The sequence below is a fragment of the Gossypium raimondii genome, chromosome 13, assembly GCF_025698545.1.
Source record: "Gossypium raimondii isolate GPD5lz chromosome 13, ASM2569854v1, whole genome shotgun sequence".
In the NCBI taxonomy this organism is placed as follows: Eukaryota; Viridiplantae; Streptophyta; class Magnoliopsida; order Malvales; family Malvaceae; genus Gossypium; species Gossypium raimondii.
In genome coordinates this window covers 7,490,907-7,622,065 of record NC_068577.1, presented here as the reverse complement: position 1 = coordinate 7,622,065, position 131,159 = coordinate 7,490,907, and the positions used below count along the sequence as shown (strand labels likewise).

General features: G+C 32.6%; 6 protein-coding genes and 1 pseudogene across 6 annotated transcripts; 5 read left to right on the top strand and 2 right to left on the bottom strand.

The window, feature by feature from the left end:
- Nucleotides 1-17,384: 17,384 nt before the first annotated feature.
- On the top strand, nt 17,385-18,401 carry LOC128036111 (uncharacterized). The gene is made up of 3 exons (XM_052626985.1): nt 17,385-17,670; nt 17,914-18,029; nt 18,138-18,401. The coding sequence occupies exons 1-3, from the start codon at nt 17,385-17,387 to the stop codon at nt 18,399-18,401; spliced, it is 666 nt and encodes a 221-aa protein (XP_052482945.1).
- Nucleotides 18,402-38,505: 20,104 nt separating this feature from the next.
- On the top strand, nt 38,506-40,191 carry LOC105784294 (protein ASPARTIC PROTEASE IN GUARD CELL 2). The gene has a single exon (XM_012610139.2). The coding sequence runs from the start codon at nt 38,614-38,616 to the stop codon at nt 40,039-40,041; it is 1,428 nt and encodes a 475-aa protein (XP_012465593.1). The 5' UTR covers nt 38,506-38,613; the 3' UTR covers nt 40,042-40,191.
- Nucleotides 40,192-60,790: 20,599 nt separating this feature from the next.
- LOC105781351 (pentatricopeptide repeat-containing protein At1g52640, mitochondrial-like) lies at nt 60,791-69,070 on the top strand (annotated as a pseudogene).
- Nucleotides 69,071-70,502: 1,432 nt separating this feature from the next.
- LOC105784343 (DNA damage-repair/toleration protein DRT100) lies at nt 70,503-72,725 on the bottom strand. The gene has a single exon (XM_012610201.2). It carries the CDS (start codon nt 72,483-72,485, stop codon nt 70,701-70,703), a length of 1,785 nt encoding a protein of 594 aa, XP_012465655.1. The 5' UTR covers nt 72,486-72,725; the 3' UTR covers nt 70,503-70,700.
- A 23,945-nt stretch (nt 72,726-96,670) lies between these two features.
- Nucleotides 96,671-98,426, bottom strand: LOC105783330 (hypothetical protein). The gene has a single exon (XM_012608722.2). It carries the CDS (start codon nt 98,280-98,282, stop codon nt 96,984-96,986), a length of 1,299 nt encoding a protein of 432 aa, XP_012464176.1. The 5' UTR covers nt 98,283-98,426; the 3' UTR covers nt 96,671-96,983.
- Nucleotides 98,427-115,426: 17,000 nt separating this feature from the next.
- On the top strand, nt 115,427-116,854 carry LOC105781842 (uncharacterized). The gene has a single exon (XM_012606357.2). The coding sequence runs from the start codon at nt 115,488-115,490 to the stop codon at nt 116,739-116,741; it is 1,254 nt and encodes a 417-aa protein (XP_012461811.1). The 5' UTR covers nt 115,427-115,487; the 3' UTR covers nt 116,742-116,854.
- An 11,962-nt stretch (nt 116,855-128,816) lies between these two features.
- Nucleotides 128,817-131,141, top strand: LOC105784437 (transcription elongation factor SPT4 homolog 1). The gene is made up of 5 exons (XM_012610326.2): nt 128,817-129,018; nt 129,124-129,215; nt 129,324-129,379; nt 130,007-130,068; nt 130,719-131,141. The coding sequence occupies exons 1-5, from the start codon at nt 128,929-128,931 to the stop codon at nt 130,767-130,769; spliced, it is 351 nt and encodes a 116-aa protein (XP_012465780.1). The 5' UTR covers nt 128,817-128,928; the 3' UTR covers nt 130,770-131,141.
- Nucleotides 131,142-131,159: the final 18 nt, after the last annotated feature.

Sequence of the window (131,159 nt, the reverse complement as noted above, 5' to 3'; positions counted from 1 at the left end):
CGGCTTAAATATTGATCAGAATGTGGCATGAGATTATCGGAGTAGCTCAAATACTGATCAGCATGAGGCATGCAGTGGTCTTGCTATACCTGAATTAACAGGAAAAGGTAGGCGACAGTTTGAGGCATCGACAAAGTACTGTAGATCTCCTAAACACATGTTAAACTCAGAATTGTCTTCAGAAAGTCTGTACAGCAAAGTTCAAGCTGCGATATTTGGGGCACCTAATCCTTATACTATTTTTGTTATTCTTGGAACACTTCATTCATTTCCAAGATAGGTATTCCTAAATCAATTTCTTTGTTATCCATTTTTATTATCCTTGACAATTTATTCATTTCGAGCTATGCTCAGGATTAATTCTATTCCTACCCATTTTTATGATATCTTGCAAGCATGTTGCATTAGAATAATAATTAATGGACTAATAAAACTTTCACAAGGGAAGTTTTGCATATTATTCTAAAAGCTTCTAAATAATATAGGAACCTCAAACAGGACTATTATTTAGAACGTACCAGGTTCAAAGGTTGGAAACCTGATAAAGAAGAGTCTAAACTAATACTATCCCTTTGAATTTTCTTGTCTAAAGTATTAATTGAACAAAATGGCAAGATGTCATGTTGGTGACAAAGCTTCAATGAACAAGCAAGCAATGATCACCGAGTAATAAGAAGAAGTTGTTCTTGGAGAAGATTTCTTCATTTGTGCATGAGCATTTGGTACAACACCTTGGGAATGGTGTAAGAGACCAAAAAGTTTCACATCCTGTATTCTTGAATTGTGATAACAGAGGATTGAGAAAAGGCCAAATCTTTTACTCTTAGGTTACAACGGGAAAAGATGGTACAAATTTTGCATCCCAGTGGATCAAACTTGGAGGTTTACAGTGGGGGCAATCTGGTCAAGTGCTTATTGGGTTCGCCAATCGAGCATAAAGGCGCTATAGTACATTAAGCGATAGTACCTTAATAAACTTGGAGTAATGATAACTCAAGCGTTAAAATATCATTTTCATGACATTCTACATTTATTCAAATGCCATTCATACATGTCTAGTTAGGAGCATTTGATTCATTCTGTTCATGACATCCTAATCATTAGGCATAATTAGGTTCATTATACAGGTCATGTTCTCTAGAGAACAGATCAGTGAAAATAGCAGATCTTGCCTTCCTGCATCGACAGCAAAGTAGATCAAAAATAAAGCCTTGCCTCCCTCAGTTGTAGTGGAGCAAGTTAAAGATAGCAAATCTTGCCTTCCTACATTGACAGCGAAGCAGATTGAAGATACCAGCCTTACCTCCCTCGGTTGCAGTGGAACAGGTTGATGGTGGATTTTACCTTCCTGAGGTTACAGTGGAGTACATTGAAGCCAGTAATTCTATCTCCCTGGGCAGTAGTGGAATAAATTGAAGATTACAGATCTTATCTCCCTAAGCAGTAGTGGAGCAGATCGAAGATGGCAGATTTTACCTCACTGAGGTTACAGTGGAGTACATTGAAGCCAGTAATTCTATCTCCCTGGGCAGTAGCGGAATAGATTGAAGATTACAGATCTTATCTCCCTAAGTAGTAGTGGAGCAAATCGAAGATAATGAATTTTACCTCTCTGAGGTTACAGTGGAGTACATTGAAACAAGTAACTCTATCTCCACGGGCAACAGTGGAATGGATTAGAGATTTCAGATCTTGTCTCCCCAAGCAGTAGTGGAGCAGATCAAAGATGGTGAATTTTACCTCCCTGTGGTTACAGTGGAGTACATTGAAGCCAGTAATTCTACTTCCCTGGGCAGTAGTGGAATAGATTGAAGATTTCAGATATTTTCTCCCTAAGCAGTAGTGGAACAGATCAAAGATGGTGAATTTTACCTCCCTGTAGTTACAGTGAGTACATTGAAGCCAGTAATTCTACTTCCCTGGGCAGCAGTGGAATAGATTAAAGATTGCAGATCTTACCTTCCTGCATAGACAGTGAAGCAGATCGAAGATGGTGAATTTTACCTCCCTGCGGTTACAGTGAGTAGATTGAAGATTTCAGATCTTGTCTCCCCAAGCAGTAGTGGAGCAGATCAAAGATGGTGAATTTTACCTCCCTATGGCAACAGTGGAGTACATTGAAGCCAGTAATTCTACTTCCCTGGGTAGCAGTGGAATAGATTGAAAACCACAAGATCTTATCTAGCTGAAGTTGTAGAGAGCAGATCGCAGCAAGTCTTATCTCCCTAAAGTTGCAGTGGAGTAGACAAAGCCAGTAATCCTATCTCCCTGAAGTGGCAGTGGAGCGGATTAAAACCACAGATCTCATCTCTCTGAAGTTACAGTAGAGCAGATCACGTCAAGATTTATCTTTTGGTTGTAGCAGAACATGTTGAAGCTATAAGTCTTATCTCCCTGAAGTTGCAGTGGAGCAGATTAAAGATAGCAAATTTTGTTCTTTTGAGAAGCTACAACGTATGAATCCTATCTCCCCGACATTCCAGTGGAGTAGATTGGAGCACCAGTTCCTATACCTCTGAAGATGCAGTAGGAAGGAATAAGGCTACTTGAAGAAGAAAAGCACTGAAGAAGTCGAGGCTCAGTAAGACCGGGCACAATTGGGCTTTTAGTCTTTGCTCTATTCCCGTTACATGACAACGAGCAAAGAGGGGAAACTGTAATAAGCCCAATTCACCTGGGCCCTTACAAAACAAAAAAAATAAGCAGTCCAAGTTTTTTACAAAACCCAAATTACATCAGCCCAAATACTAGACCCTAGCCCAAATACAATGTGGCCCAAAACAAGCCTTCAGAAACCCTAGTAGCAGTATGCTTAGCGCATGCCGCCTCGCCTAACGTCAGTAACGTTCAGACGTTGGCTCTCCTCACAAGACACCTCATAAACGTCAGACACGCCGTACACGTCTCCTACGAATCTGCAACAGATCACAAGCAATAGATAGCAAAAAAATAGCAGGAATCAAGGGATTTATTTTGTTTTATTATTATTTCTCTAAGATTCAGCTATAAAACCGAATGATGATAGTGTAAAAATGGGATTTGGAAGAATCAAAAAGAGATTCAATATCAACAGACAAAAGTTTTCCGAATTCAAAAGGTGGCTTTCCATTTCTCAGCGTTTTGAGTTTCGTTTTATTATTTTTTTTCTTTAGCCTTTTTTATTTTATTTTTCATTTAAAATAAAAAGAAAGGAGGAAGAAACTTACCTGGTCGCCGGAGTCGACGGGCCGACGTCTTCTTCGTCGACGGAGGCCGTGGGCATCAGCTGAGCGGTGACGCAAAGATAGGTTAAAAACCCTAGCAGACCACTATTTGCTAACAAAAAAGGAAGCATAATAGTTTTTTAGGTTTTGATTAAATTAAAGATGAAACGAAAACGGCGCCGTTTTGATGGCCAGACCCGCGCGGTGACCCGACCCGGAGGGGAGGATCCGCGCGTTCTGGCCGAATGGGATATTTAGGCAATTAGTCCTTCCTATTTTATTTTGATTTTAATGCAGTACTTCATGCTTTTTCAATTTTGCCACCAGATTTCGCGCCTGTTTCAATTCGGTCCATGGACCAGGTTCGCAGATTTCGTTGAAACGGCGCCGTTGGATCCGAATGGGCATATTTCCCTTTGGGTCCTCCTTTTGTGACGCGTATTTCGATTTCATCCTTTCTCGTGTTTTCTATTTTTAAATGCGGCCCTTAAATTCTGTTTAGTTTTCAATTTGATCCTTAATTGGTTTTTTTATTTCTTTTATATTATTTAACATTGTATTATTATTATTATTTATTATTATTATTTTCATTTTATTATTTTTATATCCATATACATGCCTCGGTTTTTATGTAATATATATTGTTTTGTATATAGTTCACGTATTTTGGTACATATTTTATACATAGTATATTTTATTTCCTCACTTTTATATACATATATATACTTCTATACCTTGGTTTCAATTTTTTTTACTTTTATAAATATATATATACGTATGTTTTATATCATTTTCATTTTCTTTACAAATATATGTACATATATATATGTATTTGAATATATATGCATGCAAATTTTCACGATTTACCTATGTATATATACTTATACATTTTATTTTTCTATTTTGTAAATATATGTGCATATGATTTAAATTAAAATAATGATTTCATGTTATGCATTAACATTTATCACACTTTCAAAAACATATATTTTGGTTTTTTTCAAAATTTTTGTTTTAAAATCATCATATTTTATAAAATTTCAAAATATTTGGTACTCATGATTCTCGAGAAAGATCGTATCCTAACTTACTGGATTGCGATTATTTTTCGATGAATTTAGAAAACCAAGTATTTATTTTGCATTAAATTCGCAAATTTTAAATAAAAGCTTATTCTTGGGAGTTCAAGAATGTTGGGTCCTAACTTACTGGTCCTGATATTTTGACTCCTCGAGATAAGAATTTTCAAAAGGAAAAGGCAATATTCGGGTATTTTGAAGATTTAAAAACATTGTGCCCTAACTTACTGGGTGTGGTGTTTTATTTCTTTGAAATAAAAATGTCTTACTATTTTGATTCATTCATGAAATAAAAAGTTTTCTTTTAAAATCTTTTCAAATTTTTGACACCAAGGCATTAAAAATCAATTTGGTACCAATTTTGGGCGTTACGAGAGTGCTAATCCTTCCTCGTGCGTAACTGACTCCCGAACTTATTTTCTCCAATTTCGCAGACCAAAATTATTTTTAAGGTGGGCCGATCACACCTTAATAAATGATCGGTGGCGACTCCAGCTTTTTTTTAAAGTCGACAACTAAATTTTTGTTTTCAAAAAACGGTTTCGACAACATAAACATAAACATTTAATTATTATTATTTAATATGTATAATTAATATAATTATTTTTATAACATAATATATTCGGGTAGAGCCAGACTCAGGCCAAAAAAGCCTTCCCCAAGATCGACCCATATAGAAAATGAGCCTTAAATTTTACCCAAGCCCATTTTTGAGCCTTGTATTTTTTTCTAAACCTTCGTATTTTTCAAGCGAGTCTTCAGGCTTGGGTGGATGGTCTGACCCATGAGCAGGTCTAGCTAAAACTAGAATTAAACATAAAAAAAGTTGATATCATTACTTTTGAGTACCGAAACATATAATTTTTTCAAATACATATACTACATTCGGCTAAATCAGCTAAATATGCCCAAAAAAAGTTAATTAGCTAAATAGGCCTCTTTTTTTAGGGAAATAGGTTGTTTTTGGAGAGAGTGAGTGAAAGCACGTCCAGCTCGGTGCGCTTTTTGCACAGTTGGCAGAAAAGTGCGTCCAACTGGATGTGCTTTCCCTTTAAGTTGCATTTTTTTTTTACTTTTTAATACAATTAATTTCTTTGGTTAGATAGTTAAATGTTATTGATTTTGTCTTTGAGTCCCGGGTTCAATTCCTCTCCCCACTCACATTCGTATTTTTTTTATTTCATGTTGTTTCAAGTTTGTTTTTTCTTATTTTTAATTAATAAATATTTTTTAATTTTTAATTTATCTTTTAATTAAAAACTCTTTTATTCATAAAATAAAATAATAAATATGTAATTATATAATAAAAAATATATTTTACATTTACCATTATGTTAAAAATATTTGAAATTAATAACTTCTTTATATATAATATAAACATCAACTAATTTTTGATATATTTTTCTTTATATATAATATTTATATGTCAAATATTTAATTTTTCCACATATATTGTGGGTATGGTGATTTATAATATTATAAAATGAAATAATTATTTCAAATATAATTATTATTTTTATATGTAAAATATTGCAAAGATCATTACTTTTTCATCTACATTTTGAATATAATATTTCAAATATTTTTATATGTGAAGTATTTCAATTAATTATTTCAAATATCATTATGTTTATATGTGAAATATTTTAAATGCATACAAAATATATAATACTAAAATTTACTACACTCATGATATGGATTGAAAAATAAATATTACACATATAAAAATTATATTTACTAAAATAATGATATTTGTAATAATTATTTAATTTTAAAATAAACGACTTATTAATTAAAAGATGAATTAAAAATAAAAATAAAAAAATATATTTATTATTTAAAAATAAAAAGCTTGAAACAACATGTAATAAAAATTACAAATGTATTTTTTTAGAAGAGGAATTGAACACGAGATTTAAAAATAAAATCATTATTATTTAACCATTTAACCAAGAGAGCTAATATATTAAAAATGAAAAAGCTTAAAATAAAATGAAATAAAATTACAAATATGTTCAAAAAGGAATTGAACTTGATATTTAAAGATGAAATCATTATTATTTAACCATTTAACCAAGGAAGCTAATATATTAAAAATTAATTATAAATATGTCCAGCTGGACGCACTTTCACACATCCTCTAAAAACGATTTATTTTCTTAAATTTAATAAAAAAAGACCTATTTAACCAAATAACTTTCTCCCGACATATTTAAATAATTTAACGAACTAGATCTAAAAAAAAAAAGTAAAGATAATATACCAAGAATTAGAAAACCTAAAAGAGTAATTGATAGGATATCATTTTCATGTATCACGTGTGCAAGCCTAGCCTAACATTCTTACCATTTCAAGACATGAAGTCACCTCCAACAATAGTTGTTGCACCTAATACCATACCTTCTATATTATCTCTCTCTCTCTCTCTATATATATATATTAATTATTTTTGGGTTAAAGTGGATTACTTGAAATATTGTATTTTAAGAAAGGTTAAAAATATAATTAGGTTATTTAATTAAGGGAAGACAGTTCTGGTATATATGGGAAGAGATTCATTTACATTGGTATATTTCGATTATCTTTTTGTACGATTAATATTTTAGTAATTCAACTGTCTTATTTAACGTTTTACTCACTTAGATTATACATGTTGAATTCGAGTAAAATAAACATGTCTGATTATTTGTTAAAAATTTCACTTACGATATTCGAATCAATATGATAGAGATATCGAGTCAATTAAAAATTAATATAAAATTATTTTCTAAACTCAGAAATTAAAACTCATGTATATATTTTAAGGGAAAAAGGGCTTTTGATTATTCTGAATTCTCAAGGAATCATTTATAATTTTCATAAACCCAGAGCAAATCAATCAAAATTCCAATTATTGTATAATTTAATCATATAATTCTCTTCTAGAAACCTTCACTATAGGGGAAAAGAAGTTTTGTTTTATTATTATTAAAAGAATATTGGATAGGGTTTATCTCCACCCAAACCTGTCATCTTCCTCCTTAAACCACCCATACGCCAATATCTATCTCAACATTCATATCCATCTATTATGAGAAAACAAAATCTTATCCATCCTCATTAAACTATTTGAATCCAAATAAAATTATAAAAGATTTATGAAAAAAATACTTTCAAACGTTAAATTTATATTAATAAAGGCAATATTTTGAATCGATAACAAAATTAACACCAGTGGCAAACACAATTATATTTAATAAATATGATAGTTTGGTTGTTACAAAAATTATAGAAGTGTGCAAAACTAGTTAAAATATACTCTAGTGTAACTAGATCCTTCCTATATATTATATATAATTATTTGATATATTGGTCGTGGATTTTTTAACTCTAAAAGCGAGATTAAGAAACTATTTGTATTGTTAATTGATAATTGAGAAATAAAGAAATAACACGTTTTTAATTTCATTAGTAAAATTAAAATCTTTATTATCAATATATATATTCTTTGGTGAACTTAAAGTTCATACCATGATTTTATCACCTAACGGAAGGATGAAATAATTGTGACTTTGAACTTAATTCCTTTTTCTATATCATTTTGGCCATTATCCAATTGTATTTTTTGATGAAAAGTTGACTAAATTGTTAAAATTTTAAGGGATAAAGCAATATTTAGTCCTTGAGCTTGGACATTTTTCTCAACTTTATTCCTAAACTTTTTCTTGCTTCACATTAGTCTTGGAATTCGAAAACATTTCCCAATTTGGTCCCCAAACTTGGATTCCTTCAAGGTGTGATCACCTAAAAATAAAAAATTTATATATAAGCTAAAAAAATACAAAAAAACATAAAGAATTTTTTTTTTGTAAAAAAATAGGTGATGATGTGGTTTAATCTCAGAGTGCCATATCATTACACTTTAATGAGGGACCAAATTGAGAAAACCTGTCAAGTTTTGGGACTAATGTTGGCCAAATAAAAAGTTCAAGGACCAAGGTGGAAAAAGTTACCAAATTCAAGGACTAAATGTTGCTTTGTCCCAGATTTTTACATCACTTATGTGGCAACTCACATGGCATTCAACGTGTTCTTCAAAAAATTTAAAAAAAAAATAAATTTTCAAAAAGTTTCCAAAAGTTCATAATAAATTTTAAAAATTTATACACAAATACGTTTAAACTGCAATGCAGCTTGCGACGTTACTGTTGTTAAAAATTAAAATTTTAGTCAATTTTTTTGGCCATAAAAGAAGCATTTTAGCTAAATTTTATTAAAAGTTGAGGGTTAAAGTGATAAAAGAAAAAAATTAGGGTTAAAGTGACAAAATGAATTAACATTAAGGATTAAATTTATCATTTTACCTTTCCTATCTAATGTTAAACTTTGCTCCCATTTAGTTTTTTTTTCTTATATGATTATACATACATATATATGTTAAAATATGGTCTAAGTCACAACACTTTTTATACATTTGGAATTTAGTCCATTTAATTTCTAAATTTAAAAAGTTGAGTCCAATTGTCAAACACTGCTCATAATTTCTACTAAATTCAAGTTCATTACAATAAATTTTTTTAATTTTAAAATGTTACAACAATAAATTTGAAAAGTATTTTTCAAAGCATTAACAATTGAACTTGAATTTTTAAAATTTAAAAGATATAAAATTAAAGTTTTAGAAATAAAAAAGAAAGACAAAATAGGAATATAGAGTATATTTTGGGCATAAAAGAAATTTGTAAACCTAAATTTAATTTCTTAAACGATGCACGTGCATGAGCCAAAAGAATGTAATTCAGTGGGCAATATATAAATATAGATAGGCAACTTTTAGGTGGTAATAATGGTTCAATTATTGGGTGCCTATCTTACGTCTTCCCACTTACGCTTTCTTTCTTATTTTTCTAACATATCACTTTTGGTTCTTCTTTGTCCCCTTTTCCGAATTGGAGATTAATGTAGTGAGAATTAAGGTAAAGAAAGTGGGAGGAAAACCCTGTTTAATATAATTGATGTTCCATGTCTTTTGAGCGTGCTTAAAGGATACCACTCTTCCTCTTCCACTTGTTTTGAAATCCCCAAAACCCATCCTGGGGCTGCTCTTTCTTTTTCTTTTTCACCTTCAACCGCTTTATTCAGATTTTATTTACAATTTTTCAACTCACATAGTTCTTTTATTATTATGAATTTCAGACAAGTTCATTCAGTTGTCCATAAATATATGAACTTGAATTGTGGAGCTTTGCTTGTTGCATATCAACTCTTAAATTACTGATTTTTATTAACTCCTTGTCTATAAATTCTAAGATTTCATAAACTACATGGACCAAATTCTGATGAAATAAAGTAGAAATAAAAAAAACCATACTCTAATTTAACAATATTAACGGTTGGACTTAAATTTTATAAAAAAAAAAGAGGATTAAATTCACGGAAATACAAGTACATGGACTAAATTCCTAATTATCAAAAGTCAAGGGACTATATATTTTAACCACATAATTATTATGTCATAATAATTTTAAAATATTAAATAAAGTAAATTATAAAATCTTATAAAAATAAAAATTATTTAATTAAAATATATAAAAACAATTAACGAGTTAATCACTTGACTGATGCATTAAGAAACCCCAAAAAAAAATTATTAAAATGTTATAAACTGTTATAAGAGTTTGAGAAATCTAATTAAAATATATGCAACAAATAGTGTTTTTTTGGTGAAATTTTCAATACAAATTAACGAGTTTGATATAAACCCTAACCCAAGCCCAAAAATTTTAATTGAAAACTTGCCTTGCCCGTAGACTCGATTTTCAAGAATGGGGTTATTTTGCCATTCGCATTTGCAACTATTTTTCAAGCAAAATAAAATCAACATCAATACAAATTTTAAGGTTTGTTTATTAAACAAATAATATGAACAAAATTGGTTGAATTTACTTATATTCATTTCAATTTAATTTAATAAATCCATTTAAAGCTTGTTTCCAAAACACATTTACTATTAAATTATTATTGATTGTATATTTATTTTATTCATTTATAATATAATAATTAATACTTGTATTTGATTATTTTATATCTAAAAATAAGATATATGTTTACATTCATCAACATGTTCACAAATATGTTTGTTTGACTTAAATGAATAAACCTAGATTTACATAATTTTAAATAAATGAAAACAAAGAATACACGAATAAATTTAAAATAAACAAAATTTATTCATTCAAATTCAATTCAGTCTAAAATAAAAAAATTATAAAATTTTTATTTAAATGAAAATTTTAAAAATAATATCTAGAATAGTTGTAAAGTGTAGGTTTAGAGGTTGATTAGTTTTGATATAAACATAGTTGAATGTTACGTGAAAAAGAAAAGAGGGTTAAGCCAAAAAGAATGAGATCAGCCGCCATATTAGGGGTTAAAATATAAGATTACAAGCAATCTTTGCTTTTAAACTAATCTTCCACTGAATTAGGGGTGGAAAGGTGTATGTGCTACTGTTGTTTTTATTTAGCTTATGATTTGACAACAAAAGAAACACTACTTTCTGCACTATATGTTTGCAGATAAAAGATTAAAAGCATAAGAACCCTGGATTCTAAAGTTGCATGGCACTAAGGTCTTTTCATCAGTTTTCAACTTATTTATCTTCTAGGTTTCAAAAACTATAAATATTATATCACTTTCATACTACCATTTCTTTATTTTATAACTAATGATTGATTTCCAAAGTGTAATTACAATAATTATATTTTAAAATTTGTTTATGTACATTTCAAAGAAAGCCAAATTGTTTACAGATCCTTTAGCAATCTATTTTTTTCTCATACTCTATTTGTTTTTTTTCCCTTAAAATTTGGTTAAACTATTTTTTGGATTATTTAATTTGAGGCCCTTTTATTATTTGGAATAAATTTTTTAACAAAAAGTGACACATGACACTTTATAATTGGGCCACATGTCCACATTGATAAACAAAGTAAAATTTTAAATACCAAAATAGTCATTTTCAAAATAGATGTACCATATTAAAAGGTACGATAGAATATAGGGACTAAATATGGCATTATCCTTTTCTTTCTAGGCTTTAATTATAATTTGCATTAATTATTATAAGATACTACGGATTGATAATCAAAATATATTCAGACTTAAATTTAAAAAAAACTGAATAGAGTCAACACATGATAGGATTTAAATCATAATGAAATTGGAAAAGAACCCACACTTAGATTACACATAATGAGACTTGAATTTAAGATGTAGAACTCTTAGAATATCAATCTTAAGTGGCAAAGAAAATCATAGTCTTAGATATCAATATTGAAGAGGTTATACATGAATCAACAAGGTAAAATTCTATTTTTCAACCAACAAATGATTGGTAGGAGTGCTAGTGGACTTTTTCTCTAGGTATTTGGATTGATTTTGAATTTTGAAGTCGTCATTCTCGAGAGGGTTTTACTTGAATACCACCCCCAACTCAACCAGGATTAGTCTTAGACCGTAAAATGGATGAGAACACCGATTATACCAAAAAATTATGTTTTTCATCATTGTAATTTATTCAACTTAAGATTTTAATACATATAATTTAATTTGAGAAATTTTGATCCAAACCATTAACATTGGTAAAAAATTCCATTGCAAATTAGTGAAAAATAACATTATATTTTTTAATGATAAACTATTGACTTTATTACTTAAATTGAGGTACAACTTGGAGAGGCATAGCCAAAAGGGAAAGGCAGGGGCTTGGCCACTTGGCTCAATGGGAAAAATTCTTTTATAGTTTCTCGTCAAACTTAAAATATTTAATTTAGTCCTTTTTAACCTTTGATTAAATGAAAAAAAATTTATAATTTTATCCCTTTTGAAATATTAATAATTTAATTTAAGCGTGTTTAATACAAATTTTTTAGCTTTGGTCCCTCAAATTTTATAATAACATAATTTCTGGCTACGCACCTGCAACTTGAAATGGTACTAGAAAATTATCAAAAGAGATAGAACACTTGACCATCTTATGAGCTTCCATGTTATTCGATCTTGTTAGGATCGATCCGATTAAGCAACAAGAAAAAAATAGCAGAATAAATTGAGAAATTGAACAAACAAATTTAACGTGGAAAAAGCCCTCCAAAGAGGATAAAAAATTACTGGCAAAGATGATTTTACTATAATGGCAAAAGAACGAAGAGTACAAAAGAAAGAGATAAAAACTAAACCCCGAAAACCCAAAAATAAAGAACCCTCAAAACATAAACACAAAATTCTCTAAATGTGTTATGAGTTCTAATCTCTAATGGGTGTATTTTCGAAGGTTGTAAAAGAACCTATTTATAGGCTAAATTAGTAGGTCAAATAAACTATGCTAATAAATGCTAAATATATTATACTAATAAATACTTTGTTTAGCTTGACTTACAAGCAATCTCTTAGAATTTGAGTCACACAACTCTAACAATCTCCACCTTGACATGAATTCTTACAATGCCATCTTTGCCAAAGCCCGTCACGGGCCTATCTTGAACTATGCAGGGAATTAACTGAGTCGAATCTATGCTTAGAAGCTGGAAGACTTCTAGCCTTTGACTTGTGCACTACCAAATCAAAACTAATTCGGGTCTGATTTTCACGAACACAGTGCCTTAACTTTTCAAAACCTGCATCCAAAAGAGAACCTCTCTTCAACGAAACAGTCATACATTTTTCCCTCCTATGACTAAGTTGCCTCCACTCCAAACAAGTTGACCTTAACTCCGTAACGGACGAGGGACGTCCGATTTCACCGGTCACTGTAGAACCTTCCAAAAAATAAAGACTGTCGGTTCTTTTACCCTTTAACAACACGAGAGCTCCACAAGATACTTTAATGTCGCTCAAATCGATGTTGATTCTGCATCCTTTCAAGTCTAAAATACTCAAAGAGATGTGATTCTTTCGTAAATCAGGTACGTACCTGATATCTGAGAGTGTCCTAATCGTCCCATCGTGTATCCTAATTTTAACAGTACCAATACCAATTACCTTACTAGATAAATCGTTTCCCATGCGCACAACTTCACCTTCAATCGAACTGTATGTGGAGAACCATTCTCTATTGGGATACATGTGGAAAGAACATCCCGAAGCTAGGACCCACTCGGACGTGAGCTTAGAGTTATCGCTCGTTGACACTAACAAGAAATCATCACCACTTTCATCGGCCAAATTAGCACCAGCTACATCTTCCTCATTACTCTCAGCAGCTCTTTTATTTTGCAGTTTATAACAATCTGCTTTGACATAACCTAACTTTTTACAATAGCGACACCTTTTGTCTCATTTTTTTGATACTACCAAAACGGAAGCTTGCCTATCTGCCTTGCTATCCAAACCAAACTCATTGTTAAGTTTGTCTCTACTCAACAAATGACCCTTCACATCTTCGAACACGAGTTTGTCTCTACTATAAATTAGGGTCTCCCTAAAAGGCTTATATGAATGGGGTAAAGAGCACAATAATAGCATAGCCTGATCTTCATCGTCAATATGAACCTCAACATTCTTTAAATCATTTAAAAGAGTAATGAATTGACTGATGTGATCTCTAAGAAGCTTACCTTCGTTCATGCGAAACGTAAATAGACGTTGTCTCAACACTAAACAATTAGCCAGAGACGTAGGCGCATAAAGAGTTTCTAACCTTTTCCATAAGGTAAATAAGGTCTTCTCCATCAATACCTCCTGAAATATCGTATTTGTGAGGCACAACTGGATTGAAGAAAGGCCTTTTCATCAAGCTATTCCCATTCTGTTTGATTTAGATTCTCAGACTTTTTCCCGGTAATAACCTTTTTCAAGCCGATTTAAACTAGAATTGCCATCATCTGAACTTTCCACAGATTGAAATTTGTCTCACCATCAAACTTATCAAGTTCAAACCTTGTTGCTGCCATCTCTGAACGGACTAATCTATGAAAATTGAACTAGCTCTGATACCACTCATTATGATTGACCCGATTCAGCAACAAGAAAAAAATAGCGGAATAAATTGAAAAATTGAACACACAAATTTAACGTGGAAAAACCAGTCTAAAGAGGATAAAAACCATGAGTAAAGATAATTTTACTATAGTGGCAAAAGAACGAAGAGTACAAAAGATGGAGATAAAAACTAAACCCCAAAAACCCGAAAATAAAGAACCCTCAAAACGTAAACACAAAATTCTCTAAATGTGTTATGAGTTCTAATCTCTAATGGGTGTATTTTCTAAGGTTCTAAAATAACCTATTTATAGGCTAAATTATTAGGTCAAATAAACTATGCTAATAAATGCTAAATATATTATACTAATAAATACTTTGTTTAACTTGACTTGCAAGCAATCTTTTAGAATTTGGGTCACACAACTCTAACAGATCTTCCTGTCCATTAAACATTGATATCATTCTGAGCACTAAGAAATTTTTTACAGTCGAGTATAACATTGCCAAATTCGATCTAGTCATCATTCGTCGACTTTAGTGATGCTGCAACTTCTTGAGGATCAGTATAAGCATGACCCCCTATAAACACAATTTCTTACTAGCCAACTTTAAGGTTACTTTTAATGCCAAAGATGTTGGAAAAATCCCAATTTGAAAATGGCTTTCTTGTACAATGGAAAATTAAAATTTTGAAAACTGACCCAGTTTGTGATATTTATAGCAATAAACCTTAACAAAATTTGTACTTGTGTTTTTGGCTTAGCGAACGGTTTTTGCTCCCGACTTTCAACCAAATGATCTTCTCTACTATTCTCGTACCACGAACTGCTTCGAGTGTGGGCTCGAACCAATTGAATCTAAACATAGAACTAGAAAAAGTTTTCTCTCATTTTAGGAATGAAAACGAAAGTTATCTCTTGTTTATAGAAACCAGTGGAATTGATATTTCGAAAATATATATATATATAGTAGTTGAGAGTACGTTCTTTTTATTTTTTGGCATAATAACAATATTCCAAAGTCGTGTTCATAGCTCGACCAGTGTCATCTATTTATAAGAAAAGAATGTAGAACCATTGTTGAATTAAAGTGGCTTATTTTAAATATAAAAACAATATTCTACTTAGAATAGGACTAAGATGATGACACACCTTAGTATTTCTATTAGGGTTGCCACCCTTTTCATGCCCATGAGAGATTTTTGGGCCTTTCTCACATCAGGTCCAATTATGAGTATTTCTTGAGCTTTTTTGACTCAGTACTTTGTAATGTGATCCAATCCGATCTAATTTTTCTATTTCCCCTAAAAAATTAATATTTATATATAAAATAATTTTTTCATCCCTATTTTACCTTTAGCAAACTTTGACGGTTTTACCCCTGGTAAAATTTTGACGATTTTGCCCTTGATAAAATTTTAAGAAAATATGTTCAATATTTTACAACTTAATATTTTCACTATGACCGAATGATTTATTTTTATTTTTAGGTTTTAAAATAGTTCGAAACATAAATTCATTCTTCCAATCAGTTTTTAAGTAATCCATATAGGATTGTAAATGAATCATTTTCATTTTAATTTTCGTTACCATTTTCAGAAACCTATATTCATTTTCAAATAAATCCATTTATCCATTTTGGAGAAAACCATAATCATTCCTGAATGTTTCCCATTTCTCTTTTCCTATTCTTTCTGTTCATTTGTATTCAAACACACAATTCAATTATGGTTTCAACGAGCTAGCGGGGGGATCGATTGGACATATGTAGTTGAGCCTCAAATGATTTATAATTAAGTTTTGGCTTTTCACCTATTAATTTTAAACTCATTTATTCACGAAGTTATTCTACTATAGTATCATGACTGAGCCTCCCCAACGACAGATCATTACGAAATCAACTAATCAGTGCTAGTCTAATGACCTTGTCTTAAGTATGTTGCCCTCATAGGATATCATTGATCTCTTTGGGATAATATCTGTTCTCCTAATATGATCATATTTTATCTCATGGTAACCATTACATCTTCCTTCATGAAAAGTCAATCACTATCAAACAGTGATCAAGTTATCATCCATTACAAAGATGGACAACCCGGTGGCAGCATTTACTTTTCATCAACCATGTAATACCAATGAGAAGATATCATTTACCCATGTTTTGGGCTATGAATTCTACTGTTGTAAATGATGCTACATACTACAGAAGTCATGTGCATTCTAGTTACGGGAAGTAACATTTCTGGGGCACGTAATTTCTGCTGAAGGGATCCGAGTTGATTTTAGGAAAATTGAGGTTGTGCTTGATTGAAAACAATCTAAGAACGTTTCTAAGATCCGTAATTTTTTAGGTCTTGCAGGTTACTATCGGAAGTTTGTTGAGGGGTTCTCACTGATTACAGCTCCTCTAACTAAGCTTCTATTCAAGAATGTTCCTTTCATCTAGACTGATACACAACAATCGAGCTTCAAGAAGTTCAAGTCTGTTCTGACTTAGGCTCATGTTTTGATACAACTTGAATCTGGTAAGGAGTTTGTATGCGTCACATGTCAGTTTGGGGTGTGTACTGATGCAAGATGGTAAGGTTGTGGCTTATGCATCCCAACAACTTAAGTCGCACAAGGGAAATTATCCGACACATGATCTTAAGTTAACTGTGGTGGTGTTTGCGTTAAAGATCTAGAGGCACTAACTGTATGGTGAGAGGTGTATCATTTACACCGATCACAAGGTCCTCAAGTACCTCCTTACTCAAAAGGATTTGAATATTAGGCAGTGTCGATGGATTGAACTGCTCAAGGATTATGAATGCACGATAAAGTATCATCTCGGTAAGGCCAATGTGGTGGTCGATGCTCTTAGTCATATAGCGATGATTGATTTGATGGCGATGTTCACTCGTCAAAATTTGTTTGATAATCGGGGTTTATTAGCCGAGTTACAAGTTAAGCCGACTTGGATTGGGTAGATTAAAGAAAAGTAATTAGGGGATGAGTCTCTAGGTTTGCGGTTTCATCAGGTTGAGAGTGGCAGTACATCTGGTTGTTTGACGTGCCAGCAAGTTAAGGCTGAGCACCAGTTGCCTTTAGGTTTTCTCCAACCTGTGAAGATTCCCTTATGGAAATAGAAACCTGGGACGATGGAATTCGTCAGCGGGTTGCCTTTGATACCCATTAAGAATGATTCTGTTTGGGTCATCGTGGATCGATTGACCAAGTCTGCCCATTTTATTCCAGTTCGGATGAACTACTATCTACAAAAGTTAGCGAAGCTCTACATTTCTGAGATTGTAAGACTGCACGAGGTTCCGATTTCAATAATCTCTGATAGGGATCCTCACTTCACTTCTCGGTTCTGGAAGAAACTATATGAGGCTCTGGGTTTGAGATTAGACTTCAGTACTGCGTTTCATCTTCAGATCGATGGTTAATCTGAGAGGGTGATTTAGATACTGGAGGATATGCTTCTGAGTTGTGTGATTGATTTTCGGGGTAGTTAAGAGGATTTTTTGCCATTAGCTGAGTTTGCCTACAATAATAGTTTCCAGTCTAGTATCCAGATGGCACCTTACGAGGCTTTGTATGGTCATAAGTGTCATACTCCACTATGTTGGACTGAGTTGGGTGAACGACGGGTTTTGGGTCCTGAGTTGGTTTCTGAAACTGAAGCTAATGTTAGACTAATTTGGGATCGTCTGAAGGCGACTTCTAATAGACAGAAGCCTTACACGGATTTAAAAATGAAGGATATCGAGTACTTTGTGGGTGATTTCGTATTCCTTAAGGTATTGTCGTGGAAGAAAGTTTTACAGTTCGATTGTAAGGGCAAGTTAAGCCCTAGGTTCATTGGGCCGTATCAGATTTTGAAGCACATGTGACCGGTTGCTTACCAGTTAGAGTTACCTCTAGAGTTAGACCGTATCCATAATGTGTTTCACGTCTCGATGTTGAGGCGGTATCAATCTGATTCATCTCACGTTGTCTCTGTTGAGGAGATCGAGGTTAGACCGGACTTAATATTTGAAGAGGAGCCGGTTCAGATTTTGGATCGAGATGTTAAGATTCTAATGAGGAAGCCCATTCCATTAGTTAAGGTTCTGTGGTGGAATCATGGCATTGAGGAGGCCACGTGGGAACCTGAGGACTCGATGCGTTAGCAGTATCCTCATCTGTTTAGGTCAGGTAAATTTCGAGGCCAAAATTTCTTTTAGGGGGTAGAGTTGTAATGCCCTGAATGATTTATTTCTGTTTCTATAAATTCTGACATAAATGTGTATCTCCTTCAGTGACTAAGTGTTTTGGGTATGTGTGAGAGGTCTTGGGTTTAAGTCCTACTTTTGGCAAATTCTGTTATTTTTATCCTAGCCTTATCCTTGCTGGGTAGGCTTATGTAATATTGTTTTTAAAATCATATTAGAATGAGCCTGCTGGTTCGAGTGGTAAGGAGTTAGCTTGCTAGAGGTTGTGTGTTCAAATCCCTGCGTGAGCATGGGTGATAATTTTTACTCCGGTTGTCTGAGACTGTTTGGGTGGAGTTAGAATTCTGAGGTAGTTGACAGTTAGTGGGATAATGGGGGTTGAGATTTAGTAGGATGTTAGTCAAATTTTTTGATTTTATTTTTTTATTTTGTTTTCTCTCTCTTGCCGAAATTTCTGTTCAATTTTGACGTTTTTCCAAACTTTCAAGTTTACTTTCTTCTTTTATTCTCCATCTATTTTTCGCCCCTTTCTTTTTTTTTGGTTGGGGTTTTTTTATTCTTGCTCTGTTCAAACGAATTGTGGAGGGGGAAATTGATCTGCTGTTGGGTATTATGTAAATAGCGTTTTATTCTGTTAATCTTATTGTTTGTCTCATAAGTTTTATTGTGAAAAGTACGTTTGTAATTACTCGAATATGAGATTAATTGTTAGTTTTGTTTGAACGACTTAGGGGGATCTCAAGAAGCATTTAATCTTTCAACAAGTTAGGTATTGAGGAGCATCATTTCATCTAAGGCGAGCACTTCGGTATTGGAATTTTTTAGTTCTTTGACTATTTCGATTTTTGACTTGGTATCCTTAACCAAATTATAGGTTCTGGTGGTCTCGGGATTGCATTTGCTCCGAAAATGAACCAGGTGTGTACCCTAAACACAAAAAGTCAAAGTTTGGTGAAAGCTGAAAAAAGGCACTGTCGACGCCATACGAGCGTATGCCCCGGCCGTGTGCCTGGCTGTGTGTGAGACACGACTATGTGACTGTCGTAAGTGTGGCTGTGTGCGAGACACGGCCATGTGAAGGCGAATGTGTGGGCAATTTGGGCGTGTGGAACCAAAATTCTAAAATTTTCTCTAGTGTCGCACGGGTCATTCCGATCGACTGTGGACCTATCGTAGGGTCGGTAAGGGCTAACAAAACTCTATTTCATGTGATTTGATATTCTGTTAACCTGATCTGAGTAGGATACTGATATGTATGTTTGACTGTATTGTTTAAGTATGTTATTTGTATACGAACGTGATAAACATGTTAAATCTGTTATTTTTGTATATGTATTTTGTATCTGTGTTTGGGGGGATTTGCATATGTGTAGGAAGTGATCTGTACGGCGATCTTTCGCCTATTATCTGGCAGCTTAGCTGCATATTATTCTGTTATGTGTCGCATCGACACAATATTTTGTGTAGGGATGGGTGGGTGTTTTTAACCCCACATAGTGTGATGGGATGGTCGGAGATAGTGTGCAGAGGATGGGTGTAGAATTCTGTATATTTGTTCTGTACATCTGATTCTGATATCTTTATCTATTAAGGACTTAGGTCTGATTCTATTTCTATTTGCATTTAAGATTCTGTGAATATTGCATGACTATCTTTGTTGGGTTACACATTGAGTTTACGAAAACTTACATCTGTTTGTCTGTACTGTTCAAGTAATCTACAGACTTAGGCTGGTTGGTGATTCGAAGGCTCAGCGGTGACCATTTGACAGAGAACTATTTTTATTTAGTAATAACGATTTTATTTTAAAATTTGGTTTTTCTTGAGAGTTTGTAACTTTTGGGACTCTCTAGACTGTATGGTTTTAACTTTTGGATTTTGTTTTGCTTTCTTTTTTGCAACGTGGACAAAAACACTTTACGCAAACAAATGGTTTTAGCAAATGGTTTTTGGAAACAAGAGCTTGGTTTCGAATAAAACGATTTTCAAACTTCCGCTGCAAATTCTTGATTACTTTAAATGGTTTCAAATAAGATTATAAACACAAGTTTTTTCTGAATATTAAGACTCCGATTGGTAAACTAATAAAACGATACGTTTTAACTTAAAAGATATAATTTTAAACCCTTATTTATAACACTCCCAGATTCGGTCATAACGTATAGGCCGGGTTAGGGGTGTTACATAGACGAAGATTAGTAGACACATAATTGAAAAGTGTAATGCTCAAATTAGATCCTTAAACTAGATTGAGTTGAGGTTCGTAATATCTTTAGTTAGCTTTATTGTCTTGCATAGTTTTTAGGTTTATGTAATTAAACTGTTGCAAATATAAATCTCCCTATGGCCTTATGTAAATGCTAAGAAACCCTTAGTTAATATGATCATTAAAATGCATATTTAACTAAGCACAAGACTCGAAAAGGACTTAATTTGGTTTTCAAACTCATGAAAGATCAAGTTACCGTGGAAGTATTTTCAAACATTTTTAAGCATGATAAAGTAAATTGAATTGATTAATATAATTATCCTAGCCCATTTAAAGTTGGTTGTTTTTGTTGCTAAAGCCATTCATTCATACATTTAGGTAAATTACATCTAGATTAGAATTGCATAGGGATCAATTTTTACATCTAATTAATTTTACTTAGTTTAATCATCACCATCCAAATTATTGAGTTTTTAAATCAAACTGTAAATTTATAATTTTGCAATTAATTGATTAAGCTTATACAGTCCCTGTAGAGACGATAACTCATTTTACTTACTTATTACTTGAATAACTGTGTACACTTGCGCATATTTCTCATTACATGCGCCAAAATACATAGCGAGGTAAATATATGAGTTAAGAGTAAGAATAGAGAGTACTCTGAAGTAAAGAAGATGTGAGCAAATTCTGAGATAAGTATTGGGCTTAGTCTATCCTGTCGGAAGATAATGATGAGCCTAGTGAGTATGGAATAAGTTATTAAGTCTGATAACAAGGTAAATGAAGAAGTTAAGGATTATGTAAAGATAAGAGTTAAGAAAGGATAAAAAAATGTAAAGAGATGTTAAGTATAGTACGCACAAGAGAATGAAAGATAGTTCCGAAAAAAGAAAGAAATATGGTAACCTTAGTATTGTACTAGCCAAGCAGGAAAAAAGGTTAAGAAAAACTCCAATGATGCATGAAACAACATATGCAACATAGAATGATTGAAAAAAGTATTCTAAGGTTTAGCTCTCTAAGTTATTACGAACTTACTAAATTTTATGTGTCAAGTCTGTAAGGGAATGTACGTCGAGAGACGATTTCAGAGCTACGCTAAGGAAGAGATGCGCTGGGCTGATATGCATACAGTGGAAATCAAGTGATGTGTCAAAGTCTATGCATAAGTCATTTGAGTAGAAATTCAATACGTTTATAGCTAAAGTCTTTATCTAAATAAATAAGTAGTACTCTAAGATGTACACAGTAGACTAAGAGAGAAAGTAGGAAAGTCTGATATTTTATTGATTTGAAATGATAATTATACATTGTATTTCGACAAAAAGCTCTACAGTAGCCATAGATAGTAGCTTGTATATAGGCGCAGTATAAACATAACCATATAATATGCACTAGTAAGAGATTTTGTTACTCTCATAGAGAGACGTTTACATGAATAAGAAAAATAAATTTTCAGTTACATCTGCAAGAAGGATGTAACACTCGAGATTCAGATCCGGTAGATCAAGTTGGGTCGAGGGCGTTACAATGAATTTGTTGAATGTAGAAATATTAAATATATTTTCTCATAGATTCTTTTACAGTAAAATCGTCATGATTTTAATTAGAATTGGGTTGAGAAATTATTTAATTGGAATTTTAATTTAATTTATTTAAATTAATTTAATATGTTTATTTTGGGAAATAGAAAAACAAGTATTTGGTTAGATTGAATTATAAAATATTAGGTTAAAAGTCTAGGAAGTACTTATAATTAGACCCGATACGGGAAAGGCCCAAAAGCCCCTCATGGTTAATGATAGAGACTACAAATCTTAGTTTATTTAATTAGGGTTGCTGCCCCTCCTAATCCTAGTTAGAATAGGAGTTCGTCTATTAAAATAGACTTCTAGAATTCAACAATGGTTTCACCTTTTCTCCCTATCAATAGATGACACCTATAGGGCTAAATACAAAACTTTGAGATATGATTATTGACCACCTCCGGAAGTACTAACATCCAAAGTGTGAATACTGCAATAAAAATATAGAAAGACAATGCGGTATTTGCAAGTATACGGGTCTAGTTGTAATATAGTTTTACAATAAAGTGGGTGAGTACTCGGAGGATCATACCCAAGGGAGGCAAGAGCTAGATCAATTTTAACATAAAAACTAAATGATCTAATTAGTACTTTTAATTTAGTTATCGTATGAAGAATATAAAATAAATGATTTTTGGGGTTTTTATAATAATAGTAATAAAGACAAAATAAAAGATAAAATTCAAGAGATTAAAAAGGAAAAATAAATCTAATCTAATTATGGGTGATTATTTTACTTCGGTAATCTCTATCTACTGTCGTTTCGGGTTTCCTCGTCAATCTACTAGTCACTACCCTAGCAGGATCTTCCGATTTTCCACTAACATAACGAGTTAGTAAGAACTACTTATTTTCTGACCTTATAGTCCAGACTGGTTTGGGGTTATGGTATTCACAGATGGGTAATACCAATTTTGGGTTAATTCCCACCTTAATGACTTCTTGGGGTTGTCAGGCCTAAGGTTTGTTTCATGCTCTCCCTTTCCCAAACAGTTGATCTGTTGAGTAACTCTACAAAACAGTTAACAGATCTTACCTTCACTCACTAATCCCCCATAGAAGGATTAGTTCCTCATGGCGTTCATAAACAATATATAATCGATGTAAATAGAAAGCATGCTAATTAAATCGACAAGATAGAATAAATGAAAGAGTCTGATTGTATTGAAATTGAGCGCTAACCCATAAAGTTGAATGATTCCACAATTCAGATATCTTGAAATCGACAAGAACAACTAAAGAAAACTAATACCTAAGAATGAAAGAAAATACTAACCTAAATTTTACATAGATAATCTAAGCTAAATGAATGATGTCTCTAACAGGTGACAAATGAGCTTCTTTATAGCTTTCAAGTGGTCGTCGTCATTAACCCTAGGTTAGCTGACGTTCTCAAGCTTTAAAGTTTGATTGTCCAGACCAAAACGCCCCCTGCTTCGTGTTTAGTTTTTGTCATAGATTCGATGTCGTAACACACCAGGACATATGTTGCGACATAGCAACTAGTATACTCCTCTGCAACCATCATCAATGGTATATCGTGACACCCTAAGTTTGTGTCACGACATTGAAGGCAGACTTGAGTTTTCTTCATTATGTTCCCTATGTTGTGACATCGAGTCATCCGTGTTGCGACATAGCGACCAATATTCGTTTAGTACGCCTTCTAATGGTCTCCTGCACACTCACAAAATACGTTAGCTCACCCTTAGGCCTCATTCGGCCCCTAAGGTCAATAAAAAACTCAATTTGTACATTTTATTAAATATAAATAAAACTATGAAAACTTAACTAGAACATAACAAAATACTTATATTCAAGCTCCTTAAATGCAGAAACTAGTTTAATCTGCTACACCGAATTTTGGCAGATCAATTATTTTGTTTGAAAATAATGAAAGTTTATTCTCTAAGTTTTAATTTTAATTTTTGGAATAACAATTCTACCGGTTTCTATTGAGAGAGATTTTGTTTTCACACTAAAAGTAAAGAAAACTATTCCTGGTTCTGTGTTTGATTCATATTGTTCGAGTTTATAGTCGAAGTAGTTCGTGGTACGAGAATAGCAGAGAAGGTCGTTCAGTTGAAAGCTAAGAATGACAAGGATCCATCTAACTGAAAACACAATTGTGATTTCGGTAAAGATTTTATTGTTATAAATATCACAAACCTGCTCGATTTTCAAAATTTTTATTTTCCATTGTGCTAGAAAACCATTTTCAAAATGGATTTTTTTTCTAACAAACTTGTCATCAACATGGAAATCCATGTGTATACCACACCAGCAAAGTTAAAAACATTAAATTTTCTGTTCATTTTGAGGTGATTTGACAAAAACTGCAAGTTTAAGGGCTAAAAATGCAAAATAAATAAATAAATAAATGGAGAGCTAAAATGATTTTTTTTTGGTAAAGTTAGAGGCTAAATAAGTCATTATGTTGATTATCTTCTATCACAACAACATGCAATACCACACCACAAAGATCAAATGTGATAAAAAGACAAAAAGAAAAGAAAAGAAGAAGATAGGGGAAGAAAGAAAACGTGCTACAATAGCAAACTCAATTTACTAAGCCTAAAACACTTTTGATGAGTAAACTTTTGATTAAAAATAACTATTTCACCCTTATATTAACTTACAATTTTATAATCATTGTAGGGATTAAAATATAAATTTACTATTTTAAGGGCCAAGGCCTTCGCTTGTAGAAATATTTATGGGTTGGGTGAAGTTGTACCTATGCATGGTATCAATACCATATATAGTTTCTCAAGTCTTATCCGACCTGAAATAAGGATCTCAAATTTTACCCAAACCCACCCATATTTGTAAATGGCTGACTCAATTCTACTTAGGCCCATCCAATATTTTTATTTAATATTTATTAATTATATATGTTTGACTATCATTATGTATTTTTATTATATTTTTAAACATAAACAAATTAATATACTTTTAATATTTACATTACATTATATTATATTATATTTAATTTTTCTTATGTTATAAAATACATAATATTAAAAAATAAATGAGAACATATATTATATAAACTTAAAAATGAGTCGATGACATTGTTGGGAGGGGATCTACAAGTCTCGAAAAGATTAGTCTTTATGGATTGTAAAATGAGCATAAAGGATACATTAATTGTCAAAAAAAAAAAAAATTTGAGTCCAGTTAGACTTACACTTTGAATATTCAAGTATGAATTTGACTATATTTTAAACGAACCTAAATTTTTTATCTGAATTTATTTTTTAATTTAATATTTTTATTTAAACTCTTTAAATTTCGAGTAAACTTTCGAATTTGAATGAATAGTGATATGTTTGAATAGGTATTCCGACCGTGCTATTATGTTTACAAACCAAACGTAATTAAATCATGCAAGAAAGTCAACTTTCATAACTAGTCTCCCTTGCCCTTGGAGAAAGAGAGGAAAAGAGAATATGAGATATTGGGGGCATAAAATAATGAAACAAGGTTGACCCATGCGGGTTGTTGCCGTTGTGGGGGGACTTAGCCACTTGAGTATATGCAGGAAATAATCATTCATGGTGTGTGCCATATGAAAGATGGTGTATGCCATATGAAAGTAATATGCTTAGCTATGAGAGTCCCATGTCAGTGCAATGATTAAGCATTTGCCTTCATGTATGTGTTTTTCCTTTCATTTCTTGCATGGTCTGCCAACAGAATCATGCGTAGACAATAGCTAAAGAAGCAAATTCATCATCATCATCATCGTCATGGCCCATGGGGAAAGCAGTCAGATCAAACCAGCATCACACATGAAATCCCATACAATTTACCAATTTTCACACAGATAGTGCTCCACTCATGTATCCAAACATTCGTGTACATACATATATATATATACACACGACAGGTGAAAATCTTAGATTTTAAGTTGGGATGTAAACCCTATTTTAAATTCTAAACTCGAGAGTTTAAACTTTAAATTCAATATTAATATATAATAGTTATAATTAATATTTAATTATGTTTAAATAAAATTATTAGTATCTATTCATAAATTTATAATTTTTTGTTCTATTTAATGATGATTTATCAAATATTAATTCATGTATATATATTATTTAGGAGAGATTGACTTCATTGGATGAAGTTTGGAAAGTCTCATCTGCCAGTCCTTCAACGGATTAATAATGTCTTCAAGCGGGGCGTCTCTGGCTCTATCGAGACTCAAATGCCTAAACAAGCTACAAGTTAACAAAGAGAGAGCGTCTCATTGGGTGCCTGAGAAGGCGAACCATAAGTGTTGCACATGGTTGGACTTGAACCCATGCTTTAGAGCTTATAAGCCATTTTTGGGCAAGTCATTCTGATCACGTGCAATGCGCATGGTTTATCTTTTCAGGCACCCAATGAAGTGTTCCGACTTTGTGAACCCACTACCTCTTCAAGCACTTGAATCTCGACAAAGTCAAAAGACAAAACCTCTCTCCAAGAATAATACTGACTCGATGAAGGATTTATCAACTCCCTGTAAATACCACTTCATAAACTTCTTTCAATAGACAAAACCTCCTTCAACATATATGCATAAGAACACCATACACTGTTGAGCCTTGATTTATTGACAAAGAGACTTTGGAAATTTTGAAGTTTGAAGCTAAAGTCTCTTTTGATTTGTTTAATAATACATAAATATATAATTAGTTATAAATTATCTTTCGTATAGCTGTAATTTAAAAAAAAACAAACTCGAATCGAGTATATATATACATATAATATGCAGAAGTTTGGGAGGTCCTGCAACTGTGGATGATAATGTATATGGTTTGGTCCACGGATTTACACGCTTTAGATGGACCTCTCTTATCATAATGAATGGAGAAAAATAAAGGAAAATTCGATTGATGAAAGACAGAGAAAGTGACTATTGCAACCATAATTATCTAAGAAATATCAATCACTACTTTAATTTTTAATTCAGTTTTATTATAAATAAAAATGAGAGGTTACTCTTTTGTTTTTTATCACTCTCGTACTTTATAAAAATTAAAAATTAATTTATTCGGGTAATTTTTTTTTTAAAAAAGTTACGATAAACTTATTAAACCTTGATGTTAAATCGATAACTTGGAAATAAACAGTTCAACAATTTATATGCACCAAATCAACAAAAGTTAATAGTTCAGTTGTTTATATGCAACAAATAAGCAAAACAATAATTTAAGTTCATGCGTATGAAGTGGTGGTTAAATCTCTTATTAGACACCTGTTTGACATGGATTTGAATCGTATTATTCCATTTCCTACTCCAAATATTGTATAAAAAAAGCATAATGATAAATTTAGCACCTAATGATTACTTATTTTGTGATTTTCGCCCTTAACCTTTAAATTTTAGTCAAATTGCTAGCTTTTGAATAGAAAAATTGACCGAGCTGTTAAAATTTAACGGCATTGATGTAGCCACTAGCGTAGTAGTCCACATATAATTCATAAAATTTCAAAAAATAAAAATAAACAAATTTCAAAAGGCTTCATAACAATTTTAGAAAATTTATTCATGTTAGCAGTGAAGTATACGTAAAATTCCACTTTATTGTCATTAAATTTTTAACAATTCGGTCAATTTTTTGTTAAAAGATAAACAATTTGACTAAATTTATCTTTATGCAAAAAGAAGTTGATGTATTTACTAACAATTGACCTAACTTGTAGAGTTTAATGATTAAATTATGACAAATATTTAGAATTCAGAGACTAACTTTAAAGATTTTAAAATTAAAATTGGTAATTAGACCTTTTAATTTAATTGCTTGAAATTTCATTTAATATTTCCATCATCTTATGGTCATTGTACTCTTAACACCTTTCTTTTATTGATTTTGATTATCAATGATTAAAGTATAATTAAGATCTCCACTTCCTACACGTATAAATAAATAAAATATTTACTGATCCTATTTAAGGTCATCCACATGGGAGTCTAGGAAACATTTCCCTCTTACGTATTACGTAACCGTTTGAGTTTTAGTTCGATTGGTATGGGCATTGTTGTCAGGAGGATAAATGTTTAAATGCGTTGAAATGCATTATCCTTCTATTTATGAGGTGGGTTATGGGCTATGGGTAATTCTAAGCATTATGTCAAAAAGAACATATATGATCACAACCTATAATGAGATTACTAAAAATATATATATGTATCACGTATGTAAAGTGTTTATGGATTGCAGGTAAGGTATTTATAGATTAACATAGATCCACTACACCAAAACAGGTCTTTAGCGGCGTTTTTTTAGGCCTTTAGCGGCGCTTTATAACGCCACTAAAGGTATTTGCGGCGCTTGTGGAAGCGCCACAAAAAAGGCCGCTAACGAAATCGTCGCAAACGTTTGCAGCGTTTACAAACAAAAACGCCGCTAAAGAACATGGTCTTTAGCGGCGTTTTTTCTAAGCGCCGCTGAAGAACATGATCTTCAGTGGCGTTTTTTATTAAGTGCCGCGAAAGAACATGTTATTTAACGGCGCTTTGTATAAAAATGCCGCTAGAGATCATAATCTTTCGCGGCGCTTTTGTACAAAAACATCACTATTTTTGGGTTTTTTTATATTAAAATTTTCATTTTTTCAGTCCTCTTGTAGCAACAAATCAAAAGGTACCACATCTAAACCAGCCAAAAGCAATAAATTTATATAATATTTCAAATTAAACGAATAAAATAATATTAATATCAATAAATAAAAGTGAATTCATATTATTTTTGCAAAAATGTTAAAAGTTAAAATGATAAAAATATTTATGCAATACACTATGACGGCGGAAGTTGCGACTGAAACATCTTCATCATACTCAAGTCTGCTTGAGTTCGTCAGATTTTCTTTCGCTTCTCTTTCGCTTCTCTCGATGCCGCATCAGCTTTAAGTCGTAGCTGGAGTTCTTCATATTTCTTTTGAACCTCTGCTTCTCTCGCTGCAGCCTCTGCTTCCCTCGCTGCCACCTCTGCTTTAAGTTGTCGCTGGAGTTCTTCATATTTCCTTTGAACCTTAGCTGTGGTCGCTTGCATCTGAGTCATCTGGTCTTTTAACCTCTGAACTTCAGCTTGAGCCTGACTCCCCGAAGCCATGTATTGCTGCAAGCTGGATCCAAAATATTGGGTTGGGCTAACAAAAGATCCTTGAAATCGAACCCGACCATACCTTTCAGGACCCAAAACTTCAGTAATAATCCGGTTATCAATGTCTTCAAGATGAACAGAACTATCACTAGAAGCAATCACTTCGTACTCGACCTTTTTATCCTTTAGTTTTTCCTAATAAATAAATCACATAGTTAGGAACGCAATATATATTAAAAAACAGATGCAACATAGCAATAGTCGCATTACAAGCAATGAATTAAACCATTAGAAAATAAACACTATAAACAACTAAAACAAGTCAAATCGTATTAAGTAAACGTACCATTATTTCACCAGCTTCAGGAGTCATGGGAGATCCATCTTTCTTCCTATGTGTAATTTCAAAAAGTTGAAAGCGTCCAACTTTTTGACCGAACGACAGTTCCTACAATATTGTAGTAAAAATATTATTTAATGGACAGTTATATATATTTGACAATATTAAAAAATTAAAAATACCTCCGCCTCAGTTACACATGCAAAACTTCTCGACCCGGCTGTGTGAGTGAATTTTTGTTTCTGCCTGCTGCTTTTTCCAACTTGTTCACGATCCTACGTTATGAAATTTTTAGTACGTAAATAGTAAATACTATAAACCAAAATAATTACAATTGTTTGGAAGTACGTCATACCTCGCCTTTCTTCGAATGCCAAAATCTAATCGCATCTTCCCATTGGTACCTCAACATACCCAGCGGGACATTTTGCAATTTCTCATCGAGGGTTGTTTTTGTCTTATAATAATTTTTCTTCAAAGTACTTTTATCGTCTCTCCATCTTTTTCCCAATGCATTCTTTACATAAGCATCCGGGACCTCTAAAGCAAACCTCGCCTACAAAAAACACAAGTCAATAAAGTAAATATAAATGAAACTATTTCCCAAGCATTACAAATGACATTAACATTTTGTTACCTTAATATTATCGAGGGCTTGGTTTTTGTTGCTATCGGGCATTTGATGCCATGACTCGTAGTTGATAGGTAACATATTCGCATTTCATGCTAAAATGCCCATGTATCCTGCTAAAAGTCAAGCTTCTGATCCAACAGGCTGACCAAAACTGTTTTGTCCAACTTTGACACGCTCGACTGGATCTAACTCGTACAACTCTCTAAGTAGCGTACGTCCTCGACCTCTGCGCGTCCCACCATTTTCAGCTACAAATGGTATATTATAATATAAGAATTTGAGAAATAAATCAATTATAAGTCAACACACATGTAAATTAAATGTAAACTTACTTTGAACTTCTGTAGGATCCTCAGGTGTAATCGGAACATTCGAAGATCCAATCGCATTTCGTGCTAAAATATTTAATTTCAAAAAGTTTAGTGATTAAATAAAATAATTAATAGTTGAATGATTAAAATAGAACAAATAGATTAGTCACTATTTTTATACTTTACAAAAAAGTCTAACACGCTGTAGCTTTTCCTAGGACACTTTTATTCTGTCGGCATTGTGAAAGCAAAGCTCCTTAGCAAAAACAAAAATTATGCAATAACATGATTCAAAAGCAAATTTGCAGGAGTATAAAATATTTAATGTATTTGTATAAATTGAACATAAATTTAATTTAAGGAAAAAATAAAAGTAAAAAGAACAATCATGTAATCGAGCATATATAGAGAAGAAATGTAATATAATACCATTAGAGAATTATAAGATAAATAAAGATATTTCAACTGTGCTAGATTACCAATTTATTGTGGAATTACACCTACACAACAAAAAATAATTTATTAAACAAAAATATATATATATATATATATATATATATATATTTTACTTTTAAAAATCAAATTTAAAGGTGAAGGCTTAATAGTCTAAATTTTATTAGCACCAAATGGATTTTGTAATTTAGACCAATTAATTTTTTACGTCTAGCACCAAAGACATATAATATATTTGGATACAATTATTTTCAAATTTGAGTACTTTTAACAAGAAATAATTTTGGATTTAGTTCTAAAATACAATTTCACATCAAATATTGAATATACATTTCTAATTATAGTTTTTCTTTACAAAATGCTTCTAATTTTCAAACAATGAAAAATATTGTAAACATATTTCAACAAAATTATATAACATATTCAAATAAATACACGACCATACATCATGTGGAACGCATAACCGGTATGTATATATACATACAAGGATCCAATAAAGGTTGTTATCCCTTGGTTAAAATGAAAACAATTGCATTTGAAAATTAGTAATTTATTGAGGCTCTGACTGGACACCACAAAGTAATTGAATAACTTATATAAAGGACCAAAAAATGAAGTAAAACATTCTGTTAAACATTCTGTTAAACATTCTGTTAAATGAAGTAAAAATTATAACGAATTAAAAGCAGTACTATAAATACGAGCAGTAAGAAATGCACCAAAAATTCCAAGCCATTCAAATGTTGATAAAGGACCAAATCAGCAAACTTACCTAAATACGAGCAGTAACAAATGGTTAATCCACAATTTTCAGTTCTCCTTTCTTTAATAGTTGTGCAAATGCAGTGTTACTCCTGGGGAACAAAACATGAACATAAGTACAGTATAAATATTTTTGGGGGCCCTTCAAAAATTAGAAGAACAAACTAGAAAACAAACAGACAAGATCGAAACTTCTTCCCAAACCCTAGACACGCAAAAATTCCCAAATTCCCAAACAAACTGGTACAAGCTAGGTGATTGAACTTGGACCCTAAACCCCAAATTCCCAAATTACACTGAACCAAAACCCTAAATCAAGATACACTATTTCCAAAGAAAAAAAAGCTTACCTTTTAACCACAAATTCTGCAGCTTTGATAGTATCCTCTCAAGATTGACTCGTACATTATCCTTCGGTTCTGATGATTTCTGAGTTCTCCTCTCCCTTTTTTCCTTCGTTTTTTCTCTATCGTTTTTACCCCTTTCGTTTTCTCCTCTATTCTGTTTCTGTATTGTCTTTCTGACTGCTGAGATATAGAGAAAATTATAAGTTAAAACACGGTACAGAAATGACGTCGTTTCGCCGAAAGTTTAAGAAACATTTGCGGCGTTTTTTGCAAAAACGCCACTAAAATTTAAAGTTAAAACAGAAATGACGCCGTTTTATTAAGTTGTAATGCACATTTCTGGCGTTTTCTGAATAAACGCCAGTAATAATTAATTTGCTTAAGCTAAACGAAGCCGTGTAGGCGATTTTATGTCAGTTTTGCGGCGTTGGTGTAAAAACGCCACAAAAAATTAACAGAAACGGCGCCGTTGAATTAATATAGAGAAAATGCTAAGTATAAAAGCGTGTACAGAGACGACGCCGTTTAGCAAAAATTTTAAGACACTTTCACGGCGTTTATTGAAAAAACGCCGCTATAGCTTGTGTATTTGCGGCGTTTCTTGACAAGCGCCACAAAGAATGAAGGTTCTAATCCGAAACGGAGCCGTTTTGCTCAGATTTAATACACATTTCTGGCGCTTTCCTTTAAAGCGCCACTAAAAATTAATTTCCTTAAGTTAGAAGTCGACGTTTAGCCAATATATCAAGTCACTTTTCCGGCATTTCATAAACAAAAGCCACGAAAAATTAACATAAATGGCGCCGTTTAGTTAATATAGAGAAAATGCTAACTTAAAAATCGTGGACAGAAACCGCATCGTTTAGCAAAAAGTTTAAGTCACTTTTGCGGCATTTCTTGTACAAACGCCGCTATTGCTTAAGCATTAGCGGCGTTTTTAGTAAAAACGCCGCTAATTGTTAAAGTTGTAATCGAAAACTGCGCCGTTTTATTAAGCTTCAATTCAGAGTTCTGGCGTTTTTTTTAAAAACGCCACAAAATAATTATTTTACTTAAACCAAACGGTAACGTTTTAAATAATTAATTCTAAACTTTTTAAGTAATATTTATAAGAATTATATAAAATTATAAAGTTTAGGTTTTCTTGTCTTTTTTGTTTGTATTTTTATTTCATTTCTTATAATTTGGTCCTATATATATATATATCCAAAATAATTAATTATACCTATATATATATCCATCCATATATATATCAATGCTTTTTTTAACTTATTTATTAATTCTATTTAAACTAATATTAATTAAATACATCAATTGGTTTAGATTAAATTTTTAAAATATATTTTAAAAAAACTAATTACTCTAAACCCAAAACCCTAATCTGACCCCAAAATCCCTAAACCTTAAATCTCAAACCCTAAATCCATACAAGTGTCCACCAAGCATTGCTATTCCATTAACATATGTAAGTTTAAATACAATTAATTAATCTGTTTTTTATTCTATTTATTGATTTTTTTATTCTATTTCTTTAAGAATTATTGTTTTATTGTGCTTTAATGTGGTGTTTTATTAATTATTTCAGATTTGGTTGGTTAATAATTTTTATTTATGTTCAAAAATATAAGAACATATTTAAAATATAAATTAAAAAACTAAATAAGATCTAAACCCTAAGTCCCTAACTGTTAACTTCTAACCCCTAACCCTATAACCCTAACCCTAACCCTAAATTCATACAAGTGTCCACCAAGCTTTGTTATTCCATTTACATATGTAAGATCTAAACCTAATACCCTAACCCGACCCGCCTAAACCCCTGGCTAAACCATAAATCCCTAACTCCTAACCCATAACGTCTAACCCAGCTCCTGACCCCTAAACATTAAATCTGATCAGCTCTTACATCATATATATACACTCCTGATCAAATACAATAACCTTAAAATAGTAACCCGGCCCTAAATATGACCTAACTAAAATATTAAATTAATAATCATATATATTATACTGAACCGAGCACTAAAAATATTGAACCGAGATGGGATAAGATGGGGATATCCTTTTGGATATAGCTTATATCGATTTTGAAGAACCAAATCTTCACACAATTTTAAAGATCCAAATTAATATTTTCTCTTTTACAATTATATAAGAAATTAATTAATATATAAATTAGAAAACACTAGTTAATCTAAACTGTAAACCATAAACCCTAAAATCATAAACCCTTAACACGTAACCTCTAAACCTTAAACCCCAACCTTTAAACCATAAACCATAAACCAAATACGATAAACTAAATATATAATAACCTACATTATATAATGCATGGTTAAGACCAAAACTCTGCGTTTTGGTTAAGATATTTTCCGGCGCTTTTCAAAAAGCGCTGCTAATACTATGCTTTAGCGGCGATTTCTCGTGGACGCCACTAATTCCAGTATACATCAAGACTTAAAAGCTGCGCTTTGGTTAATATATTTTGCGGCGCTTCTCAAAACATGCCGCTAATAGTATTCTTTAGCGGCGTTCTCCCATAAGCGCCACTAATTCTAATATACCTCAAGACAAAACTCTACGTTTTGGTGAGCATATTTTGTATGCTTTAGCGGCGTTTTCCAGTATGCGCCACTAATTACTGTATACATCAAGACAAAAACGTTGCGTTTTGGTTACGAAATTTTGCGGCGCTTCTCCAAACGCGCCGCTAATAGTATGCCTTAGCGGCGTGTTCCCTTTGCGCCACTAATTCTAGTATACCTCAATACCAAACTCTGCGTTTTGGTTAAGATATTTTGCGGCGCTTCTCACAAAACGCCGCTAATATTATGCTTTAGTGGCGTTTTCCCTTAAGCGCCACAAATTCTAATGTACCTCTAGACCAAACTCTGCGTTTTGGTTAACATATATAGCGGCGCTTTTTGTAAGCGCCGCTAATACTTGCTTTAGCGGCGGGTTTTTGTAAGCGCCACTAATGCTAATATACAGCGAGACAAAACGATGCGTTTTCGTTAAGATTTTTGCGGCGCTTTCGACAATGCGCCGCTAATACTTCCTTTAGCGGCGTTTTATCATAATCGCCACTAATTCTAGTATACATCAAGACCAAAACGATGCGCTTTGGTCTTGAGATTTTGCGGCGCGTGATGGTAAACACCGCTAATGATGTTCTTTTACGGCGTTTTGCAAGAAGCGTCGCTAATGCCTGATATTTAGCGGCTTTTTATTTTTTGCGCCGCTAATGCGCGATTGTTAGCGGTGTTTGTCGTCCAAACGCCACAAAAAATGCCGCTAAAAGCCTATTTTGGTGTAGTGATCTAAGTGGGTTTATATATGATTAATCCTTTTTATAATAATTTTATTTATCTATCAAAATTTTATTTATCTAGCTGTTAGACTCCTATAATAGCATTTGAGATTTAGATCATATTTGATTTTTTTTTAAATAAAATTAAAAAGAACTATAATTTATTATATTAATATTAATTAGTGAGATTTAAATTATATTTTAAATAAAACTTACAAATATAATTTCATTTATTAGAGATTATTTTCATTTAATAAAATATGATTAACATATTTTTATATAAAAATTAAACAATTTATTGAAATTATAATTTAAATAAAATTTAATTACGCTACGGAAGAATATTTCCGTAATTTTCCTAATTGACACCAACTCAATTAGAGGCTTAAATAATTGCAAAGATGTAAATATCATAAACAATCGTCCCTCTTTATAAAAAATCACAACATTTCACTATAGCAACCAGTGTTTGTTCTAGAATTGATTTTTATGTTCTATTTTATCCTTTATAATAGTTTTTCATCTATAACATTTATATCACCAATTCTGATATTACAATATTTCATATGTTATTATTAATTATTTTTAAACCATGTGTTCCGTTCTTTATCATATGTTATTTTTAAATTAACATTTATATTTTAAATACGTAATTTTCACATGCATATGCATATAAAATTTATACTTTACGCTTGTTCAAGTCTGACCCATGCCAAAATATATGCTTCAAAATTTACTCAAGCCTACCTATATTTGGAATTGATGAACCCAAGCCTATTTTAGGTCCACACGTTTTATTTTTATTTTTAAAAAATTTTAACCTATTTTAATTTAATATTTAATAATTTAATATATTATTATTTTATTAAATTTTTAAACATACACAACTTTAACATTTTTTTATGTTTACATTATAACATTATATATTGTAATTTCAATTTTAATTACATAATATGCTTAAAGGTAAAAATAAAGTTATTATGCTACAAAATTGAAAAATGGATTAAACTAAGCTCGAGTAATGAATATTGGAGTTCTCATAATTTTTTTTTCAAAATCTATATTCTGATGTAGTGCCTCTCGTCGAATCCTATAAAAAATCAAACCCTTTCAAGATGATAAATTTAAGATTAGTTATTTTACAAATATAGATGGAATACTCCTCATAAAAATGGTAAAACAGCCTTTAAAAATTTTGAAATTATAAGTTAATATAATAATTTTTAATTTAATAAATTAATAAAACTATACATTTAACTCTATAATTTAAATTTCTGAATTAAATGTTTACCTTCGACATGTCCAAAGACATTGCAGGCTAAGATTAAAAATATAAGTGCGCATGCCATGCATGCATTTTGTAAAAAGGCTAACTGTGAATATATATATATATCAAGATGGTGGTATCTTTGGGATTCCATTAATTAAAAGAAAAGAAAAAGGAAAGACCACTTTTGCTGATTAACATATGATCATAGATGGATTGATGTATATGGTTCATTGCTAATCAATTATATCTTTTTTAATGCTATACAATTTAATATCAATATGCTTTAAAAAAGTTGTCAATTAAGTTTTAGTTCAATTGATATGAGTATTGTCATCAATGCAGGCGGTGAAGCACATTTTCCTTCTATTTATGGTTCGAGGCTATAGTAGTTTTAAACATTGTGTCAATATTTATTTATCTATATTTGAATAATTATCTCTAGAATTATTATTTTAAGTTAAAATTAATTATTACAAATATTGAAATAAATTATGCTAAATAATAAAATTTCACTTCAATATAATACTAGATTTTGCTACATTCATGATGTGGGTGAAAGAAAATATAATATTAAATTTTTTGTCATAGGTAAAATGATAATAATCACTTTAAAATAATTGATAATTATTGTATTTTAAGACTTAAAACGTATTTGAAGAGGTGAAAAAAGGTATCTTTTTAATTGTTGATAATTATTTTGAATAGTGTGTGTTTTATTGTAATTATAGTTGTCGGTAAAATTTATTTAGATGTAAATCTAATACACAATTTTCCAAGCTCCACTTAATATAAAATATGAATGGTAAATTTTATTAAACCTCATCTATATTTGTAAAATAATTAATCTTAAATTTAATTAAATCCGCTTATATTATCCTGATTGAGCCAAGCTTGTTTATATTATAGTGTTATGTTTAATTTTTATATTACATAAATTACATAATATTATAAAATTTGAAAATGATCGATTGAGTCAAGCTAGAGCCTTAAACATTAAATCGTAAGCTTGATTCATATTTTAAACGGGCTTAATTTATTTGTTCAAAATCTTCTTTTTAAACATTTTTGTTCAAACCGTCTTAAATTTTGAATAGACTTTTGGGCATGAATAAATAATGTGACCCTGGAACAAGTATGATACAAATTCATAAAGAAGACTGTAATTGAACTAAGAGTGAGTTTGGATGGGTGGTGCGTTTACCTGCGGTTAGTGTAAAAATAGCGGTGGCGGTGAGATTAGATATTGTAGCGATACTGTAGCGTGAGACAAAAAGTGAGCTAAACGTACCGCACCGCACCCAATCGCCCATCCAAACCCACCCTAAGTCGAGCTTGAACTTATCAAGATTCGAGTATATATAAACATATTTAAAATGAAAAGTTCCATAAAACTTATGAGTTGTTCAAGTCAAATATTATTAAACTCAAATATAAGTTAATTAATAACTCGAATAATTAAGCTCGAATAACATATTAAATTAATCTTTCATTTATCCTCATACATTAACAATATATCAAATACTAAACTTGTAAATAGTAATCAATTAGTTGGGTCAACATAACACCATAGATAAAAAGCAAAAAAGAAAGAAAGTTGGAAAACAAAGATAAATTTATTTTCCCTCTTAAACAGTGTTGAAACTCTTGATGATCAGTCCAAAGACAAAACTACAAAATACCAAAACAGAAACCGCTTTAACATCAATTTCCAAACCCCACATGTCCTTTTTTTCCCTTCTACTCACCCCTAAGTCTAAACCCGACTCAAATAAATCCCCTCGCACCCCCCCCTTCAACCATCAGTACTACTATATCGGTATATCCTCCAACCACCATAGCTCCTCAACCATGTCGTTAGTAGCAATATTAGTGACGATACTGCAATTAGCTCTATGCAGCATCGCCATCGCCACCAACTCGTTCCCTGACTTTCAACTCTTGAACGTGAATGAAACACTCACAGGGACGAAAATGTTTATGCCCCTCGGATTATCAGAAACCGATGATCATCGAGGGAAATGGAACCTGAAACTTGTCCATCGAGACAAGTTATTATCTCCAAACGATTCCTTATCTACTTTGCACAACCATGGCCGCCGTTTTCATGCACGTATGCAGAGGGACGTTAAAAGGGTGGCGAGCCTCCTCCGCCGTCTCCCCGGAAAAGGAACCCACGACGGTGACGCGGCTTACCAGGTGAACGATTTTGGGTCGGATGTCGTTTCGGGAATGGACCAAGGGAGTGGCGAGTATTTCGTGAGAATCGGCGTTGGTAGCCCACCGAGGAGTCAGTATATGGTTATTGATTCGGGTAGTGATATTGTTTGGGTCCAGTGTCAGCCTTGCAACCAATGCTATCGACAATCCGACCCAGTTTTCGACCCGGCTAACTCCGCTTCTTTCTCCGGCGTCTCTTGTGGCTCTTCCGTTTGTGACCGGATTGATAATTCGGGTTGCAATGCGGGTCGGTATTGTCGGTACGAAGTTATGTATGGTGACGGGTCTTACACGAAAGGAACCCTGGCGCTTGAAACGCTCACTTTTGGTCGAACGGTAGTTAAAAACGTGGCCATCGGGTGCGGGCATGTTAACCGGGGCATGTTCATCGGGGCAGCCGGGTTGTTGGGCCTTGGAGGTGGATCCATGTCACTTGTGGGTCAATTGGGTGGCCAAACAGGTGGTGCATTTAGCTACTGTTTGGTGAGCCGGGGCACTGACGCATCCGGGTCATTGGTATTCGGTCGTGGAACAATGCCCGTTGGTGCCACGTGGGTCCCTTTGCTACGCAACCCGCGGGCCCCAAGCTTTTACTACGTCGGGCTTTCGGGTCTCGGAGTAGGAGGCGTTCGGGTGCCCATATCCGAAGATGTTTTCAGGCTCACCGAATTAGGCTACGGAGGAGTCGTTATGGACACTGGCACTGCTGTGACAAGGCTCCCATCCTCGGCTTACAACCCCTTCCGTGACGCTTTCATCACGCAAACAGCTAACCTTCCTCGTGCCTCCAAAGTGTCCATATTCGATACGTGTTATAACTTATCGGGTTTCGTCTCAGTTCGGGTCCCGACAGTATCATTCTATTTTTCGGGTGGGCCAGTCCTGACCCTACCCGCAAGGAACTTTCTTATACCTGTTGATAATATGGGAACTTTCTGTTTTGCATTTGCTCCCTCTGGTTCAGGACTTTCAATAATAGGGAACATCCAACAAGAGGGGATCCAGATTTCCTTTGATGGAGCCAATGGGTTTGTGGGGTTTGGCCCCAATGTTTGCTAAGTTCAATGATGTAAATGTAAAGTAATAGTGATGAATTTTGCTAGACAGTTCTTAGAGGTTTTTTTTCTAAGAAAAGATGTAGTGTTCAAGTATTGAATTTGGGGTTTATGTCAACTGAAAATCAATTAAATATATTTATATAATTATAAATATGAGTCTTGTGTATTAATAATGTCATGTGATACTTGTCTTGTCTTAGAGTTAATGGTTTTGGTTAAAGTTTTGCCTTTTTCTCTTTAATGTAATTATATGTATGTATTGTGATTTTGTAAAGTTTATACAAAGGGCAAATGAGGTAAAAAAGAAAAGAAAAAGAAAAACAAATATAAAGGGTATGCAAGAGCAAGGGTCATATATACCTAAAACAGTCAAAAGAATCATTAAAAAAGCTATGTTTTACTTTGATATTAGAGCATCCTTTTACAGGATGCGCATTATTAAACTTGATTTGATTATAAAAAATTAAATTCAAAATTAATTCAATTAGAATAAATGTGGATTCAAAACTAATCCCAATAAATAACTTGAAATAACCTCAAATTTAAATTTTAAATATAAATTACCTGAACTTAAAATTATTTCAACCCAAAAAACTCAAATACTGAACTCATTCGATTGATACGTAAGGAATCCTAAATGGCACTTTTACGGCATGAGTAGAGGTAGGGGGTGGGGTTTGGGTGGAAAATGACATTGATTGACCGCCACATTGCTGATTTGCCCACCATCTTTTTTTCACATCATCTTAACACAGATGGAGATTCCTTCCGCTGTCTTTCTCACAAGGGTTTTTTTGTGTGTTGAAATCGTTAGAGAGGGAGGCCACACCACTTGCTAGGCCTTGTGTTAACCCTAAGTTGAGCAATGACTTTTACAAAGGCATCTACTTTTCCTTTCTTTTCTTTCCCCTCCCTCTTTTGCAATGTAAGATTTTGAGATGCCTTTCTATTGTTAATGGATGTTTTCATGAGCAAAGCCCGCACTTAAATGACCTGTTTTATGGTTCAAATTGATAAAAATCATTTTTATTTAATTTTAATTATACAAGCATATAAATATTAATATAAAATTATTTATATATTTTATTAATTATAAACAATAAAGCGAGTCAGATTAAGTTAACCCAAAATTAAAAAATATAAATCCAAACTCAACTTAAAATGAGTTGACTTGCTCAACTCATGGACACCTCTAATTACTACTCTTCAGCGACAAAACTATAATATGATATATTGATACTTAAATTTCATCTCTTCTTACTTGGTATTTTAGAAAATGATGTCTTTGAACTTGTTAAAACGTGTAATAGAGATTTAAGATGAAAGCAATTTGGAGGCCCCACAAAAGTAAGAATTTGTTTTGGTGAAGTTGATGAAAGATGAGGGAATCAACAAAAGCTTTAGGCAGCAAAATCAGGATCCACCCTTGGGGATATACCTGAAAATATTTTCCAAACCCAAAGCTAAAACAAAGCTTCCTCCCGCTCCGGTTTTTTTCAGTTAAAATTTGTTTCAAGTCTTTATATTTTTCGTATATTTATAATATTATTTATTTTTTAAATATAATCTCTTTGCTTTTATTTTAAAGATTTCGATACAAGTTCAATTATTAGCACTCCTAGATTTTTTTATTAAGTTTAAGTTTATTACAATGTCTTTTTTATATATGGCTATTAAATAAATATTTCTTTTTATTTTAAAATATCACACCAACGTGTTTAACAAAAAACAATATTAACAATTGAATGTAAATTTTGAAATTTGAAAAGTAGGATAACTAAATTTTTAAAATATAAGAAATACTAAATTTCAAATTTACAAAGACGATCAATGATTGTCTTCACGAAAGTTTAAACCCTAAACTAATTAACAAAACGTCAAATTTTGCTATTAGCTTGTGTATTATGTGTAACTTATTAATTTAGTCACTATCCTCTAATTTGGTCAATTATAGTCATTGTACTTTTTAAATTGATCATTTTTAATCTTAATTCTGAACTTTCATTGATGAGCCCTAACCCAAATGGTAGCAATTAAATCAATTAGGTTAAATTTTGTTATAGTTTTGTACTCTACGTAACTTGTGAGTTTTTGCCTTGTTCTTCAATTTGATCATTTGTAAACTTTATATTTTTTGACATTTGACATTTCGGTCTTAAAAATCAAGCAGTAACCATTAATCCATTAACTAAAATGAAGTGCCTTTTTTTATACACATTATATAAAATAACAAGTGACATAATATAACGTTTGTAATAATATATTTGTCACATAAAATTTTGAATGAAAGAAAAAACATAATTTAATTTTAATTAAGACCTGAACTTTTAAATTCAAAAATATAGAGGTTAAATTCTAAATTATACACAATATAAGAACTAATAGCATAATCTAACCCCAACAAAATGTGCCTTTGAATTAAGGAATTTTATTATCGCTAACAAAATTTAAGTCCTCATGTTTATAATGAAATTAAAAATTTATTTTATTAAAATTAAAAATAGTCCATATACTTTAATTTATTAGAAATTAGCCCTTTAATGAAATTTGACTTAAAACCCATTTATCTTTTAAAATCAAACAAAATAAGCAACCAACGAAACAAACTTTTGAATTTTTGTAAGGCACGAAGATCAATTTATGACGAATTACACTAAAAATACTAACTTTCTATACTAGCCCAATTTTGACCTGGGGCCCAAAACTCAAATACCCAAAACAGAAACCCAAAACCCACACATCAAAGCTTAATAACCCGAGGCCCAACTAACCAAACTAAACCTAACCCAAATAGACCCAAAAATATACCCGAATTGGGCCACACCAAACCCAAACCCCAATTACATGCCAAGGCCCAATGTGGCCCAAATCCAAAAAAGGCCCAATTGGCCCAAAAATCCCAACCCCAACAGTCAAACTAGGGTTTCAACAAGTCTAAAACCCTAGAGCCGCATTTGATGACTTTTGGGTCTTCTGCCACCGCCGCCTTCTGACGCTGCGCCACCAACTCTGCCACTGCTCACCTACCCGTCAATCACCCTGCAAAACGGAGCAAACACGCAAAGCAGAAGCAAAACAGTAGCAAGCAAAATAGATATTGTATCAATTTTCGGCTATAAAAAGGCCGAATGTCATCTCCTGAGGGTTCTTCTTTCCCTTTTGGACGAACATGAAATAAAAGCATAACACTTTCAAGGTTATTTTTTTACTTCCGTTTTAGGTGCTTATTCCTATTTTTATCTATTTTATTTTTTTATATATACGAAAATAAAAAAAGGAAAAGGAAAAAAAACTCACCGCGGTCACTCATTTTCTCGTCGTCAGAGGCTCCTTCTCCTGTGACAGAACCGACTGTAGAGGAGCATAACGGCCTTTTCCCCCTTTGTTTTTGGTTGTTTTGAGGCCGGATCCGGACTCAAGGGGTTAAGACCTAAAAAAGGGGATGCTTTTACCCTCACCTACCACCGTGCACGGCGGCGCCACTCCGACGACCGGAATCCGACGTGGTGGCCATTGGCCAGAGCCAAAATTAGAGGGAGAGAGGGCTTGAGAGTGTTTCTCCAGTTTTTTTTAAAGGGAAGAAAAAATAAAATTTTTTGAAGGATTTTTGGCTTAAATAGCCTAGTGAAACGACGTCGTTTTGCTACTAGGGTTCAGGTGCCAAAACGATGCCGTTTTGGCCCTGATCTGCGCAATGACCCGACCCAAGGGAAGGATCCGCGTGTTTTTGTTTGGGGGGATATTTGCGCGTAAGGTCTCCTGTGTTTTCTCCATTGTGCAATGTGGTCCCCCTGTGTTTTTTCAATTTGGCCGCATAATTTCTCGCATGTTTCACTTCGATCCTTATTGGAACGCAGCGTTTTGGAGGGCAGGTGTAATGGCCCAAATTCAATGCTATCTGAATAATAGTTTCGTAACCACATATCTGATTTAAAGAAAAATTTATTTTAATATTTTTGCATGAATATTGGTATGATAGGAAAATTGTATGAAAATATCGATAGAAAAATTTTACCAATTTAGTGGTTAGTTAGAAAAAGAAATTATTGAAGAAATTGGGTAAAAATAAGGTATGGAGACCTCGATCTCATAAAACCGAGTCAAAAATATTTTTATAAATATTTATGAAGTGTTAGTAATATGGTATTAAAATTTCGTTAGAAAATTTTAATGTTTGGGTAGTCAATTAAGTGAAAAGGACTAAATTGAAAAAGGTGTAAAAGTTACTAAAAGGATTAAATGGCTCAATTGTTAAATGAGGAGGGACATAAATTGCAAATAACCCCAAAAGGAGATATTTTGGCTGGCATAAGCTGAGAAAAATAAGGAGAATTGAAGAATTAAGGGTAAAATTGGAATATTGCAAAATTTGCTTTAAAAGTTAGGACTAAAGTGGAATATCTAGAATTCTCTTCATATTTTCTGCATTCTCATCAGAAAAAAAACGTTCTAAGGGTTTCTTCAAGCTGGTTTTTCATAATTTTTCACCAAATGAGTTAATCCTTGCCTTTTTCTTGTAATTTTTGTGTTTCTAAGACTTTTACAACTAGGTCCTATTACTAAATTCATTAGTTTTTGATTTTATGAATGAATTTGAAAGTTTCTATGAATATGTGCTGGAATTTTATGATGAAATAGGATGAAATTGAAGCTTTAATTTGTTTATGAGATGATTTTATTAGGTAATTTCAATAGAAATTGATTTGTAGGACTTAATTGTGAAAAAGTTTGGAATTAAAGTCTAGTGCTAAAATTATGATTTTCAAAGGTTATAAAGTAGTTTAAAGTGATAGAATACAATGTTGGTTGAGAAAAATCAGCTCAATTGAGAGGTTAATTGAGCAGGGATGGAATTATCATTTATTGAAAGCTTAGGGAAAGAATGGTAATTAACATTATGCACTAAAACAGTTTTGGACAGCAGTAGTCTAACTTTGAAAAATCACCACAAATTGTAGAGATCGAATTATAGGATGAATAAAATATGAAATTAAATCTTATTGAGTATAGTTTCTTATAAAAGAAACGATGTAAGCAATGGAATTGCAAATCATGAGATATAATAGATTTTGTGAGACAAGGTCAGAATGAATTCGGGTTCCCCTGTTCTGACTTTGGAAAATCATTAAAAATTGTACAAAAATGATTATGAGTTATAATTTATATGGTTAGAATCCTTAATGAGTCTATTTTTAGAAGAAACAGTGAAATAGGGGAAACTTTAAAGAATAAACTGTACTTATTGGCTAAACCAAAAATTCTGAAAATTTTATGGTAAGAAGATATGTGAGTCTAGTTTCAGGGAAAATTAGCGGATCTTAATTTTGAGTTCTGTAGATCAGGATATAAATAATTTAGTGACTGTGACTCAGTGAGACAGCTTTGAATGCACTATAAATTATAATGGAATTATAGAGAATGTTACATATGAACACGAAAAGTATTAGATTAATGATTAAATTTATTTATTTAGATCCGAAAAATTCAAATACGAATCAAGATCGAGGAAAAGAAAAAGTTCGGGATTAGTAGATTTTTGTTTACGAACAAGTGCCGAGGTAAGTTCGTGTAACTTGAATTATATTCTTAAATGCTTGAAATGTTTGTTATTGATGTGAAAATGAGTTGGATGTTTATTGTATGATAATTGATGAAGTATAGATATTCTTAATGAAAAGAGGAAATAAATCCCGGTTGAATGGAAGGAAAAATTCGATGGATCTCTGAAAAGTAATTAACGGTAAAAATGATCTAGCCCGGACGGGTGATCCTATCCTGATATAGCCCTCCCGAAGAATATGTGGAAAATGGATTAAGCCCGGACGGGTAATCCGAATTAGGGTCTGAATTTAGCCTGGACTGGTAATTCAGATCCAAGCTCATTAGAGTAATTGTCGTTACAGGGGATTTAGCCTGGACTGGTAATCCCGACAATACTCTATGAGTTTATATTATAGGGGATTTAGCCTGGACTGGTAATCCCGTTGTAAGGATAAGGTTAGCGGGAGTGTGCTCTCTGAAATGGAAATGTGCGCACATGAATACGAATTGACGGACCCAGATTTGTACACTAAAGTGTACCTCGGAAAATCCATCGAAATTCCGAGAAATTCAACGGGATAAATATGGAAAGATAATAAGGGAATGTAAATCATGGAATTGATGAGCTCATCAATCATAATAAATATTATTGATACATGGAAATTATTGGACTAATTTGAATGTTGAGTTTGTGCTTGATAGGGGAATAATGTATTGAATGGATGTATGAATGTTTATTGCATTGTATTGAAAATATTAGGTAAGTATAATTCTTGTTACATGAGCTTACTAAGCACAATGTGCTTACCCCGTTCTTTTTTCTATTTTTTGTAGTGCTCGGGAGCTCGAAGGTTGGAGATTTAGTCGGAGCTTTATCACACTATCAACCCATATCTTTTGGCATTTGCAAATGACTCATTTTGAAAGAATGGTATGTATAGACTAAATACCAATATTACATAGAAATGAATGTTTGTAACTTAGCTGTTGGTATGGCTAGAGTAAGTATAACTTTGAGATTTTGCGAAAAATTTCTTATGGCTTCGATTTAATATCAGTTTAGTCCCGAAGTATGTTTTGGGCTTCGGAGGCCCATCCAAGGGACGTCATGACATGATTCGATAAATGAATAGTAATTAAACTCATAATAACAGAAAAATTAATTCAGTAATGTAATACCCGATTTTGGCCCGGGTAAAAGGCCCAAATTACAATCGGCTTATATGGCCCAAGTCCAAACAAAACAGAGGCCAAATCAGACCCTAGCCCAAATCAAAGCTCGGGGAGTAGATGGAACCCTAGGGCAGCGCCGCAAGCCAAGCCTCGCCCCCGAATCTCCACACGATCTTCACCTGCACAAAACAAAGTAATAAATGGAAAGAATAGATTGAAAATCAAATCAAAGAAAACATATTTACTTTCTATAATTTTATTTTACTTTGGCTATAAAAATAGTCATTGATACACTGTAATGGGCCGATTCGGAAATCAATAAAAAACGAATATTTCACAACAAAAAAAATAGAGAATACAAAGAGAACGAAAACATCAATCAAAGATCGGAGGTTGATATCTATTTTCTTGCTTCATTTCAATATTTTTTTACTTTTATTGTTATTTCTTTCTACACGAAAAAAAAAAGAAGGGATTCACCTTTGCCTGGTTCTATAGCGCCGCCATGGAGGCCGAGATTCGTCATTTCCGATGATAAACGACGCATTTTTTGGGGTCATAAAAAATATATAATTTTTTTTCCAGCCACCGCATACGGCGACACCGTTGCCTGTGACCGGCGGCAGACGCGGTGGTCCAGCGACCGGAGAAGACCGGCCTTGGGGGCTATTGCAGAGAAAAAAGAGGGAAGGGATTCAGTTTTTTTTGGGGGTAAGAGGTTAAAATGATGTTTTTCTAAAAAAATTGGCTTTTATAGGATTTGTAAAACGACGTCGTTTTGGGGCTGATTCCAACAACCCAAAACGGCGTCGTTTCGCTTTTAACCCGCGCATTGACCCGACCCATAGCAAAGATCCGCGTGTTTTTTTTAAATGGACTATTTACGCGCGTGGTCTCTCCGCCTTTGCGATGGTTTGCAATACGGTCCTTTTTCTTCTTTTTCCGTTTCTTTTAAATTGACCCCGTAATTTTATCCCTGTTTCATTTTAGTCCCGCATGAAGCTGTACGTTTAGGGTGTTTGGGATTATTTTCCACTTAGTCCCTGACTTTGTGCGTGTGTATAAATTTGGTCCTAGTTTCAGTTTTTTTTAATTTATACGCTCTAATTTTATTTTAATTTTAATTCGGTCCTAGGCCCTTTAAGCTTTAATTTTTTATTCATTATTATTATTTTTATGATTTTTATTATCTTGTTATTTTATTAATATTTTTTAAAAAACGAATATTTTTTCTCATATTTATACATATATATACATATATTTATTTTTTAAAATTTGATTAATTTCGATAATGTAGTTATTATTTAATTATTTTTAATCTATATATATATGTTCTTCATATGTACATGTATATATATTTATTTATATTTCCTAATGAATATTCTTTTATATTTATATATATATACACGTATATATCTTTTTTTTGAAAATGTTTAACTATCTACTTATATTTTAACACATATTTTATAATTTATGTACATATTTTTTCATAAATGCATTATGTATTTTATATATATATATATATATATATATATTATAACCAAAAACTTTATGTATAAATTATCTTTATGTCTTTTATTCTTCATAATTTCAAATGCATATATATTTTGTACCTTTTATTCTATATATTTAGTTTATTTCCTTCATTTGTTTATTTGATTTATGTTTTCATTTCTATTTTAAAAGAATGTCCTTTTTATTCTGCTCATTTATTTGATACTTTTCATGTCATTGATTTTTTTATGTGTATTAGTTTCGTTTATTTATTTGTTTATATTAATTCTATACTATTGTTGTATTTATTATTGTTATTTGTTAAAGTGGCATTTATACATACACCCAATATAATATTACATCTTCATCATCGAATTTAAAAATAGAAAATTTTCAAAATAGAGATAATACTCGTATTTAGGATTTTCAAGAAAATTGAGCCCTAACGTATTGGGTTCCGATTTTCTTCGTAAAATCTAATAATCGAGGATTGTTCTTTAATCAAACAAAATAAAACTTGTCATTGGGAATTCAATGTGTTGTGTCATAACGTATTGGATGTGATACGTTGATTTCTCGAGATAAAGATTTTTAATATATATATATAAAGGAAATATTGAATGTTTGAGATTTTAAGAAATCCTGCCCTAACGTATTGGGCTGTGATTTCTTCATAAATTTTAAACAATTAAATATTTTCTTAAATTTCATTATACGAGTTTTTTGGACCAACTCATCTTGAAGAGAATAAAATGTTGTGCCTTAACGCATTGGGTGTGATATTTTTCTTTTCAAAAAGAGAAAGTCTTAATAAATAATTTCATTTAACTAAGGATAGTATTTTTTTAAACTCTCGACTTTAAGACATTAATTAATCAATTTGGTACCAATTTTGGGCGTTACGAGGGTGCTAATCCTTCCTCGTACGTAACTGACTCCCAAATCCGTTTTTCTGAAACTCGTAGACCAAAGCTATTTTTTAGGTGATCCAATCACACCTTAATAAAATATTGTTGGCGACTCCCAATTTTTGTTTTTTTTAAAGTCAACAACTAATTTTTGCTATTTTCCAAAAATAAAAAATGGTTTCGACAGCTTGACGACTCCACTGGGGACATTTTGAAAAAAAAATTTGAGAGTCGAGCCACAAAGTTGATTAATTTTTGTCTTAAGTTCGAAAAAATGAACTTTGATCCTCTTGCATTCATTATTTTCTTGCTTAACTGATCTTTACATTATACATTACATGAGTTGAACAATTTTACCCTTCTAAGTGGGAGCGAGAAACTATTCCTTCGTGAGGTTTTCACCTTCGTATGGGATAGTGGATCACTTTCGGAATACATCGGTACCTATGCCCTCGTGAGATTTTCATCTCCATATAGTCATAGGAAAAATGTATTCCCCTGAACTGAACTTGATCTATATGAGCCTATAATGGGTGAAGATCGAGGAATCTGCTGGTTAAGGTACCTTTATTTTAGAACCAAACCGCATATAATGAGCCTTAGGAGCTTACCTTAGGTAGAACCACTCTGAACCCTAGTAGATATCCTAATAGGTGTTTTACTATTTCTTGATTATATTCTATGTTTATATATGATACTGACTTTTTGTGTTTTATTTTGATTGCATGACATAGCATTTTCATCATAAAAAAGAGGTGTTGATTCACGTTCAGTTGCTAAATAGAGAGCTTGTCATAAGAAAATGAGTTTCTTGATAAAATGGATGACAATATGGTTGTCCGAATATGGTCCAAAAAAATGTGATAAAAGAAGGATGATAGTTTAATGGAGGACTACACGACTATGGCTCCGTTGCCCAATGATTCAAAGATTATTCGAGAACCGATGAACTTTCTTAAAGAGAAGCCAACGAGCATCACGAGGATGAGTGAGCAATGAGTTACGGCCCGGATCATGCAAAAAGGAGATAGAAGAGACGTCCTTTTTCAAGAGTTCGTGAGATTTATCTTCTCCGCCTATGAGGGCAAGGCCGTATAAATTTCCATTTTATGTAAAGAGATTTGTTTTCTAGTAAAGTTTTCTAAATGTAATTGAATCAGAATCAATGTCTCTTTATGCATTCATTGCATGTATCCGCATAACATGACATCATATGCATTAAAAAATATTAAAAGATTCTAATTAATTTAAATCACTCCTCAGTTAATCTGAAAACTAACCAACCAAATATCGTTACAGTACCCAAGCAAAGTCAGAAGGCATGGACCAAAGATTAGAGAGAATAGAGCAGATGCAAATACAGATGTTAGAGCAATTGACCAAATTTTAACAAGATATGAAAGATCAGATGCTAGAATTCCAAATCAATGTGATAAACCAGTTAACCCAGTTATTGGCTAGAGGGTTAGAAAGAGAGGAAAGCCCAATGGTCTACTTTGGGGAGGATAATGAAGACCATGTTTATCCCTCAAGTTTTACCCCGATAAGTGTCCATCCAGATATGCATCCACAAGGGGCACCCCTTACTATCAAATCTCAACAATATCAGACTGATACCTTAACACCAATGAATCACCCAATAGGCTCAAGATCCAATTTGAGGAACAATCAAGGCAATCCTATTACTCTTGATAATCCAACAGAAATAAAACAGGCAAGGGTAGAGTACCCAGATACTAGAAAGGCCTCAAAAAGGAAGGGGAATAAGGGGGATAATACAGGCAGATATAACAAGGGCCACTCAAAACCAATCGCTGTGGGCCAGCCAAAGACAGAAACCACCAGCCATTAGAACCCTTTAAAGCGAGAATCTTACACGAAGGTAAATACAGAAAGGCCTCAGTTCACGCCTATACCGATGACATATAGCGAGCTATATCAAAGCCTATTTAATGCACATGTGGTGTCCCCTTTCTACCAGAAACCAATGTTGCCTCCATTTCCTAAATGGTATAACGCAAATGCTCAGTGCGAATACCATGCAGGAATTGTGGGGCACTCGATAGAAAATTGCACCGCATTCAAAAAGATAGTTGAAAGATTTATTAATATAGGCATTGTCAAGTTCGGTGAAGCCTTCATTGCAGAAAATCTGCTACCCAACCACATTGATAATAGGGAGAATGCAATGAATGAAGAAGTGTTGGGAAACGTTCACATCAATGTCATATACGAAGATACAATTGAAAAGGGACCTTGTTAGATGTCTGCCCTCATAAATTTAAGAGTGTTCAAAATAATTGGATTGCTGAAGAAATCTCTGTAGTCTTTAGAGCTTATTTAGAGTAATGTTCAGAACATTCTTATTGTTTTTAGCCTAAAAATGATATGAATTCCTTTGTGAAATAGGCTCATGTCTGAACATCATTATTCTAATAAAATACATCTTTACAGTTATTTTTGAGCCAATATTCTTTCATTCTTTGTGAGTAATTATTCTTTCATTCTTTGGATTTTCTTTCACATCATTTTTTCATTCATAATTATATTGTACAAATAATTATTCGTAAATTCGCACGTTCTTTTGTATATTCTTTTGCACTTACTATGGGTCCTCAGATATCAATGACATGAGTGACGCTGGTACAAACTTAGAATCTCCTTTTGAGCGAGATATGTGTTTAGAAGGATCTCATAACTTTGAAGATGACATAGATTGTAGCCTATTTCTGAACTTGTTAAGGATAGTAGAACAAGTCGAGAAGCGGATCTTACCCTACACAAAAAAATCATTGGGATACATGACTTCTCTTTATGTGGGGTATGAAGGTCATTTGGTCGATCTCGCCAAAAAAGTCTGACGGTCATTGATTCGTCTTTGTGGTCGTCAATTACTTTACTAAATGGGTGAAAGCTGCCTCGTATGCCAATGTCATAAAGTCGACAGCCAGTAAATTCTTGAAGAATCCTATGTCAGTATGGAACCCCAAAAAGATCATATCTGACAATGTACTAAATTTGAACAACAGCACAATATCAAAGGTTTATAGTCTGTTCGCAATTAATGCCATATCAAAAAAAAATTCTGCCGGGGCAATGCCTTTCTCTGGGGCCCATTGCGGTATTGCCTATTGAAGACATGATACTTTCTCTCTGAGTTTTTGGATTAATTTCGATTGAAGAGGAATGTTTAAAGTTATTCATCATTGTCAAATGCGCCAAAAGAAAATGATACGAGCTCACAAAAAAGTCCGCCCTATAGAATTCTTTGAGGGACCTAGTATTGAAGAAGATCCTTCCCATACAAGAAGAACTTCATCCCAAGCTGGAAAAGATCTTATGTGGAAGGTCTAATCTAAAAAGCGTCGATTTTGATCAGAATGGATAACAAGGATATGCCTAATCCTATGAGTTTAGATTCAAATTTTTCAAAAAAAAAAAGAAAAAGAAAAAGCAAAAAAGAAAAAAGAGAGGCCAAGGTGAAAATCCGCAAAGGACACCTTGAGACCAAAGGGGATTTGAGTTGAAAACCCGAAAAGGGCGGCTCAAATATTGATCAAATGGGGCAGAGTAACTCGAATCTTGATTAGATTAGGGCATGTGGTGATCTAGTTATATCTGAATCAACAAGAAAGAGTTGGCAACATCTTGAGGCATCGACAGAGTACTGTAGATCTCTCAAACACATGTCAAACTCAGGAAGGTCTTCAGAAAGTTTGTACAGAGAAGTTCAAGCTGCGATATCTGGGGCACCCAATTTTCATACTATTGAATTTGTTGTTCTTGGAATACTTCATTGTTTTCCAAGATGCACATTCCCAATCAATTTCTTTGTTACCATTCTTTACTATTTTTGATAATTTATTCTTTTCGAGCTATGCTCAGAGCTAATTTTATTCTTATCCATGGTTATGACCTTTTTTGTAAGCATGTTGCATTGGAATAATGATTAATGGACTAATAAAACTTTCACAAGGGAAGTTTGACATATTACGTTAGAAGTTTCTAAATAGTACAGGAACCTGAAACAAGACTATTGTTTAGAATATACTAAGTTTAAAGGTTGGAAATTTAATAAGGAAAAGTCTAAATTAGGACTTTCTCTCTGGATTCTGTTATCAAAAACATTGATTGAGTAAGGTGACAGGATGTCAGGTTGGCGACAAAACTAAAATAAACAAGCGAGCAATGATCACCAGGCAATAGGAAGAGGTTTCCTCGGAAAAGAAAGCTTTCATTTGCACATGAGCCTTTGGTGCGACACCTTAGGCATGGTGTAAAGAACTAAAGAATTTCACATTCTGTATCCTTGAATTGTGATAAGAGTGGATTGAGAAAAATCCATATATTTCTACCCTCGGGTTGCAGTGGGAGAATAATGGTACAAATTTTTACGTTCCAGTGGATTAAATTTTGAGTGGGGGCAATCTGACTAAGTGTTTCTTGGGAGACGCCAGCAGAGTAGGAAGGCGTTGTAGCACGTCAATGATAAGGCCTTAATAAACTTTGAGCAGTGATAACCTAAGAATGATCATTCTCAAAAAAAAAACATTCTACATTCATACAAACACCATTCACACATGTCTAGTTAGGAGCATTTGATGCATTTTGATCATGCCATCCTAATATTAGGCATAATTAGGTTCATTATACAGAGCATGTTCCTCGGAGAACAGACTGGCAAAATCACAAAACTAGGCCTCTCTGGGTTACAATGGGGCAGGTTAAAAACAACAGATCTTGCCTTCCTGTACTGACAGCGAACTAGATTGAAGATTACAGATCTTATCTCCCTAAGCAGTAGTGGAGTAGATCGAAGACACTAGCCTTGCCTCCCTCGGTGGCAGCAGAGCATGCTGAAGATAGCAGATCTTGCCTCTCTGTACTGACAGTGAAGCAGATCGAAAAAACCAATCTTATCTCCCTAGTCAGCAGTGGAATAAGTTGAGGATTGAGAATCCTATCTCCCTAGACAGCAGTGGAATAAGTTAAAATTACAGATCTTATCTCCCTAAGCAGTAGCGGAACAGATCGAAGATACTAGCCTTGCCTACCTCGGTGGCAGCAGAATAGGCTAAAGATAGCAGATCTTGCCTCCCTGTACTGACAGTGAAGCAGATCGAAAAAACCAATCTTATCTCCCTGGTCAGCAGTGGAATAAGTTGAGGATTGAGAATCCTATCTCCCTGGACAGCACTGGAATCGGTTAAAATTACAGATCTTATCTCCCTAAGCAGTAGCGGAGCAGATCGAAGACACTAGCCTTATCTCCCTCAGTGGCAGAGGAGCAGGTTAAAGATAGCAGATCTTGCCTTCCTATACTGACAGTGAAGCAGATCGAAGATTGTAAATCCTATCTCCCTGGACAGCAGTGGAATAGGTTAAAAATTACAGATCTTATCTCCCTAAGCAGTAGCGGAGCAGATCGAAGATACCAGCCTTGCCTCCCTGGGTCGTAGTGGAGTAGGTTGAAGATAGCAGATCTTACCTTCCTGTACTGACAGTGAAGCAGATCGAAGATACCAGCCTTGCCTCCCTGGGTTGTAGTGGAGCAGGTTGAAGATAGCAAATCTTGCCTTCCTGTACTGACAGTGAAGCAGATCGAAGATACCAGCCTTGCCTCCTCGGGTTGTAGTGGAGCTGGTTGAAGATAGTAGGTCTTGCCTTCCTTCATTGACAGTGAAGCAGATCAAAGACACCAGCCTTGCCTCCCTGGGTTGTGCGGAGCAGGCTGAAGATAGTAGATCTTGTCTTCATGTATTAGCGTGAAGTATATCGAAGATAACATATCTTGTCTTCCCATATTGGTGGTGAAATAGATCGAAGAAAGCAGATCTTGTCTTCATGTATTGGCATGAAATAGATCAAAGGTAGCAGATCTTGTCTTCACGTATTGGCGTGAAGTAGATCGAAAATGACAGATCTTGTCTTCATGTATTGGCATGAAGTAGATCAAAGATAGCAGATCTTGTCTTCCCATACTGGTGGTGAAGTAGATCGAAGATCGCATCTAGTCTTATCTCCTTGAAGTTGCAGTGGAGCAGACTAATTGCAGTCAGGTGTAAATCCTATCTCCCTGAAGTTGCAGAGGAGTGAATCGAAGCATCAACTCCTATACTTCTGAAGATGCAGAAGAATAGTACCAAGGTCCAGCACGATCGGGCATTTTTAAGTCTTTGTTCCGTCCCTGTTACACGATAACGAGCAAAGAGGGGCAACGGTAATACTCGATTTTTGCCCGGGTAAAAGGCCCAAATAACAATCGGCCTATATGGCCCAAGTCCAAACAAAACAGAGGCCAAATCAGACCCTAGCCCAAATCAAAGCTCGGGGAGCAGATGGAACCCTAGGGCAGCGCCGCAAGCTAATCCTCGCCCCCGAATCTCCACACGATCTTCACCTGCACAAAACAAAGCAGTATATGGAAAGAATAGATTGAAAATCAAATCAAAGAAAACATATTTACTTTCTATAATTTTATTTTACTTTGGCTATAAAAATAGCCATTGATACACTGTAATGGGCCGATTCGGAAATTAATAAAAAACGAATATTTCACAACAAAAAAAAATAGAGAATACAAAGAGAACGAAAACATCAATCAAAGATCTAAGGTTGATATCTATTTTCTTGCTTCATTTCAATATTTTTTTACTTTTATTTTTATTTCTTTCTACACGAAAATAAAATAAAAAGAAAGAAGGGATTCACCATTGCCTGGTTCTATAGCGCTACCATAGAGGCCGAGGTTCGTCGTTTTTGATGATAAACGACGCATTTTTTTGGGTCATAAAAAATATATAATTTTTTTCGACCATCGCATATGGCAAGCACTGTCACGGTGACCGACACTTGACGCGCGTGGTCCGCGACCAAGAAGACCGGCCTTGGGGGCTATTGCAGAGAAAAAAAGGGAAGGGATTCAGTTTTGTTTTGGGGGTAAGGGGTTAAAATGATGATTTTCTAAAAAATTTGGCTTTTATAGGCTATGTAAAACGACGTCGTTTTGGGGCTGATTCCAATAGCCCAAAATGGCGTCGTTTCGCTTTTAACCCGCGCATTGACCCGACCCATAGCAAAGATCCGCGTGTTTTTTTTAAATGGACTATTTACGCGCGTGGTCCCTCCGCCTTTGCAATGGTTTGCAATACGATCCTTTTTCTTCCTTTTCCGTTTCTTTTAAATTGACCCCGTAATTTTATCCCTGTTTCATTTTAGTCCCGTATGAAGCTGTACGTTTAGGGTGTTTGGGATTATTTTCCACTTAGTCCCTGACTTTGTGCCTGTGTATAAATTTGGTCCTAGTTTCAGTTTTTTTAATTTATACGCTCTAATTTTATTTTTATTTTAATTCGGTTCTAGGCCTTTAAGCTTTAATTTTTTATTTATTGTTATTATTTTTATGATTTTTATTATCTTGTTATTTTATTAATATTTTTTAAAAAACGAATATTTTTTCTCATATTTATACATATATATACATATATTTATTTTTAAAATTTGATTAATTTCGATAATGTAGTTATTATTTAATTATTTTTAATCTATATATATATGTTCTTCATATGTACATGTATATATATTTATTTATTTTCCTAATGAATATTCTTTTATATTTATATATATAAACACGTATATATCTAATTTTTTTAAAATGTTTAACTATCTACTTATATTTTAACACATATTTTATAATTTATGTACATATGTTTTTTTTCATAAATGCATTATGTATTATATATATATATATATATATATATATATATTTTATAACCCAAAACTTTATGTATAAATTATCTTTATGTCTTTTATTCTTCATAATTTCAAATGCATATATATTTTGGACCTTTTATTCTATATATTTCGTTTATTTCCTTCATTTGTTTATTTGATTTATGTTTTCATTTATATTTTAAAAAATGTCCTTTTTATTTTGCTCATTTATTTGATACTTTGCATGTCATTGATTATTTTTTATGTGTATTAGTTTCGTTTATTTATTTGTTTATATTAATTCTATACTATTGTTGTATTTATTATTGTTATTTGTTAAAGCGGCATTTATACATACATCCAATATAACATTACATCATCATCGAATTTAAAAATAGAAAATTTTCAAAATAGAGATAATACTCGTATTTAGGGTTTTCAAGAAAATTGAGCCCTAACGTATTGGGTTCTGATTTTCTTCGTAAAATCTAACAATCGAGGATTGTTCTTTAATCAAACAAAATAAAACTTGTCATCGGGAATTCAATGTGTTGTGTCCTAACATATTGGATGTGACACGTGATTTCTCGAGATAAAGATTTTTAATATATATATATAAAGGAAAAATTGAATGTTTGGGATTTTAAGAAATCGTGCCCTAACGTATTGGGATGTGATTTCTTCATAAATTTTAAACAATTAAATACTTTCTTAAATTTCATTATACGAGTTTTTTGGACCAACTCATCTTGAAGAGAATAAAAAGTTGTGCCCTAACGCATTGGGTGTGATATTTTTCTTTTGAAAAAGAGAAAGTCTTAATAAATAATTTCATTTAACTAAGGATAGTATTTTTTTAAACTCTCGACTTTAAGACATTAATTAATCAATTTGGTACCAATTTTGGGCGTTACGAGGGTGCTAATCCTTCCTCGTACGTAATTGACTCCCGAATCCGTTTTTCTGAAACTCGTAGACCAAAGCTATTTTTTAGGTGATCCAACCACATCTTAATAAAAGATTGGTGGCGACTCCCAATTTTTGTTTTTTTTTAAAGTCGACAACTAATTTTTCTTTTTTCCAAAAATAAAAAATGGTTTCGACAAGTAAAATTTGGTAATGCCTCGTATCCTATTCCGGCGACGGAAACGGGTAGGGGGTATTACAGCAGGGATTAATTTCCCTTTTGACCCCTCTTTGATATGTGCGTGTTCAATGGGGTTCGTATATTTGTGTTTATTTTGAATTTGCTCTTAAATTTCTGCCTGAATTTCAAACTAGTCCTTCTGTCATTTTTGTACTCTTATTATTATTATTATTATTATTATTATTATTATTATTATTGTACAAGCCCATTTTGCCCGGCCCAAAATTCAAAATTTTTGCAACCCAAATTCCCAAACCAAAGACCCAAATCTAATACCCAAACCTAAACCCACTACCCTAGGGCCCGATAAGCCCAAAAAGTTTAAAATTTTCAGAAAACCCTAGCCTCCAGAGAACCCTAATGCGCCGCTCATCTGCCCTCCATGTGAATGGACACACCGCCCGAGGTTTAACGCGATTTTGTCGCCGGTCACCTGCAAAAGAAGAAGCAACAGTAGAGCAAAAAATAGTAATCAACAGTAGCATCTTTTTTATTATTATTTTCGGCTATAAAAGCCATATGAAACAAATGTAAAAGGGGGGATTTTCTTTGTAAAAACGCAGATAAGTCAATCAAAACTTAGAAACCAAATTCGAAAGGTTGATTTTAAACTGTTTAAAATCTGTTTAAAATAATTAACAAAGGAAAAAAAAGAAATAAACTCACCTGAATCGGCCCCTGAAGCCGTCGTCGTCGTCGGCCCTTCGCCGTCGTCAGACGCGAGTTTAGGAAGGGGCAGAGGTTTTCCGTTTTCCCCTCGTTTCCCCATTTCGGAGCTTGGGTCTTTGAACGCGCTCCAAAGTGCTGGTGGGAGACGCCCTCGCATGGCTCCGACCACCGGGCGGTGAGGAGGCGTGACGGCGGTGGCTACTGGGCTTGGAACCCAAGCAGAAAAAGGGAAACCTCCCTTTTTTTTCTGTGTTCTTTGCAAGAGAATGAAACAGCAGAAAAAGAAGTAAAATTTTGCTTTTATGGATGATGAAACGACGCCGTTTGATGGGGGAGGGCTGCGCATGCTTTGCCCTAATGGGTAATTTATGCATTTAGTCCATCCATCTTGCGTTGAAGTGCAATCCACCCTTTTATTTCTTTTCGATTTGGGCCGCGGGTTTTGTTTCTGCTTCAATCAGGTCCTTTGACCATATATGGTCCTTTGCGCTGAAACGTTGCACTCTAGGACTGGGGTATATTGCCCGAGTAGTCCTTCATTCTTCGCGTTTTACGAGGTGACCCGATCACAACTCATCAAAAAAGATCGGTGGCGACTCCCGTTTTTTCGTTTTTATTTTCAAACCTAAGTCGACCTCGTTTTCAACCAAAAAATGGTGTCAACAATTATTATTATTATTATTATTATTATTATTATTATTATGTATATCTTTTAATTCCAAATTTCATTATATATATACATACATATGTTTTTACATATTTTATGACTTTAAAAAAATATATATATACATGCTTACGTTTTTGTAATATATATATGTACATATTCTTTATTTATTATAAATATATATTTTTATATTTCATATTTTCTACATACATATATATACGTATATATATCTACATATTTTAATTCATATACATATATATGTACATATACATACTTACATATATTTTTGTTTCATAATTTTAAAATATGTATACCTACATACATCCTTCATATTTTTATGTATATACACACATATATATATATTTTATATTTTTATAATTTTATTCATTTTATTTATTTATTTGTTTATTTACGTTTCCATTATTATCTTGAAAGAATGTTTTACTTTTATTTATTTATATACTTGTTACTTTGTATGTTACTGATTTGTCCTTTTATTTAACTTATTTTGTTGCTATTGCTTGTATTATTTATGCTTACATCATCGTATTCATTTTTGTTTTGTTCGCATATTGACACCGTGTTTATTTCTACTATTTCGTGTTAGATTAATTTTATTATGATTTTTGAATAAGCAAAATTTCGTGTTTAGATTCGAGAAGGTCGTGCCCTAACTTACTGGGTTTCGATTTTCACAATAAATCTAAATACACGTATCTTTTCAAACTCAAGTTTTAAACAATCTCGGGAATTAAAAAGAGATCGTGTCCTAACTTACTGGGCATGATCCCATTTTTCCTCAAGTTTTTAAACGATCTCAGGAATTAAGAAAAGATCGTGTTCTAACTTACTGGGCATGATCCCTTTTCTAAACCCGAGATAATTGAATATATTTTTAAATAAGTAAATTTTTGGCATTCATTCGCGCATCGGGAATTCAAGACATTGTGTCCTAACTTACTGGATATAATTTTCTTTCTCGAATAACTAAAATATGCCCTTTTCCCAAAAAATTTTAACATTTCAATAAATGATCGTATTTTAAATCTCTCTAAAATTTTCAATTTTCAATTTTCGACATTAAGACATTAAGTAATAAACTAGGTACCAATTTTGGGTATATCGAGGGTGCTAATCCTTCCTCGTGCGTAACCGACTCCAGAACCCTTTTTTTAAATTTCGTGGACCAAAATTGTTGTTTTAATAAAATCAAATCATTTATTAAAAACAACCACTTTTCGAGGTGAGCCGATCACACCTCATCAAAAAGGATTGGTGGCGACTCCCATATTCATTTTCATTTTTTAAAATCCAGTCGACCCCGTTTTATCAAAAAATGGTGTCAACACTTTCAAGTTCTTGTAAAGTAAAAGGATAAAATTTCCAATTAGATTTGTTATAACCCTATACCTTCCAGACACGTGGTGTCTCCAGAAACTACATGAGAAAAAGCCGTGGATCAATGGATGGCTCTTCGTTTCACATTGCTCGATTGGTCTCTCACCTTGCGTCGCTCGACTGGTCACTAGATGACCAGCCACCCGCGCACTCCACCCATCATCAGGTCACTCGCTTTTAACAAGAACTCACTTAGTATCAAGAGAGAACCACCAAGGACCATTGAAGCGTAACAGCCTCATACTACCTCAACTAAGGGAATATCATAGCAGTACCACACATAAAGACAATCGACCTACCACCTGGCCGACCACACGAGCAAGTCACCACTCGTACTTCCAGTGATGTGGCACCGTAGGCACAAGACCTCCCTCTATAAATACCAAAAGAACAATGAATAAGGGATCTTTTTACCCTCTCAACAACCCTAAGAACTTATCCTTTGCACTCAGTCTCCTTTGCCTTCTCAACCTCACTACTCCTCTCCTACTCCACTTTTTTGGCTTTCCACCTATCTAAGTGAACCGACCTTCTTATTACCACCATCTTCTTCTCCTCCTTATATCCTCCCTTGTTGTACACATGTATCAACAAGATCATAATAAATTTATTATAATCAAAATAAGGTTAAAATATATCATAAGTCCTTGTTACTCTTCACAATTTTAAAATTTAGTCTATATACTTTTATTTTTAGGAATTTAATCCGTCTACTTTCATATTTCAAAATTCATATCCAATTGTTAATATTTTAATTTTTTCTTTGTTAAATTTGTTTTGTGAAATTTTAAAATAAAAATGTAACACCCCAAAACCCGGCCAAGAAGTTTCGACCGAATCTCAGAGGTCTCATTAAAATGATTTAACGTCGACTTCTCAATCAAAAGTTTTAAAATTTTTTATTCAAGTCAATTTCTTGTTTTGAGTATTTTTTTTTGCTAAAATAGTAAAAAAGGCCCTTGAACTTTATTATTGTATTTAAATGAGTCCTTATACTAAATGAGTCGCTGTTATAGCAAAATAAGCTTTTTAAACTTTAATTTGTGTCCAAATAAAGCCCTTAATCTTTAACTTGTATCTAAATAAACTTAACTTTAATTTACACCTCAATAAGCACTAAATCCCATGATTGAGACTTATTCGAGTACAATCTATACTAATTATTAACCATAATGGTTAAATTGCAATCATGATCCCTCTATTTTTGAAATCTGTCCTTTCTTTACTTTTACATTATTAACAATAATGGTTAAATTGCAATTGTGGTCCCTCTGTAATTTAGATTATAAAATTATCAAATTTCAATTTCGGTCCCTATACTATGCTTAAATTTGAGATTTAATCTTTATACTTTAACTTTTGACATAATTTGATAACACTTATAATGTCATTAGTTAATCTAAATATTTTATTCTAATAAAAATGTTGACGATACTTAAAGAATTTTTATGATAAAATTATATCCATTACAATGTCATTTTTTCACACGATTATTGAGTGAGTACTTTTTAAAATTTAAAATGTCACAACAGTGAATTTTTAAAAAAATTTAGCAATGTTATCAATTGAACCCAATTTTTTATTTCAAAAGAAAATAGAAATTAAATTTTAAATATACAATACTATTTAATAAAAAATTAACTGAAGCATGAGTCAAAACCATTGTAAAGTAATTTAAACGACTTTTTAGTATTTATAACAATTTCTTTTCCTAAATATTTTAAAAATATTTTTTTCTAAAAAAGTAATTTAAGAAAATTAAGTGATTAAGTGATTGTACCATATTCCATCTTTTCTAACAAAATTCCACAAAAATGGGTCCTGTTTTTTCAATTATTATTTTTACTATATTATAAAGACAAGTGATACCATTCTAAATTTGTTTATGGAGATTTTTTACTTCTTGGTATTAGAGATGTTCATAGGTTGGGTCAGGCTGGGTCTAAGTTTGATATAGTGGTGATCATGTGCCAGACCAGGCTAGGCTTCAACATAATTTTAGGCTTAGTTCTTAGGCTTAGGCCCGGTCTGGCCCAAAAAATGGGATTAAATTTTTGTCTAAGCTCGACCTGAATAAAAAGGCTAAAACTTGAGTCCGGCCCGGCACATCTGTATTAATTTTTTTATATAAAAATAAATTTAAAAAATATAATATATCAAATACACTCAAAACATTAAAATAAATATTTCCCAATAAATTGAAAATAATTTTTTAAAAATTATTTAATATTTATGCTTAAATAACATTAATATAGGTGCAACTCAGTATGTAAATGCCTCTAAAATAATAGTAAAATTAACAATAAAACAAGAGTTATACAATATCCAAATAATAACAATAAAATAGTAGCAATATAATAACAAAATGGTAGCAAAACAATAGAAACAGTAGCAGGTTTTTTTTTTTTTTTTTTCAAATTCGGGTTGAGCCCAAGCCAAAAAAGCTTACCTAAGGCTCGAACCGTTTAGAAAATGGGTCTCTTTTTTTTTACCAAAGCCCATTTTTCAAGCTTATATTTTTGCCCAAACCCTCCCACTTTTCAGACGAGCCTTTGGGTCGGGCCGGGTGACCCAGCCCATGATCAGGTCTAGCTTAATATTAATATGCTTTATGTTTGCCTAAGCCTATCTATATTTGCAAAAAGACTAACCCAAGCTCATTTTAGGCTCACCCATATTATTTTTAATTTTTTAAAAATATTTATATTATTTTAATTTAATATTTAATAATTTTATATATTTTTCATTTATTGAATTTTTTATATAGTAATCTTAATATTATTTTAATGTTTACATTAAAGTAGTATTATATATTTAGTATAAGTTTATTTTTTAATATGTTATAAATTATATAATATATAATGATAACATGATATAAAGTATTATAAAATTCAAAACGGGCCGGGTCTAGCCGAACCTTAAACATTCAAGGCCCGACCTATATTTTAAACAGACCTAATTTTTTTACCCAAGCCCATTTTTCAAACTTAATATTTTTACACAAACCTTTCTAAATTTTAGACAGCCTTCAAGCCATAACAGATAGCTCGACTCATGAAGTTCTAGTTGGCATTAGACAAGATAATAACCCATTTAAGATAATTATTTGTCCACTATAAGTGAAAAAAAAAAAAACAAATGGGTCTAAGACTAGTAGGCTTTCAAATATATATTTCATCATTTTGTTGTTTTAATCTTTTATATATAAATATATATATATAAGAGTATGAATTTGGCGAAACATTTGAATTGAACAACATAGTATTTGCTGTTTATTATATTATTAAATTAGTTTTTTTATCCATGTAATTTACGAGTTAATTATATGTATAAATAAAAAAATTGATTGAGATTTTAAAATTTATATTATTTAAAATGTATAACATTTACTGTACTGAATATGTGGATGAAATTAAGTGATTGCATATTTTAAATTAATTATGATTAAATTTGTAGGAATAAAATATTTCAAAATAAACATAACATTTACATTACTGTGGATGAAATTAAGCATTTTCAAAATTTATTGATCATTGATTGCAATATATTAAAAGGCACAACATCTATAATATTCAGGATAGGATTGTATCATTGTAGAGAAATTAAAATATATTGTGAAATTCTTGTATTTAATTTACTAATTGCATTTTTAATAAATTTATGTTAATATAAGTTTTTCTAAATAAAAGTAAATAATTTAATCTTTTATTAAATATAGGTATAATTTTGAGAGTAAATTAAATTTTGCTTTAGTTATTGATGTTAAATTGAATATTAAATAGTCAATGAAGGACTAAATTAGGAATTAATCCGTTAAAATCAAGGTTTTTTTAAGGAAAATGTCTTACCAAAATTTTTTCCGTAAGATATTTTCTAAATTGATAACACTTTGTTCACTGTCAAAGAAACAAAGAGGGAAAGCTTTCAGAGCAACAAAGGGGAAGCTCCCTTCACTCTCGAAGAAAATAGTCCCTTATATTCTAATTTTATATTTTTTATGATTAAGTCCCTGAACAAATTTTTATTATTCTATAATTTAATTCCTCAAAACAAAATTTCTTATTCTACAGTTCAATCTTAGACCTCATTTTGTTCAAATTTGCAAAATAGTCCATTTTCTAAAAGTTTTAGATTTTATAATTTAGTCCTTACAACTAAAATTGTCAAAATTTCCAAAAATTAGTCCTTGATTTTTGAAAAGTTAAAATTTCATATTCTGTTTTTCAGAATTGTAAATTCTCAAATAATGTAAATTAATCCTAAAACTCAAGTTTTAAAATCTTTACAATTTAACCCCTATAGTTTCAAACTTTACTATTTTATGCTCAACTTTCCAATTTTTCATATTTCATAATCATATAATTTAGTTACTACATCAATGTTTCCGATTTCACTACATAAACCCTTAGAATTGAAAATTTACAAATTTTACAATTTGATCATTACTTCAATTTTTATCAAATTAAATCATTTTTCAACTTACTCATCCAAATAATATTCAAAATACATATTTACCAATTTCAACTTAATTAAACATAAATTTATATTCCCTAATGTACGGAATTAATAGTCAAGCTTAATTAAGTAAATTAAGATTAATTAAACTAAAATATGATTAATTAAAATATACATAAACTTTATGAAATAAACTCAACTAAACAATGAAAAGATAATAAAATCTTAAATGTATGATTGTTTTGTTGAAAACAACTTTTATGAAATATTTTCAAGAAATCACCAAACAATGAAAATATTTTACACAAATTCATCTAAACACTAGAAAATATTAGTTTTTCCAGAAAAGTAAGTCGTTTCTAGAAATAATTTTACTGAAAACTATTTTTAGTGAAAGTAAAAGAGTAAAAGAAAAAAGATAGATTTAAACGTAAATGAACATTTGCATTATTTTTAAAACATAATCCTAAAATTACATTGATAAAAATTTTGCAAAATCTAATTTAATGGATGAAGAAAACTAAATAAAAAGAAGAAGAAGAAACTATAAAAATTAAATTAAAAAATTGTATATACGTCATTTGTCGTAATATAAATACTTATGTATCTTTATATATTTGTACGATGCAGGGAGTAATTAATTGATTAAATTAACTACTTTAAATATTTTATTGAATTTTTATATTAAATAAAATCATAATAATATAAATGCTTTATTCGTTAGTCCGCAAATGCGATATTGAAAAGATCATACAAAGTCAACATAAATTGTTAAAATAGAAAGAGAACTGGATATTTAATATTGTAGCATGGAATAAATAAAAAGGTGATGGTATTCTTGTTCCTTGGCTTGCTTTCAATCCCTACAATATGTTCAACCATATTGGTATTAGGATCATAAGAGATCTGTTCATGGGCTAGGATTTCCGTCCGACCTCAAAGGTTTTTTTAGGATTTGGACAAAAATATTGAGCTAAAAATATTAGATCAATTTAAAATATGATTCAAACTCAAGCTCGAATAATCAAGGCCTAAGTTCAATCCTACTTTACTGTTTTCTATGTTTATAGCATATAAAAATTAAATATATAATAATGTATAATATTATAATATAAATATAAAAAATGTTAGCATAGATATATAATTTTAATAAATGAGAAATTATTAAATATTAAATAATAATAATACTTTTTTAAAAAACTCAAAAATTAGAATTTGGATTTTATTAAATGAAGTTATATAATAGATAACTTTATATAAAATTTTATAAACAATACATTTATATAATCTTATATATTATAATATATTTATATTGATTATATATTATTCACGAACTATTGTCACAAATTTATTAACAATTAAAAAAATAAAATATTTGCATGAATGGTTTAATAATAATTATGAATTTTTTATTAGCACTAAATTTAAATTATTATTTTATTTATGTTCTTATTTTGCATGAAATGTTTGGATTTGAAATTATTTATCTATAATATGGTAGTAATTATAATTTGAAAATATTATTATTTTGGAATTCTGAAATAAGTTAATATATTTTTATTATGTACAACCGTTCGAATAATAAATTTTAAAAAGTACTTAATGTAATAAAAAATACATGATTTAAAATTAATGTAAGAAATTAAACATGTAAATACATCTCACATTCTAAACTAATATATTATTATCTCTTAGTACAAATCAAACTCCAACTCAACCAACACTTTAATTAAGGCCCAAACTTTCCCTTTTACAATTAAATTTACAAGCATCTAATTTCCTGGAAGAAGTATAAAAAATATATATCATTTTTTTAAAAAATTACAAAAATAAGGTAAAATTTTAAAAATTTACAGGAATAGATAAAATATATTGCTGGAAGCTCTTTCTGCATGTCACCAGTAAAACGCTTCCAACTAGATGCGTTTTCAGCATATTGACAAAAAATCGCTTCCAATTGGTGTCACCTATTAATGTGGCCACCCTTATGTTTTTTTGTTGTCACCTATTAATGTGAAAATAAAACTTATAAAACAGTCATTTATATAAATCTAAAGTCTTATTTCCCTTGTTTTCTTAAGTAATCTTATATTATCTAGACCTGATTTGTAAGTTGTATTTTCGCACTACTAGGTGATACCAAAAAATATGAAAAAATATACGTGAGTGCTTCCAACTGAAAGCGTTTTTCTGTCAATATGTTGAAAACGCGTCTAATTGGAAGCATTTTACCAAAATCGGCCCATTCCCATAAATTTTCAAAAATTTAACCTATTTCTGTAATTTTTTTAAAAACATGATACTTTCGGGAATTTTAGTCCAATTTGCTATCATACGAGGTATTCATCGATCAGACCTGCTCCACTCTAAAAAGAAATTTATGCTTGGCCTGACCCACCCAAATGGTATATTTTACTGTTTAAAAATGATAAATTTTTTTATAAAACTGAATTTCCATTTCCCCTCCCTTCTATTAATTGCTTCCCTCTCAAGAAACAAAACCCTTAGCTTTGCAAGTGCGATTACAGTGAAGATCAAATGGTAGGCTCTTTTTTTTTTCCCCACTTTGAATTTTTATTTTAATTTATTTTTCCTGCGTGCTTTCATTTATTTAGACATCTAGCAATATAGTTCCTTTGGTTTGTTTAATTAACGAGCTATAAATTTCCGGGTTTCCTTAGTAGAAATCTTGTCACAGTGATACAAGCTACCGTATTTTGGTTTGTAGTAGGAAGCAGCTAACCGTTTGCTATCATTTTGGGATTTCTTGGTATCTAGATATAGCGAACGGTTTGAAGCAAACCCAGAAATTTTCTGGCTTGTTTTTAATGCTTATTGTAGAGCAAATTTGCTTGGTGATGCTATCAGCGCTTTGATTGAATAGTGGAGTTTGGAGGCCAAGGGTTATTTGATAGATTTATGCATGAGTTTGAGCCTTGTGCAAAATAGTTACAGCATTTTTGGTGAGGGGTTGGAGAGATATTGGTGAAGCTTGCCAGGCACGTAAAGATTTTTGATGAAATGGTCCAACTAGGTTGTGCCATTGATGTTCTTGCTCATAATAGCTTGTTGGAAGCCTTGTGCAAAGTTGGTTGCCTGGATGAAGCTTACAAGGTGTTTGAAGAAATGGGTTTGAATGGGATTTGAGCCAGATGCTTGTAGTTACTCCGTTTTCATTCGTGGATATTTTGAAGCCAATTATCTTCAGGGTGTTCGATAGAATGAGAAGATACAATCTTATGCCAAATTTGTTCACTTAAAAGTGCATCATCAAACAGTTTTGCAAGAAGGATAAAACTGATGAGGCTTACCAGCTTTTGACTGAAATGATTGGAAGGGGAACCGGTCCAGATACATGGAGTTACAATTCCATTTTGGCTTATAATTGTGAACATTCTGACGTTAATAGGGCTCTTAGATTAATTTTCAGAATGCAAAAAATTGATTGTTTGGCAGATAGGCACACTTGCAATATGTCATTCAAGTTGCTTATCCGTAACGGAAGATTGGATAGGGCAATAGAGTTGTGGGAGGTTATGGACGATTAAGGATTTTATCCTCCAGTCTTAACTTTTGCTATCATGGTTCATGGTTTATGTAACAAGAGAGGTTGGTTAAGGAGGTGTGAAAATATTCTGGGATGATGATTGATGAGGGTATACTGTATACCTCCATATGCATCAATGGTTGAGTGATTGAGGAATAGGAGGTTGTGGTTCGGAATTGGATTAGTGGAAAGTGTTAGGTACTTGCAAACAAGATGGAAAGAAGCACTTCTTGCTCAATACTAGAGTTAACAAATGCAATGAGAGGTGAAACAGCCTATAAGAGAAAAAGAAGTGACGAACCGGAGCTTGAAAGTGAATAACAAGGACCTTGCTTTTCAGTTTGATGCTTATCAAATATAAAAAGTCAAATCTTTAAGTTCATGATCGATTTTCTAGTCTTATGCATGAATTGATTTTCATACCACTTGTCTTTATTTTCACCTTAATGCATTCTCTGATATAAGAAACTTGCTTTACAGATCATTGAATTAAGCATTCTTCATTTGTAGATTGTACTTGTGGTGGTGTCTAGTTCTAAACAAACACCTTTGTGGAAATTCAGATAAATGATGCAAATTTGGAAAATCTTCTGGTGTTATAGTAGATCATATGAAAAGTTTTCTTAGCCAAAAAAAGAATGCAGTGAAGTTAACTCTCTGTTATTTGCAGGGATTAAATTAGAAAATCTTATAAGGAAGCTAATTCAGATGCAAAGGGTGTTACAGGGGTAGACATTTCTCACTGTTGTGATTCAGATGGTTTATATTTACTAACCTTTTGTTACCAAACATTTCATTTATGAAGTTTAGGTTGCAAAGGTGGTGAGAAATGGAAGTCTATGTCAAAAGTTCTTTATAACCAATAATTGATGATTTTATATTCATTTTTCATTAGAGCTAGCATATAATTAATTTTTTGAATTATAAATGATGGGGTTTTCACAATGATAAGCCAAATTGGAATTGTAACTCCATGTATCTGGAGGAGGCTAACAATGCTGACAATTAAAATAAAGAAGTGAGGCTTCATTCACCATTTTCTTAAGAGCTGGCATTTGATGTATCTGGTGGTCGCTTGGTCTTTCTTTGATCATATATGCTGACAGGTGACAGGTGAATATAATTTAATTTGTTATTATTTTAGGAGGATGGAGGTTCAGAGAAGGAAACATCTGCCGCTGAAAAATGAAGCTGAACAAGTATTAGCTGATAATTAGTCAGTCGCATAGTTGTGTAGGGGTATTGTACATTTTTTAGTCCCCTTTAGGGTAATGAATTCTAGATTTTTTTTTTTGGGGGGTGGTTTCAAAAAAGGTGCATTCCATTCATAAACTAAGTAGCAAGTCTAAACATGAGATAATTAGCTTTATCAACTAATACAGATGAAGCCATAAAAGATAGCTTGGATCACTTCCTTTCCTTGCTAATGCATCAGCACAACGGTTTCCTTCACGAAGAACATGCAACAGTCTAGTGTTCTGGAATTCTAGTTAGATGTTGGGGGGGGGGGGGGTTTGACAAGAATCTTTTTTTCTTTCTTTGGAAATCATGTTATATTGTCTTCTTTGACATGTGAAGGCTAAGGCAAGTTTCTGCTTTAAAGTAAAAGCTTCAAGAATTAACAGTATTGATGATAACAAAAAATGATCTTTAGAGGTGGTCCTCAAATTTTCTTGTGTCAACATGTCTGAAGACAAAAGTGTTCATTCAGAGCATTGATTGTCTCAATGTAACGGTTATGCGAAGCTGGCAGTAATAAAAAAGATAACTTATTTGTACTTAATTATCTTTGGTAGAGTTAAAACTTTATATTGAAACAATGTATGTTTCCATAATAGTAGTTATTAATTAAATTAAGCTAGAAATTACTAAAGCAGAAAGGTAAGAAAAATGTAAGTAGGTGCTGTAAAAACATGAATGTTTCTACTTTGGGCAGATTTGAGTCAGCATTTCACTGACTTGTCTCTTGTTTCTTTCCCCTACAAGGTGGCATTGGCTTCCCACATAAGCAGAGATTGTGAGCATAAGCAGAAGCAGGGAAGATGTTGTAAGGCCGACCTTGTGGGATCTCTCCACATAGTCTATTTGCCCTGAAGCTTGCATGTCTCATAAACTTAATACCCAACAAGCTAGTTGGGATTCTTCCAGTGAGCCTGTTGATGGAAAGATCAAGCCAATGAAGGTTCGCCAATCGTCCTAAACTCATCGGTATGGTGCCGGTTATCAGGTTCCTCGAAACATCCAGTCTTTCGAGTTCAATAAGATTCGAGATTGAACTTGGGATCTGGCCTGCAATCTTGTTGCTTCCTATATTCAACTCTTTCAAATTCAGCCCTTCGGAGAATTCCGGTATCGTACCGGAAATGAGATTATTTGACACATCTATAACCTCCAAGAAGCTGCTTGTTCGGTTATTTAAAATGCTCGAGAGAGACCCGCATACCTGGTTCGAATGAAGATCAATAGAGGAAATCCCATCTGGAACTTTGAGTTCTGAAAGATCAAACTTCAGCAGGTTATTTGAAAGCTTCACCTTCTGCAGACTTGTCATTTTTGTGAAAAATGTTGAAATGCTCCCAGTGAGGAAATTATTGGACAAATCTATGGAGCTCAATGAATCTGGCCTTGTAAACCTTGGGAGGCTTCCTCTCAGTTTACAACCAGCTAGATTAACATCTGAAAGCTGTCTTTCTGTGATCCACTTAGGAACTGTCCCCAAACTGAGGTTGTTGAAGGACAGGTCTATTGACAAAAGTGAAGGAATGCCCCTGTTGGAAACATCTGGTAAAGGGTCTGAGAATCCATTTCTGGATAAATTAAGGGACCAGAGATTCTGCAATCTTGAAATAGATGCTGGAATGTGACCTATAAACTTGTTGCTACTCAGTGAAAGGCTAGTGAGGGACTTGAGATTCCCAACCTGCTCTGGGATAGTTCCAGTTAGCAGGTTGTGGCTCAATGACAGATATGATAGGCTAACCAAGTTGAACATGGAGATGGGTAAGTGAGCTGATAATTGGTTATTAGAGAGGTCAATAAAGGTAATGTTTCTAAACTGTCCTAGAAATTCAGGGATAAAACCAGACAATGAGTTGAAGCTGAGATCAAAAGACTGCAAAAGATGTAGATTTTTTAAACTAGTAGGGATAGGACCTGACAAGGAATTTCTCCCTAAATTTATCATCCCAAGGTTTCTCAAATTTCCTAAGCTTGGAGGAACAGGTCCCTTCAAATGGTTGCCAGCCAATGAAAGTGTTTGGAGATGGGATAATAGGCCTAAACCTGAAGGAATGTTCCCTTGAAGGGAATTGTCTTCCAGGACCAACTGAGTAAGCCTGGTTAGCTTGGAAAAGCTATCTGGGATTGGACCTGTAATAAGCTTCATCCCGCTTATGACCAACACTTGCAAGAATGGTAGACTACCCAGGGAAGAAGACAAAGTACCCTTCATGTACATGCTACTGTCTTTTACAGGCCCTTGGAGTGCCAATGTAGTGACCCTCCCAGCTGGATTACATTGAACACCTTCCCAATCTCCTCCACAACAATCCCTTCCAATCCATGAAGAGAGAATCCCTGTTGTGTCCTTGACAATTTTGGCTTTGAAAGCAAGAAGGGCAGCCCTATCAGCCTCTGAGCAAACACCTGGTGAGGTTGTTTCAGCTAGTGACAATGGAAGCACTCCCACAAGGGAAGAAATGAATAAAACCTCAAAAACCCATACCAGAATCTGCATTTTGGGAAGTGGGTCTTGATCAAATCAAAGAGATGGTTGAAAAATATATAGGGTTTTTCCTCCACTGGATCTGACAAGAGGAACAAAGAAAAGAAAAGAATATATATCCTACCATGAAAAAAGTAAAAATATAAAAGTTTGCAAAGCAGACATGGGGCTTTTTTGTTCTTATATTTTTATTCACGTAGACAATAAGGTATAATGATGAAAACAAAGGTAAATAAAAGAGTGAAAGAGTGAAATGTGAATTCTAAACCATGTTCCCCCATTCATATATATAGTAGCACTAAACAGAAGAAGAAGAACTATGAAATCTGCTATGCCTATATCTCAGTTTAATGATTCTCACATGAGGATTTGTGACCGTTTGATGAATCACGTGGATCCTAATTTCATTTCGAACGTTGGAGCGCAGCTGATTCAAAAATTTCCTTTCACCTTTATGGTGAATCAATTAAACTCCTTTCAAGCTTAAAGTTCACACTTTTTAATCTTTTGTGGATTAAATTTAAAAATTCAATTTTAAAATATTATTTGAACACTCAAAAGTGAAGGATTTGTTACTATTTTGTGCATGTTTTGACACCATTCATACTCGTGATAAGGGCTCCCCCATGCATTCATCACCAGTATTGAAAGTAATCACATGTGTTGATTCATCTACGTCTAATTATGATTTTAGTCCTCTCGGGGTTTGGTCTATTTGCATGATTCTTTTTCTAAATAAAACCTTAAATATGATTAATTGGATTTTCATGTGAAAACCCAAAACATCTCTCCCAATCAACCCTTATTCATTCCTCATTCAACAAATTATTCAATCAAACAAATAAGTAAAAGAGTCGGACAAACGTAATCATCTAAAAGAAACATAGAGGTCGGAGGTTAGTTTCCGATGGTGGTGATGAAAGCCATAAATCTTTAATAAAAGATACAAATGTAAATCACTATTGTATCTGCCTTAAATTATAATTAAAATATTTAAATCATATTTATCTACTGAACTTAGTTTTATATTGTATTTAGCCTTCTATGCATTATAATTGTTTTAAATAATAATACAGGGTTAAAATGGTAAATAGGCTCCAAATTAAAATTAAATTTTAGGGACTAAAGTTATAAAAAAGATGGATGGGAGGGAGTCGGCTATAAAACTAGCGTGAAACATAAGAAGATTTCAGATGAATGGATCCTTTTCCTAAATGGGAAGCTTACTTTATGGTAATTTGAAGTTGGTAATGAAGGTGGTTTTCAACTTTTGTTGTTTATTTATCTAAATTTTGCGACCAGGGAATATTGGGTTGTAGCTTCGGCTAGGCTGTTGCCTACTCATTTTGTCGCTTCCACCTCCTTTTGGTTCAAAAGCATCACAGTTAACAGGACACCAAATTTGTGTTCAACTTTGTATAATATGTGGTTTTAGAAATAAGTCATTCGAGTTTATCAATCGGCTTCCTTTTATCGGTCATTTCAAGTTTAAATCATTTTAAATAAAATATTTACATATATTTTTGTTCGAATTTTTATAATAAAATTGGATAGATATTTTACTAAAAAAATTGAAATCGCAGATTTGATTGAAAAAGGACGTGTTTACATATAATACAACTACGTGTCTAATCCAACATAGATTAATAAGAGAGATAAGCAAAGCATAAATTTGGAGACAAAATGTTGTGGTGATGTAAAAATGTTGAAATGTTAGAAAAGTTTGTCAACCAAATCCAATCATTCTTGAAATTTGATTCCTTCTATTTTCCTCTCTTCAAGTCACATCTTCTTCACATTACCCATTCATCCCCCTTATTTAATTTCTTCTGCACCCATCCATTATGCTAACATCATCTCCACTCTTTTTTCTTTTCATAAAATTGTTAATCTCACACATCATCTTTTAAATTTTTGTTGCAATTACAAAAATAAACTTAAATATTTTGAAAAGGTTTCTGTGTCACATTATTTTTTGGGTATAAAGGTAGGGTCCTTTTTACAAACAATGCCACCATCTTTTTCATTTGATTAATGGTGAACCTATTTATTACATAATATTTACAATTATTAATGCCAAAAAGCTTAAAGGCTTGAAAATGGCCATTGAGTCCACTCCCTTCACATTCATTTTATAGCTATTTTGATTAATTTATCCATAAAAAATTTATGGATATTAGTTGTCATACGTTGCTTTAAAGCATAATCAATGGAATAAAGAAAGGAAGGAAAGCAACATAAAGAGGAAATAAAATTAATAATTGATGAATCATCAAATTGCTCCTCATTTTTTACTTTCTTGATTTTCTCAATAATTAAAATATGAATATTATTTATTCATTATGACAAAATCAATTTCAGCCGTATTATTTTCATGTATTCAATATGTATGATGTTTATTGATGTGATCTATGTGTGTCCATGTTAGTTTGTTTTTATTTTACAGTTTGAAGGTTTCATTAGAAGAGAAGTTGAATGTTCTATTTGGTCTTTAATGAGTTCATGAAAGTGGTAGTAAACCGTGAGGTTTAGAGTTTTAATGTTTAGGGTTAGACTCCACATTATGGAAATCATGTCCGAGTTGCCTCTAGATTTTTGAGTTATTAGTCAAAGGATGCTTTCTAATGCTTCGTTTGGATTATATCAATGTAGTTATTGAAATTGTGCTTAATTCTTAATTTAAAATTTAGTTATGTTTTTTTAAGTTTATGCTTTGGTTTTCTAATAAATTTTCAATCGGGATTTATCACTTGGTTTGAAACTCAATCGAAGATTTTATGAATATGTTTATAAATAGACACAAACAATTAAAGAAAAAAACTCGAATTAATTTCTGAACAGAAATGAAAATATTAAAAGATACGAATTCATACAATTATTTAAAAAATACATTCAATGGATTTAATATTTAAATCTCTCTTTTGAAAAAAAAGAAGAAGAAGATTATGATTACTTTAAAAATACAGATTTAAATTAGTTTGGTTGATGTAGGCTCTACATTCTAAAATGCATAGCTAAAAACCCAGTGATTATACATGTATGAGCAACCCCTTTAATGCAAAAATGCAATTTAAAACCATCAAGCTTCCTTAGTGGATTATGACCTGACATACAACGGTGATAGGTCAATATGTAATTGATAGTGTGCTGGTTTTTCAAGTTTCAGGAATGCGAAAAGATTGACTGAATTTAGGGAGGGTTGCGGTGATTGCGCAGCAAAAGAGCAAATGACCCCACACATGGAATCGACAATCTTGACTGACCCTGTCTCTGCTATATGTGCTGAACAGGGTTTGGAATTTGCAGTCCCTAAGTTGATGTTTTTAGGATATATTTATTTATTTGGTGTCCCAGAATTTCCAATCATACAAAAGAAAGTTCAAAATTGGTTGATTCAGGCCCCTACTGTGTTTTTGTTTGTGTGGGGGGGGGGGTCCAAGCATGTTGGATGACATGGGATCAGTCATGATTGGGAACATATTGACCATATGATCATGTGAAAGTGTCTGTTTAAAGATTGTCCGTAACGGCAACTTTTTAAGTTCGTTATACCGACACATGAGTAAAATGCGAGTAAGATTACTTGCTGATACACAGATGGAGCAGTGGCGTTTCAGGACGATTCATTACGGGGTATTTCGTGGCAAGATGTAACAAATCTAAAGATAGCTCAAGCTTATTACTGTCAATTAAAGGGCAAGCCACCTGCAGAGAAAGTAGAATCAAGGTTCAGTTCTGTTGCTAGAAATAACTAGGGGTAAACCAAAAATATGGGAGGGTTTGAGTAAAAATATAGGCCCGAAATATGGGCTTGGGCAAAAAATGAGGCCGGTTTAGAAAACGGGCCGGGCCTCGGGCACCACTTTTTTGGCCCGGGCTCGGCCCGGCCCGGCCCGATATAATAAATATATTTATTTTTTAATTTTTTTAATTTTAATTTTTTTTATTATTTTTTAATTTTAAAATATTTTTAAAAGACTTTTTAATTTTTTTTAATTTTAAAATATTTTTAAAATACTTTTTTAATTTTAAAAATAAATTTTTGGTATTTATTAAAAAAATGGGCCGGGCCGGCCCGGGCCTAGGACTCGGGCCAAATTTTTTTATGGGCCCGGCCCGGCCCATGAGCACCTCTAGGGTAAACGTTCGATCGGATCGAGTGAAAAAATATTAAGTTAATTGAGTTGACAAGTCTCATTTTATCATCCTAACTTGATTTGAAATTTTCTCGAATCGAGTTAAGTAAAATGAAAATCGAGTCAAGTTGAATCAAATGGAATTGTTCGAGTTAAATTTAAAAAAAATTAAACATGTCAAACTAAAAATCTTGTTACAATATAACTAATTTCATTTTAGAGCACATTAATTTGAAACCATATATTTTTAAAACTCTCTCAAAGCAAAAAAAAAAGAGAAAACAAATGATACTTTAGTGATAAACTTAAATAATTAATTTACTTATTTAGGTCCTAAAATTATTATTTTAAAATTATTTTAATTTATTTATATATTCTTTAGATATTTTTCATATTTTTAAATTTTATAATTTTTAAAATATAAATTTTGAATTTTTTATAAATATTTTGCATTTTCAAAATTATTTTAGAATTTTTGTAATTTTTGTTGAGAGAGACCAAATTGCTCATTTTCAAGATTCGCAGGGACCAAAGGTGTATTTACACTAATCCGTTATTTGAGTTACTAGAATTCTAAAATTTAACTTTACTCGAACTTAAAACTCAAATTATTTATTTGAGTTTACTTGAAAAAACTGAATAACTTGAAATTCAAAAAAAAATTCAAGTCAAATTGTGTTTTGCTCACCCTTAAAAATAACCCTCAAGAATCAAGGTTGTAGGAAAAAAAATTGTAATACCCTAAACTTGGCCTAGACGTTACGATCAGATCTGGAGAAGTTACTGCAATTCATTTGAAAACCCAGAAATTATTTAGGCTTGTAGAAATAACACCGGATTTTAATGAAAAAAATTTCGGTTTCTTTTAGGTGAAAGTATCCTTCTTATTTAATTCGTTAATTTTGTCGACTAAATTTATATTTGCAAAACGCTCTTGTATGCAGTAGAATTCTAAGTTAAAATCAATTTGGAAAACACAAGTTGTATTTTGAAAATCCAACGTTTCGGTGATAATGAAATTTTAATTTAAAAACGATAAAAGGTTTAAAACAACAGACAAAAGTCCAAAACCAAACAGTCTCAAAATGTTCAAATAGTCCAACAAAACCAAAACAGAATAAACCATATTTTAAAATAGCATAATTAACAAAAATGTTTAATCGAGCTCTCGTCGCACCGACCCATTCTAAGTCTGGGTACCTAAAAGTAAACAAACAGATGTGAGCTTTCAAGCTCTGTGTGTAACTTATAAAAAAACAAACCACAAATTTAATTTCAGACATGCTTTCAGATTTCAGTCAAACATATTTCATATATAGAAAAGGAATCAAAACATATCAGATGTAAATTTACAATCCTACCTCCATCCACTACACACCATCTTCAACCATCCCTACACACCATATAGGGTAATAAATACTCATCCAACTCTACACATTGCTTAGTGACTATATGTCACTTTTCAGAACATTTGCAGTCTAGCTGCTAGATCATTAGGCGATAATTCGCCAGTAACAGAAATATATGTGGCTAAGCCACTAGATTTGGCAGATAACCTCCACAAACATATTTTACCACCCCAATGCACATGCATAACTAACAGATATAAAAAATGTGCTTTTTATAATAGATTCAGATCAAACTTATCATAATACAGGTCATAATTATCATAACACAGATCATACTGAGCATATAGCATATAAGTCATGCGTGTGCATAATTTGTATTTAACGCAAACAAAACATAAAAAATCATGGTTTATAACCTAATTTGTATCATACGGACCCTACGGGAGGCTCACATTCAACTCGTATGACAAATACGACCCTAGAGAAAAAATTTAGAATTTGGGCCTACACGCTTGTATGGCCCACACGGCCTAGCACATAGTCTCATAAATGCTTGTGTGACCCACACGGCCCAATTGTCCCAAACCTTGTGGCTTACACGGCCAAACGGTCTGGCACACGACCGTCCACCTTTCAATTCATCTATACTTTAATATTCTTATTAAATATTTACAGGCTCAGTTTACAAAAACGGGTTCCTGAAACCACTTTTTCTGACATTAATAAAAACCGAATCGTTACATTTTTAGTGTATATCTAATATATTCATGTATATTTCAGTATATCAACATTTAGAGGGTATATTATTTAAGCTACATATCACACGAAAATATTAATGTAAAAATAAAGTACATTTATATATGTAGAATATTTATCCATATAAAATTGTTGATTTTATTCAACAAAAATATAATGTATAATAATGTATTGAAAATAAAATAAGTTTAAATGTCTTGATATTGTGAACAATAAATATAAATATTTTAAAATTAATTAATGAATTAAATATAACAATATTTTTTTAAGTAAGCAACATGTATTGTTAATATTTTGTTATCTTGTATTATTATAATTTTGATAAAATAAATTTAAATTTAAATTTAAATTTTTTATTCTCGTAACTAATTATATCAAACATAGTCTAATACATTTTATTGTGCAACGAGGATGCTGGAGATATTACTAAAATTACATAGAAATTTTTTATTCCAAAATTAACGCTAAATTTTTATAAGAAATTTATTTTGAAATATAGTCAATAGTTACACGTGATGATTCGTATCGTGACAAATGGTAATTTATAAGTTATACCACAGAGAAATTATTTATTTTCTTTAACCTTATATTGCTATAATATATATTGATTTGCATTTCTATACAAGAGTTGATTGTACATATATGTTATAATTATAAGTTAAAATATGTAATAATTATTTAAAGATTTAAGAAATATTTAAAAAATGAAATATAAAAATACAATGATATGATTCTTTATATTCCACGCTCACCGCACCAATTGTTGAGTAATATTTTCTTGTATCGTATTCAGGAAAACATAGGGGGTATTTATACATGTTCCTACTGCTACTATTATAGCTCATAATAGGGCCCATTGTTTTTTCTCAGCCTTTGGGCCGATGGTATTGATATTCCCTGTTCTTGGTGCTGACATTCTTTGGGCCTCATTCGGCTTATTGGACGCTTGCCTGTGGAGCACACAGTCCTTTTTGATCCTGGGACTGACTCCTCCAACAAACCTTGCACCTGCCAGTCACGAGCGGGGATCCCTTTCGTGGACATGGCTCGTGACCTCATCCTTGTGAGGCTTACGCAAGCTCTCCTCTTGCGACCTCATTCCTATGAGGCTTACACGAACTATCTTTGCAAACATCTAGCATTCCCGCGAGATCCTCAGCTGACTATTCCTGTAGGCAAATATTTTTCCTTCGAGTCGGGTTCATCTGGATCGAAGGTCCAAATGTTATCGATCACTTGGGCTGTCGGTTCCCAAATCCTAACAACTTTAAAATTAAACAATAGCAAACATATAATCAATAAATAAACGTAAAAACAATAATTTGCTTATTCTATATATAATTAGCATCATCATCCACAATTTTCCTAAATCATGTAAAAAAAATTGCATATAATGGAATCATATATATTGAAATAACATTAAATTAAAAAAAAATCTCTTATAGCTTCTTATTCCTAGTTGCTTAATGCAGATCCTATACCCATGAGAAAGACAATAACGAATCGATATATGTTTTTCAGTAATGTATATTCCTCGCAATGGATATGTACTCCGCTTGCTCACTATTTAGAATGATTTCCAACCAAACTTTAGGTTAATTTCAATTAACGGTGGTAGATTAGGTCAGATCGAATCGAGTAAAAAAAATTTGAATTGATGAGTTCTATTTTATCATTCTAAGTCGATTTGAAATTTTTCGAGTCGAATGAAATGAAATTCGAGTCAAAATGAATCAGTGAATTGTTCGAGTTAAATTTAAAAAATTAAACATGTCAAATTAAAATATTGTTACCGTATAACTAATTACATATTAGAGCACATAAATTTGAAATCATATATATTTGAAAAAAATTCAAAGTAAAATGTACAAGCCCAATTTTTAACCCAGGCCCAAGAACCCAAAATAACCTAAACCTACCCAAAAACAATTCAATTAGCCCTTAACCCAAACTAAACCTACCCACCAGCCCTAACCTGAAGCCCAAACCCGAATGGCCCAATACCCTTCAGCCCAAACCAAGACCCCAAGCCAAAATGCTAAGGGTCAAACTAGGGTTTCAGCTTTTCTGAAACCCTAGTGCCGCCGCCTCCCTCTAGGGTCTTTGACCCTTGGTCTTCTAGCCCGGCGCCACCTCCATCAGCGCAAGTAGCGCACGCCACTGCCACCGCCACCGCCTACTTGCTCCATCAACGTCAATCACTTGCAAACAAATAACAAAAGAAGTAAACCACAAAAAAAAGTAGCGGAGGGGATTTTTGTTTAAAAAATCGGTATAAAAACCGATTGAAACCATTGTAACAAAGGGGGGTTTTCATTCTCTTTTCCTTTTCTTTTTGTAACGTTTTTCACAGAAATAAGAAACAAAAAAAAAATCAAAGGTGATTGTTTCGTTTTCGCATCTTTTTTTTTCATACTTGTTCATTTTATTTTTATACATATATACATATATATATTTCATAAAAACAGTTTATATTTGTGAAAAATACAAAAAAAATTTACCTTTTTGATTTTTTCGGCCCGGTACGGTGGGGTGATTATTAGCGCCACGGGGACCTTAGAACCCCGAAGGCCGAACACTACAGAGAAAAAGAAGGAAATTTTTTTTTTTTTAAAAAATGGTTGAAATGTTTTTTTTGAAGCAAAAATAGGGTTTAAATACCCTGATCAAAACGGTGCCGTTTTGCACTCAAGGGTCAGGCGCCAAAACGACGTCGTTTTGGCCCTGACCCGTGCGGTGACCCGACCCTAGGGGGGAGGATCCGCGTGTTTTCTAAGAAGGGGATATTTGCGCGCGCAGTCCCTCCGACTTTGCAGCACGTTGCAATTTGGCCCTTTTTCATTATTTTCTTTTATCTTTAATTTAGCCCCATAATTTTATTTTTGCTTCAATTTAGTCCACTGCAGCGCTGCGTTTTGGGGGCTTCGGTTTATTTGCAGTTTCGGTCCCCCTCTTTTGGCGCGCGTCACGATTTAGTCCCTTTTGTTTTTTTATTTCGATTTCGCCTTTATTTTTGCTTTTACTTCTATTTAGTCCTTTTTTTAACACTTTTATTATTTTCTTCATTATTTTAATATATTATCATCTTTTAATATTACTATTATTATTATTATTATTATTATTATTATTATTAATACTAATGTTATTATTATCATTATATTTCTATTTATATTTACCTATGTAATTTTAAATATATGTGCCATATTATATTATATTATTATATAAGTGCTTATATATATTTCATATATAATTTATTTAATATATATATTAAATACTTTTTATATGTACATATTTATATATGTATATCTATATACTCCTTTTCCTCATGAATATATATATACATACTCATATATATATATATATATTATTTTATTTTAATAATTTTAAAATATACATATACATATTTTTCATATTTTTATAATTTTCATATATTTTCCTTTTTATGTATTTATTTATATGTCCATTTTATGCTATAATTTATTTATTTATTTATTTGCTATGGTATATACATGATTGATTTATTTTATTATTCGTTTTTGTTCATTTTTTTTTGCTCACATTATCATGTTTATTATTCAATTATGCATATTAATATCATATTTCAAAAAAGAAAATATTTCTAATCGAGGCAATATTTAGCATTTGGAAATTCGAGAAAACGTGCCCTAAGGTGCTGGGTGTCGATTTTTCTCGTTCAACCAAATGGCTTAATATCCTTTTAAAAATTTTTAAAACAAGGCAATGTTTTGCGTTTGGGAAATTCGAGAAAACATGCCCTAAGGTGCTGGGTGTCAATTTTTCTCATTCAACCAAATGGCTAAATATCATTTTAAAAAATTTTCAAAATAAGGCAATGTTTTGCGTTTGGGAAATTCGAGAAAACATGCCCTAAGGTGCTGGGTGTCGATTTTTCTTATTCAACCAAATGGCTAAATATCCTTTTCAAAATAAGGCAATGTTTTGCATTTGGAAATTTGAGGAACGTGCCCTAATGTGCTGAGTTTCGATTTCTCGTTTAACCAAATTGCCAAATATCCTCTTGAATTTCAATCCATGTCATCCGAGTTTTTTTTAAGGATCGTATTTTAAATTTCTCTAAAGTTTTCAATTTTTCGACACTAAGACATTAAGTAATCAACTAGGTACCAATTTTGGGCGTATCGAGGGTGCTAATCCTTCATCGTGCGTAATCGACTCCCGAACCCGTTTTTCTGAATTTCGTGGACCAAAATCGTTATTTTAATAAAATTAAATCGTTTATTAAAAACAACCACTTTTTGAGGTGATCCGATCACACCTCATCAAAAAGGATCGGTGGCGACTCCCGTTTTTTTTGTTTTCGTCAAAACCCAAGTCGACCCCATTTTTCATCCAAAAATGGTGTCAACAGCTTGGCGACTCCGCTGGAGATTTTAAATAAGAGAGTCAAGCCACGAGTTGATTATTTCTTATCTTTTTGTCGAAAGTTGAAAATGTGATTTAAATATACGATCCTCTCATTGCATTTCATTTGTTTTGAGTTATAGTTTTCATCATGTTTTGTATTTTAAATTTTTATATCTTTCTGCATTGCATTGCATGACCGTTGGTCACACCTTTTTAAGTGGGAGTGAGAAGCTAGTCCTTCGTGAGGTTTTCACCTTCGTGCAGGATAGTGGATCACTTTCGGGATACATTCGTACCTATGTCTTCGTGAGACTTTCATCTCCGTGCAGCCATAGGGAAATGTATTCCCCTGAACCGAACTCGGTCTGTATGAGCCTATAATGGGTGAAGATCGAGGAATCTGCTGGTTTGGGTACCTTGACTTTAGAACCAAACCTCATAAAGTGGACTTAGGAACTTAACCTAGGTAGAGCCACTCCAAATCCCTAGTGGTTACCCGACTAGGTACTTTTTTTCTTGTTTGCTTATGTTTTGTACTAACCCCTCTTGTTGTGTTTTGATTGCATTGCACTTGCATCTTAGGAAAGAGATATTGATTCAAGTTCGATTACTAAATTAAAAAGCTTGTCATGGAATACGGATTCTTTGATAAAGTGGAAAATAATACGCTGCCTGAATATATTCTGAGAAACACTAGAAGGGCGATGGAAGAGTTCGTGACCTTGCTTCGTGGCCTGAGGATTCAAGGCGATTGTCTAAGAGCCTTCAACGCTCCAACTCCCTTAAAGAAGCTGATGAGCCTTATGAAGATGGGCAGATGATGGATTGCAACCAAGATTAAGAAAAGGAGCTAGCAGTGGCATCTATTGAAAATTGGCGAGATTATTACAAACATGTGGATAAAGAAAAAGATCGATGTTGTCTCTTGGAATATAAGGGCGAGGCCGTACATGCATCTGCTTTATGTAAAGGAATTTGCTTTCTAGAAAAGTTTTCTAAATGTAATTGAATCAGAATCAACGTCTCTTTAGGCATACATCTCATGCACTTGCATTTCATGCATTAAAATCCATTGAAAGAGTCTAATTGAGTCAATTTATTTCAGCTAACCTGGAAAACCAACCAACCCAACACCCTTACGGTATCCAAACAAATGTTAGAAAAATGTAACGAAGGTTGGAAAAATTAGAACGAATGCAAATGCAGATGCAAGAGCAATTGACTGAATTTCAACAGGAGATGAAAGATCAGATGCTAGAATTACGGAGAACCATGATGAGCCAGTTCAACCGATTGCTAGCTGGAGAGTTAGAAAAAAGGAAAGACCCGGTGGTCCACTTTGGGGTTGATAATGAGGATCTTGCCTATTCCCTAGATTATACTCCGACAAGTGTCCAAGTCCAACCAGATGGGCGCCCACAAGGGGCACTCTTTACTATCGGATCCCAATATTATCAGACTGGTACATCGACACTAGTGAATTGCCTGACAGGCCCAGGATCCAATTTGAGGAATAATTTAGCTAATCCTGTTGCTAATCTAGTAGAAATAAAGCAGATGAGGGTAGAGTACCCAGATACTATAAAGGTCTTAGGGAAGAAGGGGAATAGAAGGGATAATGCGGGCGGACGTAACAAGGGCCACTCAAAACCAATCACTGTGGGCAGGCCAAAGAAGGAAACCACTAGCCATTAGAGCCCTTTAAAGAAAGAATCTGGAGTGAAACCAGGTACCGAGAAGCTCCAGTTCACACCAATTCCGATGTCATATAAGGAGCTGTATCAAAGCTTGTTCGATGCGCATGTTGTTGCTCCTCATTACTTGACCCCTTTACAGCCTCTGTACCCCAAATGGTACGATGCGAACGCATAATACGACTACCATGCTGGAATTACGGGGCATTCAATAGAGAATTGCATTGCCTTCAAGAAGCTAGTCGAAAAATTAATCAACATGGGTATTATCAAGTTGGGTGACTCATCTAGTACAGAAAGCCATCTACCCAATCATATTGATAATGGGATGAATGCGATGTATGAAGCAATATTGGCAAGTGTTCACACTAATGGCATATATGAGGACACAATTGAAAAGGGAACTTGTTAGATGACCCGCCCTTATAAATTTGGGAGCATTCTAAGCGATTGGACTGCAGAAGAAATCCTTGTAGTTTTTAGAGCTTATTTAGAGTAATGTTCAGAACATTTTTGTTGTTTTTAGCCTAAAAGTGATATAAATTCCTTTGTGAATTAGGCCAATGTCTGAAGGTCATTATTCTAATAAAATACATCTTTGCATTCCTTTTTGAGCCAATTTTTTTCATTCTTTTTGAATAATTATTTCTGATCATTTCATTTTTTTGGATTTTCTTCCACATCATTCATTCATTCATAATCATATTATATAAATAATTATTCATAAATTTATACATTCTTTTGTATATTCTTTGGTACTTATTATGAGTCCTCAGATATCAATGACATGAATGAAACTGCTGCAAACTCAAATTTTCCACTTGAGCATGACATGTGTTTAGACGGATCTCATGACTTTGGAAATGACATAGATCGTAGCTTATCTCCGGACTTGGTGAGGAGGATAGAACAAGAAGATAGATAGATCCTACCTATCAAGGAATCATTAGAAATTGTGAGCTTGGTGAATATTATAATTGACTTGACCGTAAAGACGAAGCAAGACCTTGTTGAGTTACCTCTAGAGTTCAAAGATGTCTTTGTATGATCATACCAGGATATGCCCGAATTAATCGCTGATAATAAAATCTGCATAGTAGCATGTTTTTAGAAATTTGTAGTGAACGATGCGATTCTTTGTCAGGGCAAATGCCTCTCTCGTTGACTCAGCATAGCTTTGCCCATTTGAAGTCGAGCTTCCATCTCTTCAAGTTCTATGGGATTTTATTTTGATTAAAGAGGAAGATCAAAAGCTTTCTATTGTAGTTTCGCCTAAAAGGCTCTATGAAGGAAATCTGATCAAAGAAGATCCTTCGAAAGGGATAACAAGGACTTACCTAATCCTATGAGTTCAGACTCGAAAGAAAAATCAAAAAATCAAAAATCAAAAATCAAAAATCAAAAAATCAAAAAATCAAAGTCAAAAATAGGAGAAAAAGAAAGAAGAAAAAAGAAAAAGAAAGAGAAAAAGGAGAGGTCAAGGTGAAAACCCGCAAAGGGCACTTTGACCAAAGGTGGATCTGAGTTGAAAACCCGAAAAGGGTGACTCAAATTTTGAGCAAAATGGGGCATGAACATCACCATTATCGAGGACTTCTAATGAACATTGCTTCATTTTTTGAAAGGCTACTCCATGGATCAAGGTCATCCTATACCGATACAGAATTTCAGAGAGGATGGTATTGGAAAATGCATTGAACTTAAATGATAGCACGATAACTGGGGTTTGAAATCAATTCAGAAGAAGACACCACGTTTTGTCACCGAATTACCTAGAGGTGAACAAGGACTGGCATGAGAAATTACCATTTTCCCTCATTGCTTGTCGAACATCTGTACTGGGGCAACACCTCTCTTTTTGGTTTACAGGATTGAGGTAGTTTTACCTATTGAAATCCCCTCATTTCTTGTTGAAGGGATCCAATCGCGATATGATCAGTTGGCCCTAGGAAAAGGTTTAAAAGCTATTCATCCAGGTCAGATGTACCAAAAATAGATGATACGAGCCCATGACAAACAGGGTCGTCCCAAAGAATTCCACAAGAGGGTTGGATGTTGAAAGAAGATCCTTCATCAACGAAAGGATTCTAAAGGGAAATGAATGTCAAACAGGGAATGTCCCTATGTTGTAAAGAAGACCTTTTTCAGAAGAGCACTGATCCTGAGTGAGATTGCTAATCTTATAAACTCGGATCTAGTTAAGAAACACTTCGTTTAAAGAAGAAGAAAGGACCAAGGTAAAAATTTGCAAAGGGAATTTAAAAAAAAAGTTTGCCCTAGAGGATTCCATGAGAGGACCTGGTATTGAAGAGGATCCTTTCCATACAAAAAGAACTTCATACCAAGCTAGGAAGAACCTTGTGGGGAAAGCCTTATTTGGAAATGTGTTAATCTTGATCGGAAGGGATAACAATGACGTGCCTAATCCTATGGGTTTAGATTCAATAAAAATACAAAAAAAAAAAGAAAGGAAGAAAAAAAGAAAGAGAAGAAGAAGAAGAAGAGAAAAGAAAAGGAAAAAAAGAGAGGCCAATGTGAAAACCCGCAAAGGGCGCCTTGAGACCAAAGGAGATTTGAGTTGAAAACCCAAAAAGGGTGGCTCAAATTTTGGAACAAAATGGGGCACGAAGTGATCAGAGTGACTTAAATTTTAGATTAAATTGGGGCATGGTGGTGATCAGAGCAGCTCAAATTTTGATCAGATCGGGGCATATGATGATCTTGCCATACCTAAAACAACAAGAAAAGGTAGGCGACATCTTGGAGCATCGATAAAGTCCTGAAGATCTCCTAAACACATGTCAAACTCAGAATGGTCTTTCAAAAGTTTGTACAGAGAAGTTCAGGCTGCGATATCTAGGGCATCTAGTCCTCATACTATTTATATTGAATTTGTTATTCTTGAAATACTTCTTTCTTTTCCAAGATACATGTTCCAGTCAATTCCTCTTTTTATTCTTGCTTTCCTTGATAATTTATTCATTTTAAGCTATGCTCTCAAATCAATTCTATTTTATCTATCGTTATGATCTTTTGCAAGCATGTTGCATTAGAATAATGATTAATAGACTAATAATACTTTCACAATGGAAGTTTTGCATATTACTCTAGAAGTTTCTAAATAATATAGGAACCTGAAACAGGACTATTGTTTAGAAAACACCAAGCTTAAAGGGTGAAATATCTAAGAAGGAAGGGTCTAAGTTAAAGACTATCCTTTCAGATTTTGTTGTCCAAACATTGATTGAACAAAATGACAAGATGCCGTGTTGGTAACAAAGCTTCAATGAACAAACAAGTAATGATCACCGAGTGATAAGAAAAGGTTTTCTTGGAGAAGAAAATTTTGCAATTGTACATGAGCATTTGATATGACACCCTGGGAATGGTGTAGGAGACCAAAGAGTTTCACATTCTGTATCATTGAATTATGATAATAGAGGATCGAGAAAAATGCCAGGTCTTTCTATCCTTGGGTTACAGGGGAGAAAGATGATTCAAATTTTGTATCCAGTGGATTGAACCTTGAAGATTATAGTGGGGACAATCCGACCAAGTAAGAGATGAGCATTACCAACCGGACAAGATAGCATTCAGACGCGTTGGCAATAAACCCTTATTGAGCAAGGGGCAATAACAACTCAAACATTGAAAGATCATTTTCAATTTGCATTCATGCATACACATTTAGCCAGGATATTTTGATTCATTTTGATCATAATCACTAGGCATAAATAGGTTCATATAGGTCATGTTCCCCAAAGAACAGATCAATGAAGATGGCAGGTCTTGCTTTCTCGAGTTGACAGCGAAGCAGGTCGAAAAAACCATAGATTGCAATTCAAAAGATTGAAGCCACAACGGTAAATCTCACCTCCCTGGCGATGCAGCGGAACAGATCGAAGTTACGACGGTGAATCTCACTTCCCCGACATTGCAATTTAAAAGATTGAAGCTACAACAGCGAATCTCACCTCCCTGATGATGTAGCAGAACAGATTGAAGCTACAACAGCGAATCTTACTTCCCCGACATTGTAATTCAAAAGATCGAAGCCACAACGGCAAATCTCATTTCCTTAGCGATGCAGCTGAACAGATTGAAGCTACAACAGCGAATCTTACTTCTCCGACATTGCAATTTAAAAGATCGAAGCCACAACGGTGAATCTTATTTCCCAGGCAGTGCAGTTGAATAGATTGAAGCTACAACAACGAATCTTACTTCCCCGACATTGCAATTTAAAAGATCGAAGCCACAACGGTGAATCTTATTTCCCAGGCAGTGCAGTTGAATAGATTGAAGCTACAACAGCGGATCTTGCTTCCTCGACATTGTAATTTAAAAGATCGAAGCCACAACGGTGAATTTTATTTCCCAAGCAGTGCATTGAATAGATTGAAGCAACAACAGCGGATCTTGCTTCCTCGACATTGCAATTTAAAAGATCGAAGCCACAACGGTGAATCTTATTTCTCAGGCGATGCAACGGAACAGATTGAAGCTACAACAACGAATCTTACTTTCCCGACATTGTAATTTAAAAGATCGAAGCCACAACGGTGAATCTTATTTCCCAGGCAGTGCAGTTGAACAAATTGAAACTACAACAGCGGATCTTGCTTCCTCGACATTGCAATTTAAAAGATCGAAGCCACAATGGTGAATCTTATTTCCCAGGCGATGCAGCGGAACAGATTGAAGCTATGAAGGCGAATTTTACTTCCCCAACATTACAGTTTAAAAGATCGAAGCCACAACGGCGAATCTTATCCCAGGCGATGCAGCGGAACAGATTGAAGCTACGACGGCGAATCTCACTTTTCCGACATTGCAATTCAAAAGATTGAAGTCACAACGGCAAATCTCATTTCCCTAGCGATGCAGCGAATCTTGCTTTCCCAACATTACAATTTAAAAGATTGAAGCCACAACGGCAATCTTACTTCTCAGGCGATGCAGCGGAATAGATTGATGCTACAACGGCGAATCTTCCTTCCCCGACATTGCAATCTTATTTCCCTAGCAGTGCAGTGAAATAGATTGAAGCTATTGCAACTAAAAGTTTGAAGCCGCAATGGCGAATCTTATTTCCTCGACAAGACCGGGCAAAAATTGGTCTTTCTTAGTCTTTGCTCTGTTCTCGTTACACGACAACGAGCAAAGAGGGGCAGCTGTATAAGCCCAATTTTTAACCCGGGCCCAAGAACCCAAAATAACCTAAACCTACCCAAAAACAATTCAATTAGCCCTTAACCCAAACTAAACCTACCCACCAGCCCTAACCTGAAGCCCAAACCCGAATGGCCCAATACCCTTCAGCCCAAACCAAGACCCCAAGCCAAAATGCTAAGGGTTATACTAGGGTTTCAACTTTTCTAAAACCCTAGTGCCCCCGCCTCCCTCTAGGGTCTTTGACCCTTGGTCTTCTAGCCCGGCGCCGCCTCCATCAGCACAAGTAGCGCACGCCACTGCCACCGCCACCGCCTACTTGCTCCATCAACGTCAATCACCTGCAAACAAATAGCAAAAGAAGTAGACCACAAAAAAAAGTAGCGAGAGGGATTTTTGTTTAAAAAATCGGTATAAAAACCGATTGAAACCATTGTAACAGAGGGGTTTTCATTCTCTTTTCCTTTTCTTTTTGTAACGTTTTTCACAGAAATAAGAAACAAAAAAATCAAAGGTGATTGTTTCGTTTTCGCATCTCTTTTTTTCATACTCGTTCATTTTATTTTTATACATATATACATATATATATTTCATAAAAATAGTTTATATTTGCGAAAAATACAAAAAAAATTTACCTTTTTTATTTTTTCGGCCACCGCGTGCTGTGGTCGGCGTGGTGCCGGTGCGGTGGGTCGATTATCGGCGCGGTGGGGACCTTAGAACCCCGAAGGCCAAACACTACAGAGAAAAAGAAGGAAATTTTTTGTTTTTTTTAAAAACAGTGGTTGAAATGTTTTTTTGAAGCAAAAATAGGGTTTAAACACCCTGATCAAAACGGCGCCGTTTTGCACTCAAGGGTCAGGTGCCAAAACGACATCGTTTTGGCCCTGACCCGAGCGGTGACCCGACCCTAGGGGGGAGGATCCGCGTGTTTTCTTGGCCTTCTATATGCAATTGAATCATGTTGCTATAGAAGTTCTTGGGTCGAAACTTCTTCATCATTTGTTCCTTCAATATTAGCTGGATCATCATTAACCTTTTCAAGCTCCACCTGCTGCAAAGTGCCACTGGTTGTGTTATCCTTTTGTGAATCATTGTTCTTCATCATGGTTGATTCATCAAAAGTTACATCTCTACTGAAAATAATTTTCCTTGTATCAGGACACTAGAGACGGTATCCTTTTACTCCACCAGTTATACCCATGAATAATGCTTTCTTTGCTCTTGGGTCTAACTTAGATTCTTTTATATGATAATATGCAGTGGAACCAAAAACATGTAAAGAATCATAATCAGTAGCAGTTTTACCAGCCCACCTCTCCATAGGAGTTTTTCCATTTATTGCAGCTGATGGCAACCGATTAATTAGATGGCACGCATATGTAACTGCCTCAGCCCAAAATTCTTTGCCCAATCCAGCATTGGACAACATACATCGAACTTTCTCCCGTATAGTCCAATTCATACGTTCTGCCACCCCATTCTGTTGTGTGTATCTCGAACAGTGAAGTGTCGTACAATGCCTTCATCGTGACATACTTGTGGAAATGGATCATTCTTGTACTCAGTACCATTGTCTGATCGAAGTCGTTTGACTTTTCGACCAGTCTGGGTTTCCACCATATTCTTCCATTTCAGAAATACATCCAAAACTTCATTTTTCCTTTTCATTAGATACACCCATACTTTTCTTGAATAATCATCAACAAAAGTAACAAAATAGTGCATACCTCCCAAATAAGCCACTTTAGTAGGTCCCCACACATCACTGTGAACGTAGTCCAGAATTCCTTTTGTATTGTGAATTGCTGAACCAAATTTTATCCTCGTCTGCTTGCCCAGAACACAATGTTCACAGAATTCCAATTTGCAAGAATTTGCACCTTTCAACAAGCCTTGCTTCGCCAAACTCTGCAAAGCTTTTTCACCAGCATATCCCAATCGCATATGCCATAACCTGGTAGCCTCTGAATTTGCATCTTTCGTAGAAGCTGTTGATGTTGATCCAATAACTGTACTTCCATTTAAATAGTACAGATTATTCCTTCTTGTGCCTTTCATCACCGTCAATACCCCAGCTACTACCTTTAGTAATCCATCTCTCAAAGTGATTGTGAGCCCTTTAGATTCTAGGACCCCTAATGAGATAAGATTTTTCTTCAAGCTAGGTATGTAGCGAACATCTGTCAAGACTTGAATTGAGCCGTCGTGATTCTTCAATTGGATTGTACCTACTCCCATTATCTTACAAGCGCTATCATTGCCCATAAAAACAACTCCACCTTCTAGTTCTTTAAGACTAGAAAACCAGTCCTTATTAGGACACATATGGTAAGTACATCCCGAATCCAAAATCCACTCATCTGTATGACATGCCATTGCCATGCCAACCAAGCTAAAGTCTGACTCCTCATCATGCTCCGCTACACATGCATCAGAAATAGCTTTACCCTTTTGTAACTTAGGACAATTCTTTTTCCAATGCCCTTTCTCACGACAAAAAGCACATTCATCTTTGGCAGGTCTCCCTTTGGACTTACTCCTTCTACCAGATTTGTTGCTGCGTGAACGACCTCTTACTGTTAAGACTTCTGTAGTTGTATCTCTGTGATCTTTTTTATCTTTCTTTCGAGTCTCAGATCTATACAACACACTACAGACTGCATCAAATGTGATTGTATCCTTCCCATGAAGCAATGTGGTGGTAAGATAATCATATTCATCAGGAAGAGAATTCAACAACAGTAATGCCTTGTCTTCATCTTCAAATTTCTCATCCAAATTTAGCAAGTCTGCTAAAATTTTATTGAATGAGTTCACATGGTCATTCATCGACATACCGGGTGCATACGTGAATCGATAAAGTTTCTTTTTCATATAAAGCCTATTTTCAAGACTTTTTGTTAGAAACTTTTCTTCCAGTGTATCCCACAACTTCTTCGCTGATGTCTCCCTCATGACAGAGTACTTCTGCTCTTTGGCCAAACATAGGCGAATTGTTTCACATGCCTGTCTATTGATCTTGGCCCACTCCTTGTCATCCATCTTGTCAGGTTTTTCTTCAAGGGCTATATCCAGCTCTTGCTGACATAAGACATCCAGAATCTCACATTGCCACATACCAAAATTATTGGTACCATCAAATTTCTCTACTTCAAATTTCGCATTGGTCACAGTAGTCTTTGTTGATGACGATGCCTTTTCCATTTTTTCTCCTCAATCCCAACTACAGTACGTGAATAGTGTCATGAACGATCGTATTCCCCAAGTACGAATCTAGCTCTGATACCAATTGTTGTGTGGAAGCGTGTAAAAGAGTAAAATTATTGTACTAAAAAATCATACTAAGTTCAATTCCCAAGAAAGAGAGGTGGATCACAAGGATCGCTTAAGTACCAGGTATTTCCTAGCCAGAATATCCCTCAATCGTAATTTAATAGCACAATAAATCACTACAATCACACTCACAATTCATGCAGAATAATACAATAAAGAACACAATAATTTAACGAGGTTCAGCAAATTTTGCCTACGCCCCGGGCACTACCAAATATATTTCACTCCAAAATACAAGTGAGAATTTACAAAGAGAGAGAGAGAAAACAATGCCTTAAGTAGAGAATGGCAAGTTTGAGATACAGAATGAGAGATGGTCATGCTTATTTATAGTTGAGGTTCATGGATCAACTTGCAAAGTCACTTTACAATTAGGGACCATATATTGCAAATATCTTTGATTTTATTATGCCAATATCTCGGTACCCATATCTTTGACTTTCCAATATTTAATACCCATATCTTTGACTTTCTATTATTTGATACCCATATCTTTGATTTTCCATAAATATGGATAATTCCCAATAGATCGTATTTTAAATTTCTCTAAAGTTTTCAATTTTTCGACACTAAGACATTAAATAATCAACTAGGTACCAATTTTGGGCGTATCGAGGGTGCTAATCCTTCCTCGTGCGTAACCGACTCCCGAACCCATTTTTCTGAATTTCGTGGACCAAAATCGTTGTTTTAATAAAATTAAATCGTTTATTAAAAACAACCACTTTTTGAGGTGATTCGATCACATCTCATCAAAAAGGATCGGTGGCGACTCCCATTTTTTTTTGTTTTCGTCAAAACCCAAGTCGACCCCGTTTTCAATCAAAAAATTGGTGTCAACATAAAATAATAAAAAATTAATATACTTTAGTATGATAAACTTGAATTATTAATTAATTTATTTCAGTCTCCAAAATTATTGTTTTAGAAAATTTTATAGTTTGTAAAAAATAATTTTGGAATTTTATAAATATTTTGAATTTTTGAAAATTATTTTAAATTTATTTGTAATTTTTTCGAGAGAGAAATTTGTTCATTTTAAAATTGACAGGGAGTAAAGGGTATTTACACCAATATATTATTCAATTATTTAAGTTATTTGAATTGTAAAATTCAACTCGTCTTGAACTCAAAACTTGTATTACTTATTCGAGTTTATTTGAATAACTCGATTCGATTAACTCGAATTTAAAAAATTGATGTTTTGAATTAAATCGAGTTTTGTTCACTTCTAGATAAGTATTGATAGCATGGGGTTAAATATACAATTTAATATATGTAAATGATATATATTGCAATTAATATTATAATATGCAAGCTTTGACAATATTAGGTTTTTTCCTATAATCTTTATATTGTTTCTTCAATATCTTTTGAAGAATCGAATTGGAGATGAATAGATTAATGACGGTTTAATTGCATATAAAAAAGGGTCCCAAGCAATTATAAAACTTTGATGTACGGTTTTTTTAGTTATTATTTTAATAATTTTGAATTTAACTAAATATATTAAATTTTAAAAAAAATAATTTCTCACGCCTCCTAACTGAGGTGGACAAACCCTGTTGACGTCAAAATTGCATGAGCAATAATCAAACGGAAAACCTCCTCACAACATGTTTGAATCTCCAATCACACTTCAAACTAGAAATTGATCCTACAACTAAAAATCCCTCACAATTTTCTTAATATATTTAGAATATTTATTTTAATTTTTTAGGATGGAATCAGGTCCATAATTAACTCCCTCAAATCATTGGTCCAATAATTACAAATAATTCAGAAAATTAAGTTTGATTCTGTTTTTAATTTTTTTTTTACATATCAACCGTTTGATTTTTAATTTTAGGTTAATAATTTAATAACAATGTTTAACGGTATTATCTAATTTAATTTTGGTTGCAAATCAAATTTTATAATGGATGAAATTCATAATTCAACCTTACTAAAAATATGATAATTTGTAGGGTTCGTTTTGGGTAGATCTTGTTTTCATTTTTAGGTTGTCGATGATGATTCGGTTCTCGATTTTTCATATTAATTTTGACTTTTGGATTCCTAGATTTATTTTAACAAAATGAGATTTAGTTTAAAGCTTTTGGATATTATTTAATAAATTTTAAATCTTTTTCATAAAATATTTCTTAAAAATTGTCGATTAAGTCTTAATTTGACCGATATGAGCATTATTGTCAATGCATGAGGACGTGGATCTGAGTGTGATGAAGTGTATTATCCTTCTATTTATAGGTTGGAGAAGAGCTATGAGTAATTTTAGGCAGTGTTCAAAAAATAATATGGGTTTTTAATTTATATTTTATAAAGAGTGGAATTTAAATTCTGGAGACCAATGAATTAGGCAAGTGGAGCTTGCACTTGCAGCAGTAGTCACGGGAAATCTTTGAGATCCTAACAACTAACATATATATATATATGTATAAGATACAAACAATATTGCTTTTCAAAAGCATTCCACTTATTTGCTTCCTGATTTGCCCCACAATATCTTTGCATACAAACTGTAGCATTGCTCTTTCTCATAGTTATCTCTCAATTGGTGTAATTGAGTGGAGCTAATAAATTTGAATTTGAGTTTGATTTAAATTTTAAATTTTAATATTAATTTCGAGTTTTGATCAAATATTAATTTTAAGGTTTGTTTATTAATTATTTTTATACTTAAACTGAAACTTGATTAAATTCGTCAAGCTTGAGCTTATCTCTTTCTATATAGTAAGACAAAAAAAGAATAATTTCATAGCATAAAATATATTAAAGTGAAAAGTCAAACTTCACTCGAACCATTCGATTTGAGTATTAGAATGCTTGAATTTAGTTCAGTTCAAAAATACCATATCAAATTCATTTTCTTTTATAAAATCAAACCCAAATAAGTTATGATTACTTATATTTTATTTAATCACTTGAGAAACAAATAAAAGAGAAATGTTTGGTTTTGGTCTCAAATTTTAGATTTGATTAAGATATAATTTATCATTTTGCTTGGATATTTTCATTAGTTAATTCAAATACATGACATCTTTAATTATTTTTATTAAAATTTAAGAAGGTTATTTCTTTTAATAGGTAAAATTTACAAGTTCATGTGAATTAAAATTTGATACATGTGTCATGTGTTGGCCAACAAAATGATACATCCATACACTATTAGAGCAATTTTTTGTTTCTAACAATCAAACAAGAGAAAACTGAAAGATATGAACCTGCTTTTTTGGCCTTAATTATAATTTGTTTTCTTAAGCACCAAAGGTATATTATATAAGAAACTTTAATACAGAGGATGAACGAGGTGAGAGGATTTAATTAAGGGATCAAAACACAAATTCCAAAAGTTCCCAACAAGCATATTGACAAATTAAGTAAGTTTATAAGATACTTCCAATACATGCAGGGTTTGATTATCAGTATGATTTTGACAGGCCATAACTTGGAACATATATAGCAGAAAATGCATAGAACAAAGAGGAAATCAGCTAATGGAAGTGACATTACTTATAACAAGGCCTAAATTGAAGATACCCCCAGAACTTTGTGACCAAACCGCATCAACTAATTACAAATTCCAATACATGCAGAGTTATAATTAGTATTATTATTGGCAGGGGATCATTTACCAGAAAATGCATGGAACAAAGATGAAACAAGCTAATGGAACTGATATTACTTAACAAGGCCCAAATTGAGGACACCCCATGAAGTTTGTGGCCAAGATTGTTCTTTAGCTTTCATCAACAGAACCCTTCCCCAAGCAATCCATCCTTCCCAAGACATCCTTTTATCCCATGGACTGCTCCATTGAAGCATCAAAATCAACCCTTTTTCAGCCTCTTTTTCTGCTTCCTCAAACCTTCCTTTGGTCAAATAAACCTGAGCCAACACCACATGTGGTTCACCCACAAAAGGGTTCTTCTCAATGCTGCCTAATAACAATTCCTCAGCTCTCTCTTGCCCTCCTTTTGAATCATCACAAACAGCTTCCCAATACAAGTCCCTTGCCTCTATTTGCTCTTTTGCACCTAACACCTTACTGCAGTGCTCAAAAACTGGTGGCACAACAAGCTCAATGTCTTCATCTCTGTCAGTTTCAACCTCAATGCCACTTACCCTTTTCCTTTGTTCAACAAAAATCTCTTCCTCTCTCAGTATTAAACTATATATTGCCCCCATTCTCGATATTGAATTCAACCACAGCCCTGGTTTGCCATTCCCAGGCCATAAAGCAACGTTGTTGTTGCCCACGAATTCGAGCCTACCATCGAAGTTTTCAAACAGAACATCCTGGAATCCATAAAGCTGGTCACTGAAATCTGCCATGGTCATCATGAGGAAAATAGCCAACACCCTTCGAGACACCAACACGTCCTCGCCGGTCTTTATGTGCTTCACTGTAAGCCCATTTTCAGGCACCAGTCCGCCTATCTTATTCCTCCAAGCCTCGTCTTCATTAAAAACGCCCTTTTCTTTGGCGTTCTTCAACGAAACCTCGGAGGCCGCAAGGTGTTCGACGATTTCCGAATCCGTATACTTGAACAAAAGGTCATCGTGGATCAAAGGTTGCCTTGGGACGACGCAGAACAAATGGATTAAACGCTCTGCGGCGTCGCCGACGTGGCCTCGAACGACGTCGCGGCCGGTTGAAGGGTCGAATATGGCGAGGTTGACGTAAGAGTTGGAGTAAGCAGAGTGGAAAAGACCGCAAAGGCAAACGGAGTCTTGCGCCTTCCATATTTTGAGAATCCGATAGATATGGACCAGATGCTCTAAAAAGCTGCCGTGCTTGTGCCAACACTCGCCGGCACCAACGGAACGCAAGACGGCGACCAAATTAGGCAAGTTTTTGTCGACATATTGAAGCTCGCCACGAAGGAAGGGACGTGAGGAGTCTAGCAGGGCTTGAAGGACGTGGTGAGTGGTGGGATGAGATGGTGTCGGTGGGGTTGCCGATGAAGTTGATGGCATGGTGATAGAGTTTCTAATCTTTGGGAAACTGAGTCTAGAGATGAAATTGTAGTGATATGGGGGAAGTGACGTGAAAGAGTTCAATCCTACTTTTTCTATGTTTTTGTTTGGATTAGTAGTTGCCACAGATCCCGCATCATCTTAAAATGACATCCGTTCGGGGAGAGTTGAAGAAATTATTCTTTATATTATTTAAAAATATCATTTATTATTTAATAGAGTTAATACTTTTAAAATTTTTATGGTTTTATAAATGAAATCTTTTTATTCTAGACATTTTTTATACAGCTAATGCTAACTCTATTACAACTAGGACTCATTTGATTCTTTGTAATAGTATAAGGACTAAATTGATCCATTTTATAATAGAGGGACTATTTTGATATAGTCTCTATAATATAAGGACCTCTCAAGTGCTTTAACCGTTAGATATTATAATAAAAATATTGTAAATATAAATATTTGATTATGTTATTTTAGTTATTATTTTGGTTAAAGTCTGCTATTAGTCCTTGTACTTTACAAAAATTGTGGATTTAATTCATGTATTTTAATTTGATCAAAGTTAGTCCTTGTACTTCTCGAATTGGTCAATTTTAGTCGTTAAACTTTTCGAATTTTGAAAATTTAGTCTTGACTCAAATAGTAACAGTTAAATTCTTTTGGTTAAATTCAATTACTAGTCCTGTACTACGTGTATAGCTGTAGATTTAGTCCATATTCTCCAATTGGATCATTCTAAGTCCCTATACTTTTCAAATTTTGAAATTTCAATCTTGACGCAAATGATAGTCCTTAATCCATTAACTATATTTTTTAGTGACAAATATGTGGAAATAAGAAGCTAACATGATGTTACACTTATGATCATATGTTTACCATATCATATTTTGGAAATAAAAGAACGTAACAAATTTAATAACTATCGATTTGTGAGAGCTAGAATTTTAAATTTTGAAAAGTACAGGACTAAAATGACCAAATAAAAGTACAAGGACTAAATCTACAATTTTCGTAAAGTACCAAGACTAATAGCATAATTTAACTTATTATTTAAATAGATTTAAAGTATAGGCTTAATCCACAAATTGATATTTAAACTATGTCCTATTTCCTATCTTGGTATCTAAACTTTTTTGTCACAAGTGATAGCTAAACTATTTTTTTATCAAATCGGTACCTTCATTAGTCAAACTGTTAGTCAAACCATTAAGTCCATTAAAAAAAAAAAGGCTTAACCTACAAATTAGTACCTAAATAGAACTCTTTTTCCCAAGTTGGTACTAAATCTTTTTTTTTTGTCACAACTGGTATTTAAACTATTCTTTCGTTACCCATTTTACATCAAAATGTTATTTTTAATTCTTTTATTTTCCTTTTATTTTCCATATTTCTTTCTTATTCATTTGTAATATTTAGCAATTCAACATTATTTGAAATCGGCCCACCCAATGTCGAAACGCTGACGATTAATTTGTTTTCAAACTTCACTGCCTATTTGCTCGACTTGTTGGATTCTTTCATTGATCAAAACTAGTGTTCTTAAAACTAGATTTGATCAGTTGTTGGATTGAGAATTGATCCGGAGATAAGGGTTGAACCGACTGACTTGCGAACAAATATAAATCAGTTGAACCAAGCTAAAAAAATAGTTGAACCAGTTGAACCAGTTGAACTTATTCTCTCTATTTTTTAATTTTTTAAATTTGATGAATTTTATTATAATTTTTTTAATATATATAAAGAAAATAATATTTTTTTTTGTCTTTTTTGCTACATGGTAATTTTTTAATTGGTTATATTTTTAAAATAGATTTAACAAATTGCTTAATGACAAAGGTATCAACTTGGAGGGAATAGTTTAGATATCACTAGTGATCAAAAAAATGTTTAGGTACCAAAATGGGAAAATGACATAGTCTAGGTACCAATTTATGGATTAAGCTTTTTAAAAAAATAGACGTAATGGTTTAGGTAACTATATGACTGACCGAGGTCCCAACTTGAAGAAAAGAGATAGTTTAGATATCACTTTTGACCAAAAAACCTTTAGGCATCAAGATGAGAAAAAGGGTATAGTTTAAGTATAAGTTAATTATCTTTCTAATATTTATTATTTGATTTTATTTAGGAAAAAAGTATTTTGAATTTGGACTTTTCAACTTTAAAATTAAATACAATTATCTTTGTTTTATGTTTCTTACACATTATTTGAGGATTTTTATTTCAAATTATACATAAAATCTTAATGAATATATTTATCTAAAAATAATTTGTAAAATCTATAATTATAAATATTGATTAAAAATGTAACTAAAACTTGATTTGGTCGCTCTCAATTTTCACTTAACATAATCAAATGTTAAATTATTTGTATTTTATAACTTTTATCCCTCATTTGGTTACTAGTTTAATAAAACGAGGAAAAACTTATTTATTACATTTGTATTACAATAGCTAGATATAAAATAAAGAAAAGTTAGTACAAATTTAAACTTAAAATTAGAAAATGAGTAAAACTCTTGTAAAAAACAAGACCTCTTCAAAATAAACGAAAATTTTTCGTTCTCTTTGCTAAAAATAAGTCACGGAGTAGTTAAATATTACCAATTGAAATAGTTTATTGCCAACTCATATATTATAACATATGTAAAAAATAATACTCCCACAAAACGTAGCATTAATGTGTAATGACAACAAAGAAGCATCCAATTTGAAAATGTTAATAACAATATGTTAATAAAGATAACCTAAATTTTAGAAATTTTTTTGATAATATAAATTTTAGAAATTTTAAGAACAACAACAATAACAACAATAGAAAAAAGAAGCCAATTGAGTCTTAACTCGATTGGCACGGGTATTGTTGCAAATGCAGGAGGACGTGGGTTCGTGATGTGTGACGAAACTAACTAAAAATTTGTCTAAGGCAAGTGCACTATCAATTAATAGTATAGCTACGATGAGCAAATATATCGTTCTCACGAAGACTAAAAGTACTAGTAATTACTGTATTTCTATTATTCAATCGAATAATTCAAGTGATTGATTAAAACTAAAATTAACTAATTTAATTAACTAACAAACTCGAGAAGGAACAAAACACAAAGATTTCATCTGCCACTATCAAGCAAAATTACACAATTTCTCTATTTAGTAACTTGATCCGTATAAATCCCTAAATTATGTAAATATCTCTTTCGAGCATAAGAGCAACTAACTCTAGGTTGATTAATTGAAATTTCTTTCTAATTAAAACTCATATTATCGCATTAACTCGTGCCATAGATTCCCTTATTAGATTTGACTCTAATCCGGTGGATTTATGCCATCCTATTTCTAGGATTGCATGCAACTCCACTCAATTACGCCATATCTACTCTTAAACATGGTTTATTCAACCATCGATTTAAGCACATCAAACATGGATTAATAATCTAGAAATATAAAACCAAGAATTAAGCACACATAATTGAGAACAAGAAACTATTAATCACACATAATTGAGAACAAGAAACTAAGTATTACGTAAAATAAAAATCAAATGACAGAATCCATCATAGGGTTCATCTCCCCTAGGAATTTAGAAAATTAGTTTATGCTTGAAAATAAAAACATCCAAGATATAGTATAACCAAAAGAAACATAGAAACGCATGATAACTTCCTAAGAAATCAACTGGGAATCTTCAATCTTGACGAAAATATGCTTCAGAGTCGACTTCAATGGTGTTTTTTGAGTTATTTTCTTGAATATTCTGTGACGTCCCCCTCCTATCTTCTTACTTTTGTCATATATATGTCTTAGAATACCCAGAGTGATTTTCCGAAGTTTTGAGTGAAATCCTGTGAAACCAACACGGCTTACCACACACCCGTGTGGAATGGTCCAGCCCGTGTGGCTCTTGCAGCTTGCTCCGATGCTCTAGTTTTCACTCATTTTCGTTCCTTTTGTTTCCAAGTGCTTTATTAAGCATAAAAACATGAATTTAAAGGACTAGGAGCATAAAATTTACAATTAACATTGAATAATCACCCAAAAAGCGCATTAAGAATAAGGTTAAAACATGTTACTTTTAGCACTTATCAGTTTAAGTGTGCTAAAGCGCATTATCCTTCTATTTACGGGTTGAGGAGGGGCTATGAGTGGTTTTAGGCATTGTGTCAAAAAGAACAGATATAATTAGAACCTATAATGAGACTGTTAAAAAAAACACAGTACATAATAAATAAAAAGAGATGAACATTGAATTCTTGGAAGTTTTATCAACAAAAATAAATAAGCAATGAATTTGTGAGAGATTGACACCAAAATTAGATTTAGGGTTTATTTTTATTTTTATTTAATTACAGAACATGTAAAAGTATAATAAAGATTATATTTAGAATTTAGAATTTATTTTGGGTTTTAAATGAGTTTATATATTGGGCTTATATTCAAAAAAATATTGATTTTTTTTTTAAATTTAAACAATATTTTTTCAGTGTCCAATAGAATAAACCGGAATTGAACCGAATTGATGTAATTCAATGACATCATCTAATTCATATCGAAAAAAACCCAAACTGAACTAAATTGCTGGTTGGACACTTCTAATTTGGTCGGGTTTTTTCTCATCCCTACTAACCACCACAAACTCGATTGTTCCCTTCTTTGAACTATTTTATTATATATATTGCAATGAACACTCCCCTTTGTTTTGGGAACAACTTCAAATGCGCATCCCTACATTTGTAACATTTCCTCTTTTAAATGAATGAACTTTTGCCCCCAAAAAATTGGGCTCATATTCCTCATAAGATTATGAAGATTTATTTTATTTTTTTGCCAGCGGAGCTTAAAAATTTCTAGAATAACATATATCCTTTTCGGATATAATAAAATATATGTTTTTAAAATGTGACATGTGGTAAAATTTGAATATTATTCGGTGGAATTAGGCAAAAGTATCATGGAGGTCTTTATATTAAGAGTCGGATTACAGTTTGTCCCCTTTACACAAAAAAATTATCCCTACACGTTAAATCAAAGTGTAAGTTGGTCCTTCTTTTAAAAATTTTATCCATTACTACTATTAAAAATGATCTATGTACATCAGCATGAGGTACACGTGGCACATCACATACCACTGTTTGATTATTCTATTAGCCATGTCAGTTTTTAATGAAAATATGAATTAAATTTCTAACAGAAAATACTAATTTTCTCTTTAATCTAATGTACAGTGATTAATTTATTCATTTTTTTAATAGAGAAAATAAAATGCAATCTAACGCTTAGTATAGAAACTCTATAATATTTTTATGATAAAATTAATTTTTTTTCTTTAAGAGTATATCAAATACTTACTTTAAGATTATTATCCTCTTTTCCCGATAAAGTAAAAAAAATTACAAGCATATATAAAATAATGTTATGTGTTGTTAGGTGTAATAATAATGATAATAATATATCCATGTTAAATTCAACCTTCACTCTGTTCTCTCTAAAATATAAAACTTAATTGAAATAAAAATATTTTATTAAAACTAATTCTACAATCAGCTCTCTCTATAACAATCATACCTTATAACATCAAATTTCTAATAGAACCGATTTTTTATGTTTTATTTTAATTCTTTATAACAATTTTTCACTTCTAAAAGCAATATTCATAATTATGAACCAAATTCTTTATTATAACATATTATCTAAATTTTAAGTAAAATTATAGCTATTTCATATAAGCAAGCCTATTAATTATAATTTATTAAATAAAATGATCTTAATTAAAATATTATTTCAATAAAATGTTTAAATTTTACATGAAAAAAATCTTTTGTCATATTTTATTAAATAAAATAATATTAAATGAGTGGAATTAAATATATCAATTCAATAAACTATTTAGTTCTCCAATTAAATATTCTACTATGAATTTGAAACATCGTAAATTTATAAATTGGTTACTTGAAATTAAAAATTACGATAAATTAATTAATTTAATTTGATAACTCACACCGATTAATTAAACTTGATAATTAGTCATGTGAAAGAATGTAAAATAAAAGATACATAAAAGCAATAATGCATGCATCTACTATATGTTTTTAATTTTGTTGATTTTATTCTCACTTTTTTAACATAATTTCCATTTTTTGGGTTAATAGCAAGTTGTTATAGGTGTGTAACAACCACCTCTTTATAAAAGTAAAATCTTGATAGACAAATGGGATTATTGTAGAAAAGATTAGTTGTATTCATGTTAAATTACATTTTCAATATGATTTTAATTATTCAATTTTAAATTACATTAATAATAGTTAAAGCAATTAAAAGATTCTTGTATTATAGAGATTGAATCAAATTAGTTAACATCATTTATAAACTTTAATCGTTGGACAATCTCTAGTCTTGTTGGGGATCGATTCGTATATGTTACGAGAAAATAAAAGTGAAAGTGAGAAGACCAAACACACAAATATATACGTGGAAAATTTACTCCGAAGAAGAGGAAAAAAACCACGGGAAAAGGAGACTTCACTAAATGAGCAAAAACCGAAAGAGTACAAGATGAATATAATCTCAACAAATACCCCTAAATCTCGAAAGAACAAAGTACTCTGGCTAAAACTCAAAATTCCCTAAAACTCACAAAACTCTCTCAATCTCAAAGATGATGAATGTAACAACCCAAAACTGACCTAGACGTTATGGCTAGATTGAGAAGGCTACATTAGCCACCAAAATGGCTAATCTAACTTACGTTACTTTTGAAGACCTTAAATTAACTCATTTTAGAGAAAACCATAGTTGTACTTTGAGTTAGCTTAAAAGCATTCATTTATTAGGTCGTGTATACTTAGGATTCATTTTATTGTTGATAGTGTTGTTTTAGAAAAACCGTTTGCTTGTTGCTCTTCTTTAAAAAAAACTCGATGTTAAACTAATGCAGCGGAAAAACTATTTTTCAAGTCATTTTGGAAACTTAGTTGTCTTATCGATTTGTTTTTCAAAAACGATTCCTTTGCAATGCAACAGAAACTAGGGAAAAATATCCAATTTTACTTAAGCCCGATATCATGCATTATCCAGTTATTATGCTTAAGTAATCCATGCATGCAAAAAATCCCCAAAAGAAAAATTATCAAGCCACTGACCAGGAATAATTAAAAATTACAAACCAAAACCAATAAAGACTTAATAATACTTATTAAGAATAGTCCGAGCTCCAAGGTGATTCTCCGATTGCTGAGTCTGGTCCTAATTTCGAGGTTTACCTAAAAAGTTAAACACTATTAGGGGGTGAGCTTATGAAAGCTCAGTGTAAGTGGAGCAGTTATTTAAACGGACATAAATATCAAATACAGTGAAACATATTAGCATTAAGAGAAGAACACAGAACCATCATAGGAATTTTATATCATTACATAGCCATTATCAATATCGATGTCAAACAGTGTATGAGCATGGGTCATCATTCATTCGAGTAACAATCATTAATTTCGATACCTTTCAATACAACAACATACAATATGTAGCATAAATCAATAACATTCGAGTATGTCGTGCACATGATGTAATGCATAAAGGTTCCTACCCATATCATCTGTTACACACCACGAGTTCCCCAAAACCCGTCATCCAAACTTCAAAACATTATGGGCCTAAGCCTGTTGTGATCAAAATCACTGATAACAATATGCAAAAAATTCTGCCAGTAAAAATGAAGACAAGCTGCCAGTAAAAATGCGATAAATCGCCATTCCCCTCGATACTCCAGATGCAGTGCACTGACTACGAATAATGCGGACTTAATATGTCACCGGTACTCTACAGAACTCCTCTATCAACCACAAAATCCCAACCCAATGCATATGCAATATTTCATACAATCTCATACATAATCATATCTTTCAGATCAATACAAAAACAAATAACATGTCTTTCAAATTTATTAAATAAATCACCTTACCGAGATTTTTCCATTCGAAGAACGACTTGTAGGTAAGAGTACATCGTCAATAGAAGCTCATAAGAGCTGGTCCTCCCGAATACACCAACAGAAGCTCGAAAGCTGAATAGAAGCTCGTAAGAGCTTAACAAAAGCTCGTAAGAGTTGATCCACCCAATCACGCCAAACTGAAAGTAAAACACGAGAGTTTGCAACAAATGTTGAACCCTGATTTACTTGGGTAAAATGCCGATATCTCCCTCCAATACCATCTCCACTCCAAACCTCCGTCATACACCAAATCACGAATGTACTCAAATCTCACGTTCAATTCAAACCGAATATCCAATTCAATATTATAATTCAAACAATAATTCATTCCAACAATAGAATATATGCATAATACCAATCATCAATTTATACAAATGTTAAATTTTAACTGTACGAACTTCCTGGACTGAATTGTAGTAATTACAAAAATTCAGGGACTATTCCACTATTTTTCCTTTTCCACGAGTATCTACGGGATCTTGATCTAAAATATAAAATTACTCATTTATTAGCATATATTTCATTTCCAATCCATTTTACAACTAATACCCTTTTATTTTTTGAATTTACGTAACTACCCCAACTTTTACAATTTTTGCAATTCAATCCCTTAATTAGTTAATCTATCAAATTAACTAATTTTCTCAAATCAATAATCTATCCAAATGTTCTAGGCTCTCATATAGCCCCTAATAAACCTAAAATTTACTATCAAACCCTAATATTTTGACATTTTCACAATGTAATCCTAAAATCAATATTTAACAAAAATCACTTTACAAAATCATCACACAACATAATCAAAGCTCCAAATCCATGTTGTTCATCAAAAACATCTAATATTTATCAATGGAAACTTCTAAAATTTTTAATAGAATCGAAACCGAAGGTACGGGCTAGCTGGACCTAGTTGCAATGATCTCAAAAACATAAAAATTACAAGAAACGGGATCAAAATGGATTTACATGCAAAGAAATAAGCCAACCAAAGCTTTCTCCTCACCCTCGTTATGGCATTCAACCATTTGAAGAAGATAAGGATAAAGTTTTTTTTTTCATTCTTTAATTTAACTTAATTTAATTAAACTTCCATTTATTTACAAAATTGCCATCCAATTCACACTATTTTATTATTTTCTATTTAATTGCCATCCAATTCTTACAATTAAGGCATAATTGTTTCTTAAGTCCTCCCTCATTTATTAATCAAGCCATTTAATCACTTAATTATTATAATTAACATATTTTGCACTTTCTACAATTTAGTCATTTCTTTTTAATTAACTAACTAAACGTTAATATTTCAAAACCAAATTTTAATACGACTATAATGACTCTATAAATATTCTAAAAATAATATTTATGAGTAGATAAAATGGAAATTTGTGGTCCCGAAACCACTGTTCTGTCACTACTTAAAATCGAGTTGTTAGAACTCCCCCTTCAAAAATTTCATCCTCGAAATTGTTACCTGAAAATAGATCCGGATATTGTAATCTCATTGATTATTCGATTTCTCAAATGGCTTCTTCTGAACCATGTCGATGCCACAAAACTTTTACTAATGAAACTCATTTATTCCGCAATTCTTTGACTTTCCGAGCTAAAATTCTCACTGGTTTCTTTGAATATGTCAAATCTAGCTGAAGCTCAACCTCACTATGAGGAATCACATGCGAAGGATCAGATCTGTACCATCTCAGCATTGAAACATGAAACAAATTATGGATTTTCTCGAGTTCAGAGGGCAAAGCTAATTTATAAGCTACAGGGCCGATTCTTTCAACAGTTTCATACGGTCCGATAAATCTTAGACTCAGCTTTCCTTTTCTGCTGAACCGTAACACTTTCTTTCACAGAGAGACTTTTAAGAATACCCGATCACCAACAGCAAATTCTATATCTTTTCTTTTCAGATTCGCGTATGATTTCTGACGATCAGATGTAGCTTTCAAACTATCCCGAATAATTCAAATTTTATCTTCAGTTTCTGGATGAAATCAACTCCCACCATTTTGGATTCACTCAGCTCAGACCAATATAACAATGCTTTACATTTTCTCTAGTAAAGAGCTTCAAACGGTGTCATTTTTATACTAGATCGACAACTGTTATTATATGCGAATTCAGCCAACGGTAAATATTTTTCCCAGTTACCTTCAAATTCGAGTATGCAACATCTCAACATATCTTTCAGAATTTAAATCACTTGTTCTGATTGCCCGTTAGTCTGAGGATGAGATACTGTGCTGAAATTAAGTTTAGTGCCTAGAGCTTTATGAAGTTTGCTCTAAAATCTCGATGTAAATATAGGATCTCGATCTGAAATAATGGATGTCGGAACTTTGTGTAATCTCACAATCTCATATACATATAGTTCTGCTAATCTCTCAAGTGTAAAGTCTGTTCTGACTGAATAAAATGTGCCGATTTAGTCAATTTGTCAACAATCACCCAGATCGAATATTTCTTTCTCAGAGTTACAGCTAAACCAGATATGAAATCCATCGTGACTCGCTCCTACTTCCATTCAGGAATCATAATAGGTTGTAGAAACTCGAAGGTACCTGATGTTTTACTTTTACTTGCTGACAAATCAAACATTTAGCTACAAATTCACAAATTTCCCCTTTCATACTTGGCCACCAATACATTTGTTTCAAATTACAATACATCTTTGTACTACCCAAATGAATAGAGTACATACTACTGTGAGCTTCAGAAAGAATATCATTTTTCAAATCTAAATTACTCGGAACGCAAATTCTATCGCGATAACGCAATGTACCATTATCATCAACATTGTACTCTGAACTCAAATTATTCTGAACCATCAGTCGTTTCAACACCAACTTCGGATCATCATCTTGCAATTCTTGAATTTGTTGTAAAAACAGGGGTTTTGTTCTCAACTCTGCTAATACAGAACCATCTTCATTAAGAGCTAAATTAGCGTTCAACGCTCGAAGTGAATTCAATGACGATTTTTCCGGATGATAATCAATAACCAGATCGTAATCTTTCAGTAATTCTAACTACCCTCTATGTCTCAAATTCAATTCTTTCTGAGTTATCAAATACTTTAAACTTTTATGATCTGTAAACACATGACATTTCTCGCCGTATAAATAATGTCTCCAAATCTTCAAAGCGAATACAATCGCGACCAACTCGAGATCATGTGTAGGATAATTTTTCTTATGCGACTTTAATTATTGAGAAGTATAGGCTACTACCTTTCCTGACTGCATCAGTACACAACCCAAACCGTTGAGAGACTCATCACTATAAACAACATACGCTACTCCAAATTCAGGCTGAGTCAAGACTTGGGCTTTCGTCAACATTTTCTTCAACTGATCAAAACTCTATTGGCACTTATCAGACCAAACAAACTTAACATTTTTTTTTGTAATAATCTGGTCATCAGCGAAGCAAGAATTGAAATTTTTTTAACAAAACATCGATAGTAACTTGCTAAACCCAGAAAACTTCGCACTTCTGAAATATTTTTCGGAGTTTTCCAATTCATCACAGTAAAAAATTTACTCGGATCAACTCAAATCTCGTCAGCTAACACTATGTGACCCAAAAATCTAACCTCATGAAGCTAGAATTCACATTTACTAAATTTTGCGTACAACTACTTTTCTCTCAAAGTCTATAGTATGGTTCTCAGATGTTGAGCATGCTCGGATTTTGTCTTGGAATAGATTAATATATCATCAATAAAAATAACAACGAATCTATCCAAATGAGGTTGAAAAACCCGATTCATTAAATCCATAAAAGCAGCAAGGGCATTAGTAAAACCAAATGGCATTACTAGAAACTCATAATGACTGTAACAAGTTCTGAAAGCAGTCTTTGACACATTACAATCTTTAACCTTCAATTGATAATACCTGGATCTGAGATCTATCTTCGAGAACAATGTAACACCTTTCACTTGATCAAACAAATTGTCGATACGCAACAAATGGTGTTTATTTTTTATCGTGACTTTGTTCAACTGTCTGTAGTTTATACACAATTTCAAAGAGTCATTTTTCTTTTTCACAAACAATACAGGTGCACTTTAGGGAGGCATGCTCGGTCGAATAAACCCTCGATCTGATAACTATTGCAACTGTGTTTTCAATTCTTTTAGTTCAGCTGGTGCCATACGATACGGTGATATTGATATCGGTGTAGTTTTAGGAATCAAATCAATCACAAACTCAACTTCACGATTAAGAGGTAAACCCGACAACTCTTCAGGAAATACATCAATGAACTCACTAACAGCTGGTAACTGATCTAGCTTCGATTATGAATCTCAGGGATTAAGGATATATGCTAGAAATGTCTCGCTACCTTTTCGAATCAATCTCTCAGTAGTAAAGGCTGAAATAATTCTAACAACATCCTTCAGACTCTCAGACTTAATTGAAATTATCTCTCCTGTCTGATATTTCAAATCAATTCGTTTTTATCTACAGTTTACCATGGCATCATGCAAAGATAACCAATTCATACCCAAAATAACATTAAATTCCCGAAAGGGTAACAACATCAAATCAGTAGGGAATTCATATCCCCTAACTTTCAGTGGATACTTATGACAAACTAAATTAGCTATCACACTCTGACCTAGAGGATTAGTAACTTGAATATCATAATTAGTAGATTCAACAGGTAACTTCTTTTCCTTTATTAATGCAGTGCAAATATAAGAACGAGTTGACCCAGGGTCTTGCGTACAACTAAAATCATCTTGCGTACGACTAAGATCATTTTGAAGGGTACACAGCCGTGTGACCCCTACAGTCGTACACTTTGTCTACCCCGTTGTATCTTGCAGTTGTATACTTCTTTCATTTTATGTGCACGATCAGACAAGACAACATAATTTTATTGTTAGACGGGGTTATAATTTGTCTCTGTGACGAAAACATTGACTTACGCAATTTTGTGTTAGGCGAAGGTCTTGAGTTTAACGTTCTCTCAATGACATAAGGTCTGCAAAATTGCAATTTGATTATCGATAAATGCGTAGTTTGATTTGGAATTGTGCGTCGAAGTTCTTCGACATAACTTCGATTTTGGATGCTAATCTTAGCGATTGATTTCAAATAAGTCGTCTGATCTATTATTGTAATGTTGTTTAGGGATGAGAATTCATCCTTATTGTTTCTGCATCAGATCCATATCAGGTAGGTATCGAAAACCCCTTCTTATTCGAATTTCAGTCGTCAAAAAAGGGGACTATCGAAGCCACATGGCCGTGTAACTCATCATTTACAAAATGGGAGGCACACAGGCATGTGCCCAGACTGTGTGTGGTTATAAGATGTGCAAGGTTCACACGGGCCAGTGACACGGCCGTGTGTCTAGGCCGTGTTGCTCACTGTTTGCAAATTAGGACCATAATGGCAGGTGACACGAGCGTGTGTCAGGTTATGTGGGATACACGGGCAAGCACACAAGTGTGTGCCAAACCGTGTAAAGTCACAAGGGCCAGCTTTCCAGGCTGTGTGAAACCACACGGACGTGTGAACCAATATTTGGAATTTTTCTCTTGGGCTAGAAGCGTCGTTCAAAATGAATGCAGGCCTACTGTAGGGTCTGTACGATCTAAAATAGATTTTATAACTTGACATCTGATGATCTGACGATGAACAACTTGGAGAACTGTACGTATGTCTGCTATGTTGAACCTAAGTACGTAAGATCTGTCAGAACGTAATGTGCTATTGTATCATGTATGTGAATTATCCAGGTACGATTTGTATTGTGTGAAGTTTGTTGGTACGCCTTAACGTTATTCTGTTACTTAAGGACATGTGATATTTGAATATGTTAAATTGATTGGTACTGAATCTTGATTTATAACCATGCATGTGACTTCATGGAAAATCTGATATTATTTGTTAAGTTTTGATAATCTGTTTATAACGCATGGCCTCCCATACCTATTAACTTTATTACTGCACGATAGCATGACTTACATGCTCATCACTCTGCTTTTATATATGCATGCTATGACACATTGCATGGGACTTGGGATGTTGTGAAAGAAGGAAGTTTTTTACAGCTTAATGGTCTGCATTATCTGGTGGTTTATCCACGGTTCTGTTCTAGCAGCTTGGCTGCAATATGGTGGCTTGACCACATATATTTGATATGGTAGTTTTAACTACAAATATTCTAGTGGCATTGTCCACAGTTATCTGTTGGTGTGCTTTGGCTGGACGAGTTCTAGGGAAACTCTATTTTGGTGTGTAGCAGAGTTGGGTAGAATGTTTTCTGATAAATCTGCATTCTGATATGTTTGAAAAAAATCGCATCTGCATAAACATACATTCTCTGCTCTGCTTTATTATGTTATGCTCTACTCTGTTCTATTTTGTTATGTTTTGCTCTATCCTGTTCTGGTTGGGTTGTATTGTTCTTTTATATTAGTATGATGGAAATCTCTGGGATACCCTAGTCTATTTCGTTCTGTTCTTATACTCGTTATTAAGTTCTCCGTGTTACTCTAATTTATGTATTATGTTTTGTTAATTATAATTGATGTTGGTTATACACTAAGCTTTATAGCTCACCCATGGTTTATCTTTGCGTGTTCAAGTAAGTCTCTGACTTAGGACCGAACGGCGTGTGGGAGCTCGGATTGTTTTGCAATAATGTAAAAATGTTCCTGATCTTTTGTGTTTGTAATCTGTTTCTGAGCTCGTCTTAGTTTTTGCTCAATTCGTCAGCAGATAATAAATTTTAACGTGCAATACAAAATCACTCAAGTCGACAAAATGGATTTCGATTTTCAATGTTAAACTCTGAAAAGATTTTCCGTCACCGATCAAGTTAATAATTTTGAATGTTTTCTGGATAATTACTGAATCAGTTTTCGATGTGTTGATGTAACCCTCCAGATTTGGTCTTAACTTCTAGGTTGAGTTTGAGGTGTTACAGCAATCCTCCACACCCCACAAAGAACCAAAGAAAACCTTAACTTATAAAGAAAAAAACAAAACCAAACGTGCTACCCAGGCAAACAGAGAAAAAAATACCAAAACATGGTATGAAACAGACTATAACTAATTACTCTTTTTTTCTCTCTCTCTTAGTTTTCAAATAATATACTATATAAGAAAGTAAACTATAATGTTAATTTGAAAAAAGGTAAAACAACATAAAACAATTATAATGATAGCTCATGATAAATATGAAAGATATTTAAACTAAATTAATAGATACATTTAATAATAGTGATTAAAAATAATTGTTGACATTAAGAAAATTAACTATAATTTTAATTTTAAAAAATTAAAAATAGAATAACATACAACAATTATAATAATACATCATGATAAGTATGAAAGATATTTAAATTAACAAACACAATTAATAATAGTGATTAAAAATCATTGTTAAAATTTGACTTTCTTTCTTCTTCTCTTTGTTATAAACAAAGAGAATTGATATAAAACTAAAAGAAATATAGAATGAACAAGAAAGAAGAATAGAAGGTAAAAGGATGATTCGACTTTCACATTGGCATACAATAATCTTGTATCTGCCCTTTATTTATAGGGCTTCAAAATCCTAAGTTACAAAACATTAAGGACCAACATTGAGGTACCTTATAAATTATTTAGGGGTTACAAGATAATGAATTTAAGAGTTAGTGAATATTCATTTTTAGGGGTTACAATAGGATGAAATTGTGGGTCATGGACATCCATTTTATCAAATGATTAACAACATTTTTAATTTTTTGTTTCACAATATAAATCTAGAGAAAACTTTTAAAAATAATATCATAATATTATATTACCTCATCATCTATTAAATAATCTTCTATCACTTTTTGGTGTCATTACTGTTTGAATATGGTTCGACATTGCTCTTTGAAAAATCATATATAGCTTTAATTCTCCATTCTTTTATATATATATATATATATATAGTTTTAACTTATTAATGCTAAAATCATCATTTTTATCAGTATTTTTGTTAGATATTACTTGACTGAATATGCCTAAACTTAAATTTAATTGATATATAACTCTAATATTAATTAAGTGATAATTAAGATTATTAGAACTCAATTAAAATATTAACTTTATTTTACCTTAATAAAATTAGCATAATTTTAAAAAATAAATTGAACACAACTTTTTTAAGCTAATTTATGTCAATTTTTAGCTAATAAAAATAACATAAATTATAATTATTTTAAAGTTAATTTAATAATATGAAAAAATAAAGGATATTTTTATCTTATAAATTAGTGTTTAAAATTTCCATATCAATGAAAATTTTCTATGCTTTATTAAACACACCTTGACTTGTATTTAAAATTTTAGTCAACATTAGTTACGAGCTTCAATTGTTGGACAATTCTTATCCAAATACAAAGAAAAATAAAGGATAAAATAAGATTTAGTCTTTAAATTTTACAACTTCTTTCAATTTAGTCCCTAAACTTTTGAGTCCATATTAGTTTTAGAACTTGACAATTTTTTAATCTAGTCCATATGATATTATGCCACATCATCACTTAAAATTATTAAAATTATAAAAAAAGTATAATATAATATTAAAATATCACATCATCACATACACTAAAAATCGAGAGATTAAGAAAAATAAAAATAAAATCAATGACTAGATCTAAGTTATCTCAAAATTTAAAAATTAATTTTAAAAAAAAATGAAGACTAACCAAAGGGAATCAATGATTAGAAAGTGACAATATAAATGTCAACTAACAATTTTGCAATTTCTTTTTCCTTTCATCGACTAAAATCTTCTTCAATCACATCTTCATTTCCAAACCTGCATCGACTCTTCCTCTTCGTGGGCTATGCTGAGATTCGCTAACTTTTCTTCCATAATTCCCACACCCCACAAAGAACCAAAGAAAACCTTAACTTGTAAAAAGAAAAACAAAACCAAACCAGACTCTGAAGCAGACTATAATATACTATAAATTTGAAAAAAAAATAAAACAACATAAACCAATTATAATAATAACTCGTGATAAATATGAAAGATATTTAAACAAATTAATAGATACATTTATCTCAAAATCTAAAAAAAAATGAAAAAGAAAACTATTGAAAAGGAATCAATGATTACAAACTTACAATATAAATATCAACTCCCATATATCCCACATCGACTAAAACAATCACAAGTTCATTTCAGTCAACCTTTGTTTTTTTCAAGCTCCAATGGCATCTTCTTCGCCCTCTCAATACCTTGAATCCCTCTTAGACACCGTACGTCCATTCCTTCGAGGCGATCTCGAATCCGTAGATGGAAACTTACCTTCGTTTCTCGCCGTCTTACGTTCTGCCGGCGCCGGCGAGTGTTCCCACCAACACGGCAGCTTTTTACAGCATTTGCTCGACGTATATCGCATCCTAAAGATATGGAAAGCACCTCGCAGTGTTTGCCTTTGCGGCCTCTTCCACGGGGCTTACTCCAACGCCTATGTGAACCTCGCTATCTTCGATGCCTCGACCAGCCGCGACGTCGTTCGAGGCCATGTCGGCGAGGTCGTGGAGCGGTTGATTCACTTGTTTCGTGTTATCCCTCGACAAAAATTTATCCATGATGATCTTTTGTTCAAGTACACAGATTCTGAACTAGTCGAACACCTTAAAGCATCCGAGATTTCGTTGAAGAACGCAAAGGAAAAGGGTTTGTTCGATAAAGATGAACTATGGAGGAAGAAACTTGAAGCACTTGTGCCTAAGAATGGGATTGTGATGAAGATCATAAAGAGTGGTGAAGAAGTTTTGGTTGCCAGAGAAGTGATGTGTGTTTTTCTTTTGATGAGCATGGCGGATTACAGTGAGCAATTCTTTGGTTACCATGATCAGTTGTTTGATAACTTTGATGGGAAGTTCAGGTTTTTAGGGGACAACTATGATGCTTTGTTGCCTGGTGATGGCAAGCCGGGACTGTGGATGAGCTCGATATCGAAAATGGGTGCTACTTATACTCTAATTCTTCGAGACGAGGCTATAATTTTGGAAGAGAAAAAAAGGGTTAATGGTGAAAACATTGAGGAAGTCATTGATGAGGGTCTTGACCTAGTGGTGCCACCAGTTTTTGACAACTGCACTAAGGTATTGGGTGCTAAAGAGCAAGTGGAGGCAAGGGACTTGTATTGGGAAGCCATTTGTGGTGGGGGTGGAAGAGCTGAGGAGTTGTTGTTAGGGTGCTGTGAGAGGAACCCATTTGTGGGTGAGCCACATGTGGTGTTGGCTCAGGTTTATTTGAACCAAGGGAGATTTGAGGAGGCTGAAAAAGAGGCAGAGAGAGGGGTGACATTGATGTTGGAATGGGGAAGTCCTTGGGACAATAGAATGTCATGGGAAGGATGGGTTGCTTGGGGTAGAGTTTTGTTGCTTAGGGCCAAGGAAAAATCTTGGCCCCATAGTGCTTGGGGTGTTCTCAGTCTTGGGCTTGTGAGGTAACTAGCAATTGCATATTTCAGGCTTTCTTCTTCTTTCTTTGTAGTTACTTTAAACTCTATCTCGTAAATTGTAGATTTGGTTATTATAATTTAATTTGATTAATTTTAATTTTATATTTTAAAATTTAAAATTTTATTTTTGACTTAAACGGCAACAATTAAATACATTTGGTTAATTTTTACTATTAGTCTTGTTTTATGCATAAAGTTATAGATTTAATCAATATTTTCAATTGAATCATTCTTAGTAACTTAACTTTTGAGTTTTGAAATTTAGTATTGAAATAAATGACAACATTTAAATCTTTTATATGGATTTTTGTGAATACTATAAGAAAATACAAACTAACGTGACATTACACATGTTATGATATGTTTGTCGCATCGATTTAGAAAATGATGAACTTAATGAATTTAAGCACTACTACTTTATTCGAACTGAAATTTTAAAATTCAAAGATTATATAGATTACAAATGATCATATTAAAACATGTTATTTTTAATTTTTAGTTAAAATATGTTAAAATAAGCCATCAATATTTGTTTTTGGTAAAATATAAAACTTAGTCCTTATATTTAAAAATTAAAATTGAATCTTCTTAATTTTTGGGTAAATTATATTTAAGCTCACTAAATTATTATTAAGTTTATGTTTTAATTACTCAACTTCAAAAATTACAAAATGGTCATTAAACTATTCAAATGTTTTCATTTAAGGCATCGAACCTTTTTTAACCATATGTTTAGTTATTTGTTTAGCATTTACTTCTTTTATTAACTATATGTTTAGCTATTTGTTTTTCAATTTAATTTTTATTTAGTTTTTCACGTAATGTTATATCATCCATGTGGATTTGATGATTCGAGGAAAATTATAATGTATAATTTTCATTTAGTAATTCACTAACAATGTTAACATTAGATACCATAATAAAACACATACTTGATAGTTCATGTGCTACATTGGACATTTTATGAAAGTATAGGTACCATAATAAAACACAAATAGATAGTTCGGTACCACATTGGACATTTTATGAAAGTACGATACCAAATGTAACTTATCCAATTTGATAATATATTTTATGAAAGTACAGATACCAAATGTGACTTATCCCATTTGATAATATATTTTGGGATAAATATCAATTTTATACATGAACTTTGATTTTGTGCGATTATACACATAAAACTTGAATCATGATGCATATGTATACATGAAATTGTACGCATTTAAAAATGAATACATACAATTATTTTCATATTTGATTAATATAATTGTTTGTGTATGCAATATATTAATGTAAAATTGTGTTAATTCGATAATATTGTTAGTGATTTGTGAAAATTGAATCAAATCAAAATTTTATGTATGACCTTCACGTTGGATCAAAGTTTTATATATAAATTTGATATTTTTCTCTATATTTTTTTTATGAAACAACCCTATTAATTACCCAAACTTCATCCAAACAAAAGAAAAAAGAAGATATTATAAATTATTAGACCTGTTCATGGGTCGGGCTACCTGCTCAGCACGAAGGCCCACCCTAAATGTGGAAGAGTTTGGACAAAAATATATGCTCGAAAAATGGGCTTAGACAAAAAAGGGGGTCGGACCTCAGGTAAGGCATTTTTTGCCCAGGCCCAGCTCAAATTCACTAAAGGACAATTTTTTTTTCAATACTATTTTCTTGTTGTTTTCTCCCTATTTTGCTACCATTTTACTATTATGTTGCTACTATTTTGTTGTTATTGTTTAGATATTGTATAAAACTTGTTTTATTGTTAATTTTGTTATTATTTTAGAGGTATTTGTTAATTTTGTTATTATTTTAGAGGCATTTGTTTGTTAAGTTGCATCTATCTTAGTGTTATTTAAGTATACATATTTTTTAAAATTTATTTTCAATTTGTTCAGAAATATTTATTTTAATGTATTATATATATTTAAAAATTATATAAAAAATTAATACGGTCGGGTCAGATCAAACCCGAATTTTAACATTTTTATCCAGGCCGGGTCCGGACCTAATTGACGGGCCTACATTTTTAGTTGGGCCCGGCCCATAAAACCTCTACAATATACATCCAAAGTTATATTTTTATAGTTTAAAAGTTTTAACGAAAAATATATTTCTAGGGGGAAATTTTGCATATTTAAAGGATTGGCGAATGGGGAAATTGTACTATAAACCCTCCATCTTTTGGTGTTTTATTTTATGGTGTTTTGCATTTTAAAATTAACTCTATAATCATCACGAATTTATTTTTTCAATAAATAAAAATTCTCTGTTTGATTTTACAACATTAGTCCCTATTATTTTTAAACAAATTTTAAAAAGTTTATTTTCTTGTATCGTTATTAATTATGTCAATATAAATACAAATTTAATTATATATATTTTAAATTTAAAATTTACAATTAAATAACAATGCAATTGTAAATATATAAAGAAATAGAAATTTTAATTTTACAATTAAATAAAAAAACCTATTTTGATATTAAAAACTCTTTAAATTTTATAATTGAATAGAAACAATTTAATCTAGCTATTTCAATATTAGTATTAATTATATGGATAATGTTGACGTAAGAGTTTTGCGCCTTCCATGCTTCGAGAATCCGATAGATATCGACCAGATGCTCTAAAAAGCTCGCCGGCACCAATGGATCGCAAGACGGCGACCAAATTAGGCAAGTTTTTGTCGACATGAGGAGGCTAACAGGGATTGAAGGACGTGGATAGAGTTTCTAATCTTTGGGAAACTGAGTCGAGAGATGAAATTGTAGTGATATGGGAGAAGTGACGTGAAAGAGTTCAATTCTACATTTTCTAAATTAACATAATTATAAAAGAATTTATGTATATTTTCAACTACAACACATGAAACTTTACAGTAAAATCAAATTATAATCCTGAAATAAAATCTTATCAAATTTGTCTCAACCAACTCCTTGATTTCTATCACAAGAGATAAGACATTGAGTTTATCTTAACATGATAACCGATATTATAATAAATAATGTTATTTTAGTTATCATTTAGGCTAAACTCTGTGGATTATAAAATTATAAATTTAATCTCTATATTTTGTTGAATTGGATAATTTTAGTTCCTACATTTTTTTAATTTTTAGAAATTTAGTCTTAACCCAAACAATAATAATTAAATTCGTTTGGTTGAATTTAATTATTAGTTGCATTACGCATATAGTTGTAGATTTAGTTCATATTTTCTAATTGTATCATTCTAAATTCCTATATTTTTGAATTTTAAAATTTTAGTTTTGACGCAAATGATTTGTTAACCATTAGCTAAATTTCTTGTGATAATTGATACGTAGAAATAAGAAGCTAATATGATATTATACATATGATCATATGTTGACCACATTTTATTTTAAAATAGAAGAACGTAATAAATTTAATAATTACTGATGGGTGAAAACTGAAATTTTAATTTTTGAAAATATAATAATTAAAATAACTAAATAAAAATATTAAATCTACAATTTTATAAAGCACTAAAATTAATGGCAAAATTTAACTAGTAGATTTAGAGTATATCCGGATATTAACCTTCCAACCTTTATTATTTGATTTGGTTTACTTTCATACGTAAACAGATTCGAATTCTATTATATAATATGTTTTAAAATTATTTTTGGATAATGAAGTTAGATATTTCTTTGCTTTTTCTTAGGCTTATGATTGACACTTTAATTAATTCGGATTCTGATAGTAATACTTTGATTGATGAGAATAGGTATATAATTAATTTTTATGGCCCTCCAATTTTATTTAAAAAAATTATTTTAACCCTTTATTTAATTGTTCGTCTTTTTAACCCTTGAAAATTATATTGTTTGTCAAATCACCCCAAATATGTTTCATGTTCATTACCACAACTTTTTCCCCTTTTTTGACCACCCAAATTAAAGACCAACAAGATCATTAAAAATGTGTTAACGTTTTCAAGAAATTGCCATAGTGATCTTGTTCAATACTCGATAGTCGATGCATAATTTCAAGGACCTATCATGCTTTCCTTGAAACAAAACCAGTGCACCATATGGGGATTTAGATAGTCTAATGAACCCAACATCTAAAAGCTCTTTCAACTATTTCCACAATTCTTGTAACTCTGGCGAAGACATTCAATATGGGGCCTTAACGGGCAGCTCAGTATTGGGCATTAACACAATCCTGTGATCCACCTCCGTTTTAGGTGGTAACTTCTTTGGCAACTCGGCAGGCATCGCATCCTGAAAGGACTGTAATTATTGTACCACTTCCTTCAAAATCTCCCCGATGGGTTCAATAAACTCGTCGGCTCTCGAGGTTGCTAAATAGGAGACTTCATCTTTGCGTACCCCATTAGCAAATTGGATTGTCAACGATACCTTCGCTTCTACACCCTTGTTTTGTTTAATTGGCACCACACATTGATGACGCAAATCCAATATACACATACAATCAACAAAATGAAAAATAAGCATATTAATTCGATCAAGAAAATTTAATCCAACCACAAAGTCATAATCATCAAATGGTATTACCTCTGATGGTTTCCTTACTGGTCCAACCGCTAAGTTGAAGTTCAACTCCTTTTGAAACTATCACTATTGGAACCCTCTTGGAATTCACTGTCTGATTCACCCCGGTTCTTTCTCAACCTTGAGACCAAATTCTGAGCAATTTCTTCAGACATGAACAAATCTGAAGCACCTGTGTCAATAATGGCATTTAAACTTCTGCCTGCCACAGTGGTGTCTATAAACATCAGCCCCCTTTCACTTACGACCTTTAACACCACTGAAAATTGAACCAAGTTTCATCAACACCTTTTTTGTCTCATCATCCCCCTTGATGGCAAAAAAAAAATTGATTGTTTCGGACGGTCCCTCAAAATATGTAAACCTTCGCAAAGGATGCATTTCACTGGCCCCCTTTCCTTCTTTTTCTCCCACTCTTGTCGAGTTTAGCTCTCACTATTTGGGTCTTACCATCACCATTCTTGTAACAACCCGTTTGATGCACTCATTAACCAACTAAAAATCCGACTAAGGTAAGTGCTCGCTCCTTTTGGCTCTTGTAACTCGCTCCGATTTTATGATTTTCGCTCGTTTTTTTCTCCTTTTGTTTCCAAATGCTCTCCTAAGTATAAAAACATGAATTTAAAGTATTAGGAACATAAAATTCACAATTTACATCAAATAATCACCTAGAAACGCATTAAAAACGAGATTAAAACATGTTACTTTTACCACTTATCACCGTTTTTCACTAGTATCAGAAACAATGGTTTCGGGACCACAATTTCGACGAGTGATTCTGTAAATAGTCTTTATTAATATTTACGGTTTGATTATAGTGTTTTATTAAATTTTGATTTGGTAAATTTTGTTAATTGAAAGTTAACAATAGTTAAGTGGTTTGACCCTAAATTTAAGTGGTTTTGGAAAATAAGGTATCAGGACCTTATTTCTATAAACCGAACCTGTAAATATTATTATTAAATATTTATGGAGTTCTTATATAGGTAATTGAAATTTGGTCTAGAAATTTTGGTGATTTAATAGTTAATTAAAGAAAAAGGAGTAAATCGTAAAAGTTAATCGATATTGATTTTTATTAATTAATATGCATGATTAAAGATTGTTTAAGTACTTAAGAGGTAATTAGACCATAATGAGCCTAAATAGACGATTAATGGTTGTCATTAAACATTTATATGTTAAAGTATATTTATTTAATAATAATATATGTTAAATAATAAAATAAGTTAAATAAAACATACAAAAAATGATAAACATCATCTTCCTCCTAATTTTTTCACCGAATTTTTGGAAGAAAAAAATCTTGGGAAGCCATTTTCAAACCTTTAAGGTTTAGCTATTCATTTCCTTGCATATGAATCCTTCAATTACCTATTTTTAGTAATTTTCATGTTTTTGATATCGTTGTAGCTTAATCTAGCTAACCTAGGGACTAATTTGTTAAACTATTAAATATTTTGAAACTGGTCATTGATGAATTTTGATGTTACTGAATTTAAATGATAGATTTATAAGCTTGGTTGTTAAATAGGATTATTTTGTAAAGAAATATTGGTTAGTTTTAAGTTAAAGGACTAAATTGATAAAATAGTAAATCTAGCATGAGATTCTTGTGAAATTTTAGTAGTTATGGGCTGTAAATGTATAGGTAAAAATTCATCTAGCTTGATTTTGGGCTTAATTGTGATATTTGTGTAATTTTCGGGTTTAGGGACTAAATTGAATAAAAGGTAAAATTTATGGTATGTGTAAAATGTCGTTAAAGGGTCAATTACTTGAATTTTAATATTTTAAGGTATTTGAATTGGTTAATTGAGTTAAATTATTATATTTAGATTAAGAAATGTATCAATCGATTAATAATCGCGGGAAATGAAAAGTTGTCGAGTAGTTATCGTCGATGTGTCAGTAACTATTGCGTTTAGGTAAGTTTGTGATAGACTTGTTATGTTTAATAACGATTTGAATTTGATCTATCATAAGTAAATTTTTCATGGTTAATTAAAATAAGCTTTGATAGTGAAATAAATGGTTAAAGTATAAGGCATGGCAAAGTACATGGTTGAATTGAATTATGTACTCATATGGAATGTATGTGATTAAGGTTAAAGCTATAAGCATGTAAAGATTACAGAATACAAGTTAAAGCCCGTGTGAACTCAATGAATAGTTAGGATACAAATGACATGTCATTAGGGTGTTCCAAGCACTAAGTGTCGGTGATTACATTTTCCATGTACTATGTATCGGTGTTTCAATTCCAGGCACTCTGTGCCAGTGATTATAGTTTCCAGGTACTATGTACTAGTGGTGGATACCATACTGATGGCTGGAATTTAGCATTTTTTTGTAGATTCTCGTCAGGTTGTGTGAGTAGCATCGTGTATTGGTTAATGTCCCGATTGTCAGCTTGTGTGAACATTATTTCCCTATGTATCCGAAGTTAATTTACTACAATTCTCCGAGTAAAACAATTTATGAAATGTATAGTGATGGAATTCAATATCATGAAAGGTTAAGTTTCTTGATAATGCTTTGGTATGTGATTTGTGTTACTCTGAGATCATGACTATGTTATGCATCTAGATCTAAGAAACATGGCAATGACTATTAAGTTGTCTATTAGTTTCAATTATTATGTTTTAAATGACAGGTATGTAATGTTTAATTAGACGAACTTACTAAACTTTATGTAAGCTTACTCTATTTGGTTTTTTTCCTGGTAGATTGTCAGACTCGTGCTACCAATTGGAGCATCGTTGGAGATCACATTATCCATCAACTCTTTCAGTAGTTATTTGTTTATTTTGGCCTGGTTATAAGTGGCATGTATGTAGGGTTTTGGTATGTAAATGTTAATGACTAACCTTGGTAATGTTTTGTGTCATTTGAGATGTGAATATTGTATTTGGTCGTTTTGGTGACTCGAATTGGTAAAATCTTATTTGATGTCTATCTTGATATTTGGTTGTGGAATGGTTCTTATGTTTTAGGTAAGCTATTGAGCTTTGGTTGGTTTTATGCTAGCTTTAAAACTTGGTATATGATGATTGTTTTATCATTGATTTCATGGTTTGAATGGCATGGTTAATGCTTAAATGGTTTATGTTTTAATGTTTGAATTGTGGTGTCAATGAGGACATATTAGTTAGGCACTTAGGTTGAATGTTATTTAGTATATTTTGACATGTTTTAGTGAATTTTAGATAGGTATAATGGATGGAATTTGCATGGTTTGTGATTTGAGAAATTGTAGGTGAAATGACTTGGTTTTGAAGGCATGTCTAGATGCACACAGTCTGCTACACGGCTAGGGGTGTAGGCAAGGGGTTGGTAGGGCCTCGCCCCCCCTAAAATGGAAATTTTAAATTAGCAAAAGTAAAATTGCATTTTGACCCCCTAAAAATGATAAAAATTTAATTTAATCTTTTTAAAATTATAAAGATACAGATATTAACATGGTGAGATTGCATTTTTACTATCGTAAAAATATAAAATTTAATTTCGGCCCCCAAAATTTTTTTTCTAACTTCGCCCCTAAACACGTCCATGTGACCTGTTTGTTTTTGGTATAGGTTTGTCCACACAGCATCAAGCTGTTACACAACTTGGCGACACAACTATGTGACCCTAGATTACACGGCATCAGGTTGTTACACAGTTTGGCCACACGACCATGTATTTGGACCACACGGTCTCCACCTTGTCACACGATCGTGTGACCTCTGTTTTTAAATTTTACCTAAATTTTTGTAAAAGTTTCAAATTAGTCTAGATTTGTTCCCGGGTTGTTTTAATAGCTTCTTATGCTCGATTAAGGCTCGATTATTATTGATAATCATCAAATGATTGTAATTATATTATGTTATGAATTGTTTGATCATTTATGTCGAGATAGTGAGTAATGTTAATGTTTTACAGTTGTAATACCTTATAGCTCAGGTCAGGTGAGTGGATCAGGTATAAGGTGTTACAATTCTTGGTAAACTTGTCTTTATCTATCTCACCATTTGGTTGGGAATTGGGCTTGAAAGACTCAGACTTCTCTACCTTTTTTTTACCACAAAACTCTATAAGTGACTCTACTATAGTCATGGATTTGGTAAGTTCCTAGACTCTTTGACACTTTAATTCTTGATTTGCCCACAACTTCAACCCATCCATGAAAGAGAAGAAGGTCTATTTCTCACCTAGATCAGAAATTTGGAACATGAGTTCAATGAACTCTCGCACATACTCCCTAAATGTGCCATGTTGTATAAACCAATGCAACTTAGCCTGAGCCTCATCCTCGGCATACACTAGATAAATCTGCCCCTTGAATTCAATCTAGAACTCCTCCCAAATCCCAATGGTAGCTCTGTCTCATTTCTCATCTATAGACCTACAATGTCGCCATAACAAAGCAACACCAGTAAAATACATGGTAACAATATTTACCTTAGTAGCATCATCGGCGATGCCTTTGGCACGGATGTATTGCTCCATTAACCAAAGAAACTGTGCAGATAATGATCTCCCCCTTGAGCTCATCAATCTATTCTTTCAAGACCGTTACCATGGCTACGAGAGCATCATCCTTCTCACTTAGCTCACCCATAGCAGTATTGAGAACCCTTTGCATCGCATCCAATTAGCACTGAAGGCCTTTGCCACTTGTCCTTGCATAGATCTTGCCTTGATTTCAGCTCTATGGTGTGTCCCTAAACTTCCTCAAGAGTCTCCTTCACATCACTCATGGAACCCTTGAGTTTGGCAACCCTGCCATCCAAAGCTGATAGCATATCCCTCGATCGACTAGCTTTCATGCCCTCACCACAAGTCTCCCTAGGCCTGATTATCAACTTCTTTTTTCATCTCAACCAGCGCCTTCGAACCTTAGCACTGATACCAACTATCATAGGGCTAGAACTAAAGTCTAGCAAACCGCGCGGCCTTAGGCAATTTCTTTGTTTCAAATCCGCCTAAGTAAACCAGCCTAACTCTCGAAATATGAGAATTCTTTCAGAAATTCTCTAAGGCACCAAAATAAAGTGGAAGCAAATTTAAAGCGAATGAACAACGAAAGAACTAAAAAATCCATAAGAAAGAAATGCACACAAGGCCTTTGAGTAAATGCTATCAAATATATTCTTGATGTAACAACCAGATTTTCAATGGTATCAAAAACGGTAGTTTTGGAACCCCGTTCTCCGTTGATCGAGTATGTAAATATTAATTAATATTTACGAGTTAATTATGGTATTATATTAAATTTTGATCTGATGAGTTTTTTTAATTAAATAGTTAATTAAAGTACAAGCATTTTGACCCTAAAACTAGTGGTGTTGAAAAATAAGGTATCGGGACCTTGTTTCCTTAAACCGAGCTCGTAAATATTTACGAAGTTATTATATAAGTGAATTGAATTTTATATAGGTATTTTTTCCGAATTAGTGACTAATTAAGGTATAAGAACTAAATAATAAAAGTGGTAAAAGTTATCTGCTTTGTATTTTTAATTAATTGAAGGACCAATTGAGCAATTGTACCCTTCAAATTATGTTAAAGGTGGTGGGTGATAGTTGGCGGCCACCAAATTTGTTAAGTATTTTTTAATATTAGTTTAATCACAAAAATTAACTAATTAAAAACTAACTAAAGTATAGATAAAAGTAAAACAAAAGCATTCTCATTCATTTTCTTCGACAGACGAAAGAAAAGAAAAGAAAATGGGGTATAGAAGCTTTAATTTTGAGCGAAAATTAGTTTGGGACTTAAATCAATAGGAAGATAATTAAAGGAAATGAGAAATAGTGGATTAGTCTTTGATATCTTATTTGTTGTTGTTTTCTCATGTAAATTCATATTGGATTTACTTTGTTAATTTATGTTATGTTATATTTGTATTGTATTGTTTTGTTTTTAGTTTGAATTGCTAAGTATATATATTGTTGTTGGCATCAAAGGAACTAAACTGAATGAACATGAAATATATGATAAATATGAATAGATACGTGATATCAAATGGATGAAAATTTGTCATATGATTGGATGATATGTACATGATGTATTATATGGGTTAAAATGTATATGAATTGCCATTTGAAATATGAAAAGTTTGTATAAAGCTACAAAGTTGAATTGGTATGAATTGGATAATAAGCTGTGTGAACTTAAAAAAATGATTAGGACACGAATGGTGTTCCATTAAAGTTTCAAAAAGAAAAATAGGTGTTGTGATCACGGTTAATATGATGGCTTAAAATTCAGCATATGTTGTGAATTTTCTAAAGTTAATGTTAGCAACATCGTACTAAGCTAGTGTTAGAAGCCCAAATATATTAGCTTGTATAAACAAATGGGTGTTGTGATCGGGAATTAATTCAATGGCTTGAGATCCAACATATGTTGTGGATACTTTGACTCCATGATTAAGTAAATTGCGAATTATCAGAACGATTCTTCTGAACAAAATTGCAATTACTAGAGCCTAGCTGTATATGTTCAATTGGTCCATTCGCTAGCTCAACAAAAACTTGATCGGACTACATTTGAATCAGAACAAAAACTCGGTCGTGAGAATTATTCAACTATAGAATTTGGTTAAAGAATTTTCTTGAAAAATTAATTTTGAAAAATCTTAGTATTTTTGAGAAAATTAATTTTGATCAAGAAAAATTAAATTAATCAAATTAATTAAAATAAATATAATATTTTTAAAAATTAATTTTCAAGTCAAACAATTGGCTCAATGGGTAATTGAACTTGAAAATTAAATTTGAGATTTAAAATTAGAACCGAAAACCAAAAATTGAGACCGAGACCCAAAACTGGTCGAACTGGGTCTGGTATGTGAAACCGGATCGATGGTCTAACTGGTGGCTGGACTAGACCGGTCAAGCTTTCACTGGCCTAAATAGAATCGGAAGCAGCCGAATCGGCTTGGAGTGCCGCAAAGGTGTCGCACTTGCATCACTGAGCACGGTGGTACCAACGGCTACAATAGCGGCATTCTGATGGCCAAGCAAATGGTCGGCGGCGATGATTCTTCGACAATTAAGTAGTGAAAAAATTACACTCCTACTGCGGCTATACTAAATAACTTAAGTTCAGATTAATTATTCCAAAAATAGTATTATTTTAATATTTATTAAAATAATACTTCTCTAGATAAGTATTATATGAATTTAATATTAAAATGATTAAGTTTAATATTAATTGAACTCTCTAAAGTCTCTCTGTATAAAAAGAGTCGTAGGTAATTATTTTTATAGACTTGAATTAAGAAAAGTTGTAAAAGAAAATTTTTGAAGAAATTATTTCAGAAGATTTTTAAAAATATTTTTTTTTATAACTTTGTCTAGAAATTTAAAGAAATTTTTATTTTTGGAAAAACTCAAAGCTGTAATTTTCAATTCCGTTTTCCCCCACATTTAAAGTAAAAGAATAATTTACCAAGTGATTTTGAGCCCTTAATTTAACAGAATCTGATATTGAGATTTTGAGCATGGCCCATCTTGAAAGCTCTACTAAATTCAGTTCCTGGCCCTCGCATCCATTGCATGCTTTGTTCTGTTTAATTATTTTCGGCTGCTAAAAACTTAAACACGGAAATCCCTTAAGAATACAATCGGAAACGGCAATGGGGACCGCGCCGGCGCAAATACCGACGAGCTTCGGACACGAGCTCAGGGCTTGCCTTCGTTGCCGTCTCGTCAAAACATATGATCAGGTTCTTTTTGTTCTTCCGTATTCAATCATGGTTTTTTTTCTCGCTTTCAAAACGCTTCATATCTATGGAGTTTTAATTACTGTTTCTTTGGTTTTAACGTCACAGTTCAGAGAATCAGGATGCGAGAACTGCCCATTCTTTAAGATGGATGGAGATAATGAGCGCGTCGTAGATTGCACTACTCCGAATTTCAATGGGTTATCTTTCCATTTTATTTTTTTAGAAACAAAAACATTTGCATTAAACGTAACTTTCTTGTCTCTTTTAGCATTGTTTGAAATATTTTCTGTTGATTGGTTTCTTAGTATGATATCTGTGATGGACCCGGCTAGAAGTTGGGCTGCTCGTTGGCTGCGAGTTGGTAATATGCTCAACCCTTTTTCTTTTCAAAGTTTTCTGTTTATTGTCGCTGTGGACAATTATTATAGGAATTGTTTCAAAGTTTACCGTACTTCTTTGAGTGTAGAATGGAGAATATGATTTAGAAATTTGTGGTGATTAGACCTGTCAAGTTGGCGGAAAGGATCGGTTTTGAGAAAGGTTAATTTAGATTTTAAAATTTGTAGTGTCATTTCGGGTCGAGTCTGCCTAATTATTTTGGATTTGGGTCAATTTCAAGTCTTATCATTTAGAATGTGGGTCATTTTGATTTTTGAGTCGGGGGTATGCATCATTTTGGTTTTTGTTTGTTTGGGTTTAGACCATATTAAGCAATTTGTTTGGATCAGTTCCGGGTTCGTATCAATTTGGGTTGGATTGGACGGATCTAGGATATTGACATTTTATATAAATTGATCAGGTTGAGTTTTCAAGTTTGGGTCATCTAGTTGTGATGCTCTCTTGCTCTCTATGAAGATTGTTGAATTAATGAACTCTCTAGTAATGCTTCTAGACTTCATAAGGCACTAGAATTTTGATGCTTTTCGAAATTATATGCATACAGTATTCCATTATATCCAATTCTTATATAATTTTAAATCCTTTCCAGGAAGATTTGTCCCTGGTTGTTACACTCTTGCAGTTTCAGAGGCACTTCCAGAGGACTTGCAGGTATGGCTGCTCAGTTCATTAAATTCTTTTATTTCCTTTGGGTATATCATGCTGTATGGTTCATTAATTTCTTTATGGTAGACATTGCTGCCTTTGTGCTTTATGCAGCTATCTTTTAGCATTGGGTCTATGATGATAATATTTAGTTTCCTCTCTCCATTATTAGCGTGTCGTATTTTGGGAGCTGCAGTGGCATACTTGCAGGCATGGTTTCTCATCTTGTGTGCAGTTCATTAGTTTGTTTTATTTGCTTTGGGTATATCATGTCAGGTAGGTAGTGCATTTCTTTCTTTCAGTATGGTAGACATTGATGCCTTGGTAATCTTAGGTCTATGATGATAATATTCAGTTGCCGAGTTGTCTTTGTGAACGGCAGTGGCATACTTAGGAATAAGTTCAAATCTAACTCGATCTTTTGTTATGGCAAATATCCATTTGCTTTTCCTGTTCAATATTATATTGAAGCCATGCTATGTTAAATTTGATGATTTTGGTACTGGAAAATGGCTTGTATAACAATAATATATCTACATGCAACTCGTTTGTATCAAAGTTTGTGTTTGTTGATTAAAGTTTCGACTTTCGGTCTTCTTTGGTGGTTTCCGAAAGCATTAGCTTCCTACATCGATCGTTTGTTTTCCTTCTTACAGACTTTATGCGAAGAAGTTCATGTGCAGTATGTGCCACCGAAACGGGTGTAACGGAGAGCCTCAATAACATTGTAAGGGTGGAAAACTGCATATTGTTAGTAGTGATGGAGGAGAATGGTAACACAGTGAATTGCACCAACTTGTGGGATTTTGACAACTTGGTAAACATACTAGTCATCCACAAGAAACATTTTGCATGGAATTTGGTTCTTGGTGTCAAAAAAGGCTTCTATAAATCTGGCTATTACTTTGTTGTCCACAACTGCAAATTAGGATATTTGAATTCCGTTTGTTTCATAGATTCATCTGTTTCATGTTTGTTTTTAAGCCTCGTAGTTGGTTCTCTTAATGATATCACTTTTAAGGCTTGTTCTTTCCTCAAAAAAAGTATGATGACTACGTCAATTTAAAAATTTTAGAACATTTTAAAAATGGAGTTTA

What these genes read in the sequence shown, in the direction of transcription:
- LOC105784437 (XM_012610326.2), top strand. Translation starts at nt 128,929, where the DNA reads ATGGGGACCGCGCCGGCGCAAATACCGACGAGCTTCGGACACGAGCTC. An exon ending in ACTACTCCGAATTTCAATGG is followed by an intron (nt 129,216 to 129,323) that starts GTTATCTTTCCA and finishes TTGGTTTCTTAG; the next exon opens with TATGATATCTGTGATGGACC. An exon ending in CACTTCCAGAGGACTTGCAG is followed by an intron (nt 130,069 to 130,718) that starts GTATGGCTGCTC and finishes TCCTTCTTACAG; the next exon opens with ACTTTATGCGAAGAAGTTCA.
- LOC105784294 (XM_012610139.2), top strand. Translation starts at nt 38,614, where the DNA reads ATGTCGTTAGTAGCAATATTAGTGACGATACTGCAATTAGCTCTATGC.
- LOC105783330 (XM_012608722.2), bottom strand. Translation starts at nt 98,282, where the DNA reads ATGCCATCAACTTCATCGGCAACCCCACCGACACCATCTCATCCCACC.
- LOC105781842 (XM_012606357.2), top strand. Translation starts at nt 115,488, where the DNA reads ATGGCATCTTCTTCGCCCTCTCAATACCTTGAATCCCTCTTAGACACC.
- LOC128036111 (XM_052626985.1), top strand. Translation starts at nt 17,385, where the DNA reads ATGGAATTCGTCAGCGGGTTGCCTTTGATACCCATTAAGAATGATTCT. An exon ending in GTTTCATCTTCAGATCGATG is followed by an intron (nt 17,671 to 17,913) that starts GTTAATCTGAGA and finishes CTGAAACTGAAG; the next exon opens with CTAATGTTAGACTAATTTGG. An exon ending in GTGATTTCGTATTCCTTAAG is followed by an intron (nt 18,030 to 18,137) that starts GTATTGTCGTGG and finishes GTTGCTTACCAG; the next exon opens with TTAGAGTTACCTCTAGAGTT.
- LOC105784343 (XM_012610201.2), bottom strand. Translation starts at nt 72,485, where the DNA reads ATGCAGATTCTGGTATGGGTTTTTGAGGTTTTATTCATTTCTTCCCTT.